Here is a 144,179-nt window from a genome sequence, read left to right as displayed (position 1 = left end):
AAAAAAAGGGGAAGCGGGGGCAAGCGTGGCAGTGGTCAGGTCCGGGAAGGTTGGTAAATAGGCTGATAGCGGCCTATTATAAAACAAAAAAATGTTATTATACTTACCGATCGCGCTGCTGCTGCTCCCACTCCCACTACCTCCGTGATCCTCTTCTCTCGGCAGACATCAGACGTCTACGTATCAGCGTAGGCGGTGTCATCACGCCGCCTATGCTGATATGTACACATCTGAACCAGCGCAAGGAGAGCGGTAGCTCTCCTGTGCTGGTTCAAAGAAAAAAAAGAAAAAAAAAATTGCCCGGGCTGCGCCTCACCTTGCCTCATTAAAGGTGCGGCGCTGAGTCTGAGGCCCCACATTGCAGAAACGCAGCGTTTGTAGTTGCAGATTTTTCTGTGTTTCGTTGAGCCAAACCTAGTAGAGGCTACAGATGGAATGGGAAATATATAGGAAGCTCTATGACTTCTACCTTCTGCTCAATCCATTCTGGGCTTTGGCTCAAAATTCTGCGACAAAAAATCAATGGCCCCATGTTATAGAAACACTGTGTTTTTGACTGGTGCAATAACACGGTGGGAAAAAAAATGTTAATCTCAAACTGTGAAATCCCAAGATTTTTTTCTATAGATCTAATAGGGGAAGGAAAAAAGCAAAAACTCAATGAAAAATGTAGAAAAAAAAACGTATAGTCTTTGTTACTTTTTTTTTAGCTACATGGCGCCTTAAATAGGACAAGCATTTTGTATAATTTGTCCTTATTTTCCAGAAGACGCTTCTGCCCGGCTCGCCTGTCACCTGAAGTCCTACAATATGTTTACGTGAGCACATGCGGCAGCGCAGTCAGTGACAGCCCAGTAAATGATATGCCTTATCAGCTTTTCTTTATTACACATTGCTGAAATACAACACGGGAGAATTACAAGAGGAAAAGTTTGTTTTTATGTAATCACATCTTAAAAAGACTCATTTCAGACATGTGCCATGGGAGAAGTCAAGTGCAATTTCACATCTGGTAAAAACATGTTATCAGCTGTTTCACTGGAAAAACATAATGACGGTTACTTTAAGAGCTGAAACGCAAGGAGCGCGGCAGGAAAATCCATGACAAGATGAACATTACTGTCACCGCCAAGAACATTCCCCTTTAAGGATGGTTTGGAGCAGCCATGACATTGACACTCAGCATTTTAGGAAGTCTTCTCAGACTGCTTGTCTTTGTGTCTGAGTTCCTTGGCTTTAATTGAGAGTGGACATAGTTAATCTGGATTTATGACCTGGAACTCCCACAGTGTTTAGGTTTTCAAAGAAGCAGAAAGGGATAAATCAATGTTCTTGTCGCTTCGGGGAAATCCTCTAATAACTTCTTTTCAGTTGTTGTAGGACTACTGTGGTAGTGTTAGGGATGAGAAAACTGCTTCATTACAAATTTTCCAAAAATTTAGGGTTCAGCCGAACTGGAAATTTTGAGGGTTTGCCACCTACAAACCACAACTAGGTTGAGGCCTCACGTTGAGAAATTGCAGTTTTTTTGTTGCAAAATTTGCTGTGTTTTTTTGAGCCCAAGACAAGAATGGCTACAAAATATATAGGAAGCTTACATAGTTTGGGTTTTTTTTACATAGAAGATGAGGTTGGATAAAGACATCAGTCCATCAAGTCCAACCTATAACCCTACAATCCCCTACAGTGTTGATCCAGGGGAAGGCAAAAAACCCCATGAGGCTCATGCCAATTGCCCCATTTCAGAGGAAAAATTCCTTCCCGACTCCAATCGGGCAGTCAGTATAAAACCCTGGATCAACGTGTCCTTTAGATCTAGAGTCCATAACCTGTTATATTTTTCTCTTTGAGAAAGGCATCCAGGCCCTCTTTGAACTTGTTCAGTGAATCCGCCATCACCACTTCCCGGGGCAGAGAGTTCCATAGCCTCGCTGTTCTTACTGTGAAGAATCCCCTTCTATGTTTTTGGTGAAACTTTCTCTCCTCCAGACGTAGAGGGTGTCCTCTTGTCACTGTCACTGGCCTGGAAGTAAGAAGATCCTTAGAAAGTTCTTGTATTGTCCCTTCATGTATTTGTACATTGTTATTAGATCTCCCCGTAGATGTCTTTTCTCTAAACTGAATAACCCCAAATTTGTTAATCTATCGTTATACTTCTACCTTCTGCTCAATCCACTTCTGGCTTTGGCCCAAAATATGCAGCAAAATCTGCAACAATAAAAACTGCGTTTCGCAACATGAGAACATGAGGCCTCAGTCTTATATACTTATATTTATATAAGTACGGTAATACATAATAAGTAGTGATATTCATCTTTCCTGCGCTCTGTCACAGCATCCCGTGTGGGTCCCCGTCCTCTTTGTGCTTCTTCCAGCCTTCTAAATGACATGTGGCCCCAGGGACTACTGAGGTGTAATATAGAGTGGACAGACGTCATTATTCACCTCTCCTAGTCCTCTGCTTGTTAGAAGAGAGCCCAGAGTGTAATAATAGAAGTTCTAGTCCAAACAAACTTGTCAGACAGACATCGCCAATATTTGCGAGATGAGTTTGAAGAGGTTTGCCTAATACTAGTTAGTGCTACAGTCACAACCCCTAGGACTGTACAGGTAAAATAGCTGCTGTCCTCCAGAAGGAAGCTCTGGAGTAGGGTACTGGTTCTCATTAAAGAGATCTATCTGGTGTATGGAGACTTATAGGCAATGCCTCATGGGAGAAATATGCTCTCCTCCAATAGGATGAATACGATCACATAGTATCTGTCTGTTACTTGACAAATCTGAGATAATTTGCATCCTTATGGAGGAGTTCTAATTTGCATATTCTGTTGGAAAAAAAATAGGGATAGATGGCGCCAGAGAGGAGCTTTCTCCTTGCCAAAGCCGCTTTAGTACATTAGGGGGCCCTAAGCAAACTTTTTATAAGTGGGTTCCCCCACACACATAATTTAATTACCCCATAACTAGCACCCTCATAAGGCCCCCTTCGCCTCAACTAGCACACAAAAATAAATAAAAATTAAAAAATACTCCCTAACCACGTTCCCACAGACCTGAAGGCTATGGCTCTAATGATATTTGCGGTTCGGTATTCATTGCACTTCCCTGCCATAGAAATCGTCAGTCGAAGGCTGAATAATGGAGCACAGAGCTGACAACTCCATGCTCCACTATGGTATTCAATCCATCGAAATGAAATCACTGCCTGTCCCCTGGAACAGCACCAGGAATGTGGGACTGTCCCGCTCAATCTGGTGAGTCCACCATAGGACCTGGTGTTGCTGCTTTAACCATGGGGCCAACGGTGGACAACCCCCTTAATGTCCATTGCACTCATCCTATAGACTTTAGTATGTACAGACTCTTAGGCAGCAGCTGTTCTATATACCAATGGTTTCCAACCTGTAGCTGACCAGCCCAAAATCCCAACCCTGCTGGAAGCTGTACTTGTCCAATAGCCATTATACACGATGATCTACAAATTATTTCATTACATAAGGAGAATTGTAATTGTCTAGAAAACCCTCTCAAGTAAACAAAGCCAATAATTAAGGAAATGCATGTTCTAGAGCTGGAGGACAAATGGTAAGATGACACTTTAATGTTTGGATGTTTTCTTATTATATTGTTACAGAGAATCGTAAATAGCTAATTGTTTCTTTAGATGAAAAGTGAAATGGGAATGAATTATTGGCACAATAAAATATTCTATTTAGGTACAATCTAGTCATTAAAAATACAATTTGGCACTAATATATTGTTTGAAGCCTTGCCAGGGTGTGTTGCAGAAATTATGTATGATTACTTCTGCTAAATTTGTTCTCTGTAATAATTAAAAGACTATTTTGCATACTGAAAGAATTGAGTTAATTGATCTCAAACAGTTATTAAGTGATTTACATGCTTATCTCGGACCACCCACTATCACCATACTCGATTCAATCATACAGTATGGAGGATGTTTACAAGGATGTTTGAGAGAGGAAAATGCCATTGTATGGTACAGGAGCAAATTAGCATGTCTTTATGAAGAGGCTTCAATTTAATAACACATACAAGTCATGATTATAAATAATTACGTGTATTTGTCCGCACCGTTTTCTCAAAAAAATGACTATTTTGTACAATATTTTGGTTGTGTTTATCCCGATACATCAAAGCCTTATTGGGTATCTTGAATTAAATTCCCAAGATGATAAAAAATAAGGAAAAACCCCAAATGTGTGTGCTGATGCCACCTTAGATCAGAAGTAGTTATTTCATTTTCATTAACTTGCCCAGCTCTGTGTTGCACCTTTGTTTTGGTGCTACTAAGGCTTGCAGTGGGCAGGAGAATCAGGCAAAGGACAACGGTTTATAAGATTTCTTTAATTTATGATAGACATGGCCTCTGTTTACTCCTCTATGACAAGGTGTAAGGTAGAGCTGTCTTCAAACACAACACATTTATGCTGCTGCTGAGAAACCCATTGTAAAAAATAAGAGACCCCAAGAGATAGAGAGGGAACAGCAAGAGCCGCGAGCATTGGAGATTCAACATGTAACATCCAATACAACAGGGGGGATAACTATATGTTCAATGTATGGGATACAAGCAATAGCATGGTCATGTAACTGCGTGTGTGACCAACTTAGGCTAAGGTCCCACAGTACGGCTCGCAGCAATAAAACACTGCGGGAAAAACCGCGGCGGGGAGTTTTCCTCCACGGACTTTCTGTTACAATTATATCTATGGGGAAACCACCGGCGTTTCTGTATATATGATTGACATGCAGCGATTTCCAAAACTGCGCTGGTTTTGGAAATCGCGGCATGTCCGCGCCACTGTTTTTACCGCAAAGTGGGCATGGGATTCACAAGGATAAGGGGGAATTCACACGTAGTAAAGTGGAGCGCAATCTGGCACATATACGCGTGTCAGCAGTTTGCACGCACAAACGAGCGTATACGCCGCATAAGTTTGCGCCCGTAATTTTGCTACCGCAAAATTACGCGGCATATACGCTCGTAACTCCCATTGAAATCAATAGGATTTTTTTGAGCACGCAAACTGCTAACCCGCGTATACGTGCCAGATTGCGCTCCACTTTACTACATGTGAATTCCCCCTAACTCCACGATTTTTCCCGTGGTAGAATATTGAAAAAAATGAATTAACAAATTTTCATATATGGATATATATTGATAAAATATGCAGTTTTTGTTGTATTGTAGTATATTACTATTATTATTATTATGATTATTATTATTATTATTATTATTATTATATCATTATTCTGTTATTTTTTAAGGGGAATATTGGATATTATTAGAGATGAGCGAACAGTGTTCTATCGAACACATGTTCGATCGGATATCAGGGTGTTCGCCATGTTCGAATCGAATCGAACACCACGTGGTAAAGTGCGCCAAAATTCGATTCCCCTCCCACCTTCCCTGGCGCCTTTTTTGCACCAATAACAGCGCAGGGGAGGTGGGACAGGAACTACGACACTGGGGGCATTGAAAAAAATTGGAAAAAGTCATTGGCTGCCGAAATCAGGTGACCTCCATTTTAGACGAATAGTGGATTTCAAATCCGGGTCATATGAGAATGTGAACTTTGTGACTATGAGACAGGGATAGCTGTACAGGCAGGGATAGCTAGGGATAACCTTTATTTAGGGGGGAATGTTATTAAAAATAACTTTTTGGGGCTCTATCGGGTGTGTAATTGTGATTTTTGTGAGATAAACTTTTTCCCATAGGGATGCATTGGCCAGCGCTGATTGGCCGAATTCTGTACTCTGGCCAATCAGCGCTGGCCAATGCATTCTATTAGCTTGATGAAGCAGAGTGTGCACAAGGGTTCAAGCGCACCCTCGGCTCTGATGTAGCAGAGCCGAGGCTGCACAAGGGTTCAAGCGCACCCTCGGCTCTGATGTAGGAGAGCCGAGGGTGCACTTGAACCCTTGTGCACCCTCAGCTCTGCTACATCAGAGCCGAGGGTGCGCTTGAACCCTTGTGCACACTCTGCTTCATCAAGCTAATAGAATGCATTGGCCAGCGCTGATTGGCCAATGTATTCTATTAGCCTGATGAAGTAGAGCTGAATGTGTGTGCTAAGCACACACATTCAGCTCTACTTCATCGGGCTAATAGAATGCATTGGCCAGCGCTGATTGGCCAGAGTACGGAACTCGACCAATCAGCGCTGGCTCTGCTGGAGGAGGCGGAGTCTAAGATCGCTCCACACCAGTCTCCATTCAGGTCCGACCTTAGACTCCGCCTCCTCCGGCAGAGCCAGCGCTGATTGGCCGAAGGCTGGCCAATGCATTCCTATGCGAATGCAGAGACTTAGCAGTGCTGAGTCAGTTTTGCTCAACTACACATCTGATGCACACTCGGCACTGCTACATCAGATGTAGCAATCTGATGTAGCAGAGCCGAGGGTGCACTAGAACCCCTGTGCAAACTCAGTTCACGCTAATAGAATGCATTGGCCAGCGCTGATTGGCCAATGCATTCTATTAGCCCGATGAAGTAGAGCTGAATGTGTGTGCTAAGCACACACATTCAGCACTGCTTCATCACGCCAATACAATGCATTAGCCAGTGCTGATTGGCCAGAGTACGGAATTCGGCCAATCAGCGCTGGCTCTGCTGGAGGAGGCGGAGTCTAAGATCGCTCCACACCAGTCTCCATTCAGGTCCGACCTTAGACTCCGCCTCCTCCAGCAGAGCCAGCGCTGATTGGCCGAATTCCGTACTCTGGCCAATCAGCACTGGCTAATGCATTGTATTGGCTTGATGAAGCAGTGCTGAATGTGTGTGCTTAGCACACACATTCAGCTCTACTTCATCGGGCTAATAGAATGCATTGGCCAATCAGCGCTGGCCAATGCATTTTATTAGCGTGAACTGAGTTTGCACAGGGGTTCTAGTGCACCCTCGGCTCTGCTACATCAGATTGCTACATCTGATGTAGCAGTGCCGAGTGTGCATCAGATGTGTAGTTGAGCAAAACTGACTCAGCACTGCTAAGTCTGCATTCGCATAGGAATGCATTGGCCAGCCTTCGGCCAATCAGCGCTGGCTCTGCCGGAGGAGGCGGAGTCTAAGGTCGGACCTGAATGGAGACTGGTGTGGAGCGATCTTAGACTCCGCCTCCTCCAGCAGAGCCAGCGCTGATTGGCCGAATTCCGTACTCTGGCCAATCAGCACTGGCTAATGCATTGTATTGGCTTGATGAAGCAGTGCTGAATGTGTGTGCTTAGCACACACATTCAGCTCTACTTCATCGGGCTAATAGAATGCATTGGCCAATCAGCGCTGGCCAATGCATTCTATTAGCGTGAACTGAGTTTGCACAGGGGTTCTAGTGCACCCTCGGCTCTGCTACATCAGATTGCTACATCTGATGTAGCAGTGCCGAGTGTGCATCAGATGTGTAGTTGAGCAAAACTGACTCAGCACTGCTAAGTCTGCATTCGCATAGGAATGCATTGGCCAGCCTTCGGCCAATCAGCGCTGGCTCTGCCGGAGGAGGCGGAGTCTAAGGTCGGACCTGAATGGAGACTGGTGTGGAGCTATCTTAGACTCCGCCTCCTCCAGCAGAGCCAGCGCTGATTGGTCGAGTTCCGTACTCTGGCCAATCAGCACTGGCCAATGCATTTCTATGGGGAAAAGTTAGCTTGCGAAAATCGCAAACTGACAGGGATTTCCATGAAATAAAGTGACTTTTATGCCCCCAGACATGCTTCCCCTGCTGTCCCAGTGTCATTCCAGGGTGTTGGTATCATTTCCTGGGGTGTCATAGTGGACTTGGTGACCCTCCAGACACGAATTTGGGTTTCCCCCTTAACGAGTTTATGTTCCCCATAGACTATAATGGGGTTCGAAACCCATTCGAACACTCGAACAGTGAGCGGCTGTTCGAATCGAATTTCGAACCTCGAACATTTTAGTGTTCGCTCATCTCTAGATATTATCTATCTACCCTGGTATGACGATTCTACCTTCACTGCCCCTTTCCTCAATCCTTTGGCAACTCGTTGATGCAGAAGCAATGCAACCGCATGAGAGAACAAAGCATTCACATCCATTATAAATTATTTTATGCAAAGATTGGAGGCTGATCTAATGAATGAGACTTGAGGAGCCAAGACAGAATCCTACAGATCTTAGAAAAGAACTTACAACAATCCATTTTTTGTATAAATCCATTGCAGTCTTAGAGAACCTGTCTCCTCACACATTTGTTTAGCAAAGAACTGTATGTCTCATGACATATAAATTCTGGAGCATCTTTTCTTTTGTCTTTGCTGTTACCTTAAAATCCCTTATGTATCCTGGTTAAGTAGAACAAAAATCTTTTATCTACCTACTGTACATCCTACACATTCTTCTGTAAGTCCTCAATACAATGCAAACAATTCCGATAGATCTACCTTAGACACAATAGACATTTATGGCATATATACAGTATTTGCTGTCAAAGTCTGATAGATGCCTAATCCGCATAAAAAAGCGGTTACCTTAGGAAACCCATGGACCCCATAGACTATTGTTAGAAGCAGGACTGGAGCCTTCTCAGAGCTGTGCAGAGGTTGCCGGCCCTATCTTTCCCTGCTTCCGAGTCTCGGGAGGCAGGCTAGAACTTCCGCAGCATTGTGTAGGGGTTGCCAGTGTCCCCCTAAGGGCTCGTTCACATCTGCGTCGCCCTCTCCGTACTGCAGGTTTCCGTTTCCTGCATAAAACAGAGGCAGGAGACAGAAACCTGCAGGAGTCTCTCTCACCCATTCATTTGAATGGGTGAGAGAGATATCCGGCCGTGAGCGGCGGTGAGCGTTTTAGGCTCTCCGCCGCGAAACCGGGTTTTATAATCCGGACACAGAGTCGGACATACAGTACTCTGTGTCCGGATAAAAAAATCTGGTTTCGCGGCGGAGAGCCTAAAACGCTCACCGCCGCTCACGGCCGGACCCGGTCTATGGTTTCCGTCTTCTGGCATGCAGAAGACGGAAACCATAGAACGGAAAGAAGAACGCAGGTGTGAACCTAGCGTAAGCCGGACAGGGGACTTCTGGTCTAGTGGCAGGCTGGAGCCTATTGACGTTGTACTCTTTGTCCTGGTAGTAAGCGTTTCTCCTGTCCTGATTACCATGTTTCTGACTCTCTTGCTTAGACCCCTGACCTTGCCCATGCCTCCTGATTTTGTACTCGTTTATCACCCCAGCTTGCCTTTAGACCTCTGCTTTCTGAATACCAATTTTTTACTACACCACCGCTTCTGATACCAACTCACTGCCTGACGTTTCCTTTGGATTTCCCACTGTACTGCGTTGCCTTCTAGTCGACAACTCAGACCATACCACTACGATTTGACTCTCTGCTGTCACCTTCTGACCACCCGCCTCCGCCTTCTGGATCCTTGGACCTGCACCTCTACCCAAAACATCTGCTGGTAGAGCTCTCAGTGTCTGGTTTACTATGATTTGTGGTGCGCTGTTCCCGATCCGTACCACTCTGCCCAGCAGTGCCGCCAAGTCCATGCCCACCATCTGGGGCTCTGGTGAACAGCATTGAGCGTTTGGAGTTGGTGCGGCCATATTAAGCATTTTGATCAATGTATCTAGTACTGGTTCTCACTATTTGCTCAGATCTGCATCTGCTATCCTAACAATTATAATGGTGTCCATGTGGTTTCCATTCGGTTTCTGCCCAAAAAGGGTGAAAAATATGGAAAGGGTGAAAAATACGCTGCTTCATGCGGAGAGGGGAACAGAATCCCCATATGGAAACCAGGTGCAGATGTGAACTTAGCCTAATGCTCACAATGCTGGTTTCATTGTTCTTTTTAAAACTCAATTCAAACACTGCACAAAGGATAACAAGACCTAACCACTACAATGAACAAACTTTCTCCTAAAACAATGGCAAAAACATAACTTCATAATTCATAGCTAGACACAACTCATAGCCCAGTAGGATACATTGTAGTTCCTCACATATAATTGAAGGTATTTCTTATTAATATTGCAGTATATTGTACTGGTGATCAAGTCCTCTAAGGGGGTTCAATTTAAAACCTAAAAAAAAAAAAATTAAGGATCCAAAAATATAGAAAAATAAAAATGCCTGTAGCAGGAAATGGTTAATAGTCCAAGCCATTAGTCCTCAAGCTGTAGTAGTCGCACAACTACCGCCATCAAGTCATTGTTTGCGTTAAGTCTACGTTTTGTCTCTGTCTTTAAAGAACTGAGTTCTGGGTTAAGACGTCTTTTGTAAATTTGCAGTATACAAGTCAGAGGTGAAATAAGTTATATTCTATACATGAAGATTGTTACAAGGACAGAATTAGGTTCAGTCGCTACGTGGAAAACAGCAAATTGCTAAACTTAGTCAAACCTGACAGCTCCTCAAAATACTTTAATGCCTGGCAAGAGAAACTTATAATAAATGACTCCTAGCGTCGCCTCCTTATTCCCGACTCAGCTTCATCTTCAAATAATGCTCAGAAGTCGAAGGTTGAGCTGAATGCGTTTTGATTTTGATAAGCTGAAGGGCGACGTTCCAGGTGTGAGATGCATGAATGCTCCTGAATAACATAATAAGAAAAACGCTGTACAAAATGATAACCCGGAAGTCGAAAGAAAAGATTTAAGGCTCCGAACACCTGCGAGCGCGACACCTGTTGATGTGCCAACACAGGTAATTAACTCATTTTAGACTACTTTTAGCTAAACCCAATGTGTGGATGCTGGAACCCTAGAAGATGTACCGCACCACTGTATGGGCGAGGAAAAACTCCCAGTAATGAAGCCTAATTAAAACAGCTATGTTGGCAGTCGGAGGAAAACTTCTGCCAGTTCTGCAGCTCCATTTCTTGTTTGTGTAGAAGTCGTTCCTGCACTTAGTTCGTTCAAACATAATGAGGTTAGTTTGACAGAAAGACAACTCTGATTACTCTTCTTACAGGGAAAGTTTCCAATCTTAGGTGATAGAGGGTGGAGGAGTTTCTAGCAGATTCTAGGCTTAGTTCAGATCATGCTTCAGCATTCCATTTCAGATGTATGTCAGGCTAGGTTCATATCTGTCATTTGGACCCCATAGATTATAATGGGGACCACCATTTTTATACCGGAACCAGCGGAGGACTTTTCTTTTCTTGTTGGACTTTGCTCTCCGACAAATTCTGGTGGTTTGGAAGCAGCCTAACTCTAGGTTCAGACTTGCACCATGCTCTCCATCGTTTATACCCATTGTGGGACCTGAACAATGGAGGGTTCGCCTGCTGAAACACCGGTTACCTGTCGAGACCCGCAGGCCCCATAGACTATAATATGGTCTGCCGAATGTACGAAAGGTTTCCCTCTGGTTTTATACTGAAACTGGTGAGCCGTGCTGGACTTTTCTCTCCACCAATTTTTGGAATCTGCAGAATCTCTTACTCTGACGTAGATGTGAACGAAGCCTAAGTTAGACACTACCTATCCTCCCTTTGGATTTTAGGAGAAATTAATAATTCTGTCCCTTGAAGGGCTGCTTGATATTCCAGAAATGAAACAATATGCAGTAGTGCAGTCTGGTGTGCGGTCTACTTAGCAGAGGTTAATACAGGAAACATTCAATGGAGCAAATACATACGAAAGAGTCTTAAGGAATAACTGTCTTTGTTGTCCATAACAACCAACCACAATGCAGCTTCCATTTCTCATAATGTTAATAATAAAGACTAGAGAAATGCGCAGTCGGATTGCCCTAGGCCTAGAAGTTAGACGACACCACAGGAAGAAGATGCAGTGAAAACCTAGTTCCAGAAGAAGATGGAGGTGCCACTGGAGAGTTCTCTGGCAGCATTGGGGATACCCCCAGTGCTGTTTGAGTGCTGGGGCCCGCCCCCAGTGCTGCAAGAGAGCTCATTTGCATACCAAGAAAAAACGGGATTGCAGGAGAACAAGGAAAGGTAGGAGAAGAATAGCCTTTCTTAAGGCTACTCCGACATGTTAGGGAGGAAAAAATGTGTTTAAAAGATAGATCCCTTTAAATGTGATGTACATTATGTTATATAATACTATATACTGGATGTGTGACAGATGTGTAATAGCCTATCACCTACAAAAGCTATATTTTTCTATAAGCAGCCCACTGATGCACGACTGCTTATTTGCTATTCCTCAATGTGCAGGTTGCAAATTCCGACTCCGAGTCAAAGGGTAGAACCTGCATATCTATAACAACAATATGTGTTCATCAAGGGCTGTTAAGACACTGACAGCTTTGTCTATCTTGCCACTGGCCCAGGGAAGAGAGATGGCAGCTTTTCAAGTTGTTTATGGTGTGATGGATGGGTGCTGTCAAGGATCTTCTTGTTAGACTTGAGAACTGACAAAAATAACCTCTTCTCTTGGGAAAGAGTCAAGCATAGCAGAGTCCCTGTCTTCTGAATTCTCTGAGAATCCATGATGGTGTTGAATTTAAATTGAGAAGGGTCAGACACAATCTATAAAGGTGGCCGCGACGCTCGCTGATGTTAGAGGGTGTATTATAGATGAAATAAACAGAACAGGAAAATATTAGGGCAGCACTGGAACTCTAAGGTTCTTGGTGGACTTGCTTGGGCTGAGTGTTCCAGGTTAAGAACTATAACGTAGTGTCTACGTACTGAAGCTATTTTCTATGTGAATGTGTTGAAAAGTGATATTTAGTATATTTTCCAGTCTTCCTGTTGGCACTTTCATGACACTTCTGAATTTAGAGTTAATGTCATAAGAAGGGGTGGCTTGTAAATTGAGTAGTCTTCAGTGTCATACATGCTTGCAACATGGGTCGGCTTAGTCAAAGAAAACCTTCAATGTCCTTTTATGGCATCGGTGGTATTACACTAAACTTCCATTTTTCTTAAAAGTTACGTGTTCTTAAAATGTGCATCACTTAAAATTTTTACATTTGTAGCAGTTTACTGCAAAGATATGCAGATTGTATTCGGCATCATCCAATTTGATCGCATTTTCAGACTGCCTGTGTAATCTTGGCCAAGGTGTTCTAAGCTTCACCTTTACTTAGCAGGCGACCTCAAACCATATCAATTCACGAAACGTTATATTTAAGGGTGGCCTAATCCAAAATGGTTTCATGCAATCTAGTGGTCTTGCAAGTTCTTAGATATGTTTGCAACATTCCTGACACAATGACTGATTATCATCGTAAACCGAATGATCCATCCATCAGCAATCCTATGAGAAGATTCAGAAGACTTAGAGAGCTTTGGGAAACCCTGTTATAGTGAAGACAAACTCATTTGCTATTTTTGGCCGGTATGTGCGTTCCCATGTGCAGCAATGGTACCAGAATCCTTGTTAACGTGATTAATTATTAAGCCTGAGACTAATTAACTCTTTCAATTTGATCAACTAGGAATAATTAACCCCTTCTTTGGAACAAGGAGGATAATTAACCTCGTGCCAGTTTAGGCAGCGTCTCATCCTGTAAATATCAAATACCCATTATAGATCTCTAACCCCATGATGTTACTGGGAATAATCTAAGCAAGATCTATCTAGCTTCTAGATATATAATTGTCTCTCTTCTTCTGACTTCAGATCAATATGGGTGAATTTAAAAATGATATACATTACAGAATGGGGCATTTTGTACGCAGGTAGGGTCTGTAGGTGGTCCTGTGATTTAGGCTAGGACATGCAGATTTTATTCACCTTGCTTGTATGTAGCCTTTGGGTAAGTTCCCCTGTAGTAGATCTGCTGCAAAAATTTCTGAAGTTGTTCCAATCATCTGAATGAGATGCCTAAAAATTCTTGCACATGCTAAAGGAACCTATTCAGATGTACATGTCATATTTTTTGCAGTCGACCCGTGTGTGAACTTTAAATTACTGTATATAGACGTAGCATTTGATAACATGACTTTTGAGGCATTGCTGGTGTGATATTTCACACCAAGAGTGTGCTAGAAGCCATAGTAGGAGATAGCCATTAATTCAAATGAATAGCCTGGCAGTGTCTCTGCCTGTCCTCCTGCCCATTCTGCTGCTAGTAGTACAATGGAGGGATGACACATTATAGTGGCCTCTATTACCTATTGTTACAGTAAAGGGATATATAAAGCACTGCTGGTACAATGTGTAAACAAAACCAAACATAAACCATATCAAGTTGGCCGCTACCTTTTCAATTTTTTTTTTTTAATATAGATTGTGAGCCCCACATAGAGCTCAAAATGTACATTTTTCCCTATCAGTATCTCTTTTTGGAATATGGGATGGAAATCCATGCAAACACGGGGAGAACATACAAACTCCTTGCAGATGGTTTTTTGCTCTTGGCGGGATTTGAACACCAGGACCCCAGCGCTGCAAGGCTGCAGTGCTAACCACTGAGCCACCGTGTGGCCCCTACTACCTTTTCAATTTGACCCATTAAGTCCTGTCTTTTTCCGCTAAGTTCAAATGGGCAAATTATAGCTGGGACCGTCTTAGTCTTTTTCTTTCTTTTTCTAACTAAATAACAGTGGGATCACCATTACTATTAGTGGCAGCAGTTTCACTGCTTTATACTATATTATCCCTCCACTTTGCACCAAAAATTTTTTTTAGGGTATACCACAGAGGAGGGGGAGAGAAGGGAGGAGGTTTTAGGCACTGCCCTGCTATTCATATGAATTTTCTGGTTGGACCCTCTACTGGAAATCCATGAAAAGACCACCCAGTAATTCAAATGACTTGCCTGCTGTGTGACTGTTATGGTCTGGGGATCTCTGACCATGGACTGGCCCCTAACTGGTAACTTCTCAGTCAAGTAAAGAGAAAACATAAAAGAAAAAACAAAAATCAGGAGTATGAGCAGTTTGGAATTACTAGTGTGGATTCTCCTAATCCCTGCCTTGCACAACTAAAAGTAGCCGTGGGCCCGACTAACTTGCCTGAGTGGGCGCAGACACAGCCGGAGAATTAACTAACCTAACAGTTATTGAAATCAATGGGAGCGTGTACGGCACGCAAAGGGTCCCGCGGCGTACACATGCCACATCACGCGGCACGTTACACTGTGTGAACTCCCCCTAAGGGGGCGTTCAGACTTGCGCCCGTGTTTGCCCATTGGATTTCTGTCCTAAGCACCAGAAAAAAAAACGTTTTGTTTTTTTCATGGACACAAAGTCCTGCATGTCCAACTTTGTGTCCATGCCAAAAATCAGTTTCAGGGAGCCTTCACACAGAGTAAACGCGAATGTATTTTTGCAAAAAACACTTTTAAAAATACACATGTAAAAATAAGACTCCCATTGACTTCAATGATATTTTTTACATGTGTAAAAATACGCCTGTAAAATGTCATTGAAGTCAATGGGAGTCTTATTTTTACACGTGTACTTTGCAAAAATACACGCGCATTTACTCCATGTGAAGGCTCCCTCACCGCGGAGAGGCTTCATAGGGACACTGGTGGTTTGCTTTAATATCCCATTCAAATTAATGGGTTTTAAAACTGACTGCCGGCAAGCCATCCCCTATCCAGTTTCTCCGGGGCTTAGGATGGAAACTCCAAGGGCGCACATGGGCGCAAGCGTGAACGCCACATCATTTTGACTGCAAAGTGAACACCCGTAAGAAACTCGCACAAATGCACTTTTTCTCCAATGCCACCGCATTCTGAATTTTTTCCAGCTTCCCAGTAAATGGTACCATTAAGAAGAAAGAAATGTCCCACAAACATTAAGCCCTTATATGGTTCTGTGAATGGAAAAAATAAAAATATGATGGGGTTTGGAAGGCGGGGAGTCAAAAACGAAATTCGAAAAACAAAAAGGGGTTAATCTTAGACGTGTTGAAACATATGCAACACATGGAAGATAGCGTAGCACTTGTCTGTTCTTGAGCAGATATTAGAGGAATTAGGATGCCATCACCATGTAGACCCTATTTGATATACTGTATTGGTAGATGTTTGTTCCTGAATAATTCATTAGAATCAGGGGGCACATTGTACCAGACATTTATGCAACAATTTACAATATTTTGTTTAGCAGTGTTTATTGGTTGAAATCATTTAAAATTCACTGTTATAACTGCCAAATCTGTAAACCACACATTACCTCAATTAGGATAGCAACAGATTGTCCCTTATTTTTTATGATAAAAAAGTAAAATGTAATACTTCACAGTTTTGCATATTTATTCATCTAAACAAGCTACAAAATAATGTGGTGACATCTGTTGCAGTAATACGTACCACCAAACGCCGCCTTTCTCTCCGAACATAGCGAAACTTGGTCAACAAAATATATAATACATTCTGCATAAAATTAAGGCAGTCTCCGCGACTAAAAGCACAATCACTATAAAATGGAAAAATAACATATGGATATGACTGGTACGATTATATTATTAAGGCTGACGATAGTCTCTTAAAGATGATTTCCAGATAGTTGGGTAAAATTTACTTTCGAAGGACGCCTAAGAAATAATACCAATAGCCTTCATACTTGTAGCGTCTACATGCTCTGTAGTGATCCATAAGGGGTTAACATAATTGTGTCCAGTGGTCACCCCACTACTTCTTGGACAGAAACGGTCTGGAAAATAGGGTTCCTATATTAGTCGGAGACTGTGACTCACTGTATCATAACCATCGTGATGACAATGCAAGTAGTCCTACAGTGAGGCAGTAACTCACAGCATCATAGATAACCGATACTGGGAGTCCGGGTCTCCGGACAGAGCGTAGTCCAGGAAATGTGTCAGATCTACAAACCACATGTTCATCTGCAGTTTTTCTGATTATTGACGACCAATCCTAACGATAAGACTTTAATAAAATATCAGTCAATATCAGAGATAGGCATCACCCGCAAATTAAATGGCGCCAGCGTTTCCTGAGCTTTCGACCACACTTGAATTGGGCTGGATTTCCCGGTAGCCCTAGCACTTGGCTTGCTCAGTCACAGAACTCTCAGGTAGTCGGTGCCATGAGTGGCCTCATGAAACTGAGCGACTGCAGGGCTTCTGACAGGCTTCACTAATTCTAGCCAACTGGATGGCCATGAGCGTCCGGAAGATCCATACCCACCAAGCGTTTGTTCCTAGTCAACAAGGTATGTGCCAATCTAGGTCTCTCGCATTTTCCATACGAAACAGGAGGAAAGTGATCGTACTGCTTTGAAAAAGGTAACCGGTAAAGCTATAGGTACCATGTTCATGACATAAAGAAGCCTGGGCATGACATATGTTTTCAACGCACTCTCCGGCTTTCACGACCTGTGCCCCCGGTGAAGAGCTATCGGTTCCGGTACCGCAGCTCTTCACCGTCAGAAGGGTGTTTCTGACAGTCAGTCAGGATCGCCCTTCCTCACAGCAGCGCCTATTGCACTGTACTGTGAGAGCGGTGAGGAACGCCCCCTCCCCTTCTGATAGTACTCGTCCATAGATGAGTACTGGGGAGGCGTAATACATCTTCAGGCCTAGATGTCATCTGTCTATATAATGATAAACTGGGTAGTTTGTTAAAGGGTTAATCCAGTTCCAATATTGATGGCCTATTCTTTAGTTTTGACACCTGAGACCCCAAAGATCTGCTATTTGGGAACAGCATGGTTCCCCGTAACTTTTACTTGCTGGGAGTGACACTCTCACTCGGACAGAACCTGGAGAGAAATTATTATACTATGTTTCCCTGAAAATAAGACAGTATCTTGTATTAAATTCTCGTTCTAAATTTTTGACGTCTTATTTTCGGTGGATGTCTTATGGAGCGGCTGACAACCGGCAGTCATGCCTGCGCCTCCTTAGCAGAGCGCCGGCATGACTGCCGGTTGTAGGTAGTGCAGGAGGTTAGGGGAGGAAGGTATGCTACTTACCTTCCCCATCTTCGTAGCAGCGCTGGTGCTGTTGTTGATCGCAGCGGTGGAAGTGGTGACGGGGCTTAGCGAGGCTGCTTCCTCTGCTGTGATACCGTACATTGTATCCACTGTTCCAGCTGCTGTGGGATGAGCTGGGAGAGTTGACTCCCTGCAGCATATGATGCTTACTGCAGTGTATGCACAGCGGGCATCTCCCAGCTCATCCTACAGCAGCAGGAACAGTGGATACAATGTACGGTATCACAGCAGAGGAAGCAGCTGGCTTTCCTGTGCATAGGGAACATTGCGCACAGTGTCCAGCCGGCTGCAATGTTTTTTGGGGGATGTTTTACTTTCGGGGGAGTGCCTTATATTAGCAATTCAACAAAACCTCCTCCATGCCTTACTTTCGGGGGATGACTTATTTTGGGGGAAACAGGGTACTCTAGAGTCTCTTCAGACCCCTCAGTGTAATAGGTGGAGATGACAAAAATAAAAAACATTTACAGTATACTTACCTTATGTTACTTTTTGTTGACCTCCTCCCCTGTGTCTTCCTCCTGGTGGTGTCTAGCGCTCTTCTCTAACATCATGCCCCCAGGGTTACCACTGAGGCCAACCATAGGACCTCAGTGGCGACCACGGGACCATGACATCACAGAAGAGTGAAGTGAAGACAACACAGATTATGATAATTTACCAGCGACAACCACATTAGTTCATCCGAGACAAAATGAAAATTGTTGTTAAAAAACAAACAATTTGGATTACTCTGGTTGAACCTATCCCAAAGTCAATTTTCCCATCTCTAGTGGTAACCTTGGCCACTGTGTAGAGGAGAATAGCACTGCTCTTCTACGTTTCAGCCTCACGTTACTTTAGAAGGTCCTACAAGGAGTTTCTTTGTTACTTATTTTTCTCTCATGTTAGAATATTCTATCGCGGTTCCTACTTGTATCATTTTTTTTTTCAGCTCAGTTACCAACAGTTTCTCATCGCATTGGAAATCCATTATGCACTACTCTAAGTAGTTCTGATCTCATAATTTCCACATTGCAGTAAAGTGCATTATAATTATCGCCTCAATCAAAAGAACATATTTAGCAAGTAAATTTAGGCTCAAGTAGATTTTCCTATTTTTATACACTCACTGTAGAACGCTTACTCCAGCCAGCTCCCGTGTGCCAAGGAATAATTTGTCATTGCTAAAATTTCCATTTGATAGAGAAATATTTTTATCGAACATTCGTCCTACTGATGTACTGAAAAACAAGTCCTACTCCGTAAGGAGAGCCATTTCATCATTAAGCTAAAAAACAAAAATGAAGATCTACCCGTAGAACAGTTGTCATCTTAATGATGCAGCCAGCGGCGTCTTTCAGGGCAGCGGTATATTTTATTCAGCCTCACAGGTATAAATAAATGCCGCTTAACTAAAATGATTGTATTTCACAATTTTATACTTAGAAATATGTATACCGGTAATTATGCTGTCAATTCTAGTGTTTAGATCTTAGACGGCTCCTACATACTGCCACAGACTGTCAATTCTCCTGACCTTACAGACCAGTGTACGGTTCTTTTTATGGTATGGTTTTCGGAAGTTTCTATCCAATAAATGATTTATATTGGAATATTTAGTTGATGGCCAGGGATTTCTGTTTTCTGCATTGCTTATGTTTGTGCTTAGGTGTGGCCCTATTCATGCTAACGTCATGGTTTCCTCTCCAGTCCGAGCCAGAACGCATCGGTTTTCAACGAATATAGCCAAAGGTTGATGGATCCTAATTTATAATGGGGTCTGTTGGGTAAACATTAGGGTATCAGTTCAAGAATAGAAAAAAATGGAGAACAAGGCAGAGGATTTTTTGAAGCCAAAACTGCCATGACACAAGACCAATCGAGATGACTGTAAAGCTGGTGCTGGAGCATTAGGATACGGAACTACGGACCCACTATGGAAAATGAAGAGTATTTGGAGGTGCCTTGGATTCTTCATTTTACGCTACCTCCACCTCAGTATCATTCTGTCATAGCTTTCCACCACCAATTAGGCCTAAATGAATGGACCTATATACAGAGGAGTCGGGGGCGTGGCTAGCCGGCAAGGAGAGAGGATGCGTCTGCTGGAGCTCCCGGCATCTGCGGCCTTCTCCTTTCGGCATCTCCTTTCTACTTACCTGCTCCTGGTCGGTGACGCCCGGCAGTGAGTCCCTGGATCCCGGCGGTGCCTTCTGGACCTTCATTTTCAGCCCCCATCCCGGCTCTGCTGGCCTCGGAGGTTTTGCGGCCTACCCGCCAGCCTGTCCTGCTGCGCCATCTCCACACCCGGTTCCCTCCTGTGGATCGCGGCGGCCGGCTCCCGTCTTCCATCCCTGCGCTGTGGCAGCGGCTACTGTACGGAGGTGAGCGGTACTTCTTCTGACCCCCTGTGTGCCACCTCCGGAGTCCGGTGTCTGCCCCTGGCCTGTGTGGAACCTGCTGTGCGGCCTTCATATTGCTTTATTGGGACTGGCAGTGGCGGCGGCCATCTTGTGAAGCGCCTGTACTCTGCGGTTTCAGGGGGGTTGGGAGAGTGTTGAGCCCCTACACTACCATCAGGGGGGCTCCTCTCCTTCCCCCTGGACTTTTCTGGTCATTGCCTCCTGCTCCCCTGCCTGAGTGATATTACTTTCAGTGAGTGTTGAGCCCCTACACCACCATCAGGGGGGCTCCTCACCTGCCACCTGGACTGGACTTTACATGTTATTTGGCCTGCTCCCTGCCTCATCTGGTTGAGCCCTTTGTGAGTGCAGAGCCCCTACTCCATCACCAGGGGGGGCTCCTCACACTGGGCTCCCGTGGATTTATAATTGCCTGTGTTTCCCCACCGCTGGCTCCTTATCTCACCATGTTGGATTAAATCGCTAACAGTGTCACCTCCGGCGGCTCTCAGCTGATTGTTAGGCTTCTTGTTATATGGCCCCTACCGCCCTGTTGGATTTTGCTGCTGTCTGACCTCCTGCACTGCTCCGCGAACTTTGTCCCTGTCGCATAAGTTTGCCCTCTGGCCTCACTGACTTCGGTTGCATCCCTGACCTTTCCTGCTGTCTTTATTATGCCTCGGAAGAAACCATCCTCCTCCAAAACCCCTAGGAAGCTATCTGACTTCTTCTCGAGCACCATGTCGCGTTCGATGCCTTCTTCACCTTCAGGTTCCCGCTCTCCAGCGAAGTCGCCTCCACGGTCTGAATTAGCGGACTCTCTGCCTGAAGTGGGCTCTCTCTCAGCCGATCGTCTCCCCCTGCTAGCTGATGGTGGTAAGAGAAGTTTTGTTGTGTCTCCTCAGGGTTCTCCATCTGGCAAGGAACTGGTGTGTAAACGGGTCGCTGATGTCCTACCTGCTTCTGTTGCTACCTCTGATTTTGTTCATTCGGACATTTCTGATTTTCCGGCCTCCTCAGACCCTGTAACGTGTGATACATTGAAAGGGATGCTTGTTCTTCTACAGGCGGGGATTAACAAGACTGTCTCCTCTGCGGTGGGCAAATTGCGACAGGATATTGATGCTTTGGGAGAGCGGACTGACCATCTTGAAAACAAAATGGAGGAATTTTCGACTGCTCATAATGACTTGGTTGATGCTCACAACACCCTGGAAGCGGAGGTCAGATGGCTGAAAATTAAAGCTGCTGACGCTGAGGATCGGTCTAGACGCAACAATATTAAGATCCGTGGTGTCCCCGAGGATGTGGCATCGGAGGACTTGGCGGCCTATGTTCAACGCCTCTTCAAGAAAATTCTCCCGCGACTTACTGAGCTGGAGCTCACCCTGGATCGAACCCATCGTATTCCAAAAGCGAACTCTGCTCCTGTGGATGTCCCAAGAGATGTGTTAACGAGGGTTCATTTCTACCAAGTCAAGGACTCGATTCTTGCAGAAGCCAGGAAATGTGGCACCTTCCCAGCTCCGTTTGCATCCATTTCCCTGTTTCCCGATTTATCCGCAGCTACTATGCAGGCCAGACGTGAGCTGGCTCCCATCACCAGGATCCTCAGAGACAGGGGCGTACGGTATCGTTGGGGCTTCCCTACCAAGCTGCTGATTCCCCGCAATGGGATTTTCCATTCTGTCCCTGATGTGGAGGCGGGCATGTCCCTCCTCCGTAAATGGAAGCTTGCCCCTGCTGACTCTCATTCATCTGTGCCTGAATCCTCAGTGCGGCCTTCTCATCTTGCTAAGGAATGGACTGTGGTGGGCGGTCGTAAGTGAATCCGTTAGCCGCCTCGGCGGACTGACTTGCCTTGCCTAATGTTGTAATTTTTTTTTTTTTTTTGATTTAGGTGACCTGTGTGCCTTTCTAATACTCACTCTCGCTGAGTGTTACTGACCTGTTTTTCTCCCCCCCCCCCCAGCTGATTACTTTTGGTTATTCGGTGTTTTTTGACACTATGTTATTCTGTTCGCATTCTTTCTTCATACCTGGAATGTCGTATGCTTATTATGCCTGTTCATACATATTTTATGCATCCTTGTTTTTCTGTGTAGCCACCTGGGTCTTCCGCCATTGTTCTTTAGATTATCGCTATGGTACTCCGTATCTCTTCACTTAATGTTAGGGGTTTGAATAGCCCCTGTAAACGGAGTTCTGTCTGGAGGGAGGCCCGTCGCCTTCGCTGCGATGTACTCTTCCTCCAGGAGACTCATTTTTGTGTTGGCAAATGCCCTAAGTTCTCTAATCCCTCTTTCCCTCATATATATCAGGCCTCTTGTGATGCTAAGCGTAAGGGTGTTCTTATTGCTGTGCGGGATTCAGTAGCCTTTTCCCTTGAATCCACTTTAGTTGATCCCGGGGGTCGGTTTTTGGGGCTTAATTGCCTTATTAACAATGTTAAGTATACTTTAGTCACTGTTTACCTCCTGAATCGTTCCCAGGCGCAGTATTGGAAATCTGTGCTTTCCAAGATCCGAACTTTTGCTACTGGTATGTTGATCATTGGGGGGGATTTTAATTGCTTAGTAGATAATTCTCTAGACTCCTCCAACCCCAAGAGACGCTCCCCTATATTGTCTTCCTCTTTGATTGACCAGGGCCTTTATGACGTCTGGCGTTGTCAACATGGCGGGGAACGAGATTATAGTTATTTCTCCTCTTCGTCCTCCTCTTACTCCCGTATTGACTTTTTTCTCACTGATAAAATTGGGCTGATGCAGACGGAATCTACGGATATTGGGCTGATCACCTGGACTGATCTGGACATGCTCCAGTGTCCCTCTCTCTACATGAGAAGTTCTCCACTGCTATGCCTACCCAATGGCGCCTGAATGAGTATATCCTAGATCACCCCTCTTATGCTGAGCACCTCCGTGAGGCCCTGAGGGAATATTTTTCCCTCAACTCCCCTTCCGTATCAGACCCTCATGTGCTCTGGAATGCTCATAAGGCGTATATGCGAGGGATGCTCATTCAGGCGTGCGCGAGGGCAAAAAAGGAACGCTCTAAAGACATAGATGCTACACTTCGCTCCCTATCCTCCCTCTCTGCAATTAATAAGCTTAACCCCACTCCCTCTGTCTCTGCTGAGATTCGGCAATGTCAACTCCGGTTGCAGGGCCTTCTGGCTTGTCAACAGGACCTAGCTTTTAAGCGTTTTCAATGTCAGGCCTATGTGCATAATAGTAGGGCTAGCGCCTTTTTAGCTAGAAAAATCAAACAGTCGCGTCCCAAAACCCGTATTGCTCACCTTGTGGATGACTCGGGTACTAAAGTAATTGACCCCCGCCTTATTGCAGAGCAGTTTCGCTTATATTACACGTCGTTATACAATCTAGGGAAGAAATCGATCGATTCTTAGATTCTGTGGCCCTGCCCCGCCTTTCCCCTGCGCAGTCTGCCTCCCTAGCCTCGCCTATCACTTTGTTTGAAGTTACGGAAGCTATAGCCTCACTGAAACCACTAAAATCCCCTGGCCCTGACGGCTTCTCAGGGATCTACTATAAGAAGTATGCAGATATTTTGTCCCCTTATCTTCTAGCTGTGTTCCGGAAGGCAGCGGAGGAGCAATGCTTCCCGGAGGAAATGTTGTCGGCCACTATAGTGACCATCCCTAAACCCGGTAAATCTCCCACTGTCCCGGCTAATTTTAGACCTATTTCCCTCCTGAACACGGATATCAAACTGTACGCTAAAATCCTTGCTGAGCGGTTGCTCCTCTTTCTCCCCCAGTTGGTCAGTCCTGACCAGGTGGGTTTTGTATTCGGTAGACAGGCACCAGACGGCACACGGAGGTTTATAGATCTTATTCAGAAAGCCGAAAAAAATGGTACGCCTTCTCTGCTTCTGGCTTTAGATGCTGAGAAGGCTTTCGATAGGGTCCACTGGGGTTACTTAGACAGCCTTTTGGATAAGTTTGGTATGGGGTCAGTCTTTAAATCTGCTATTCTGGCTCTGTACTCCCACCCGTCGGCTCGTGTGCTCTCATCGGGCTTCCTGTCTGAGCCCTTTCGGATCTCGAATGGTACTCGCCAGGGCTGCCCTCTTTCCCCTATTATTTTTGCGCTTGTGATGGAGCCTCTGGCGGAGTCCATTCGGTCGGCGGGAAATATCGAGGGTATTACTGTGGGTCGCCAGCAACATAAAATCGGCCTATATGCTGATGATGTCATACTGGCCCTGACTTCCCCTGGTTCCTCCTTGAGTGCTGCTACGGAGGTCTTGGAGGGATTTGGTAAAGTTTCTTATTATAAGGTAAATTCCTCCAAATCACAGATATTGCCTGTTCTCATTTCTCCCTCGCTGAGACGGGATCTCTGTTCTCAATTCCCCTACCAATGGAATGACTCCCGTATAGCTTACCTTGGCATCTCCCTGACGGTCCCTAGTTCTGATCTGTTCTCTGTCAATTACATCCCCCTTCTGACCAAAGTTACTTCTCTTCTTGCCTCTTTCTCACAACCGATGTTGTCTTGGGCTAGCAGAATTGCTATTGTCAAGATGATGGTGTTACCCTTAATCTTGTATATGTTCCGTACAGTTGCTATCCCCCTCCCTGACTCATATTTTACCAAACTTCAGTCCATTCTTTCCAACTACATTTGGGAGGGTAAGAGATCCAGGGTTCGACTTAAGGTGATGACACGTCCTTGGTCCCATGGGGGTGCGGGTGTCCCAGATGTTAAAAAATATTATATGGCGTCTGTCCTAGATCAACTTAAGGTCGGGTGGGATGAGACTTCTAAATGGCGCTGGGCCGAAATTGAGGAATGCCTTCTGGATGCCCCGCTTATGAGTATTTTACGCCCTAAGGATTCAAGTCTGCCCGCCACTTCCCCTCCCTTACTGAGTATTAGGGCCACGGTGTCCGCTTGGCGTTATTTTTTGTCATATACTTCCAGAGAAGACCTGGTCCCTTTATCAAAGCTACCCATACTATATTTAACCTCCTTTCTTCCCCAGCTGCGACTCCGTGGTTGGGTCTCTAGGGGTCTCTATAGAGCGACACAGCTGTTTACGGACGACGGGTTTAAATCGTTCTCAATGTTACAGGAAGAGTTCCAGCTCCCTAAAGCGGATTTTTTTAAATTTTTGCAGTTGCGTCATTTTTTTCAATCCTACGAACCTTCTAGATTGACCTTTCCCAGGCTAGCTTTAAAGCTGTGGAATAGGTCCACGCCTGTTAGAGGTGGGTTATCTGTGTTTTATAGCTTTTTCTCTGTCCCTCCGGAGCGGGTCAAGCCTCTTCACCTGCTCCGTTGGGAGGCGGATCTTGCCAGAACCATCCCTCTGTCTGACTGGTATACGGCAGCTGGGTTTGTTAAATGTGTATCTAAGGGGGCTGCACATTGGGAAACGGCTTTGAAAATTATGCTGAGGTGGTATAGGACTCCGACCCAGTTGGCGCATATTGATCCTTCTTGTTCTAGACTCTGCTGGAGGGGATGCGGCCAAGTAGGTTCATTCTTGCATCTGTGGTGGGACTGCCCTCCGGTACGAACCTTCTGGATAGCGGTATTTCATTTCATGTCCGCCATAGCTGGTTTTGTTATCAGTCCCTCTCCTGGTCTCGCCCTTTGTTTCTTGGATATTGGTAGTTTCCCCTCGGAGATGCAGGTCGTCCTGGGTCAGATCGTGCTCGCAGCTCGGGCCATGATCGCTCGCCAGTGGAAGTCCGCTCTTTGTTTGACCTTAGCTGAACTAGTTCACCATGTGAACTTGGCATGTACCTTGGAACATTTGTTGTCTAACAAAAACCATACTTATGCCAAGTTTCGATCCCAGTGGTCTCTCTGGATTTCGTATGTGGAGTCTAATAAGGATGTTCTATCTCCTCGGCCTCAGGCCGCCCCCAGGGGGTCCCCTTGATTACTATTTACCTACTATGTTATTACCCCAGGTGGCTTTATTTTGTTTTATTTTATTTTATCGTGTTCAATTTTTCGGATGTATATTGTGTTTTTCTGGTATTGTATTCAGGTATGTGGTTATGTTGTTTATGTCATTGTTTGGTTTTCTTGTTCTTTTCTGTTCCTATTCCGTCTCCCTTATTTCTCTTTTTCTTGTTTCTTTCCTGTTCCCTTCTGGTTGTGTTCCCCTTTTCATTCCTTTCTTGTCTTCTTGTAGAATTGGTATCTTTGTAGCGTCTGTATATCTGGTCCTTTGGTCTTTGTATGTTCGGTTATGTTTGTGTCATTCATGTATTTGAGCTACAGCCTGGAGTTCCAGCTTGCGATTCCTATTCTACTGCTTGGACGTATGCCGATTCCTCTTATGTTTGTTCTTGCTTTTTTTATTGTATTGTAAAAGCTTTCTTCTTTTCAATAAAAATCATATTTAAAATAAATATATACAGAGGAGTCTCGAGCAGTGGAATCCGTGTCAAGACAGATTTCATGCTTATTTTTCAGCCTCCAATTGCATTTTCTTACTTTGAGGGGCCACACCACAGTGCAATGGCTTCACTTTGATCACAGGCATTAACTCCGGGTCTCCGACGTGCATTACAGCAGAGACCTGGTAGGTATGGCAATCATTCTGCAGCAGAGTGGCTGCCATCTTTAAAGTCTGACTCTTCATATCAACTTTTGTGTATACCGACCACATGCCTATGTACTCAATTTTATGTCTTCAGTACTGTAGTGAGGTTGAAACATCTGAAGTTCATTATTAAGATGTTCATGTACTTCTGGCCACCTGCATATGGATCTGCAAAGCAGCTGTGAACCTCCACGTAACCTTAGGGGCTGTTACTTTAATCATGGCTGTGACTACAGGGAACAATTCTAATTTTAATGGGAACAATTTTTATATCATACTAAAATAATAACAACAATAATAATAATTATTATTATTATTCTGTTTGCCTTCATCAGGAAGACAATATCCAGAGTCTCAGCTCTCGCCTCCTGTTTGCATGTTTTATTTCATTCAGCCTTTGGGCTCTCCCTGAATGCTCAAAAGATGGCACCGTTTTTATTGTTACTTTTTGTATTTTTTTTATGTTTTATATGTATTTTTTTTATGTTTATTTTTAACAACATGATAATACTAATCTCCTAACCTGAACTATATTAAATACCACCAAAAGAGGTATTTACAAGCTTACCAGGCCACTACATACTGTCGTATCCTTGAGTTATGGGGGAGAGATTTAATAATGTAAAAATCTAAATGTGACGTGTGCTATAGGTCATATCTATAGAGGTATGGCTTAGAAGAGAGGGGGTGTGGTTTAAGATGTTCCAAAATTGTGGTGCACCATGCAAGATAAACTAAACCAACTAATAAGTGGTCTAAAGTTAGACAATAGTGTCTTACCCCTAGTTCACATCTGCATTGGTATTCCGTCCGGGTAAGTCCGCATGAGGACCCCCCTGAATGGAATACCGAACGCAACTGCATTAACTGTGCCAGTGAAAGCACATGGACCCCATAGACTATAATTGGGTCCGTGTGCTTGCCGCCAGATCTCAGGGATCATGCGGACAGGAAAGTAGTTCACAATCTACTTTCCTGTCCGCATGATTTGTGCGGGCAGCTCACGGACCCCATTATAGTCTATGGGGTCCGTGTGCTTTTACTGCACACCGCTTGCAGTTGTGTTCGGTACTCCGTTTAGGGGGTCCCCATGCGTACTTCCCCAGACGGAATACCAATGCAGATGTGAACGAGGGCTAAAATACACCAGACTGCTGAAACGTCACTATTAATATGGCACATTTTAAGACACTCAAACTTTCGTTTGTCTAAAACCTAGACATGATGTGTTCAGCAGTATTTCGTACTCCTATATTTCCTCTAGTAGTGGTTGCAGGCAACCAGTATGGATTGTTCTGAAACTACAGAGGGACTGAATCCAAGAATTTGCACCAGTTTCTGAAACGGAAAAGTTGCAAATTTTGGCAAAATCCTTTTTCACAAAGTGCTAATTTTTGTACCAGACGGTTCATGTAATAACATACTTTGTAGATTCAACAATGATTTTAAGGCATGTGTAAAGCCAAGGCATTGTTAAAATGAAACATAAAACTAAACTAACAAACCTACTACACAAAAGCTGAAGTTTATCATATTAACCTTTATGTATCTCATATAAGGACAGTGATAAATAGTAAAAGACTACAACCTTGGGAATGAATTGTCAATATGAATCCTTGTGTATGACATTAATCATTTTCCTCTGCCATTTTTTACAACTCTTCTTTACAACCAACTTAATTTTCCTTTTGCACAGACTATATATATTTTGTTGGCTTTATCACGCGAATATGTTTATGTAAGTAAAATAATTGGCTTTGCGCCGAGGTTACAGGGGTGCATGGGGCTGGCAGTTCCCTCTACCCCTTCAGAACCCTGTGCGGACTCACCGCATCAGGTCGTGCGTAGGCCTCCAGCGATGCCGGCATGTGCGACTCTGGGCTGCCGGCATGTGCTGCTCACGGCTGCTGGCATGTGCAGCACTCGGCTGCCGGTATGTGTGGCTCCTGGCTCCGACATGTGCGGCTACCAGCATGAATGCCGCCATTTTTTTCCTTGTGAATGTGCAGCCAGGTTGTGGGTCTACAGCTCCGTCCCCGCAGTTGCATGGTCCAATCGGAGTCCCATGCATGACGTGGTGACATCAGTTCAGGTCCTTCAGCCAACACAGACCGTGAATTCAGTGCTCGCAGTCTGCAAACCAGGCAATATACGGTGATGGTGAGGGCCTATCTTCTTTTCCGGGTGCCATTCTAGGTATGTGCGAAATTTCAGTCACATCTGTTCGCCCGTTGCGGCGTAAAAGTGGAACAAACATCCAAACACACAAACTTTCACATTTATAGTAGGATGGACACTCGACAGACCTCATTATGGTCGATGGGTTCCTGGGGTCTTGTTTGTCTTGATGTTTAGGTTACAAGTATATGCTGGTGTATTAAAGTGCACCCTGTTCTGGTCTTCTGATGGTAGAGAACTCTTCATTCCTAGCAGTAAATGCACAATGTCCATCAGATACCATGGTGGTAATGCATGATTTTAGGATAAAATCTGAAATCCACTGTATGTTATTCTTGTGTATATGTGGGTTTCCTTCTCCACCAATAACATGTATGAAGTTTATCATGGATTTCGGTGAGTTGCACTAAAGACTTTCAGCTATGGTCGGGCTTTATGGAAACAGTTTAGATTTGAGCCACAGTTTCCATAATTTGAGCTGATTGGGAGTTATGGAGACAGTGTAGAACAATGTGCAACTCCCATTCACTGCTACATTTTCTCAGCTAGGTCATGCTCAGGTAAGTAGCAGAACACACAAGGAAGACTAATTTTAGAAATAGGTGCAGTTCCTAGAGGTCGGACCACGATTGATCAGACATTTATGGCATATACTATGGATATACATAGTATACTTTATTAAAGTGCATGAATGTTTACTTATTTTCTTCAGTTTGCCTTTGCTTATGTTTACCGATCCTGTCTTACATGCAGAAGTCTGTGCACAGATAGATTGGTTTACAATGTGGTCTAAGGAGAGGAGAGAAGGAAAAAAAGAGAGAGACCAAGTACATGTTAGGGTTCTGATGTCTGCTGTGGCTCTTTTAAGACTGCCGGGTCCACAGACACGAATTCTGCTTTATGAAATTATTAATTTATTTGCGAGTCCAGGTCTTTATAATCCCCTCCATTTCTCTCTTCCATGCCGGCTATTGGATCCACCCTGGTTTTGGCTCCCGTCCCTTTTGTTTCCTCTTTCTGTTATGTTTCTCTGGCTCTGACCATTGGACTGTGTACTTGAATTTCCCTTTGGATTGCAACTCTGTTGAACTTATTCTCACTGATGTTTGACTCCGGCTATGTTCCTTGACCTCTCCTTCTGTCACTTGCTCCTGTACTGCCATTTCCGCTGCTGACCCTACTCTGACGTTTACTCTTCGTCTGGTGAGTTTCTTGCAATTCTGTTCTCTGGATTCTACTTGCAGTTAATCAATTTGTGGCCCATTCATCTGTGTTGTCAACTCTGGTCTGGGATCCTACCAAGTCCATCCACCACTAGGAGCTCTGGTTCCATTAGGTTCCATTCTGCTGATTTTCTCTATTCTGACTACTCTGGACCCTGTACCTGCATCCGAGATCCTAACAGGACAGAGAGAGACATGAGACGTCTTCAGCCCTCTCCTCTCCCTAGACATCTACTGTCTCCCACTTAAAGGTGAGTAAAGTTCTGTATCAGAACATCTGGGACAGAAAGAGGAAACAAGTCAAGAAATTGCAACGTTTACTATTATTATTAGCACAACAGATAAGAATTGCTTCACCTTCTTCTAGATCGGTGCATTCCAAACCATGAATTGGTCTTCAGTGGCGAGGTGGTCACCAGGTGTTGGTGAGGTGCAACTGGGGAAGGTTCATGTTCTGCCCAGTGATACCACTTGGATAGAAAGTTGAGAAGTTCTCACAATTTAATGCCAGAATCTTGTGCTCAACATATTTCTAAAGTTTCTTTCTCACATACAGATCATCATTTATTTGTGAAAGGTGAATCCATTGTACTCTGACCTTTCTGGAAGACATTTTCCTATAAATCTACAGCATGAACTTTATTATTTGTCATCTTTGATTTTTTTTTGTGAAAGTAATTTGAGCTCCCCCCCAAGTAAAACTAAATGAAAAAAAAAAGATTGAAGATCCAACGCATCCCATCCTCATATTAAGAAGATATAATCCACTTACTGAGACATCATTGTACATTCTTGAAGTGTGTATGAAATCACATCAGCCAGCAAGTCATATCCCTTGGCACAGATGTTACAGAAAAGTTGCACCACATAGCACACAAGCGCGGCATACCAATGAAGATTCCAATATGTTTAATGCGTCGAATACAAAAATTGCATCATTTAAAAAGAAAGATTCGCTTCTATCAAAATACCCATTGTTAAAATGTTTGCCTTCATCGGAATCATGGTATTGCTAATTATAATGAAATTTACAAATCAACGTATTAGGCACACATCCAGTAAAAATCCAAAATTGGAAGAAAAAAAATAAAAAAAAGTCTTTCCCCAAAGAGATGTCTGAATGTACTATATAATCAACAATTCATATGCCGGATAACAATTCAGATCGGGAATGTCTCATTATGACTGCATTAAGACTTTCTATTCTGTGCCTCATTATCATTACGCTAGAAATGGAATGTAACATTTATAACTCATATGGCATATAATGTATGTTTACATCCTCTGAGTCCTCCGATGCTAAATCACAGCGCTGAGATGGCTGGAACGGGCTAGTCTGCCGAGTCTTCGCTGGGCTCCGTACTTGGACTTAGGTTCAGATAAAACAGGGCATAGAAAGCCAGAAGAAGCACCAGAATGGCCACAGCAACAAGCAGCACCTCCTAAATGCAAAGAGACAAAAAAAGAGACATTTTATGATATTTAACTGAATTTTCTGTCTATTTTACGTCTATTTTTACATGCACTTTAATGATATTGCAGAAAGAAACAGCAAATGAAGTGCTACCGTATATACTCAAGTATAAGCCGAATTTTTCAGCACAGTTTTTGTGCTGAAAAAGCCCCCCTCGGCTTATATTCGAGTCAGCAAAAAACATTTTTTTTTTTAGGGGGGGGGTGGGGTGTCTATGACCAGCCGCAATATCAATGTATAGAATCATCCATAAAATAGTGGGGGGGGGGGGGGGGGGGGGAAGAAGCTTTAAAAAAAAAAAAATGTAAAGTTCTAAATCCCTCCTTTCCCTAGAATAGACACAAAGGTAGAAGATGACTGTGAAACACAAACACTTTAGGTATCCCTGTATCATCTACTGAATATAGGGGATCTGCAGTGCTCCTGTTCCGTCAGGAAGGGGTTAATAGGAGCCCTGCAGATCCCCTATATTCAGCCAGACTGAATTCCAAGTGGGGGGAAAAAAAAGGCAGTCTTCAAGCTCAGGGAAGGGGCAGACAGACAACCAAAACACCCCCTCCCCTTCCCCAGCATCTACTGCACCAAAAAACTCCGACCATTTAAATTTTTGAAATTTTCCAGTAGCTGCTGCATTTCCTCCCCTCGGCTTATACTCGAGTCAATAAGCTTTCCCAGTTTTTTGTGATAAAATTAGGGGCCTCGGCTTATATTCGAGTATATATGGTAAATAGAGAACACGTGACTGTAGAATCAGACTACACAAGGTTTCTTTGTAGTCTGTAACCATGGATACAGTTACTTTGCTGCTAATTTTAGATGCATTTGGAGCAATAAAAAATGACTGCTGAACTGCTTTGAGGCTAAGACCCCACGGGGCGATAAAGCGCTGCAGGAAAAACCACTATAACAACACATCGCGGTTCTTCCCGCAGCACTTTAGACAAAAAGTTTGTAGAGTTTTGCTCCGCGGACTTTCTGTTACAATTATACGTATGGGGAAACCGACGGCATTTCCGTAGGTATAATTGACACGCTGCGATTTCCAAAACCTCGCCGGTTTTGGAAGTCGCAGCGTGTCCGCACCACGGTTTTTACTGCATAGTGGGCATGGCATTCGCTAGAATCCCATCCACTTTGCCCTGACTCTAAATCACCACAATTACCCCTGGTTTGCTCCGTCCTCACCCTCCCGCATGATGTCAGACAGCCCTTATACACTATATGATCAAAAGTATCCAGACACTCCCAAAAACATACGTTTTTCATATTAGGTGTATCGTGCTGCCACCTACTGTCAGTTACTCCATATCAGTGGCCTCAGTAGACTTTAGACAACGTGAGAGAGCAGAATGGGTCGTGGAACTCACAGACTTCGAATGTGGTCAGGTGATTGGGTGCCACACATCACGCAGGTCAATGCCAAACGACGCCTCACTTGGTGTAAGGAGCGTAAACATTGGACGATTGAACAGTGGAAAAACGTTGTGTGGAGTGACGAATCACGGTACACAATGTGGCGATCCAATGGCAGGGTGTGGGTATGGCAAATGCCTGGTGAACATCATCTGCCAGCGTGTGTAGTGCCAACAGTAAAATTCGGAGGTGGAGGTGTTATGGTGTGGTGGTGTTTTTCATGGAGGGGGCTTGCACCCCTTGTTGTTTTGCGTGGCACTATCACAGCACAGGCCTACATTGATGTTTTAAACACCTTCTTGCTTCCCACTGTTGAAGAGCAATTCGGGGATGGCGATTGCATCTTACAACACGATGGAGCACCTGTTCATACTGCACGGCCTGTGGCGGAGTGGTTACACGACAATAACATCTCGGTAATGGACTGGCCTGCACAGAGTCCTGACTTGAATCCTATAGAACACCTTTGGGATGTTTTGGAACGCCGACTTGGTGCCAGGCCTCACCGACCTACATCGATACCTCTCCTCAGTGCAGCACTCCGTGAAGAATGGGCTGCCATTCCCCAAGAAACCTTCCAGCACCTGACTGAACGTCTGCCTGCGAGAGTGGAAGCCGTCATCAAGGCTAAGGGTGGGCCAACACCATATTGAATTCTAGTATTACCGATAGAGGGCGCCACCAACTTGTAAGTCATTTTCAGCCAGGTGTCCGGATACTTTTGATCACATAGTGTAGGTAATTGTCAGATCGGGGATGGAGGGAAGGGGCAGAGTGACCCAGGTGTCATGGGTTAATTCCTATCACAAGACCCATGTGACAGAACCAGACCAGAACCCCCAGGTCCATCATTAAAAATTTACCAAATCAATTTATTTCAATTCCCTGGACGACCCCTTTAATGAATTTTGATTCGATGTGATTAAAAAAAACAAAAGACAAAAAAAAAAAAAGAACAACCTTCAAAACACAATTTGCAGTTTAACCAGGAACGAAAAAAAATAATAATGAATAATTCATAGGATTTGTTTATGTTCTTCTGGGATTTTCTACCTGGCTGTTCATGTTTTACAGTTAATGGCATAAATTTGTTCCAAACATTCCGAGTGTAACATACGTTTCTCCGAGGCGTCGTCTTGATTTTGCATTGTGACAAGTTTTTCGATAATTTTACTATTTACATTGCCCTTGTGTGAAATAAATGCACGGTTGCATTATAGAAGCAAATTAGCAATATTTACTTAAATTAACAAAAAAATAAAAACAAACGATTAAAAACATCTTAACGGAGAGAGAGCGAATTGAGTATTTTCTATGCAACTAGGCCACATTTTTTTTTATATAACGCAGGTTTCATTTATTTTCTTTTTTTTTCATACACAGCTGTTCTTCCCGGCCCATCTGGACACACAGCTACTAATCTTAAGAGGATGTAATAAGCAAGTGACACACAACTGTAGGAGCCATCTGCTTGTGAGAATGGACAGCAGACCCGTACAGTGTACTCGCTATTCTCAACCCACATAATGAATGTCAGAATAGCTGCATGATACACGGCCTACAGATGTGTTTTCTTAATATTCCGCCATACACACTAACAATAAACCCGTTTTTTTTTTTTCTCCCTGGCTTTCAAATCAAGGAGAATAGAAACAGATATTCCATAGAAAATAATAGTAATTATGTAAGATTGAAAACGACCCTAGGCCAGGTTCACATTGTCCAAACCACTAACAAATATTATAGAACACAATTTTTACACCAAAAAGAAGCAGAATAAGCGATTAGAAATCTCCTACCATTTATTGTATATAGTTTTGCAGCCTCGAGTCACTCCTTTCCATCTGGCCTTTCTTTGGCTAAATTATAGGGGTCTTCTCTTGAACACAACCGTATTTAGACAATTCAAAGATAAACATTCTTGTACCGTATTTTGCGGACTATAAGGCGCACCGGACTATAAGGCGCATTACCCATGAGCACCTTATAGTCCTGCCTAGGTCCATATATAAGGCGCACCGGTGCGTCTTATATGTGATTGAAAGCAGCGGCCGGCAGACTTTGCCGGCGGCCGCTTAACCCCCCGCGTGCCAGCCGCTTCTATTCATTTCAATGGCACGCTTCCATTGAAATGAATGGAAGCGCTCGGCACGTGAGGAGTTAAAGGGATTCTACCATTAAAAGAACTTCTTCCTTCTTGATCACGTCGGAATAGTCTCCTTACCTTTTTACCATAGCCAGCGCCGCCTTCTTCCGCAGCTCCCGTCTCTGTCTTCTTTGGGCCTCATGGATGACGCATGCGCAGTCGGCTCTAACAGGCTCTCGCAGCCAGAGCCGCCTGCGCATGCGTCATCAATGAGGCCCAAAGAAGACAACACAGACGGGGACACGGAAGGCGTGAACACAGCTCAGGGAGAAGGTGGCGCTGGCTATGGAAGAGGTAAGAGACGAATAGCCTTTTTAAGGCTATTCCGACGTGGTCAGGGGGAAGAAGTTCTTTTAATGGTAGAATCTAGAGTTGAGCGAGTACTGTTCGGATCGGCTGATCCGAACAGTACTCGCTCATCTCTAGTAGAATCCCTTTAAGCAGCGGCCGCCGGCAAAGTCTGCATGCCGCTTCCATACATTACAATGAGAGCGCGCTATTCAAATAGTTAGAGATGAACGAATACTATTTGAATAGCGCGCTCCCATTGCAACGTATGGAAGCGGCATGGAGACTTTGCCGGCGGCCGCCGCTTAACCTCTTGCGTGCCGCCACTTCAAGCCTTATATAAGGCGCACCGGACTATAAGGCGCACTTTCGATTTCTGAGGAAATCGAAGTATTTTATGTGCGCCTTATAGTCCGGAAAATACGGTAGATATAATGAATTAAAATTTTTTAAAGATTTTCTCTAATAATCTCAGTGTTGTTTTGATTGGTTGCCGATGGATACGTCCAGGAATGCAGGAACATTCTATACTCTGAAACCCATTCACGATTTCCTTATTGTGTCCGGGTATCTTGTCATACCTGTAGTGTCCCTGACGGATAACCTGTCCACAATAAGGACATCATGGCTGGGTTTCTGACAAGTCCCAAAAACCCAAAATTGGCACTTTTTTTTATTCTTGATAGTGCTACAGAGGCTGCAGTGGGATCTCAGATACTTGACAGGGATACACCTTGAGGGTCCATTCACACGGAGCAAAATGATGAGGAATTTGATGTGGAATTTCAGCGCTAAAAAAAGGCCTCCCATTGACTTCAATGGGTTCCTTTTTCTGCTAGCAGAAAAAGGAACCTATTGAAGTCAATGGGAGGTTGTTTTTTTTTGCGCTGAAATTCCACATCAAATTCCTCACCATTTTGCTCCGTGTGAATGAACCCTTAGTACCCCTAACTGTGGTGAGTGAGCAGTGCAGCATCCGGCATGTAATCAATACTGGGAGCTGTGTCTGATCTGCATGGTCCTAATAGTCTAAGAGCTGTAAGAGATCAGTGGGGGTCTAACACCTGAGGCTCCTGCTGATTAACAGTTTGAAGATACGGTGGTGCTTTTGCGAGCGCCGTGACTCCTTCACGGTGTGTGATGTAAATAGTGAAGGGGCCCCACATGGTACAATATGCTCCACAATGGTCGCCAAATGGTATACTATTTTCCACAGTGGCCCCACACAGTATTATATGCTCCACAGTGGCCCCACACAGTATTATATGCTCCACAGTGGCCCCATAAAGTATTATATGCTCCACAGTGACAGAGCAACAATTTTTTTTTTTTCAGAGTTGGTCATCTAGTGCCGTTTTTCTCAGGATATCTTAAAACAGACAAAAAGGTAAGGAAGGACTAACCCTGATCTCAGCAATTTAAAGAACTATTTAAAGGGGATTCTTAAATGGGGGTCACTGCACTAATCCTGGCACAGTTAGAATGATTTCTCTAGTCCATTTCTTTCAGCATTCAATATGCTAATTAGGCTCTGTACTGTCAAATCGGTGGTCTCTCTACTGTCTGCTCCAGTCTAAGACTGCCCAACTAACTTAAAGGGGCTCTATGATTGGGAAAAGTGATTTTTAACTAATCACATCCTTGCATAGCCTGTAGAAAGGCTATTCCACACGTACCTTTAGTATGTAAACTGCCTCAGGGCTCGTTCACATCTGCCCCAGGTCTCCGTTATGCAGGTTTCCATTTCCTGCCCGAAACTGGGCAGGAGACGGAAACCTGTAGGCATGTTTCAAACCCATTCATTTGAATGGGATTGAAAATTGTCCAGCCGTGAGCGCAGGTAAGCGTTTTATGCTCTCTGCGGCAAAACCGTTTTTTTTAACTGGACACAAAGTCGGACATGCAGGACTTTGAGTCTGGTTTAAAAAAAAAAACGGTTTCGCCGCAGAAAGCATAAAACACTCACCGGTGATCAAGGCCGGACACAGTCTGACAGGTTTCCATCTTCTCCCATCAGAAGATGGAAACCTGAAAACAGAGACCCAAATGCTGGTGTGATCCCAGTGTCAGCGGTTTTTGATTATGTCTGTTTTAATTCATATGCTAATTAGACTGCATTAGGTGCATTGTGCACCCTCTTTGCTGTTGTTTCCTATGGGTGTTATACAGCACAGGCTGCTGCTGCTGATGACTCAACTTCCTGTTTGCACACAAACATAGGAGATAATAGCAGAGAAGAGTGCTGCTGGGAACTTCCTGTGCTGGCTGGAAGCTCATTAGCATATGAATAAAAACTGACGTATTCACAAACCACTGAAGTAATTTACATACTAAAGGTATGTGTGGAATAGCATTTCTAAAGGCTATGCAAGGATGTGTTTAGTTAAAAATAACTTTTCCCAATGATAGAGCCCCTTTAAGAAAGTCTGTTTAGCATATTGGATGCTGAAATATACAGAAATGATTGCTCAGGAATGGTAGGTGCTAGAGAAAAAATTCCATCTGAATCCACTAAAAGGATTGTCTTCCATTTACAGATACAGTAGCATTGCAGAATACGTCCAGTGGCTATCATTAAAAGAATCAGTGCTGATGCTGCTGTGATCACAGGTCTATATTGACCAGTAAGTTTCCCTAATTATTTTAAGGTACCCTTATCTATGTATGTATCCCAAATCTGTGGGGAGCTACAATAAATCAGGTGTCCTTGTCGGACCTAAATAAAAATGCAAGTAGTGTGAAATCTGTAACTTTATCAAACTACGGTAATAATTAAATCATTGTTAAATTCTGGATGAGATATTTACATTTTCATACAGACGTCTAGATTCTCAGACTCCACGCACACCACCACAGAGTTTGTACATGTCCATGTAATATTGGTGTGCCATTCATAGTTTTTATATGCCCATACAATAAAATGGATGTTCCCAGACCATAAAAAAGGAGTAGCACCTGCTCCATCATTTGGGCCAAGTCCACCTCTCCCACATGGACCCATGAAAAACACAGTTGTATACATGGGTCCATAGAAGGGCTATGCAGTGAGAAATCCAGCTTGCCAGTGCATTCCCTACACTGGATAAGCTTTAATACTAACAAATCCTAATTTTGTCACTTAACACCAGAATTCTTGAATGCACGGCTTGATCAATTTCTCTCTATTGAGTCTATTAGCAAAATTTTCGAGTTGATGCAAATTCTTAGCTATTTATTGTGTATGTTGCCCCGTAAACGCGTGTCCTCCTAAATGTCCAGAGCAAAGGTCGTCCCCGCGCAGTCCAATTGTTAGCCATTTGTAAGATATGATTTCCCTATTATTTCCCAGTTTACTACTTAATGTACTGTATAGCATTTGATGTTGTTAGCAGAGGGTTAATCCAGCCAGAGGCGCCGTGAATGCGAGAGATAAGCAGTGCTTCTTCCATCTCTACATGGCAGGCTTGCAGATGCTCCAGCCGTGAAGCTGCCACTTGTGATGCCAAGCAACCTGCTGCTTTGATATCCATGTCGCCTATGCCAATGCATCCACAGGGGAAATGGTATAATGGCACACACTGGTTGATGATGGCAATCAATCTCAATTCTCCTTTTCTCTCCAAAACACACAAACTTGGATCGGACGTGATCTTGGAAGAGCGCCATAGAATCTCCCAGAGCAACAGTGATTAAGGAAGAAAGAAAGATAAGAACTGCATGTGACTGCTTACTAGATGCAAATACTGGATGAGGTGTCAGCGACCCATTCATGTCCAAACCCCGTACACAGGGAGCAGACACCAACATCTTACTAAAGCTCTGACATATCCAACAATTGTATCATTTCTTCCTTGGACATTGTCACATTGCTCATGGAATTACCTATATGTTACAATGTCCTATAGTTCATCCTCCGCCTGCCGGAATTCATTCTAAACAAATATTTCAGGAGTCAGTGGTATTCTGCACATGTACTGCCAAACTGAGATTGTATTGTAATAAAATGGTGCTAAATGAATTTCACATTCAATAAAATAGAATTTCATGTTCAGCTCAGATTTCCTTCAAGGCTTAAAACAGAAGGTAACAGAATATTTCATTATTTTTTCCCAATATTACTAAAATGGCGTAATAAATCTCAATTAAATGTATGGGGGCAGCCGGGTGGCATAGTGGTTAGCACCGTATATAGCTTGCATGTTTATGCCATGTTCATACTTGTGTATGTGTCTGAGATAGTGGAATCAGATTGTTAGCTTTTCTTGAGGAACGACTTGGCGACAATGCAACACGATAAATAAAAACAATCATTGTAATTATTGTTATTATGGGGTTAAACCAAATAAAAGTAGTAGCCTAAATTTTTGCTCTCGCACATTTGTCATCCCCGGGGGACCAGAAGGGCGGATTTTGGCACTGATAGTGACGCGGGGGAGCCGCGTCACCTTCGGGCCAAAATCCGCCTGCCACGACTGTCCCGGCTTTTCCCTCCGAAGTAGGCTCAAATGAATGGGCCGACTCCAGAGGTTGCTGCCACGAGGCGGATGTCGTGGTTCAACGAGCTGCGGAATCCACCTGAAGAAAGGGCAGCTCGCTTCTTTTTTCCGCTAGCGGCAACATACTGCTAGCGGAAAAAAGATCACGAGCAGTCTCCATAGACCACCATTGCGAGGGCGCGGATTATGACGTGGATTCCGCGCCATAATCCGCCCCCTCTGTGCCTGTGTGAACGGGCCCTAAAGGGAAGCAATATCTAAAACTTGTGTCTATTATACAGTAGACACAAGTTACAATATTAATAGGTTCCGGGATTAGACCAGGACTGTGGATTCAGAGTCGTGGAATTGCACCAATTTTGGGTGGAGTCGGAGTCAAAGTTGTAGGGCCAGGGCTCCGGTAAAAACAGTGGCGTTTTACAGTCCCTGCAACGTGGATGGGATTCTAGCAAATATCATCCACACAGTGCAGAAAAATATGTGCAGTAGAAATGTTGCGATTTCCAAAACTGTTGCATTTTTGGAAATCGCGCCATGTCAATTATACCGGTGGTTTCCCAATAGGTATAATTAAAGTAGAAAGTCCGCATAGGAAAACTCTAAAGACCTTTTTTCCGCAGCAGTTTTTTGTTGCGGACCTCTACATGGGGTCTTAGCCTAAAACAATTACTGACTCTAACCTCAGAATAATTGTCTAATTAATTTGATGCATGCAACTTTAATCAGTAGGTTTTTAATTACTTAGGGGATCTTGACTATGGCAGCCATTTATGAAGGAGTCAGAATGTGGGAAAATTGAAGAGTCAGAATCAGTAGTTTGGCTTATCGAGTCCACCGAATCTTAAAGGGGCTCTATCACTAGGAAAAGTCATTTTTTAACTAATCACACCTTTGCATAGCCTTTAGAAAGTCTATTTCACACCTATCTATAGTATGTAGATTGCCTCAGGGCTCGTTCACATCTGCGTCGCCCTCTCCGTACTGCAGGTTTCCGTTTCCTGCCTAAAACAGAGGCAGGAGACGGAAACCTGCAGGAGTCTCTCTCACCCATTCATTTGAATGGGTGAGAGAGATGTCTGGCCGTGAGCGGCGGTGAGCGTTTTGCGCTCTCCGCCGCGAAACCGGGTTTTATAATCCGGACACAGAGTCGGACATGCTCTCCGGTTTCGTGGCGGAGAGCATAAAACGCTCACCGCCGCTCACGGCCGGACCCGGTCTGTGCTTTCTGTCTTCTGGCATGAAGAAGACGGAAAGCACAGAACGGAAAGAAGAACGCAGGTGTGAACCTAGCGTCAGTGGTTTCTGAATAAGTCCGTTTTTATTCATATGCTAATTAGACAGGTGCACGATAGATTGTGCACACCTCTCCTATTGTTTTCTATGGGAGACTGCTGCTGCTGATGTTGATGACTCAGCTTCCTGTTTGCCTCACACACATAGAAGATAATAGGAGAGAGGAGGCTGCTGGGAACTTCCTGTGCTGGCTGGAGGCTCATTAGCATATTAATAAAAACGGACTTATTCAGAGACCACTGAGGCAGTGTAAATACTATAGGTAAGTGTGGAATAGACTTTCTAAAGCCTATGCAAGGATGTGTTTAGATAAAAATGACTTTTCCCAGTGATAGAGCCCCTTTAAGACTATAACGCTAGAAATTGTTTCCAAAGACATCAAAAATATGTTTGGATGTTTGTGAGTTTGGATGTTTGTTCCTCAATCACGCTAAAACGCCTTGACGGATTTGCGTGCAATTTTCCACAAACATAGTTTTCCCTTAGGATTGAGTCACAGGCTACTTTTGGTGCCACTAAACAACATGGTTTCCTAGCAGGAGACTCACAAAAGCAGGACTCCTAGCCCCAGCTATAGACTCACACACACTGCCTGGCATTTCCTGCCTCAACCTGCCTGCACACTCCTTACTGTCACCTCAGGAGTAGCCCTCACTCTACTCACTCACATTTACATATAGCTTTCCACTATATAACACATCACATTGTTTGTATCACTACATACACAATACAACACATCACATTGTCTGGATCACTACATACACAATACAACACATCACATTGTCTGTATCACTACATACACAATACAACACATCACATTGTCTGTATCACTACATACACAATACAACACATCACATTGTCTGTATCACTACATACACAATACAACACATCACATTGTATCACTACATACACAATACAACACATCACATTGTATCACTACATACACAATACAACACATCACATTGTCTGTATCACTACATACACAATACAACACATCACATTGTCTGTATCACTACATACACAATACAACACATCACATTGTCTGTATCACTACATACACAATACAACACATCACATTGTATCACTACATACACAATACAACACATCACATTGTATCACTACATACACAATACAACACATCACATTGTCTGTATCACTACATACACAATACAACACATCACATTGTATCACTACATACACAATACAACACATCACCTCACATTTGCTAGCCCACCAAACTTTTTAAAGCACTTTTACAGTTTCACACGTCTGTGTTCGCCCAATTCTCAAATCACCGCAGACGAAGTCGCGGGTAAAAGCTAGTATAAAATAAGGATTAAAGAAAAATCATCAGATAACTGATACAGATATAGCATACCCTCACATATAAAAGACATAGGCCTCGTTCACATGGGGCACAGGACCATGTATTTTGGTCCTGATTCTGATGGGGGAAGCCGCATCAGCATTGGACCAAAAGGCGCCTGCCACGACTGTCGCGGCTTCCCTTTAAGCAGTGGAGAAAAATAATAAAAATAATTAACAGTCATACTGCCTTCACCTGTCAGGGCTCCCTCATGGGCATCTTTGGTCCTCTTCAAGCCATCAGTGATTGGACCTCAGCAGTTGTATGGGGTATATCGTCATCATTACTTTGAGACAAGCACAATGACATTGGCGCACTATTATGTGCCTTAACAGTCCCTCGGAGCCACTGACATCACCCAGAAGGCTGGAAGAGGACCAAAAACACTATTGAAGGAACATTAGGGCTCGTTCACACGGGAAGCGGTGGGGCGGATTTTGACCATATTTTGACTCGGGGAGCCAAGTCAAAATATGGTCAAAACCCACCTGCCACGATGTCGCGGTCGCGGCTTCCCCCACCCCGGAGTCGACTCAAATGAATGGGCCAACGCCAGAGGTTGCGGCTGCCAGTCGGAAGCCCACTGTACCCCACTGTATAACAATAGCATGAACAGTTCAGACATAAACTAAACCGGCAGCCAAATTTCACAAAAGGATCTTCATGAAGGTTCGTCCATCTTGGTCACCCACAGTCGTATTCCTATAGCGAAACACTCAGATTGCGTTGCTGTAATCCCACATGGATCCTGCGAGGTCTAGTGTCACACGTCATTAAACCATAGTCATAAACTTATTAAAAATCTAAAGCTCCAGACGTCTAACATGGTGCGAAAATTTCTTCACTCTTTCCCGTCTTTAGGACTAGGCGGTATTTTACACTCAGACAGGTCTAGAATGGTATTTTGGCATTGTGGAGAGCAGAATGCGACCAGCTTGCCCATTATATATTATGATTTACAACTGGTAACATAAGGTTAATTGCTACAAAACAAGCAAACGTAACCCAATTAGTAGCAGCGAATCCTAATTAAGAAATCACAACTTGTAATTGGTTATTGTAAAGTCGTTCTCATGCATTCATCTGTATTTGTTATACAAATAAATATATCGTTTCCTATTTAGCAATTCTGAGCCGTTTCCCTGACATTATTATCGGGAGCAGAACGATTCTTTGGGGAAATTAAAAAGTTTTAAAATATCAACAGCAAAAAAGAAATTCTGTCGCATTAAATGCTGCATTAAATTGACATGGTAATAACATTCTAATGAAGCAAACTAATTAGAATGAGCATAAACTTCATGACCACGGTGGTTGCAAAATGACTTTTTAATTTTTTTTTATTAATATCATAATTTTATTTTTTTTGTAGGCTCAAACCTCTATAAGAATCTATAGTAAATGAGACATTTGGTCAGGATACAGGTAAAGGGAGTCTGTCAGGCACAAAATGCCTCCCAAAGCAATAATTGTGCCAAGTAGGGGTGCTTAATAGGATCACAAACCGATGAAGCAACGCAGAAATAATGATCTTGTAAGGCAGTGCCGGAAAATATGCACTGTGGACTATAATGGGGTCCGTGTGCTTGCCGCCAGATCTCCGCAGGGATCATGCGGACAGGAAAGTAGTTTACAATCTGCTTTCCTGTGCGCATGATTCGTGCGGGCAGTGCACGGTAAGCACACAGATCCCATTATAGTCTATGGGGTCCATGTGCTTTTACTGCACACCGCTTGCAGTTGCGTTCTTTAGTGCGTTCGGGGTGGCCCCATGTGGACTCCCCTGGACGGAATACCGGACGCAGATGTGAACGAAGGGTAAGGCCTCATGTTGCAGAAACACAGATTTTTTTGTTGCAGATTTTGTTGCAGTTTTTCGAGCCAAGAATGGCTACAAAAGGAATGGAATATACCGTATATACTCGAGTATAAGCCGACCCAAATATAAGCCGAGGCCCCTAATTTTACCATAAAAAAACTGGGAAAACTTATTGACTCGAGTAAAAGCCGAGGGGGGGGGGGGGGGAAATGCAGCAGCTACTGGAAAATTTCCAAAATTAAAATGGTCGGAGTTTTGGCTGCAGGAGTTGCTGGGTGCTGGGGAAGGGGAGGGGGTGTTTTGGTTGTCTGTTTGCCCCTTCCCTAAGTTTGAGGACTGTTTTTTTTTCCCCCACTTGGAATTCAGCCTGGCTGAATATAGGGTGTGCTGCTATTAACCCCTTCCTGACGGAACAGGAGCACTGCAGATCCCCTATATTCAGTAGACTGGGCACTTTCAGACACACGGATAAAAAAAAAAGAAAAAAAATATTTTTCTTTTGCCTGACTCGAGTATAAGCCGACGGGGGCTTTTTCAGCACAAAAACTTTTAGCTTCTGCTCAATCCACTCCTGATTTTGACTCAAAAAAACGCAGCAAAATCTGCAACAAAAAAGCTGCGTTTCTACAACGTGGGACCTCAGCTGTAGACTAAGGTCCCACATTGCAGAGAGGCAGCCTTTTTGCTTGCTTTGGCAACATAAAGGATTAAAGTGCTACATTTTGGGGTACTAGCATATTAAATGAGATTCTGCCTAATCCCATCCACACACTGCAGGAAAAAAAAATACACTGCAAAAAAGTTGCGTTTCAAAAAAGCATACTTTATGCAACATGTCAATTTTACCTTAACTTAGATTTAATAATGGAGTAAAAAACCTAAAAACCACACCCTGCATATTTATAAAAACCGCCATGTTTTTGCTGTTTCGCCTCTGATACAAATTTGATTAAAAAGCCATCAACACAATAGACATTCTCGCCCTCTGTACACGTAAAAATAAAAACGTTATGGTGTTTGGAAGGCAAGAAGTCAAAAATGAAAATTGAAAAATGCCTGTGGCAGGAAGGGGTTAAAGAGATTTTGGTACCAAAGAAGTTTTTACCTATCCGCAGCATAGGTCATAACGTGCTGATAGTTGGGAGTCTGAATGCTGAGATTCTCGACCAAATCAGAAAACAGGGTCCTGTTTTGTCCATGTGAATGGAGTGACAAGTAGCACAAGTGCAGCACCAACAGAAAAACTTCCATGCAAATTAAAATGGAGGCATATATAGGTACAGTAATGGCCGCCAGACTCACACAGTGCCGTATACACACTACATGCATGGCTGTGCTGCAGCATGCTATATACAGAATTCTATACATCCTGTATTCCACATCCGTACTACACAGGCTTGATGCAGACTTGGGAAGTTGTTCCAAGCTAAATTTTGTAAACTGCTTTTTATAGACTTTGCTTAGTACAGTTCAGTAAATAAACTTTAAGAGAAGAGAATAGGAAAGAAATAGCGGGTAGTAACATGATCCTGCAATACGATCCTAGTGAATCCACTAAATCAGATGAGCTAAACACTGCATAATAGTGTCTAAATCCTCGTTCACATCTGTGTTTGGATTCTGTCTGGGAGAGTCCACATGAGGACCCCCCCCCCCCGAAACGGAATACTGAATACTATAATGGGGTCCAAGATCTCCACAGGGATCATGTGGACAGGAAAGTAGTTTGCAATCTACTTTCCTGTCCACATGATTTGTGCGGGCAGCGTGCGGCAAGCACACGGACCCCATTATAGTCTATGGGGACCGTGTTCTTTTACTGCACATCGCTTGCAGTTGTGTTCAGTATTCCGTTCGGGATTCCGAACGGAATACTGCGCCCGGTCTCCGCTTTGTGGGTTTCCATCTTCTGCCCGAGAAACTGGACAGGAGATGAAAACCAAAGTGTCCGCTTGTGAGCGTCTTCTGATTTCCGCGGCGAAACCATTTTTTTTTTTTTAACCGGACACAAAGACCTGCATATCCGACTTTGTGTCCAGTTAGAAAAAACGGTTTCGCCGCGGAGACCAGAAGACGCTCACGGCCACTCACGAGTGGACACTATGCAAACCCATTCACATAAATGGGCTTGAAGACTCACTACCGGTTTCCGTCTCCTGTCCAGTTTCTCGGCCAGAAGACCGAAACCTGCAAAGCGTAGACCGGGCGCAGGTGTGAACCCAACCTTACAGGGTAGCGGGAAATGCTGAACATAACCAAGCACTATCTTTTGACTAACTCTGGCACTCCCTACAAATGAATGGATGTCCTGGGGAGTCAACCGAAACTTGTAGTCCAAACTGTGGCGCGTTTCATCCGCCAAAACATTTTCAAGATCCAAAAACAGTTTACCGAGATCATCACAACTAATCTGCAAATTTATTGCTAGAGGTTTCAGCCATGTTTGCAATATTGACAACTAGTAGCCTAGTATAGTCATCCACTAGATCATCACTTTTAAAGTCAAAATTTTTTATAAAATCCATAGTTACAGTTCAGTAGAAGGTTGTCCAATGGATAGATCCTGATGTTTGAATTCCTTTTTTGTGTTGCTATGAGGTGCCCAGATATCCCGGGGACGTATTTTACTCTATTTTAATTGCACAATTGAAAAAGGGGTACGCACCCCGAAGCGCGTGGTAAGAGAATTTCAATAAAGGATCGTTGGATTATTCTACTATCTCCGGGTGAGATAGTGGCAGAGGTGGCAGTTCCTGCCATTTTTTTACTCAATTCTTGGGTCATCCACTGGTCTGTGGTTTGTCAAGAAATGAATGGAGAACTCCATGTCCACTGCACAAAAATGACTGATTCTCCTAATCAGTGGGGGCTTTAGTGGTGAGACCCCTACTGATCTGATCCTGTGGAAAGGGGATAACTTGCCGACATGGTACATGCCCTTTAATTCTCAAATCCCCACTAATTTCTGTGATCCACAAAATTTTCTCCCACAATCTGTGTGGCTCAGTTTATTAGGCAAGTTTTTTTTATGAGCTATTATGGAGAAGGGGTCTCTGTGGTTAAGTTTATTAGCTAAGCCTGCCCCATTTCTTTGTATCAGCCGTGATGGAGAAGGGGGCTCCATGGTTCAGTTCATGACCTAAGCCTCCCCAATTCTTTGTATCATTTGGGATGGAAAAGGGGGCTCTATGGCTCAGTTTATTAACCAAGTTTTTTTTTTTTTTTTTATGAACCATGATGGAGAAGGGGGCTCTATGGCTCAGTGCACTAGCTAAGCCTCCCCAATTTCTTTGTATCAGCCGTGATGGACAAGAGGACTCGATGGCTCAGTTCATGACCTAAGCTTCCCCAATTCTTTGTATCATTCGTGATGGAGAAGGGGGCCTCTATGGCTCAGTTCATGACCTAAGCCTCCCCAATTCTTTGAAACATTCGTGATGGAAAAGGGGACTCTATGGCTCAGTTTATTAGCTAAGCCTCCCAATTCTTCGTATCAGCCATGATGGACAAGAGGACTCGATGGCTCAGTTCATGGCCGAAGCTTCCTCAATTCTTTATCATTCGTGATGGAGAAGGGGGCTCTATGGCTCACTTCATTAGCTAAGTCTCCCCAATTCTTTTCTATCATTCGTGATGGAGAAGGGGGCTCTATGGCTCACTTCATTAGCTAAGCCTCCCCAATTCTTTGTATCATTTGTGATGGAGAAGGGGGCTCTATGGCTCGGTTCATTAGCTAAGTCTCCAGAATTCTTTTCTATCATTCGTGATGGAGAAGGGGGCTCTATGGCTCAGTTCATTAGCTAAGTCTCCCCAATTCTTTTCTATCATTCGTGATGGAGAAGGGGGCTCTATGGCTCACTTCATTAGCTAAGCCTCCCCAATTCTTTGTATCATTCGTAATGGAGAAGGGGGCTCTATGGCTCAGTTTATCAGCTAAGTCTCCCCAATTCTTTGTATCATTCATGATGGAGAAGGGGGCTCTATGGCTCAGTTCGTTAGCTAAGTCTCCCCAATTCTTTATATAATTCGTGATGGAGAAGGGGGCTCTATGGTTCGGTTCATTAGCTAAGTCTCCCCAATTCTTTGTATTAGCCGAGATGGACAAGAGGGCTCTATGGCTCAGTTCATGACCTAAGCCTCCCTAATTCTTTACATCAGCAGTGAAGAATCATTTCTCCTGTTCCTGAGTTATAAAACCTGTACATCCTTCTGAAAATTACACATTTATTAATAATAATTCCAGATAAATGACGAGAATGCTAATAGCCATAAGCCAATGCCAGAAAATGACAAAGGCAGAACAAGGGGATAATAAGCTTTGTCTAGGACACACAAGGCTGCTGTGAGACGATAGGATATTTGAGGTCAATGTTATTTATGCCCTGGGTTTCTCGGACAACTATCCATTAGTAATAGATAGAGAAGAGGTCAGCTGGACTGCGGGTTTTAATTGTTACTAAAATGCTTTATTTAAAACACTGCGGCCATTATTTATCAATCTGTGCAACGATAATGGAAGGAATGTTCTAAGTATGGAAAGAACACAACAGACTCAAGTTTTGCAAAGTAGTAATCTATGGACATATGTGTTTTTAACTTGTTTGGAGTTTACGGGAACGGTATCTGCTCGGTTCAGTCAGCGCTCACTGTTTTCACCAGCGCAGAGAATAATAGGTCATCAAAGCAATAACCATTGAAATCAATTTTTAATACATAGCATTGTCGTAGGGCATCAAATGTTCTGAAACAACAAATTACCAGAACAACGCTTTAATTTCTGGAAACAATATGGGCATAAAGTTTCGACTAAGAACATGAGCATTGCCAACCATTAACTGTGCCAGGAACAAGCTGGATGGCTTGTATTGTAACGAAATTATACTCATTTTACATAATACACCACATCATGTCTGTTATGGCTTATGTAAGGACTCCGGCAACTCTGCGTATTCTGCTAATAGTCACAAAAGGAATGGAATGAAAATATTTAAACAATTCATTTTGTCATTATATACGTAAGGAATAACGGTGTCTATACTCAAAAATTCATTTTATGAGGATACACATAGGAGGAGATTTATGAAAAGACCGGCCTTCATATCTTATGTGCTATTGGAGGGTCTGTCCAACTTATGAGGAGGGCAGATAGGTATTTGACCATATTTTGTTTATGGTTAGCCGTATAATCAAGCTGTAAGGAGGCTATGGGAATTTAAAGAATTTAAAGCTATATATATATATATATATATATATATATATATATATATACACATATATATATATATATATATATATATATACATACACACTCACCGGCCACTTTATTAGGTACACCATGCTAGTAACGGGTTGGACCCCCTTTTGCCTTCAGAACTGCCTCAATTCTTCGTGGCATAGATACAACAAGCTGCTGGAAGCATTCCTCAGAGATTTTGGTCCATATTGACATGATGGCATCACACAGTTGCCGCAGATTTGTCGGCTGCACATCCATGATGCGAATCTCCCGTTCCACCACATCCCAAAGATGCTCTATTGGATTGAGATCTGGTGACTGTGGAGGCCATTGGAGTACAGTGAACTCATTGTCATGTTCAAGAAACCAGTCTGAGATGATTCCAGCTTTATGACATGGCGCATTATCCTGCTGAAAGTAGCCATCAGATGTTGGGTACATTGTGGTCATAAAGGGATGGACATGGTCAGCAACAATACTCAGGTAGGCTTTGGCGTTGCAACGATGCTCAATTGGTACCAAGGGGCCCAAAGAGTGCCAAGAAAATATTCCCCACACCATGACACCACCACCACCAGCCTGAACCGTTGATACAAGGCAGGATGGATTCATGCTTTCATGTTGTTGATGCCAAATTCTGACCCCACCATCCGAATGTCGCAGCAGAAATCGAGACTCATCAGACCAGGCAACGTTTTTCCAATCTTCAATTGTCCAATTTCGATGAGCTTGTGCAAATTGTAGCCTCAGTTTCCTGTTCTTAGCTGAAAGGAGTGGCACCCGGTGTGGTCTTCTGCTGCTGTAGCCCATCTGCCTCAAAGTTCGACGTACTGTGCGTTCAGAGATGCTCTTCTGGCTACCTTGGTTGTAACGGGTGGCTATTTGAGTCACTGTTGCCTTTCTATCAGCTCGAACCAGTCTGGCCATTCTCCTCTGACCTCTGGCATCAACAACGCATTTCCGCCCACAGAACTGCCGCTCACTGGATGTTTTTTCTTTTTCGGACCATTCTCTGTAAACCCTAGAGATGGTTGTGCGTGAAAATCCCAGTAGATCAGCAGTGTCTGAAATACTCAGACCAGCCCTTCTGGCACCAACAACCATGCCACGTTCAAAGGCACTCAAATCACCTTTCTTCCCCATACTGATGCTCGGTTTGAACTGCAGGAGATTGTCTTGACCATGTCTACATGCCTAAATGCACTGAGTTGCCGCCATGTGATTGGCTGATTAGAAATTAAGTGTTAACGAGCAGTTGGACAGGTGTACCTAATAAAGTGGCCGGTGAGTGTATATATGTCTGTGACACTACTATATATAGCAATTTTCACTGTGGCTACTAAGCCTAATAATAGACTGACACTTGCCAATTCTGTTGGGAGTTTTCATAGCAGAATTCACCCCATTTATATTGTAAACAGGAAAGATAAGACTACAATAGAAAATAACACCGCCATAGATTACCCCCATCATTTACTCCCCTCCCTGCACAGAGAATATCTAGAAAACTCTCCCATAGACCTCAGTGAGTCAGTTCCAGTCTATCGATACCTATGACCATGACGTTGCTGTAAAAGCTTATCAGTAAATGCCCTTAACAGAGCAGAGGAGGAGCTTGGGCAAGATGGCAGTCTTAGAAAATAGATTTAGAAAATTATACAGCCAAAAAATAAAAACAGATTAAAAAATTAATATATCTGGTTTTAATAAATACATTTTAAAAAGGTGACATTTCCTTTTAACTAAAGTGGAATATAAAATAAGTATATTTTTTAAAGGAATTTATTGCCAATTTCTAAAAATGTATTCATTAAAAGCAGATTGTAACATATCATTGTTTTTTTCCTGTTTTTATTTTTAGATTATAGATTTTTTAAAAATTCTATTTCATGTACATAGTTACGGAGACTGCCATCTTGTCTGAGCTCCTTCTCTGCTCTGTTAACAGTATTTATTGATGTTTTACACTATATATATTATTATTTATTATTAATTATTATTATTAATAAAATTATTCTTTATTTCTAGATCCCCATTAATTCCTTGGTGCTGTACATCAGAGAGTTTATATAGACTACACAACACTTAGTATAACACTAAGAGTGACCAACTATGAAGGACGGGGATAAAGCTGTTCAGAAGGGTGTGTGGTGGCAGTAGTGCTATTGCAGGTTGTAGGCCTTCCTCAAGAGGCGAGTTGAGGGTCCTGATGAAGTTTGCGATTGTGGGGGAGTCTTATGTGCCGTAGTTTCGAGTTCCAGAGTATGGGAATTCACTGGAAAACTCTTTAAAGAGGACCTTTCATGTCCTCGGGCAGATGCGGTTTTATATACTGTAGCGCTATACTGTCAGAGGGGGCGTTCCTTCCAGCCTAATCATGACGCTGAGCGGTGAGGAACGCCTCCCTAGTGCTAGTCTATAGGCGAGTACTGTCAGGGGGAGGGGAATAGCCTATCTCACAACTTTGGTTGATGGCTAGGCGGTGAGGAATGCCCCCTTTAACAGTATAGCGTTACGGACAGTACTTTCAGGAGGGGCGTTCCCAATTAGTCTGTCAGGAACGCCCTTCTGACAGTCAAGTGCTCACGGTAATTGCCCCGATATCTTTTCCCCCCAGGGCACATAACAGAAAAGCCGACAATACACTGAATTCATTGCACTGTCGGCTTTCTAGCGGTATATCAAACCGCATGTGCCCGAGGACAGGAAAGGTCCTCTATAAGGCAGTTGTGTGAATTATAGTCATAGGCAATAACTCAATGAAGTCTAGGGGGCGAGTTTTCTAAACATACTCTGTGCAGGGCGGGGGAGATAAGTAGATAAGCAGTGACATCATCTACTGTCATTTGTGGATGTAATGATGGGTCACTATGAATGTTATCTATGGAGGTGTGAACCTCTATTGTGATACTTCCAACAAAAACCTCTGCAGAATTAGGCTGTTACTAGACTCTAGTATACAGTGTGAAAATTATAGTATACGGTATTTTTTTTCTAAAGTAGAAAGTAACATAGACAATTAAAAATAAAATATTCTCGAAAAAAAAATTTTTCTAAAAAAAACTTCATTTAAATAAAGAAAAAAAAAGCAATTTTTGTTGATACCTTCCTTTTAAGTAAAGAACAATAAAACTCTTAGCATTTGTTTCATAGGACCTAAACTTATTTTTGGAGCTGGCGCCCTCTGACTAATATCCAGACAGCGCGTTGTAGTAATACATGATGACAGCCAAGTCTGTGAACACAGCAGTGCTACTTCAGGTGTTATCCTTCTCTCTCACATACACTCTCTCTCTTTAGTTTTTTTTATTTTATTATTTCACGTTGCGATAATGCCGAAAGCAACACCGGCAACCTAAGAACTGTAAAGGGAGCTGCAATGACACAAGCATCCTCAGGTGGAAAGCTTTTCCTTATCCTGTACTTTCTTATATTATAAAGCAGCCAGCAGAATAAAAAGCCGTGCCAAACCGCACTTGGAATATAAAGCGGGAAATAATAAAGCGAACATCAAATCTAATTTAGAAAAAAATAAATAAAAAAGGATAGAAACATAAGGTTAATGATACATCCTTTAACAAAAATGGCAATTTCCTTTTCCTCATTAAAAACTGACACACGGCACTAACTGCAGAGATTATGTTGTGAAAACATGCTACATCGTATGGCAAGGCTTGATCAAGATCTGCAGTCGGGGAGAAAAAAAAAGAGAAAAAGCACTGTTTCATGATTAGAATAGCAAATACTGGAAGGAACCCAAATCCGTCATCTGGCAGCTGAGCAGCTGGTACAGCTTGGTAGTAATACCTTGGCATTTCCTATTAGCTAGAACTTGTAAAAATTGATTTTTCATCTGCCACATACAAGGGAGATGCTCTTCTGTTCTAACATATTTTAATATCTTTTTCTAAATAAAACATGTACAATTGCAGACAATGTGTCTGTCTGGTCGACGAGCTGCCAGCTTCATTAGTATGGATAGACGCTGGGCAAGGAGTAATTGTAATCCCAGTGCATAGAGGGAAGTTCATTTGCAAATTTCTCTTTCTCTGATTATCTGGTGGAGCTTGTGGCACGCACATGAAATAAAGGGTTGCTCCGTAAAACCTGATCGATCAAGTGCCATAATACGGTGGCCCTTTAATTGACTGTACCAACGCGACTTTGACAGCTGGGATGAGGCTCCGACTTCTCCCGACTTCTGCTTTTTTTTTTTGTTTTCAAAGCTTTTAATTCACCTTGTTCAGATTAGCCGTCGATTAACACACGTCCTATATGAGCAAAGTCAAATATTCCACCTTGTAAGATTCTGTGTCATTAAGATTCTGGCAGTAGAGGAGGGAGTCGGATGCTCCCAGCAAAGAGAAGAATTTCCAACTCAACTTTACGGGCTGACAGGTGAAAAACACAGTCAAAGCAATTTAATGCCGTAGAAACTTGTTCCGATTGCTGCTCATGGTGTTCATAGCAGTCAAAATGGTCATAAGGACAGAAAAAAACTGAAAAATATAGCATGTGATCCAATGAGCTTAACCTGTACAAGGTTCTAACTTCAAGTATATCAAATCCATCAGTATAAAGAGGACCTTTCACCATCTCCAACTAAAGTCCAGCTCTTTACATTAATTAATAGTCGCTGTTCCACTGATTCCAGCACAGTTGAATTTTTTTCTCTAGCCCCCACCATTCCTGAGCAATCAATGCTGTTAGTTTTGGTGCCTCTTATGCTATTTAGACTCTGTATTGTCAAGAGGGCAGTGCCAGGCAGGAGTAGACAAGGGGTGTGATTCCGAGCTCTGCCACTGGCGGCTTCTGATTGGAGTTCTGAGTCACACCCCCTGCCTGACCCCGCCCTTCTGACATTACCGAGATTAAATAGCACATCAGGGACCAAAACTGTCGGCACTTATTGCTCAGGAATGGTGTGGGCTAGAGAGAAAATTCCAACTGCATGAGAATCAGTGGAACAGCAACTACTAACAGATACTAAGAACTGGAATTGGTGGAGGTAGACAAAGGTCGTATTTAACATAGGTTGAGTAACTTTATTAATACAGATGTGTACAGCCTTAAAGGGGTTTGCAGATCAAATGATATTGATGGTCTCTTTGTGTCACTCATTTGAGGATTTCAAGCCAAGAGCGAAAGTAAAAGTAAGAAAAGACATCTGTATACTGCATTTACAGTTGTAGCCAAATTTAACAAGACTTTTAAGGCATGAAATAAATAGTTGCAAATCACTTTCACTTGGCCTTTTTTCCATTGCTTTCGATGGCTTTTTTGTGAGTTATCTCAGGGAAGCGAGCTATCAGCTTCAAGTTGAAGATGACTACGTCTCTACCGGGTACAGATGAGGAAGTGTTCACATGTCAGAATTATCAGTGGGATATTCCACAAAAACATAAGCACCCTACTTGATTTTGGTGTAAACACCACGGAGTCAGTGGTTCAAGGCTCCTCGCTAACTGGGCCCATTCATTTGGTGATGGGAGACGGTGACCGGAAAATAAAGAGAAATCGAGGGCGAAGTTCCGCCTGAAATTCCTCTTCATTTTTCACTATGTGAACGGCCCCCAATACATTGTCAGATCTACTGATCTGAACAGTGATAGCATTCCCAGAGGCACAGCTCTAATGTATCCACTATATGGCCATAAAATGGCATACATTATCCACTGGCCACACTATTAAAATAAAAAAAAAAAAAAAAAAAAAAATATTTATTTTTATTTTTAATTTTTTTTTGGGGGGGGTTCCACTGTATAGGAAAGTGTTAGGTCTAGGAACTAGCAAGAAAATTTTCAAGATTTTCTGTAAGATCTGCAAGTAAACTATAGATGCAAAGAGACTCCAGAACAAGCATTTTATCTTTCTTCTGTACTGTAGATGACATGAGCTCAAAAATACAGAGCTACCGTATATACTCGAGTATAAGCCGTCCCGAATATAAGCCAAGGCCCCTAATTTTACCACAAAAAACTGGGAAAACTTATTGACTCGAGTATAAGCCGAAGGGGGGGGGGGGAATTCAGCAGCTACTGGAAAATTTCAAAAATTAAAATGCTCAGAGTTTTTGGGTGCAGTAGGTGCTGGGGAAGGGGAGGGGGTGTTTTGGTTGTCTGTCTGCCCCTTCCCTGAGCTTGAGGACTTTTTTTTTTCTTCCTCCACTTGGAATTCAGCCTGGCTGTATATAGGGGATCTGCAGTGCTCCTATTAACCCCTTCCCAACGGAAACGGAACACTGCAGATCCCCTATATTCAGTAGACCGGGCACTGTCAGACACAGGATACCTAATGTGTTTGTGCCTCACAGTCATTTTCTATTTTTATATGTATTCTAGGGAAAGGAGGGATTCAGAATGTTTAATTTTTTTTAAAGCTCTTTTTTCCCCCACTATTTTATGGGAGATTCTATACATTAATATTGTGGCTGGTCATAGACACCCCCCCTAAAAAAAATATATATATATATTTTTTTTTTTTTTTTTGCTGACTCGAGTATAAGCCGAGGGGGGCTTTTTCAGCACAAAAACTGTGCTGAAAAATTCGGCTTATACTCGAGTATAACTCAAAGTTACATACAGATCAATCCTTCCTTACATTTCTTCTTAGAATCATATCCAAAGATGTGTAGCATGACATAAAAAAAAAGCACAACAAAAAAACCCCATAATTTTGAGATACTCTGTCACGAGGTGTGCAGCCATTCAGTGTCATTTGCACTGTAATGGGGATTTTCCTAGCATGTTGTGATATTATATAGCATTGGTATTTTAAGAAACTGGAGTCTTTAACCCATTTTGAGCTAAGGTGAGGGAGGCCATTACGCTTTGCTTCATGACGGTAGAGCCTTGCGACTAGAATACCTAGTAATCATGAATATTCTAACCTTCTCTGACAATGACATGGCCATGAGCGAGTCACAATAGTGTCTGTAGCATTTAACACAAGGGCAATTGACAAGCCTTTAAATCTATTGTTTGCAGCCATCAGAGGGTTAATCGATGCCTTAAGTAAAGCAGCACATGATAAATATTTTAGGCGCAGACATTGTACTCAGGGTTTGAAGTGTCATAAGCAATCTCTCTCAGAAATCAATATTCACACAGCACATCCTGGGGGAGAAGGGAAGTAGACATGCAGGGAAAGTTAATGTGAGTTATCAAATACATGTCTACCTTAATCCCTATTGCTGTTTTCTTGGCTTCTGCTTTTAGCCGCGTTGCTTTTAATACAGGCTTGTTTTTCTTGTAGTCCTGTCTTCCTAAAGTAGAAATAGAATGAATAATTGATGACAAAATGTATACTCGTAATTATTTTAGCATTATCGATTCTCGTTTTTATTAAAATACACACCAACGCAAACGCGCAATAATGGCCTGCCGTAATAAACAAAGACGTACGGTACAAGTATAGCGAGATGGAAGGATTATTTACAGCGCTGCAAGGAAATCTGCATAAAAGGCATAAAAAGTCACCAAACTGGAATCAAATCTGTGACATGTTCTATAGATCTGTAAGCATTATAGGAGAGCGAACAGCCAAAATGAAGAGTATAAGATACAACTAACTAAAGGGGTTGTATGAGAATAAAAAAACATGGCCGCTTCCATGTACACAAATAGTAGCTTCCCGAAAAAATCTAAGGCTTGTTCTGTGTATTTCGAGGTAATAATGAGGATAATGAATGGCCAAAATTAAGAATATGAATGAACAAGATGCAATTACTCCCATCTTGGCAAATCACTACCGAGATTGGAATAACTACTCCCAAATCCTGGCCCTTAGGATGGGACTTACGGGAACAAACAGTGCTGCTCTACTCTGCTCCTTAAAGGGGCTGTCCAGGACAAGTTTAAAATCCTACACTAATCTAAACACCCTCCTACTTTCTAAATTACATAATTAATCAAAAATGTATAGTTACCCATATCCCTAGGGTGGTCATGTGACCGCCCCACGGATATTTTCTGATTATCCGATGACTATCCATTTCCTCATTTCCAGAAACAGATTGATACTACTACTCCCCTCCATCATACTTACCCATCTTCTTCCTGTCTAGGCTTCCTTCTCCAGGGAATGGCTCCTCCTCCTTCTTAGACATTGGCATGCGCATGCGCAATAGAGCCAGAGTTCTGGTTTAGTGCTGAAGTCGACATTACATCTCTATTGCGTAAGCTGGGAGCCTGCCCAATAGAGATGTATTGAAGGCTACGGCATGGTGCTCACATATCCCGTAGAAGGAAGAAGAAGACAGGTAAAGTATATTAGGATACAAGGATGGACTGAGTGAGTTGGGAAGGGTTAGCAGTGGGAGAAATAGCTAGGGAGACAGGGAGGGGGGTGTTAGAGAGGGTGGAAGGGAAGTGAGAGGTAGAGAGTGTGATAGCCTACAACTACCAGAATTCATTGCAGCAGGAAGCTACACCAAGTAAACAAATGCAGAAGATACTAGACACTCCCATAGAAACCCATAAATCACTCGAAACACTGCTAAAGTTATATGGGTGTACTTATTAACCCATTAACAGCACTAACAGACCTTTCATAAAAAAAATACTTTTTGCCCAGAAAAACCCTTGAAGTCCTAGAGGAGAACTAAAGTTACAGAAACAGAACATGAAATCCGTGGCTCCCATTCTCATCTATGGGAGTTAGAAAAACAGCATACAGCAGCACTGCTTGGTTGTTCCCATAGGTTCTCATGTAGGGGTGAGGACGGGGAACAGTTCTTCCTATCATGACGGCCATTTGTAGAGATGGGAATAACCTTTAAATAGGGTTGTAGGAAAAGAAAAAAAACATAGCAGCCTCCTTACAGAAATAATACCACTTCTGATTACGTCTCAAGCCCTATTGACGTAGCTGCAATACTAGGTAAAGGCCAATAAAACATGGCAGCAGTACTGGAGAAGAGAAGTATAGGGATTTTTTTGTATTTTTGTTTCAAATTTCTACTGGTTATGGGTTTTTTTCAAAGTGACCCTTGAAGTAATAAGGAAATAGTCTCATAATAGGTTTAGTGTTATTCCATTTGCATTGCATAATAATATACTATTTTATTTTGCTTACTTATATAGCGCCATCATATTCCGCAGCGCTTTACAAATATTGTCAGCCCTGTCCCATATAGGACTCAAAATCTTAGACCCCGTTCCCACGGAGTAACGCGCCGCTCATTCAGACACGTAAACACGTGTCAGAGCGAGGCGTTTCAAAACAGATCCCATTGACTTCAATGGGTCCCAGCTTACGCGGGCTACACATTGAAATCAATAGGTTAAAAAGCCTCCCACTGATTTCAATGTGTAGTGCGCGTAAGCCGGCACCCATTGAAGTCAATGGGATCTGTTTTGAAGCGCCTCACTCTGACACGTGTTTACGTGTCTGAATGAGCGGCGCGCTACTCCGTGGGAACGGGACCTAAATTCCCTATAACTATCTCATATGAGTGTGGGAGGAAACCCATGTAGACAAAGGATGAACATACAAACTCTTATAAGGTCCTTGTAAATACCTTAGTAATAGGTCGCTACTGTCCTTTGTATTTAAAGGGATTCTACCATTAAAACCCTTTTTTTTTGTGGATAAGACGTCGGAATAGCCTTTAGAAAGGCTATTCGTCTCTTACCTTTAGATGTGATCTACGCCGTGCCGTTCCTTAGAAATACTGTTTTTTACCGGTATGCAAATTAGTTCTCTTGCAGCGATGGGGGCGGCCCCCAGCGCTGGAAATGCGATGGGGGCGTCCCCACTGTTGCTCGAGAACACAATCCAGAGATGCCTGTATCATCGGCTGGATCCTCCCCTTCTTTCGTCGTCTTTCTTCAGCGTCACCTCCGACGCCTGCGCAGTTGGCTCTGCCAGTGAGACACTAGCCAATTGCACAGGCGTCGGAGGTGACGCCGAAGAAAGACGACGAAAGAAGGAGAGGATCCAGCCGAAGATAGAGGTGTCGCTGGAGTCTGTTCTTGAGCAGCAATGGGGACACCCCCATCGCATTTCCAGCACTGGGGCCAACCCCCATCGCTGCGAGAGAACTAATTTGCATACCGGTAAAAAACGGTATTTCTAAGGAACGGCACGGCGGAGATCACATCTAAAGGTAAGAGACGAATAGCCTTTCTAAAGGCTAGTCCGACGTCTTATCCACAAAAAAAAAAGGTTTTAATGGTAGAATCTCTTTAAGACTTGAGTCTTCGACAGCAATTATTTTATTGGAACCATTCACAGAATTTTAAGCAAATAAAAGCGTATAAAAAGTATATCAAAGTCAAACCAATTTTTCTATAGAGTTCATTGCTAGGTCTGAGCAGGCTACCAAATGTTTCCAATAAATGTTGATCAACTAGAATTAGATCTCACATATGGGGAAGCGAAATATTTCTCCTACATTTCTGCAGACAAGTTTTGAAAATCCAATGGGGATAGAAAGTTAAGCAACGAACTGGAGGATGAAAAGGGTAATAATTAGTCACTTAGGGAGCAGGTTACCACCGAGCCCCATCTGCTTGCAGCTCGATGCTCCTATACCGTGCTCCACATAGAGATAACAAATACAGGTCCTCTTTCCATCTCTGATGTCTTCTCATATTTAAAAAGTGGAACTAAATATACCCCGAACATTTATAGCAATTTACTATAATGTAATATAATACGGCGCACATTTTATAGCATGTGCTGTACATGTGACACACATTATAGGTTATTTATTTCTTGAGACTGGGACCCCATTGAGTGTAAAAATGCGTCGTTTTACATTACATCCACAGTGGACGGGATTCTGGCTAATTCAATCCACACATTGCAGAAAAATATCGGCAGTGGACATGCTGCAATTTCAAAAACCATCGCGGTTCTGGAAGTCGCAACCTGCCAACTCTACCTACGGAAACACCGGTTTTCCCTATAGGTATAAATGAAGCAAAAAGTCCGCAGAGAAAAACTACAGGAAAAAAACAATACATGTTCCAGCAGCACTTTTTGGCTGCAGCACGCTATATGGAGACTTAGTCTAAGGTTGAGGCCCCACGTTGTGGAAACACAGCTTTTTTTTGTTGCAAGTTTTGTCGCGGTTTTTTGAGGCAAAGCCAAGAATGGCTACGGATGGAATCGGAAATATATAGAAAGCTCTTATACTTGTAACTTCTGCTTAATCTAGTCCTGGCTTTGGCTAAAAAAATGCACCAATATCTGCAACGAAAATAAGCTGCATTTCCGCAACGTGGAGCCTCAGCCTAAGGCCGGAAATGCCACGGCAAAAATGGCGGAGTTTTACAGTACTTGCAAAGTAGATGAGATTCATGCGAATCCCATGCCCACTTTGTGGAACAAATCGCAGCGCAGACAACCGTTGCGGTTTTGAAAATCGCAGCATGTCAATTATATCTACGGAAACGCCGGCAGCTTCCCCATAGATATAATTGTAACAGAAAGTCTGCGGAGGAAAACTCCATGAACTTTCTGTTCAAAGTGCTGCGGGAAGAACCACGATGCATTCACGCTGCGGTTGTTCCTGCAGCGCTTTAGTGCTGCGTTTCCGGCCCGTGGGGCCTTAGCCTAAAGGTAACTTGTCATATAGCACAGTCACTACAGTATATTTTTATCTACGGTAAATTTTTACATAAAAACTTTTGTGAAACTCCATTTTATTTACTTTATTTACATCAATCAGTATCTAATAATAACTACCGCATGCCTCCATAAAGTGCCCCTCAATCAACTTGATAAGAAAATAAAAAACATTTTTAAAAAATTATGGCCGTAAGAAGAGCACAAACCCAAAAATTTAAAAAAAAAGTGTTTCAAATTTTAAAAACTCTTTAAAACTAGTAAAACACAAAACAAAATATATAAATTTGCTATGTCTGTAACTGTATTGACCTGAGGAACAGCGAACATCATGAAAACCAAACCCAAAAAACTAGGGTGGAATTGTTTTTTTCCCCATTCAATCCTAAAAATATTTTTTTAAGTTTCCCAATACATTATTAGAAACATTAAATGGTGCCTATAAAATATGTAACTCTTCCTGAAAAAAAAAAAAAAAAACCACTACAAAAAACCCCAAGCCCTTACACAGCTATGTCAGCAGAAAAAGATAATACTGTGTAAGCGGACATTTTCTTGTGGCCAGCGGGTATGCGCAGTCGGCTTTGCCCTAGGCCTAGAAGTTTGAAGCCAACCCCCGGAAGAAGATGCGTGAAGACCCCGTTCCTGAAGAAGATGGAGGCGTCTCTGGAGAGTTCTCTCGCAGCATTGGGACGCCCCCAGTGCTGCGAGAGAACTCATTTGCATAACGGCGGAAACCGGGATTTTAACCGAACGGCGGGGCGGAGAAGACATCTAAAGGTAGGAGAAGAATAGCCTTTCTTAAGGCTATTCCTGCGTGTTATCGGGAAAAAAAAAAGTTTTTTAATAGTAGAATCCCTTTAAGGCGTATTTAGGAGGTATTCCAGAAAGACAGTCTTGTGATTCTTCCTAAGGACTGGCTATCAACGTGTATGGCAATTCTACTAATAACAGCATAGGTAAACAAGGTTTTATGAGGTTCAGAGGTTTGTCCTTTTGTTGGCTGTGTTTTTTTATGAGCAAATTTAGAATTTAAGTAAGAAAAAACTAAAAATAGAAAAAAATATTATTAAAAAATATAGGGAAAAATACAACTTGATCATTAGACGTGGAAGTAATGACTAGATTTATATAACAAGAACCAAAATAGAAAAAAATGTAAATACACCAGAAAATATGTTGGACAATGAGTAAGAAATATCCTTCGACGTATCATCGTTATCGATTCCTTAAGGTTTTGTTCTATTTTCACACTCTTCTGATTCATTTTTAAGGCAGTTGTATATACGGTAGGTACAATGTATATGTGTGTATCAGAATATAAGACACCTGTACATTACGCTGATTATTTTAGGATCCTAGCCATTAAATACCATAGCAATTTTTTTCTTTGTGATTCTCACTTGATGAGTCTCGAATAGATCTTTTTTTTTTTTTCCATCTCAAATACAAATTGTAATGATTTTCCTCCAGTTTACGGGAACGTTCCCTTCTTAAGTCTGTATAATAGGTGCAAACACTAATCAGGGAGCGCTTTTCTTATGGGGTATTAATAATAACTCCTGGAACGGTTAACCCACAAGAGACCATTCAACATCAAGAACTTGCAATCTCGCTTAAAACGCTAAAGACTGGATCTTCAAAAGCACCTTGGTTTAATTAACATTTTTTCCAGACATAAAAAGTCTGAACATGGTAAATTAATTGGAAAGATAGCATATTGCTCTAATGTAGCAAACTTCAGGTACCGTCAGCATGTACAGGAACAGGGCAGCGAAATCTCTTAAGTTCATAAATATTCACAAACTGTTCTGCTAACTAAGCCTTGTGTTATGGAAAATTCACGATGGCAGTGTATCTGATAATGGTATCGCTTCTTACGGAACCGACGGAACGTGACCTGGTGTGGACAAGTAAAGTCAGAAGTTATACACTGACAACTCTTAGGGCTAGTTCACACGTGGGCAAAGGGGAGGTTTTTGACAGCGGAATTCGCTTCAAAAACCTCTCCTTTAACATGGTGGTCTATGTAGACCACTAGCTTTTTTTTTTCCTCCTAGCGTTTTCCGCCTGAAGAAGCGACATGACCTTTCTTCAGGCGGAAAACGCCTGAAGAATTGCATAGAAGTGAATGGGAGGCGCGCGGTTTTCGCCTGCAGTTTCTATAGCACATATAGGAAAAAAAACCCTAGCGAAAACCGCTAGCGAAAACCGCGTCAAAAACCTCGTCAAAAACCGCGTGGAATGCAAAAAACAGCGTCAAAAAAACTCCTCGAGGTTTTTTACCTCGCACAAATAAGCTAGGCGGTTTTCACGTGTGAACTGACCCTTAGGCTGTAGTCACACTGAGTAACGCTGGGGTTTTTTGTGCTTATTTTTGCACATAGCGCCGTGTTAACGCCGCGTAGCGTTAAGTGCAAAAATAAGCACAAAAAACGCCAGCGTTACTCAGTGTGAATACAGCCTTAGGGTGCATTCACACGGAGTAACGTGCTGCGTGATGTGGCACGTATACGCCGTGTGAGATTTTGTGCGCCGTATACGCTCCCATTGATTTCAATGGGAGCCTGGATCGTATACGCCACAAAATAACGTGGCGTATACGATCCAGGCTCCCATTGAAATCAATGGGAGCGTATAAGGCGCTCAAAGTCTCACATGCCATATACGTGCCACATCACGCAGCACGTTACTCCGTGTGAATGCACCCTTAGAGACGATCACCCAAAATTGCATTAAAAAGTGATCTTCTAGAGAGGTGGTTTTCTCGGAGAAGATGGTGGACATGAAAAACTGAAAAACTATCACAGAAAATGTGGTCTGGTAAAGGCGGTGGTCTTCTCAAAGAGGTGGCCTTTTGGAAAGGTTACACTGTGTATTTTTTAATTTGTATACAATGATCAAAAACAGGCTCACCATATAAATGACTCAGGCTAGGTTCACATCTGTGTTCGGGGTCCCCGAACAGAATCCTAATCTGCATAAAAAAGCAGTTACCTTAGGAAGGACCCCACAGGCTATAATGGAGTCCATGTGGTTTCCGCGCAAAAAATGCGGAGAGAAAAGTGTCGCTCGCAGCACTTTTCTCTCCTCTTTTATCATGCAGAGAGGGGAACGGAATCCCCAAACACAGATGTGAACCGGGCCTCAGAACAGTTTTACAGACTCCATGAGAATGTAACTCACTAAGAGACTGGCTCAATTTATTATGACGGGTCCATTCACACAGAGTTTTTTGGCAAGGATTTTGGCGCTGAGAATCCACGTGGAAAAAACCCAATGTGTTCCTTTTTCCATTAGCTAGCTAGTAAAAACCGTTGTGCGGACACACCACGATTTCCAAAACCAGCAACGTTTTGAAGATCACAGCATGTCAATTATAGCTACGGAAACGCCGGCGGTTTCCCTATAGGTATAATTGTAACAGAAAGTCCATGGAGGAAAACTCGGCAAACTTTCTGTTTATAACGCTGCGGGAAGAACCACGATTTTTCATGCAGCACTTTATTGCTGTGGGACATCCCATGGGGCCTTAGCCTTAATTTAAAATTTAATTTATGAGCCTCAGAGACTAACTCGAGTGGTACAGAGCCTCAGAGTGGGGGTCAGTTTTGGTGAAGTCAGAAAAATGAGCTGGGAAAAAGTTAGTGACTCAATTTACATTTTACACAATGATAAATAATGTATAATGAATTAGATGTATAGTTTGTGACATATTTACTGTCGTAGTACTAGATTTTTTTGGAATTTATAGGAGCTTTAGGGCTCATTCACACGGGGTAAGGGGGGCGGATTTGCCACTGAATCCACATCAGAATCCGCCCCCTCACAGTAGAGGTCTATGTACACCGCTAGCTCCCTTTTTTCCGTGAGCGGTATGTTCCTGCTCACGGAAAAAAGAAGCGAGCTGCCCTTTCTTCAGGCAGATTCAGCCCTGGCGTCCGCCTCGCAGCAGCACCCTCCAGACTAGGCCCATTCATTTGGGCCTACTCCGGAGTAGGAAGCCGCGACTGTTGCGGCAGGCGTATTTTGGTCCTATTCTGACGCGGCTTCCCGTGTCAAAATCAGGACCAAAATACTGCCCCCTTGCTCCGTGTGAACTAGGCCTTACTGCTTCTCTCTGACTGTGATGGGCAATGTTTCATGAAGGATTCAGAGTTGGAGTCGGTGTAGGGCTGTGGAAAAATAGAGAAGTCAGAGTCTGAGGCTTCGGAATAATTATTCTAAGTGTTACTAGCCTTAGTTTTTTGCCCAGTGTCCCAGATCTTCTGAGTGTTCACGAAAGTTATGTTTAGCTGCATCAGTGTTATCCACGCTCACAAGTATCCCATGGTGCTCCAGGTATCTTCAAAGACTACCAACACCCCTGGCGTTACCTCTACAGCCCTCTGAAATATTTGACAGCCTCCTAATTTTCAATCAATAATGCAACCAGAACTGTTACTTGACTTCAAAGGCGCGCGGTGACAAGACAGAAACGTCTCTGGAACCGTTTCACTCTAGCACATTCCCCACAGTTTTTTACAATCCACTGTTCTACTCCTACAAAGCATCATTGTCATCATGGGGGGATTAAGCCTTTCCAGTAACATACGGTAAAATCCTGTGCAACATCATCAAAGGAGATAAATGTATTTTTGTTGTCACACAGTCGTCTGTAACCTCTGCCCATTTAGACAAAATGACGGGAGTCTAATGGCTTCTAGCTACGAGCCTTGGAATTTATCAGTCTCCACCAGAGGCTCGCCGCCTGCTCGCCATTTCTTCACATTGCTGTCCAGATCTCATTATCATGTGAATATCTAGTTATTGTTTTATGAATGTTCATATTTCAAAGCTTTCCTCTCTGCTTTTCCTCAGCAGACTTTACAATATCCAACCTCATTATCATCATGTGGCAGGGCCGCTTTCCGCCTGCATTTTCTGCTTTAAAAATTAATGCATTGCTATTTTCTGAATACTGCTTAAGCTGCTTATGAGCACATTATGCTATCAAACAGACACATGCAGAAAGGCTTCCTAAACTGTTGTTCTTTCAATGAAAATACAGCTGGTTCCGCATGAAAGACGTGTCTTTTCACCTGCAAATGGGCTAGCTGCTATATTTATTTTTCCCCTTTCTGCCGGTCTTTTATGTGCCAGTAAATCTTTAATTTCCTTAAACTTTAAATGAAATGTCTGCAATTATAATTCTATGTGAAGAGAGTATGGAAGGGTTCATACAGATGTTCTTGTAAGGAAAAGACTTCTGCATCCATAGTAACTCAATGTAGCACTGTATAAAGATGGGTGACAACTCGTATGTGTATGCGATAGCTAGCATGGCGGGTTGTCGCCCGGTAACATGGTATAGCAAAGAGATGTATGAGAGATACAATGTATCAATAAATGGTGGATAGGAGATCAGTCGTTGTCATCACACAAAGGTTGATAAGCAAAGTGAATGCTCGGATACTTTTCCTATTACATTTAATAAATCTCCTTTATATTATCGGGCTTCAAGAGTGTAACTAGTGGGGTAGCAGCGGTAGCGTCTGCCACAGGGCCAGGGATATTAGGGGGCCTGGCGGAAGCCGCTGTGGATTATTATTATATATATTTTTTTTTAATAGGTCGTTGCCTGCTGTAGGTAATGGACCCTATTTACTTACCCATCATGGCTCCTGCTCACGGCCAATGGCGCTTCCCCTTCTGCAGAGGCTGTGAGCAGGAGCCAGGATCAGTAAGTGAGGTCGCGGGCCTGCAAACCCCACGAACACTATCATTAAACTTGGGGGGTCTTTTCAGATCCCTGAGTATAATGATCGGAGTCCCAGGGGAGGTGAGGTTAACATAAAAAACACTGTTACTTACCTGTCCTGGCTCCAGGAAGGCTTCAGGCCTACTCTCATGACGTCCTAGATGTCACATGCCGGGGCTTGCATTCTTATGTGTCGTAACGCAAGCCCCAGCTCAAGTGACGTCTCTTCCATCATTGAAGATGATCGACATCTGTGGGGAGTGCATCGTAGCCCGGGAGAGGTAAGTAATAGAGATGAGCGAACAGTAAAATGTTCGATATTCTTTTCGAGTAGCCCCTCAATATTCGACTACTCGAATTGAATATCGAACCCTATTATAGTCTATGGGGGGGAAATGCTCGTTTCAGGGGTAGGCAACTTTCGATCAAATTATACTTACCAAGTCCACGAGTGAGGGTCTGGCTGGATCCTCCGAGCAGTCTTCTCCTTGCAACGTCCCTGCGGCGTCTTCTGGCTCTTCATTCACTCTGCCAAGCATCGGGCCTGGGCAGAGCCGGCTGTGCATGCCCGCACTACAAGCAGATATGCGCAGTCGGCTCTGCCCAGGCCCGATGCCTGGCAGAGTGAATGAAGAGCCAGAAGACGCCGTGGGGACGATGCACGGAGAAGACTTCTAAAGGTAGGAGAAGAACCAGCGTTGATTGGCCGACTGTATAGCATTCAGCCAATCAATGCTGGTTCTGCATCGAACTTTTACATTCGAATAGCGAGTTGTACTCGATCGAGTGCGAGTATTTCGAATACCGTAGTATTCGATCGAATACCTACTCGATTGAGTACTACTCGCTCATCTCTAGTAAGTAACATTGTTATTTATATTTGTATCCTCCCCTGGATCTCCAAGTATTATACTCTGGGGTCTAAAAGTTCGCCATGGGGTCCTGCCATTCCTAGTAACGCCACTGCTGGGCTTTTAATTTTACAAAAAGGTTATAAAAATCTGCCAGCAAAAAATAGTAATAGTGGATAAGCTTGGATAAACACACAAGTCTACCAAGTACAACCTATAAATCTACCATGTTGATCCAGAAGAAGGTAATAAAAAAAAAAAATCTAAGATGGTGATCACAAACTGCCCCGCAATAGAGAATAGTATCCCACCCCTAACCCCAAATAAATGACCAAGATCTCACCACAGCATACGGGATATCTTTTACTTTCAAGAAAGGTGAGCAGTCCCCATTTCACCTTGAACAAGTTATCTACCACCACAACACCTATGTCCTTGTTGTGTTGTGAGCAGCTATTCCCTTCTCGATTTACTCCCCTACATGAGTTTGTTTGCCTTGCTAGCAGTTCCCTGGCACTGGTTTGTAAAATTAAAGGGGTTGTTCAGGATATTTATTTATTTTTATTTTTTTTATTTTAGGCTGGGGAATGTAAAAAAAAAAAAAAAAAAACCAAACATACTCAATTGTCCATAGTGGTCCAGTCAAGCGGAAGTCCCCATTACATGTCACCACTGAGGCCGCTGATATAAATTGTGCATTTTTTTTATTATTTATATCTGTAAAAGTTTACATTTTTTAATTTACGGTAAATATGGTTATGCTCATGGGAAGACCCCTTTAATCAGACGGTTCCAATCCAATAGAGTGGAGTATAGTATGGATCATGTGCTAATAGCATATAAGGTGACCCCATTAATCAGATAAGCAGATTTAGTTATAGAGAATTACAATGAATATTGTAATAATATAATGAAGAATGATCATTTGGATTCCATCCAAGTTGTGGGCATGTAGGTGACAGTCATGGCAGAAACTGCAGGTGCAAATCGTGTGCTTTGTTCGACATATCAGGTGCCTTGTTTCATCCATAAAAAGCTGTGTCTTCGCATCTCTGCCAAGGTAACACAACATTAAATTTGGAATATTTTTTATTTTTTTAAACAGCAAACTATCCCCTGTGTGAAAACTACTGTATACTGAAGGCAAACAAGTAAAGTATATGTGAAAAGATGGCGGGATTATTCGAATTGTTGGACATGCAATATATACTGGTATTATCACCAGCGAATGGCTGAAGTAGTTATGTACTACACAGTCCAGTCACATTAATGTGACCACCTGTCACTATCCAGAATAACCCCCTTTGGCAGAGCGGACCGCTGCGAGACCTGCAGGAAGAGAGGGGATGTTGTGATGATGGTCACTGGGATGTTGAGCCATGCCGACTCCAGCGCCTTGGCCAGCTGCGCTAGGTTACACGGTTGACCATCCATGGCGCGAACAACCTGATCGAGGTGGTCCCACAGATTCTCTATTGGGTTCAAGTCCAGGAAATTTACTGGCCAAGGGAGTACGGTAAACTCATCCTGGTGCTCCTCAAACCACGCACGTACACTGCGAGCTTTATGACACGTCGCATTGTCCTGCTGCCATCATCCTGAGGAAAAACATTTCGCATGTAGGGGTGAACATGGTCCACAAGGATAGATGCATACTTGTGCTGATCCATCGTGCCTTCCACAATGATGAGTGCACCCAGATGGCTGATTACATGTGTCGTCTGTGATTGGTTATTTAACATTGACATCATAAGTAGGCGCTGGTCACATTAATATGACTGGACTGTGTAATATGAGGCAGATAGGAGCCAAACCCATACTACACCATAACCTAGATGAGAATAAAGGTTCAGCCACAATGAGGCCAAATGAAGATGGAATAAAGATGTACTGTAGGCATATGATGTGTCATGCCATTGCCCATCCCTTGGTTGTACTTGATGGACAGAAGTGGATTTTCCAATACCATTATGGTATCTAGAACTCCATATTATTATGATCACCAAAAAAACCATTCCTATCCTAGCAAGGATGGTCCCAATCTGGTTATTTTGTGGGGACATTAAATGTAAAAAATTCCCTGTCTACCATAAGTGAAGCTTATAAAATAATGATTATTGGGGCAGAGCTTTTCTGGATTTCGAGTCACCCATCTCATTGAAGAACACAATGGCTCTCAATACTGAGACGTTACATAGAGTGAGTATATATGTATATAAACATATATATATGTTTTCCAGTGTGCTCATATTATAAAAAGTACAAGAGGTTGTGTACGAGTACTTGAGTGGCCACAAATGGACTGAAATTATGATTTATTTTTACTCCGGGAATGCAGATTTTTGTAAATACTGGATTATGGTCAATTACAATCATCATGCAACCCTGGTAAGTGTTTTGTTTGGTTTATTTTTCTATTTCTCCTCAAAACCCACAGCAAAGTTCTCCATAAAGTATAATATTGTAGATTTCATTGGGCAGACTCACTTGAAAATGATCTATAAAATAAAATATTACGGAAGCACTTGTGCCAATTGAAGAGGTTGTTACTTGTTTACATCAAAATTGCTAGGCTTACTTACTGTGTAAGCAGCCATTTTTCTTGTGGCCGCGGGCATGTGCAGTCGGCTCTGTCCGAGGCCTAGAAGTTTGACCCCCAGCGCCGGAAGAAGACGCGTGAAGAGGCTGATCCTGAAGAAGATGGAGGTGGCACTGGAGAGTTCTCTCGCAGCATTGGGGACGCCCCCAGTGCTGTTTGAGTGCTGAGGACCGCCCCCAGTGCTGCAAGATAACTCATTTGCATAATGACGAAAACCGGGATTTCTATGGAATGGCGGCGCAGAGAAGACATCTAAAGGTAGGAGAAAAATAGCTTTTTTAAGGCTGTTCCTACGTGTGACTGACAAAAAATTTAATTTTAATGGTAGAATACCTTTAATGATCTCAAGGCAGCTGGGACCACAATCACCAAGAAAACCATTGATAACACATTACGCCGTAATGGATTAAAATCCTGCAACATCCGCAAGGTCCCCCTGCTCAAGAAGGTCCATGTGCAGCCCCGTCTGAAGTTTGCCAATGAATCCCTGGATGATTCTGAGAGTGATTGGGAGAAGGTACTGTGGTCAGATGAGACAAAAAAAGAGGTTTTCAGCATTAACTCAACTTGTTGTGTTTGGAGGAAGAGAAATGCTGACTATAACCCAAAGAACACCGTCCCCGCTGTCAAACATGGAGGGGGGAACCTTATGTTTTGAGGATGTTTCTCTGCTAAGGGCACAGGACTACTTCACCACATCAATGGGAGAATGGATGGAGCCATGTGCTGTAAAATCCTGAGTGACAACCTCCATCCCTCAGGAGGACAATAAAAATGGGCCATGGCTGGGTCTTCCAGAAATACAATGAACCAAAACATACAGCCAAGGCAACAACGCAGTGGCTCAAAAAGAAGCACATTAAGGTCATGGAGTGGCCCAACCAGTCTCCAGACATTAATCCCATAGAAAACTTATGGCAGGAACTGAAGCCCTAAGTTGCCAAGCGACAGCCTCAAAATCTTAATGATTTAGAGATGATCTGCAAAGAGGTGCGGACCAAAACTCCTCCTGATAAGTGCGCAAAACTTATCAACTACAAAAAACGTCTGACTGCTGTGCGGAGAAGAGCGTGCAGGTATATGGGGAGTTAGGATTTTCGGCTTACAACTATTGCATGTCCTGATTTAACCCAAAATCCAAGTCTCTCCAGGATCAGCTCTTGTTACTTGCTCTAATACTAAGTCTTCTCAAACATCCAATTTATTGGACTGTTAACTTATTTATTTCTTCATTATTTCTGATTGATATGCTACATATTAATATACCTAAACCTGTGACAATGATGGTTCGGCAGTTCTCTCGTACTTATTGTATCTTCTTTTATGAAATACTTGTTATTATAAAATTGTAACAATGTTATCATTGAATGTTAGGGCTGTTGAAATAATAATATATTGTCAGAATAATAATGATAAATTGTAATAACATCCCGAATAATAAAAAAAACCTTGATGAATGTGGGAGCTACATTGTGTACAGTGATTAAACTACTAAAATGAGAGAGTAATCCATTATATAGTTATAGACAATAAAGCAATATCAAATATACAATTATGGTAAAAATCAGCCCATGCTTTCTACGACTAATAGTATGTTATAAGCATTAAAATGAGAGGATGTGAGGAGTGGGACTGTATATTACATCTGCATTAATAATATATGACACAGGAAGAGCTGGATTACAAAAATATGGAAATCTGGTCCTTGCAGACAACGGATTCCCACAGATGTGTAACCAGTAATGTCTGATGTGCTGCTTATTGGCGCCTTGTCTCAAAGCACTGCATACTCCATACACAATAAGGCCTTATTCACACGTCCTGTTTTGCATGGAATGTGCCGTTAGTGCTGTCCACTACGCCTATTGGTGGTCAGCACCATATAGGGCTCCTATCAGTGTGTCTTTGGAATATGGGAGGAAACCCATCCAAACATGGATAGAACATATAAAGTCCTTGAAGGTGTTGTTTTTGGTAGGATTTAAACCCAGGACTCCAGTACTGCAAGGCTGCCATGCTAACCACTGAGCCACCGTGTTGCCCCCTTTTTATTTTTTTATACGCTAAAATCCTATAGTTTGTATTGTGTTGGATCCATAATGGCATATACCGTATACCGAGTATAAGTCGACCCAAGTATAAGCCGACCCCCCCTAATTTTACAAAAAAAAAACTGAGAAAACTTATTGACTCGAGTATAAGCCGAGGGGGGAAATGCAGCAGCTGCTGGAAAATTTCAAAAAGTAAAATGGTTTTTGGGTGCAGTAGTTGCTGGGAAAGGGGAGGGGGTGTTTTGGTTGTCTGTCTGCCCCTTCCCTGAGCTTGAGGACTGCTTTTTTTTCCCCCACTTGGAATTCAGCCTGACTGATTATAGGGGATCTGCAGGCTCCTATTAACCCCTTCCTGACAGAACAGGAGCACTGCAGATCCCCTATATTCAGTAGACCGGGCACTGTCAGACACAGGGATACCTAATGTGTTTGTGTTTCACAGTCATTTTCTACTTTTATATGTATTATAGGGAAAGGAGGGATTTACAACTTTTATTTATTTTATTATATTTTTAAAGCTTCTTTCTTTTTTCCTTCACTATTTTATGGGAGATTATATACATTACTATTGCGGCTGGTCATAGACCCCCCACCCCCAAAAAAAACTTTTTTTTTTTTTTTTTTTTTGCTGACTCGAGTATAAGCCGAGGGGTTTTTCACAACAATAACTGTGCTTAAAAATTCTGCTTATATTCGAGTATATATGTGCTGTACACGATTTTCACGGACACATAGGCTTGTGCTGTTGAAAGTTTACTAAATCATGAACCAAAATGGATCAGGTCTATATATAATTGGAATCATTCAATTCATTAGATACATGCTGCCTATGGAGAACATGGACATCCACGTCTGTGAAAAAACAGATGTGTGAATAAGGCCTAAGCATGCATATGCATACGCTGGCACTGACATGCTGATACTGTCATACAAACAGCCACATGGCAGACAGAACCTGACAGCATGGGGACATCATCACTGACATGTGGACATCCAGCAGCTCTTATTGGGCATAATTCACAGGTCCGTGCTCGTGTAGGTCTGCGCTATTCACGGACATCCTGCTCACTTGTAGGAGAGGTGCTGTCCGAGGTTGATTCAAAGCTCACGTTTTCACTTTTTTTTGTTTCATATCCCATACTTTGTAGGAATTTGGGTCCGTGAAAAAAGGATGTGATTACAATTTTTTTTTAATGAATAGTTATGTATAGTAGCAGCGCAAATGTGGACGCCACACGTATAGGATAGACGGACGTGTGAATAAGACCTCAGACTATATACTATTTTAGTTATAGTTTGTCACTCCAGTAGAATGGAGTGATGTATATACAGTATGTGTACTATATAGTACTATGTAGCCCAAATATGTAGTAAACAGGTATTATAATGGAACAACAATGACTGCTGCTCATATGGATAGGATCAGGCTAAGTGCTGGACTTAACATGGATGTTAATGAAGACTTTAACAGGTCCACTGTAACACGCACATACAAAATTCATGAAATTATGCATTTTCATTAATTGCAGAAAAAAATAAAAAATAAATAGAAAAACACGTGAAATTAATATACAGCAGCTCCAATTTGACACTCTCATAGTAATTAATGTGATACAGTAATATTGTGGTCTACAGAAACTCACTGTACACGGGTAACCACAATGTAATGAGCTTGTTCATACTTAGCAGATTAGTATCTAGATAGATTGTGTGTAACAACTGAGCAGCAAAAGAGTCTCAGCATACCTACCACAAGAAGACATGAACCGGACTAGTGGCGATCCTAAGGCTGGGTTCACACGGGGAATTTTTGAAACGGATTTTGATGTGGAATCTGCCTCAGAATCCGGTCCAAAAAAACACCTCTCATTGACATCAATGGGAGCTGTTCACTTGGGATCTGCCCTTTCTTGCCACAGATTCCGCAGCGGAATCCAACGCAGAGTCTGTGGTGTGACACTCCCCTCCTGACTAGGCCTATTCATTTAGGCCTAATCCGGAGCGGAATGCCACGACTGGATGCTGGTGCACTGGCATCCAGTCGCGGCTAGCCGTTTTTTTGGACTGGATTCTGAGGCAGCCTCCGCCTCAAAATCCGGTCCAAAAAACCCTGTGTGACAACCTAATACTGGAAGTGCAAGTTACCGTATATACTCAAGTATAAGCCGACCCGAATATAAGCCGAGGCCCCTAATTTTACCACAAAAAACTGGGAAAACTTATTGACTCAAGTATAAGCCGAGGGGGACTTTTTCAGCACAAAAACTGTGCTGAAAAATTCAGCTTATACTCGAATATATACAGTACATAATTGGCATTCCCATCTCTGTATTTATAGCTATATCCATAGCATAAGCCAGAAATACCTGACATATGCTGCTAACACGTTTCTACATAGCTGCTAGATAATTAGCGGCAAAATCACTTCATTTTCACAACAAAGGAATTCAGCCTGACCCCGGCCTTCTAAGGGCTAGTTCACACTGAGTTTTTTGGCAGCGGATTTTGAGGCGGCATCCACCTCAAAATCCGCTGCCAAAAACGGCTCCCATTGACTTCAATGGGAGCAGCTCGCTTCTTTTTTCCGCTAGCTAGTAGCGGAAAAAAGAAGCGAGATGCCATATCTTGCTGCAGTGATTAGGCCCAAATGAACGAGCACTTAATTTTTGGGGACGAATTGTACTTCGAAATGGTACCATTTAGTATGTGTTTGGCGTTTGGGGAAGTTGGAACAAAAAAATTCAGAATGGGATGGAATTGTGCAACTTTCTTATGGGCTTCATTTTTGCACTGTGCGGCCATAGTGGCATCAGTATTCTATTCTATTCTATTCTATTCTAGGGAGTTATAAGCCGTGTAAAAAATCCAAACCTCTGCAAAAAAATAAAAAATTCTTGGGAGTCGCCATGTTCTGATACCTGTAACTTTTTTTTATCTATATGTACAAAGCTAAATAAGATATCTTTTTTTGCGCGGTCAGATGTACTTTTCATTTATACAATTTTGGGCCATTTCTGATGACTTGAGCTTATTATTCAAATTTTTACAAGGCTAAACAGCAAAAAAAAACCATCGGTTTGACCCTTTAGATTTTTTTTTTTTTCTTATGGCATTCAAGGTTGTAGACAAGGCGTTCTTAAATGCACAGATACCTAACGTGTATGTGTTTTACACTTTTTATTTATTTCATGTATTTTGTATATGTAAACTTTTTAACTTTTTTTTTACTTTTTTCTACCATTATTTTTAGAACCTCTGGGGTACTTGCATTGTTAAATCCTTCTACTTCTATTACAGGCTGCACTAGGTGTTTACATCTCTGGCATTTAATTAGCCAAAAAAATCGACTACAAAACGCTGATCTGATTTAAAAAAAAAAAAAAAAAAAACTCACTATGCAGAGCCCTAGCCTCAAAATTCTTCTCGAACCATCTTACCCCCCATTCACATCTGCATTTGAATTCCGTCTGGGGGAGTCTGCATGAGGACCCCCTGCCCGAATTGAATACCAAACACAAGTGCAATCGCTGGTGCAGTAAAAGCACACGGACCCCATAGACTATAATGGGGTCCATGTGCTTACCGCCAGATCTCCGCAGGGATCATGTGGACAGGAAAGTAGTTCACCATCTACTTTCCTGTCCGCATGATTTGTGCATGCAGCATGCGGCAAGCACACGGACCCCATTATAGTCTATGGGGTCCGTGTGTTTTTACAGCACAGTGCTTGCAATTGCATTTGTAATCCATTCGGGGGGTCCCCATGCGGATCCCCCGGACAGAATCCAAACGCTGATGTGAACGAGGGCTTAGTTTTATCTGTTGTCTTACAAATGGACATGACATGAACGCAGGAACTTTCTATGGTTGGGGACTTGTCAGAAAACCAACCATAATTTCCAGTCAAAAGGTATAAAACCATATATAATGTAGAGCATGCAGATATTCTACTCTAGTATCTATATACTACATAATATTGGGATATTGGGGGACATTTACTAAGACTGGCATTCTGTATACCAGTCAAGCCATACCTAGTGACTTTTATTTTTTTTTTGCACAAAAAATAAGGGGCCATGAGCCACAACTATTCTCATCTTAAGCTAAGTTCACACGGAGTTTTTTGGTCAGGGTTTGGGCAGAAATCAACCGTTCAGAACCGTTCAAAGTATACAAAACGCTTCTGAGTCTTTTCCGCTAGAATTTTTTCTGCTAGCAGCAAAAAAGAAGAGAGATGTTCATTCTTTTTTGAAGCCTGAGCGTTTTCTGGCTCACGGCTTCAATGCAAGGCAATGTGAGCCAGTTTTTCCTGCTCACGTTTTTTGGTCAGAAACCTGAAGCGGAACCTGAAGTGTTTTTTGGCAAAAACCTGATCAGGAAATGCCAGGTGATTTTTCAAAATATAATTCATGACCACATCCCAAGAGAAAACGGATCAAGAAACGCCTCGAAAAACGCTTCAGGAAACGCTTCAAATGGCAAAAAATGCCTCAGGAAACTGCTGACGCGTTTTCCGGTCCGGATTTGACAGTGCCAACCTCACCAAAAAAACAGTGTGAACTTACCCTTAGCCAGTTTTTTTGGTGTACAGGAAATAGCAAATAAGTAGCGCCCCCATTCTTAGAAATAAATCTCACTATGTTATGTATGAACCTTGTGAATCACAAAGTGTTTACTAATATTGCAGACTTTCCGCGAGTATGCACCATGATGTCCAAGATGTGACGTGAACAGACCTGACCTTTGCTCCACTTGTTTTATTTAATCAGGAAAGATTTGCTAAATATTTCTTATAAACCTTTTATTTAATGTTGCACCAATGTGTCCAGATTTATCAGCATTGTATATCTCAGTTGGCAAATGTATACAGTTACACAAGACTGAAATAGCAGAGTCAGCAACTCACCACCACTATCTAAGGTCATTGTGTCATTTGTCTGCAGCTTGGCAGTGAGCAATCTGAACACGATCCAATCTGTTATTTACATGGTTCTTTGACTTTGATTTCCCAGAAGTGCTGGAAACCATCGCTACATTATCTAACCCAGCAACTCTCCTGTGACCTTTCCCTCTTGTGGAGGTCCTCATGTCTCACTTGATTGTAACTCTTCTCTCATTACTTCCCATAATGGAGCATTCTGTTGATCCAGGGTTTTATACTGATTGTCAGACTGGAGTCGGAAAGGAATTTTTCCCCTGACATGGGGCAATTGGCATCAGCCTCATGGGTTCTAATTTTTTTTTCTTGCCTTACTCTGGATCCACACTGTAGGGTTAGAAGTTGGACTTCGTGGTTGAGTCAGCCCCGGCATCCACCTCGCGTCAGCACCCTCCGGGCTAGGCCCATTCATTTGGGCCTACTCCGGAGCGGGAAGCAGCGACTGTCGGAAGCCGTGGCACACTTCCCGCATCAGAATCAGGACCAAAATACGCAGTCCCGTACCCCATGTGAACAAGGGCCTTACTGCTACTCTGAAAAATAATGCAATGTACAATACACAAGTATGGCATCAGTAGAAGAAAGCCCACTATTCTTTGAAGTAGTGGACGCTGAGCAAAAATGTTTGATAACATGGGGGTGACATCTTCGTTTTATTTTTCTATGAATACTTTTCTGTTGGGCAGTCAGTCAACCCACCCCTAATAAAATATTCCAATTTACATTAAGTATGCAATTTTCTGGTTGTAATGACATCCCAGGACTTCAAAATGTATAAGTCTCTGCACATCATTGAACTGAGGATCAGTTAGCTATGCATGTCCGGTAGAATACAGTACAGCTTCTGCTGTATCCTCAGTGAAAGAAGCAGAGATACCATTAAGGCAGGACACTGGCTTTACTTCTGCTTCTCAGAGAGGAAGCTCAGTACGGTCAGTAGCGCTACCTATATCACAAGCCTTTTATCTCCACTGCTTTCTAGCTCTGACCTCTCTGTTTCTGTGTACGGGAGAATCTTGTTTTACATGCTGGGCAGCAGCTGGTATTGAGCAAAAACACAGCAGAGAGTATCATTATTGTACTACTTTATGCCTTCTACTAGAAGGATAGACAGGTAGCTGTAAATAGAGGCAATGCCTGTAAGATGAACCATTCGAACATAGTTATTTATATTGATAATCCCATCCACAGCAAACCCTGGTAGCATCAAAACAAAGGTGCAGCACAAGACTCTATAGCGGCATCACCCAGTAAGCATTCAGCACACATATAGCTACTACATAATTTTTTAAAAGCTATGAAAACCCCCTTAAATATAAGAAGAAGAAAATAAAAACATTTTATCAGATTTACAAAGACATTTCTTTGCCAATTTGCCATTTCCAGTATTCTCAAGCATTTTTTTTTTATCTCTTAAAGGCCATAAAAGTTTCTGTAAGCTCCTATTTAGTTAGAAATTCTGTGGAGTGAGCAGAATAAAATCTCTTGTTTTCTTCTTGTCTTGAGAGAATTCTTTGAAGGGTTAGGCAAGACTGCAGGTCATATAACGTAAAAACGACTGCATAATCTATGTGTTTTCCAGGATGTGAACTTTTCACGGGATTCTTTCATGTATGTACAATAAACAGCTCTAAAAAAAATCTGAGTTAAGAAAAAAGCAATCCTTAACTAACAATATGGTAAAATGTTGCCCTACTTCTACAGGAACCCTAAATGCATCCATATAGGTATATGTTTTGGGGGCAAAAGCTTTTTTGAAAAGTGCCCGTCACTTCTTGTTCTTCTATAACGGAAACAAAGCTGAATGTCAAGGCTTTCTGAAGAAAATATAACATTATTCTTCACCCCCTCCGTATAAATTGCTCTATATTGGTTAGTAAAGCACTCAATATTAAACATGACTTCAATAAAAGACCTAATGTAAAAAAAAAAAAAAAACACCTTACCTATTTGCTTCCGATATTGATCCACTGGCGCTTTTGTTGCCGAAGCGTCTTTTCGGCCCATTTTTCCCACTATAACAAAAGAGCAAAGTGAGTGAGTATAAAGCAGCATAACTAGACAATGGCATCCATATCCAATACAGAGCGCCAAGAGGGACGGAGATTTATAAAGTGCTACATAAACTGTTACGATTTTAAAGGGGTTTTCCGCAATTTATAAAAATGTTGCCATGTGCAGGGAATTGATTAGAACATTCTATACCCAACAATTCACTCCTCGACTGCAACAATGATGACATGCTGTACACACCGTATATACTCGAGTATAAGCCGAATTTTTCAGCCCAATTTTTGTGCTGAAAAAGCCCCCTTCGGCTTATACTCGAGTCAGCAAAAAATTAAAAAAAAAATAAATATTATTATTATTAATTATTATTATTTTTATTTTTTGCAAGGGGGGGGTCTATGACCAACCATAATATCAATGTATAGAATCTCCCATAAAATAGTGAAATTAAAAAGAATAAAAAAAAAAATAAATAAAAGTTGTAGATCCCTCCTTTCCCTAGAATACATACAAAAGTAGAAAATTACTGCGAAACACATACACATTAGGTATCCCTGTGTCTGACAGTGCCCGGTCTACTGAATATAGGGGATCTGCAGATACTCCTGTTCCTTCGGGAAGGGGTTAATAGGAGCACTGCAGATACCCTATATACAGCCAGGCTGAATTCCAAGTGGGGGGAGAAAAAAGTCCTCAAGCTCAGGGAAGGGGCAGACAGACAACCAAAACACCCCCTCCCCTTCCCCAGCGTCTACTGCACCCAAAAACTCAGACCATTTTAATTTTAAAATTTTTCCAGTAGCTGCTGCATTTCCCCCCCTCGGCTTATACTCGAGTCAATAAGTTTTTCCAGTTTTTTGTGGTAAAATTAGGGGCCTCGGCTTATATTCGGGTAGGCTTATACTCGAGTATATACGGTAAGTAATATGACCACTGCAGCCAAATCGCTGGACTAAGTGGTAATGCCGGCATGTGGGGTAGGTTAATGATGGGGCACCAAGGTGGTGGTGGTGGAATAGCAGGTGATTGAAGAGAGTTGTATATGGGGCCGTAAACCGGGAGCAAAACTCAGGACATGTCTGTTTTTCTGCCCATGATCATTGACCTGACAATGGATGTGGCCATGGAGACAGAGATGAAATTCACGTGCCGTCCAATCACGGCCCAGTAACACGCGCATTGTCTTGTGCATGTTATCTAAGGCAGAACAGATACCACACAGCCGAATATCATGTGATCACACAGAGGTTAAAGGGAGTCTGTCACCAGAAATCTGCATATCAGCTCAATTCCGCAGGGTGTTCTAGCACCAGAGATCACTATGATGCTTTGGTCCAAGGAAATATAACCAATATATGGTCTGTATTTCACGGAACAAACATGTCTGTGCCAAGCTGACCTCATAGGGTAGCTCCCTAAAGTGGCACCAGACAGACAGGTTTCTTCCTTAAGGAGGAAAGCTAGTTTGTACACTTTTCCAAGGAAGCCAGTCTGCATTACTCCATACCCATCTGACTCTCCTTAATGAGAACCAGTACCCCTAGAACCTTTTAAAAGACCACCACTCAAGAACACCACTTTTCATGCAATTTTGGGTCGTCGATTAAAGAGACATGTAAAATTTCATAGAAGTAAAATTCAATTACAGTATGTTGCCCTACCACATCACAAATTATATATTTAGCTGCAATACCAGACACCATCCATAGCAGAATTTTTCGTTGATGCATACTACATTAATGCATGGAAAAATGATGGACAAGTAATGATCATGTCCAATTGCAACACAATAGCGCTGCATATGGTTCAATCCACACTGACAACTACAAGGGCGATGCTTACGTAAGTAACATAGCTGCCCCCTCTACTACTGTCCTTAAAGAGGACCTTTCACCATCTGGGGCACATGCGGTTTAATACACCGCTAGAATGCTGACAGTGCGCTGAATACAGCACACTATCGGCTTTCCCGTTCTGTGCCCTCGGGGAAGAGCTATCGGTGCGTCTATAGCGCTGTACTGTGAGATGGTTGGTAGGCAACGACCCCTCTCATAGTACAGCGCTATAGATGCACCGATAGCTCTTCCCCTGGGGGCACAGAACGGGAAAGCCGACGGGAAAGCCGATTGTCTGAACAGATTGTCCTGTTGGCAAGAGCAGTGAGTGAGTGATGTCATTTGTCTTATAGGTCTGTGGTTATGGTAACGCTGTGTAAACTATGGGGGGAATAAATTCACATACCAGGCAAACAAAGCAGAATTTCTAAAGCAATATATTTAGGAAAAGGCTTCAATTTACATAAGCTATCACTATAGATAGGATCATTGAGATGGGACAACCCCTTTAAACCGCATGTGCCCCAGATGGTGAAAGGTCCTCTTTAAAACATAGTGTAGGGATTCTGAATATGGAAACCTTATAATTTTGGGTGCCCAGTCTGAAAGAATAATAGAAGCCTTGAGGGATCCGTTTCTAATAATAAGAGACACCACAAACTATCAATGTGATGACCACTTTAAAGAGGACCATTCATGGGTTTGAGCACAGGCAATTCTAGGCAGCGCTGAATTCAGTGCACTGTCGGCTTTCCCGATCTGTGCCCTGGGTGAAGAGCTAGCTGTCCCGGTACTGTAGCGCTTTATAGTCACAAGGGCATTTCTGACACTCTGTCAGGACCGTCCTTCTGTACAAGCAGCGCCAATAGCGCTGTACAGTGTGAGCGGGGAGGAACGCCCCCACCCTCTGCTCACAGTACTCGTCCATAGACGTGTATTATCAGGAGGGGAGGGACCGTTCCTCCCCAGTCTCAGAGCACAGTGCTATTGGCGCTGCTTGTACAGAAGGACGGTCCTGACAGACTGTCAGAAACGCCCTTGTGACTGTAAAGAGCAACGGTACCGGGCCCGCTAGCTCTTTACCTGGGGCACAGATCAGGAAAGCCAACAGTGCGCTGAAGTCAGCTTTCCAGCAGTATATAGAACTGCCTGTGCCCCAAACCATGAAAGGTCCTCTTTAAGTAATGGGTATAATTTATAAATTACCATTCATTTCTATAAGTTTTTCTATCTTTAAGCTGCGGAATACATTGGCACAATCTAAAGATTCTACGGAAATACTTAGAATTTAAAATGCAAATTATGGTAACTTATATTAAAAAAAAATACAGTCTAAACACTGCTTTATGCCTTTTTATACCAATTTTATATTTACTATTTTTATTTTTTATCAATTACTATTTTCAGTCAAACAACACTATTTCGCATCTAAAGTCAATATAACGCATAAACGTAAGGTACAGTATAACATAAGATTTTTATATCTACTAATCTCTATCAACTGTAAAAAAAATTTTAGAAAATGAAAGAAAAAGACCTATATCCCAAATTCCCTCTTTTAAAAGTTAACCCCTCGTGCCTTAATTAAACATGGAATTTTATTACAGAATGGCGGCACAGCATTCCGGGGTCCTATCGGATGGCAATGCAGTGTACATTTTTCTGCAATTTTTTTTTGATAAATTTTTCTTTTTCCATACAGTTACAGTCATGTTAACTAAAAATAATAACCGTATTCACAATGGCAGCATATAACATTTTTTTTTTTATGATGAAATATTTTAAAGAAACGTTATCTAATGGTATTATACAATTGCGGCGAAGTGAACATAATTATAACACAGTGTAGCATGAGGTTAAATAAGAAGGATTTGAGTAGCTCTTCTGAGACTCAGGCGATTGCTCATGTTGCCTGCTGAATAATCCCATTAGCTGCCACTGGCATTGCCTGATAACCATTTATTACAAAATGTCGCTACTGAAAGAATCTTAGACTATAATTTTAGTCCTGCCAATAAAACACTTCCAAGTGGGTGATGACAGTATTCCTTTTATTATTATTTTTTTTTTTTAGAAATGTATATCTGTTACACTCGCTACTTAACCCAAAATCAGCAGCCTTGTACATCGCTAACCATCATGCTGTCAGGATCTGAGACATCTGACACCGATAAAATGCTGTGACTTTTCTTTGTTCTTCAAAGCTATGTAGTAATCATCATTCATTTTTACAGCTTTGACGGTTGGATAAAAAAAAAAAAAAAGAAAAAAATCCCACAAGATTCCAACCGAGACATTAGCACATACAGTCACAATGCCTAATAAGCCGGCTATTTGCATAAAAGATCAGCCGCACTTTCGAGTGTGCCATAATAGATGGAGAAATGGAGATTAGATTAGCATGTACAAAATCAAGATTGTTTTCGCAATGCCCATCCTTAGGGAACGTGGCTCATCACCTAACCTCAGAAAGAACTTGTGCTTCCCCGAGGACGACGCTTGTCACTGAAACTTAAACGAGAATATGGATTAGGCTGAGATGCTGTTTATTACTTATTAATCCTTTTGCTGGAGCGGATGTGAGTTACGATACTGGATTAAACATCGGAGGCAAAAGAAGCATGAAATTGTTTATTTCCTTTGCGATATTTAGTTTTATAATAAGTATCAATAGATTAGACATGTTTGTATTATATTTTATTTAATATCTTTTATTATTCATAATATATACACATATATATATATTTATTTATTATTATTTTATCTATCTATCTATCTATCTATCTGTCTACCGTATCTATCTATCTTCTATCTCTCATCTATCTATCTATCTATCTATCTATCTATCTATCTATCTGTCTCCTATCTATCTATCTATCTATCTATCTATCTATCTATCTATCTATCTATCTATCTATCTCCTATCTATCTATCTTCTATCTATATATCTAGCTCCTATCTATCTATCTATCTATCTATCTGTCAATATAATATATGTATAGATACAGAAGATATATATATGGTATATATATATATATATATATATATATATACACCTTATTATTATTATTATTCTCTGTCTATTTATCTGTCTATCTATCTATCTATCTGTCAATATAATACACACACACACACACACATATATATATATATATATATATATATATATATATATCATATTATTATTATATATTCCATTTTATGTTCTATTCTCAGCCTTCATAATCTAATATAAATCATGTTCTATTCTCTATCCAAATGTCTAAAGTCAATGATATATTCTGCAAGAAAAATAATAATACCTTAACTAAAGATCGCTTTCTTTACTTTGTATGGCGATTCCACTTTTTTTTTGTACCCGATCATTCCATAACATTCAACATATAATATGTATAACACAAACATACAATAAATAGGTAATGCATATAGAAGACGCATAATGTAAAATATTGCCCAAGGATATTCAGTAGTTATCTACTTGTACAGGTTTTCACCTTGATCTTCTACCTGTATTATTACTGATAATAAATGTCAAGAAAATGTAAAAAGAAAAAACAAGCGAATAAAGATATAGTTAAGGCCGGGTATTAAGTGCCATTAACAGCTGTAGAGAGAATAAGTAAGTCGAATAATATTGAGGAAATGATGGGGGCAGTAGAAATTATTTTTTCTTTTTAATTTTCTATCTGATTTTACAGAACTCAATTACAATATAGTTACGTGTAATTTTTTTTACTTAATTAAATGCAAAAGTTCAAAGCAGAACACAATGGCCCAGAGCTCAAGTATGTAGTATGGGCTGAAAGTTTTAGACCTGCTAGACATGTGGGTGTGGATTCTTAGAAAAAAAAAAAGGGGACGCGGCCAATATGCACCAAAATAATGTCAAAAAAAAAAAATCTGGCTCAAAGTAAGCCAACTAAAAGGTGGCATAAATATCGATTAGACAGTAAAGACACTAAAGACGCACCTCAATTATAAAAGACTTCTCCCGAGTTGCACCACTTCTCTGGAATGCTCTACCCCGGACAATCAGATTAACTCCCAATTTCTACAGTTTCAAACGCAAACTAAAGACGCATCTTTTCAGACAAGCCTATCACAATGTCTAACGTAAACTCTTAACCCTCCTCTGTCCTCGCTCCCACATTTCCCCACATGATATGATGTCATCTCAGGATAACTTTATAGGTCCAAGCTCCATCCACATGTTACAGGACACGACTGGTGATGGCTCATAAAGTCTTATGTTTGTGTAATGACAGTCACCTCTATTACAAAAGTGTCTGACCTCTGTATAAGTAATACCGCCCCTGCTACCTCTTGTGTCACCCCCTCTACCTCATAGATTGTAAGCTCTTGTGAGCAGGGCCCTCAGTCCCATTGTGTGAAATGATTTTCTTTGTAATGTATCTGTCTGTATTTGAACCCTACAAATTGTACAGCGCTGCGGAATATGTTGGCGCTATAGAAATAAAATGTATTATTATTATTATTATTATAAAATGTTTACCAGGTCCGTGTGAATGCCCGGAGGTCTTTATTTCCTGACCCTGTCTTGACAAACAGGAAATGGGTTCTAACCTAAAGCAGGTACAAGCTGAACTAGAATGGGTACACTAAGGCCTCGTTCACACGGGGCAAAAAAACGCATATTTTAGTCCTGAATCAGTCCTGAATCAGACCAAAATGCGCCTGCCACGACTGTCGCGGCTTCCGACAGTCGTGGCTCTTCCCCCTCCGGAGTAGGCTTAAATGAATGGACCTAGTCCGGAGAGTGCTGTCGCGAGGCGGAAGTCCGGGGCTGACTCAGCCGCGGAATCTGCCTGAAGAAAGGACAGCTCGTTTCTTTTTACCATGAGCCGGAACATGCCGTTCACCGAAACAAGAAAGCTAGCGGTCTACATAGACCTCTATTGTGAGGGGGAGAATTCTGAGGTGGATTCAGCGTCAGAATCCGCCCCCCTCTTGCCCCGTGTGAACGAGCCCATAGGGGGCGACCAAGGTAATTAAGGGAATGGGTGGATAGAAGTATAAAGACAATTTATCAAACTTGTGGTTGTTCAGTTTTGGGTGGGGGGGGAGATGGTTTAGGGACATATACTGTATACGTATGGACAGTACAGAGATCTTTCCACTGACCTCTTCATACCGAGGCCCATCATTGTGACAAGGGGATAACCTCTACTAGAAAGAAGAAAATTATACCATTGTCATACATTGCCTTTACAGTACAATTGGAGAGACTCTGGAACTCGCTTTCACAGGATGTGGGGATGTCTGATAACTTGTACAAGTATAAGAGGGGTTTGGATTCCTTTCTTGAAAGTACGAATATCATAAGTTAGGGGAGCTAGAAATTATTGGGGTAGGGTGTTAATCCAAATACTTAGTCCAATTGCCACATATAGAGTTGGAATACAGTTTTTTTCTTTGATGGGGCAATTGGCTTCAGTCTCATGGGGGCTTTTGCCTTCCTCTAAATCAACTTGTGTCTGTAGCCAAGTTATTTCCTATGGTACAATGCTAAGCCTGATTGTCTGGGCGATCATATCCTGTGTGTCAAGAGGGGCCAATAAGTATACACCATCTTGGATCTGGGAAGGTTTGGCCACGGCGAGGGATCAGTGAGGCAAGTCATTCTTCTTTTATTCTAAAAATTGATTTAATCTTTTCTAAAAAAAAAAAATATTATCATGCCGGACAACACCTTTAAAATAAAAAAAAATAAGTATGCCTATCTATATGCTGTAAACAATATACGTGTATAACAACTAGAGATGAACGAGTAGTGAAGTATTCGAAAATTCGAAATTCAATTTGAGTAGACTTCAATATTTGACTATTTGTTCAAATATCGACTCCCATTATAGTCTATGGGAAAAACATGCTCGTTTCAGGGAAACCAAAATTCAACTAACTGGAGTCACCAAGTTCACAATGACCCCCAGGAAATGATGCCAACACCTCTGGAATGCAACTGGGACAGCAGGGGAAGCATGTCTGGGGGCATCTAACACGCCCAAGTCCCAGTATTATTATTATTGCTGATGCTGCTACTGATTTAGCCATCCAATGACTGTATACTAGAGATGAACGAACACTATTTGAAACGGCCGTTTCGCATGGCACGCTCCCATAGAAATAGAAATACGTCCATTCATTTCTATGGGAGCATGCTATTCGAAGCGGCTGTTTCGAATAGTGTTCGCTCATCTCTACTGTATACATTTTTTTCCAAAGCCTACGTTGTCCTACTTCCTGTCCCACCTCCCCTGCATATTTATTGGTGAAAAAAAAGCGCCAGGGACGGTGGGAGGGGAATCAAATTTTTACTGCATTTACCGCATGGTATTCGACCGAGTACGAGTATTTCGAATGAATACCTACTCGATCGAATACTACTCGCTCGTCTCTAATAACAACTACGTATAAGGTTACTGTCACATAAAGTATCCCTATAACATTTTAATTTGTGTGCTTCACATCCCCCCCCCCATAACTGCAGGAATCTGACATTCTTCTGTTTTAATATCATATTGAAATATCAAAAGCTAAGTCAGTCCCGACCGCAACTAGTGGGAGGAAATTAGAGACAGAAATCATGAATTAAAGATAAATGTCGTATTAATATGGCCGGTTACAATAACCCGTCTGGGTCCTCCGTGAGCACCAGATCTGCTGTCGTCAATCACGCTGAACTTTCTCCGTACGATATGCCACAATAACCTTTCTAAAATGTTTAAATGAGTTATTTAGTAAAGTATATTGCCTGATAATACGACATGCCAAATGTGTCTATTTTAATACTCTTCAATGGAAATGAGCCACCGTTGGCTGTGTGTTACTTGAATGAAGACTTCATTTTTTTTTGTTTTACAGTCCTACCAGTCCTGCTGTGAACATATGCGACGGGTGGAATTAAAAACACATCTTTTATTATTTGTACTGCCTTTGATTCCTTGTCAAATGAACAATTTGACTAGAAAATAAATGTCAACTGAATAATAATAAGTCATTCGACGGCGGGTACACAGAAATGGTGGAAAATGAGCAGCCTGAACTGTAAGACCCAGACAAAAGTGTGAGGAAGGAATATAAAACAGCTCGAAAGAGACAGCGATAAACAACGTTCCTGGCAAATGGGATGTATACAATGTCGTGGCTGACATATCAGATTGATAAATGATGCACTATAGATGATGAAACCATACATTAGTAATCGTATGAAAGACAAAGACATATAGAATAGTGATGGTAATAGTGTCGATCCCTTGTCGATTTTATCTTTATTAGGAATCTGCATCTGATAGTCTGGTATCTGTCATACTTCATTCACACTAGAGTCTGGGTTTCCAAAGTGGACCCAAAAAACGGAAACCCAACCCGCTTACAAAGCAAGTACCTGTGAAAACCATGGGTGCCATAGATTATAATGAGGTCCACCGGGTTCATGCCCGAAATCGAAGGAGAGAAAAGGGGGAATGGGGGATAGATTCCCAAAGACTAGTGCGAACCTACTGTCGCTTGATTTTTATTTGTTGACCCCCGATGAGTCATGGTAATTTCAGGACGAAATACGTTGGGGTGAAAAGGGATAACTACGATCATCATAAAGCAAATATTTTGAGACCGCCTTTGTAAAGGAGCAGTCACACGGAGTAAAGTGTCGCCGATTCTGCTACGATAACTCGCGGCAGAATCAGTGCTGATAAAAAGACTCCCATTGACTTCAATAGGTTCCGCTCGTTAAACGGAACCCATTGAAGTCAATGGGAGTCTTTTTTTTTTAATGTACCATATATACTCGAGTATAAGCCGACCCGAATATTATTTATCGACTCGAGTATAAGCCTACGGGGGAAATGCAGCAGCTACTGGAAAATTTTAAAAATTAAAATGGTCGGAGTTTTTGGGTGCAGTAGTTGCTGGGTGCTGGGGAAGGGGAGGGGGTGTTTTGGTTGTTTGTCTGCCCCTTCCCTGAGCTTGAGGACTGTTTTTTTCCCCCCCACTTGGAATTCAGTCTGGCTGAATATAGGGTATCTGCAGTGCTCCTATTAACCCCTTCCCGACGGAACAGGTGCACTGCAGATACCCTATATTCAGTAGACCGGGCACTGTCAGACACAGGAATACCTAATGTGTATGTGTTTCACAGTCATTTTCTAGTTTTATAAGTATTTGAGGGAAAGGAGGGATTTAGAACTTTTTTTTTTTTTTTTTTTTAAATGTTCTTCTTTTTCTTTTTTTTTTTTTGCACTATTTTATGGGAGATTCTATACATTGATATTGCTGCTGGTCATAGACCTCCCCCCACCCTAAAAAATAAATAAATACATTTTATTGCTGACTTGATTATAAGCCGAGGGGGGCTTTTTAAGCACAAGAACTGTGTATATATACAATCACTGGCCACTTTATTAGGTACACCTGTCCAACTGCTCGTTAACACTTAATTTCTAATCAGCCAATCACATGGCGGCAACTCGGTGCATTTAGGCATGTAGACATGGTCAAGACAATCTCCTGCAGTTCAAACCGAGCATCAGTATGGGGAAGAAAGGTGATTTGAGTGCCTTTGAACGTGGCATGGCTGTTGGTGCCAGAAGGGCTGGTCTGAGTATTTCAGAAACTGCTGATCTACTGGGATTTTCACGCACAACCATCTCTAGGGTTTACAGAGAATGGTCCGAAAAAGAAAAAACATCCAGTGAGCGGCAGTTCTGTGGGCGGAAATGTGTTGTTGATGCCAGAGGTCAGAGGAGAATGGCCAGACTGGTTCGAGCTGATAGAAAGGCAACAGTGACTCAAATAGCCACCCGTTACAACCAAGGTAGCCAGAAGAGCATCTCTGAACGCCGACAAATCTGCGGCAACTGTGTGATGCCATCATGTCAATATGGACCAAAATCTCTGAGGAATGCTTCCAGCACCTTGTTGTATCTATGCCACGAAGAATTGAGGCAGTTCTGAAGGCAAAAGGGGGTCCAACCCGTTACTAGCATGGTGTACCTAATAAAGTGGCCGGTGAGTGTATATATATATATATATATATATATATATATATATATATATATATACACACACTCAAGTATATATGGTAATACTTTCCATGACCAAATGCCTTTTTCTGTTCCCTGGTTAATCCTACCGAAATATCATTGTATAGATCCAAATCACCTTATACCCCAATATTCGTAGACTTCTTTGAAAAGAAGCAGATACAGTAGAAATTTTTTGAAGTCGTTGTCAATGACAATTGACATAGCACACAAAGGGTATGTCTGACAAAGCAAGAATGAATGTAAGCAACTACAACCTAAATACTTGAAATCGATATCAAAGCTGAAAATACTTCCTAAAAACACCAAGAAGATACAAAACCCTACAAAATACCGTAGCAGCAGCAGTTTTACAAAAAAAGGTAATAAATCAAGACGGGAGTTTTCCCAAAGGAGTAAAAATGACAGAAATCAATGTTTTCATGTACCATGGAGACTGGATGCATCAGCACCTCGGGGCCCAGGTTGAAGATCAGCATTTTCATTTTGCTTCCCATTTTCCACATAGTTTTACAAGTCTGCTCTTCATTGTCTTTTAGGATCCTGCAATCGATTGGAATTTAAGGCCATGAGGTTGAAAGGTCACAAACCTCAAACGGCAAGAACAGCTGAGTCCTCAGGAGCAAGACGATAGAAATCCGGTAGGACACTACATGCAAGCTAAAGGAACCATAACTACTATGGGAAAAGCAATAATAGCTTACTAAAGTGTAAAGCAGAAAGTCTACGTGTATGAATTACAGCAAAGGACTGCAATAGACGATATTGAGGTTGAGGGGATCAGACAAAAGAAGGGGCTTGTCTGTTTTTGAGTATAAACATCACATAGTTCCGCTTCTATGGGATAACTCAACTTGCAAAAATGTTGAATAACTGTTAATTTAGTGGTATGAGAGCTTGTTTTTTGCAGGACAGGTCATGAGAGCTTGTGTTTTGCAGGACAGGTTATACGTTTGCACTTACGCTTATATATTGGCACAGTCTTGAGGTTCAATTTATTGATTGACTTTTGTTTAGGTTTTTGGGGAACTGCAATAGAATACAGTGCCTCGATTTGTCAAACTTGCTACATTACCATTGCGACCTCTGAGGGGTTAAACCAATGAGAAGATTAATTTCTCCAATCCCACCTGTAACAGCGATATCCCAATTGTCAGTCAGCGATTGGCTCTCACTATAGAATGCACAGGCACAGGTTTTGCCCAAGAGCAAAATACACATCCCCTTATATAAGGTACTCCACTCCCATATAGGCATGTCATGAAATAAATGAAATTCTTGGAAACAGTCACAAATTTTCATAGGCAAAAGGCGTTACATTTATATGAGCCTGGTTTACTGTCTCGCTCTGGTGACAGACTCCCCATTACTATAAAATCAGGGGCATAACTAAAATTAATAAGGCCCCATAACAATGTGAGATGGGCCCCCTATACATGGTAGCATGCTTTATTCCATGCGTGTGATATCAACTTGCGATGAGCATCAACCATTGAATGACACACAAGTAGCAATAAGATATGGATAATAACGTCACATAGTAGGGCCCGATAGAAGACATCCACTAATTTGTTTGCTCCCTAATAAAAGGTACAACATCATTGCCCGCGACTGGTCCCCTAGGCCAGTGCTACTGCGGCTACTACGGCTATAGGGTGTGACTATAACAGTCAAACTATTAACTTAAAGGTGGATTCATAATTTTTTTAATACCGCAATATTCCAATATTGTTCATAAGTGATTATGGGAAACAGAGCGAGCTCCCACATAAGGTACTACACTTTACACCTTTACAGTAAATGTGAGCTTGTCAGCCTCCATGCTCGGCTGATTGCTTTTTCTCAGCAGTTCAGTAGTTATTCATAGACAATATGGCTTATTTAACGGTAAGTGAAGTGATTATTCATGATACTTGCAATTTCGGGAAAAATCACAGGCCTTTCTAAATGGATGAAAGACATTCTGTGTCTTAAAAAGTTAGGAAGAATTTTTTTTTACAGCTATTGAACCTCTAAAATAAGACGAGGTAATAGGAAGATCAGTTTGGCGCTAATGTATGCAGAAGTATATTGATACTCTATATTATGTAGTAAGTAACTCATCGGCCTTTACTACCAGCAGATAAACTGACCACTTCAATCCATGATATAGGTAATGTATAAAACTATTGCAATTGTAAAGTACGGAAGCAGTACGTAAAGGGGTTGTCCGGGGTTCAGCTTTTTAAAGTCTATTTATAGGTCATAAATATCTGATCGTCAGGGGGCCAACAGCCAGCTCTTGCACCGATCAGCTGCACAGAGCCACTTCCGATTGTCCTATATACTGGTAGCAGAAAGCTCTATCCCCTGTGTAGTGGCCAGTTACCATCACTGTAGCTCAGCGCTCATTGGGAGTCAGTGGGAGATGAGCTGCAGTGATGGCACTCGACCTCTATATAGGGATGGAGCTTTCTTTTTCCATTTTGGTATATGGTGGGTGTGGAAGCGGTTCTGTATACCTGAGCAGTCTGGAGGCCCACTGTCGGAATCAGGTATTTATGGACTATCCTCAAGCTTATTCCCGGACCAAACCTTAGTAGGTTGTTCTTCCCTTGGTCGACATTTGTAGTGGTATTCGGCAGCTATTCACGCTGTGTGTGCAGTTTGGCACAGGTGTGGCCTCAGAACAGTATGACACACCTCGGCTCAATCTAAGTTCTTGCATATTGTATTGTGTTTACATTTCACTTGGTTTTGGTCACTTTGACTGGTGCAGGTCATCACACAGTCATTGCGGATCTAGCAATGACTCTTCATAGGTGGAACAGGGTTGCACCTAAGAAGTGCACCACTGGAGAAGCGTGTTGCTCTAGGGTCGTCGCAGCTACCGCTATTTAAGTGCCTGTTCTCATGCTAGAGAGGAAGAGTTTGTGCAGCTCACTGAAGAAGACTGTCAGCTTGCTGCTTGGAGGTCTGCACATCGGGCCTGGTCAGGTTGACTCAGGGGTTACATCAGTGACCATGAGCTGTTGGCTGTTTCCTGGAAGCAGAGCACCAACCGTGCTCTACTTAGCAATGACAAGGGCTCGCTGGAGGGAGGCAATCTAATTCTTGTGTACAAAAACAATGACCTGCATGGAGAAGTTGGGTATAACAGTCAATCATATACTAAGGACAGAGCATTAATGTATATGGGATAGGTATGGGTCTGATACCCAACCGATCAGGCCTGAAGAGGCCACAGTGTTAAGGTGTGGACCCCAGCCTCTTCACTGAATACCAAGCACAGCGCCATACATATTGTAGAGGTTGTGCTAGGTACTGCAGCTCAGCTACGTTCACTTGAATGACACTGAGCTGCCGCTGTACTGTATGATCCATAAATGTGATGTCATCAGTACAGGGAAAAGGTCGCAGAACTCATGAGCACCACGGACTCTTCAAACAGCTGATCAGTGGTGGTGAGGGGTGTCAGACCACCACCAATCATAGTAGTTCATCAGTAGTACAGTCCCAGAAAATCACTTTAATGTCCCATTCTCACAGGACGGTAACTGACATGTAATAACAATATAAAATGTCTATCGCTGCTCAGATACTTTACATTTGTATATAGCGACCATCATCATGTGTTTGGACAAATGGTCATTCCTAGCATTGATCGCTCTCCACACTTTCTATTACTATCAGCATTCCATTTCATTATGAATATAGGTAAGAATTACAAGGCGAACACATTTTTTGATCAGTCATTGCCCAAAAGTGTAACAGCTGTGAGACCAAGCGATATATAACGTTGGAATACCAAGTCAGAGTCTTGGGGAGGGGGTTTCTGATGAGGAGAAGCCTTGGGGTCTTCTTCATAACCCTAAAGCAAAAACTGCATCCCAAGGTTTTCAAATCTTACATACATACTGTATATCCCAACTAGGCCCAAATACTACCTACTATTTTCATTATATTGGATGTTTTTGGACAGCTTGTATTTTGCCTTTTATGTAATATTTTACTATTGGACTGTTTGACAGCTTATAAAAAGGGAGTTGTCTCAGAGCGGATTAAAAAATGGCCTGCGTTCACATTATATATTTCATTTTACCGCATTTATAGGTCCAAAGGGGAAAAAATGGTGGCACAAGTGCTGGAATAAAAGAGCATATACTCACTTTACCGATCCCTCGCTTCACCAGTTCCAATGCATTCTGGGTCACCACTCGTCCCTAATTCTTGGTCCCATTTGGAATACAGGAAATGGCCACTTAGCCAATTAGCATTGTTGGAGCCAGTGATTGGCTGAGAGGTCATTTCCTGTTTGACACCTGGGACCAGTAAGGAGAGACCAGCAGGGAATCTGTAAACGTCAGAACAGGACTTGCAGGGGACAGAGGAGGCGAGTACGGGTACTTGTATTTTTCTAATCTCATCTCAGTCTTTTAGGATGAATTGATAACTATTTTTGTCAATTTAAAGTGCAATACTAGGTAATGAGATTGCTTAAAATGCATTCCAAAATTGAACAATTTGTGTGAAGTGTTCTCCCCATAGGCTTTCATTTTTTTTTAGACAGAATAAAAAGCAGCAAGTTGATTTTTATTCTCCATGAAAAAAAAACCCTGAAAGTCGACAAGAGGAACCTTCCATCTTTTTTAATAATGCAGTCAGTTTTGAAAGTTTTCAGCTTGTGTCAGTCATTGGGGCAGATTTATTATTGGCTGTATTTTTTGTGTCCACTAAATAAACTGGTGCAAATGTCTTGATAAATCTTCCCCAATCTGTTAGTTTTAATCCCTCCTTTCTTAAACCTTATTCCCTGCAAGGAAGAACAGTCTTATCCAGTCGGATTTCAGGAACAGTCACTAAGACTGGTGGTAAATGGCTTAAAGCTACGTCAGGAACGTAGACAAAAGACATCAATGGTGAGCAGACAAGAAGCAGCAAGTCAGAAGGCGAGGAACATAGTCAGGGGTCAATGCAAGGTGCCGGACAACAGGAAGAAGATGGTAAATTGAAAGAGTAAGGCAGATGTATAATACCAGAGTAAGGCCGGGTTCACACGATGTCTTTTGGCACGTAATGTGGTACGTAAACGCCGCGGGAGCTTTTGCGGGCCGTATACGCTCCCATTGTTTTCAATGGGAACCGGTACCGTATACGCGGCGCTATCTTGCCGCATATACGGTACCGGCTCCCATTGAAAACAATGGGAGTGTATACGGCGCGCAAAACCTCCCGCGGCGTCTACATGCCACATTACGTGCCAAAATACATCGTGTGAACCCGGCCTAAGGCTGAGGTCAGGGTCAGAATCAGAATTCGGAATATCTACAGGCAATAAATCCCTAGAAGTACTTAAAGGGTTTGCCCAGGCAAAAATTTATATTTTAAATAGGCCGGAGGAGGTGAAAAAAAAATCATATTCACCTTTCCAGGTGCTCCTCGGTCCTCCCTTTTCATTTTTGTCTTCCACCAGAAGTCCCCACCGCACGTAACTGCTGAGGCCAATCAGCAGCCTCAGTGAAGGACACGTGACATTCCTGATGCCTCTGATTGGCCAATCAGCGGCTTCAGTGGAAGGGATACTGAACATCACAGCTGACAAGGGAAAACACCAGAGCACCAGGGACAGGTGAGTGTAATTTTTTTTTTCACTCTCCTCCCCTGGCCTACCTAATTTTTTGCCCGGACAATCTCTATAAATAGGTCACCAGGAATGTTGTGGCCAGAGTAAGGAAGCAGAAGACCAAGGCATTACTGGAGGAGGAGAAGGAAGCATCCAGCTGTCTAATAAACTGATATGGCCAGAGTAGACATAAGGTGGGGGGATCCTAGCAGAGGTTGACGATGACGTCAATTTGCCAATACGGCAAATGGACAAAGGTTGTCCTAGTAGAAAACCCCTTTACCTGATCGACATTGGAGTCTATGAATAAACAGGAGCGTGCCTCAAGCCGCGGAATCCGTTGCAAGATAGGTCATGTTGCTTTTTTTTCCGTCACTAGCTAGCGGGAAAAAAAGCAATCGCCTCCCATTTAAGTCAAAGGGAGCCATTTTTGCAGGTGGATGCTGCGTCAAAATCCGCCTGCAAAAAGCTCTGTGTGAACTAGCCCTAAGGGTGCTCACACCAAATATTGATGGGATTGAGAATTTTCTTTTGCTAAATCATCTATTAACCCTTCTAGTTCTGAAAGCATTCTTACTTTGCAGCATTTTTCCCCACCTGCCTATACTTTATGGAGTAATGATTAAATATTTTACTAAACGAACTAGTCGATTCAATGATTTGCATATCGTTCTGGCCTCACGGTAAGGTTTTTATGACATTAATTCTCAGCGTTAATGTTTATTATGTGTTTTGTGCATGGTCCTGAGCTGCAGTTCTACAAGCAAGGCGCCCATAGCCCATGAGCATGCGATAGACTATGTACGGCCGTGCATGACTTCTGCTGCACAGGGAAGAGTTTGATTAATAATCACTCCTCTCCTAATCCTGAAATGCTGATCAGTTCATCAATATGTTATGACTCTCCAGGGTTCCAGGTCCCTGACAACTGAGAGGACATTGATTTCTATTACCCCAGGCATAATCTCCATGTAGAAACACTATCTGAACATGCCAGCTGAGCCCTCGACAGTCATAGAGGTAACTTGTGCAGTCTCTAGGGTGAGATTAATTAGCACTTCTCCAACATCACATCCTCATCACAACTGTTGGTTCCGTGGGCAGCTGCAGAATTGGAAATGAAAATGATTAACCCAGAGGCACAAAAGGTAGATGTGAAAATCCCAGAGCTCCGGGCAGACCAGTCTAGCTTGGCATAGGCATAGGATCAGGGCAATTAGTCTAGAAATGATATTTATTAGTGGTCAATAGGGTTTTATTCATATAGAAACGAAAAAAAATAAAAAATAGTGGAAAAAAAGAACGCTATAATATACAGTGCTGTGCAAAAGTTTCAGGCGGGTGTGGAAAAAATGTTGCAATGTAAGACTGCGTTCATAAATAGTCAAAAGAGAAATCTAAATCCCACCAATATTTGGTGTGAGCGTCCTTTGGCGGAGGAGTAGGGTTGAGCAGATCTTGAGATTTCAAGATCGATTTTAAAATCCGATTTCCGATCATTTTCCAGCCGATCTCGATCGCGATCGTGAAATTTGCTCGATCGCCGATCGAAATGCGATCCTTTCCGAACCCGATCCTCAACCCTAGTCAATGCTTCTCTATGGGAAAAGTCACTTTTAGGGTTGAGCCGATCTTGAGATATCCTCCGATCTCGATCCCGCTGGAAAAGATCGGGTCGGAATTCCGATCGCGATCGTGAAATTTACTCGAAATCCGATCTTTTCCGATCCCGATCGCTCAACCCTACGGAGGAGTCCTGGAAGTGATGATATGGCCCCCTGCTTCATCCAGTCTGTCTGGGACCGGTTTAGAAAAAGTACATCGGAGGCCCCGGTCCGTCCTAACAATATTTGGTGTGACCACCCTTTGGAGGAGGAGTTCTGGAAGTGATGATACAGCCAGAGCCCTGATCTCAATATCAACCAATCTGTCTGGGATTATAGGAAGAGACAGACGGATTGGAGCAAGCTTACATCCACAGAAGATCTGGGCTTAGGTCTTCAAAATGGCGGGAACAACCTCCCTGCCGAGTTTCTTCAAAAACTGTCTACAAGTACCGAGAACTGATGGAAGGGAAAGGGCAAAGGTCACACCAAATATTGATACAATTTACATTTCTCTTTTCTTCACTCACTTTGTTAAATGACAGAAATAAAATGGCTAACACTTCTATTTCTGAATGCATTCTTACTTTGTAGCATGTTTTTCACACCTTATGTCAGTATAGAAGTATAGCACCTCTGCTAAGACGTGTCAATGCTAAGCCTACAGATCTGTAAATGTAGACAGAAATATGTACCCAACAAGCTTATTACCAAAATGTGATGTATGTCTGTGCACTCTGTGAGAGAGTCATGTAACCATCAAGTCCGATGACTTCAAGAAAGACTATAACCACCATGCTTGTTGAGTCAATATCCGGTAAAGATTTACTCTGGTTTCGCTTTTTTGCAGTTCGTTGTACTAATCCTCCAACGGACACTCGTGGCAGATGTCAACTACGTATAACGCCCGATGCTGATGACGTGGAACAGCTTCTAACCTTGCACCACCCCTGTGACTAACTCCTGCTGTAAATGTACAGCTCATTGCAAGAAAGGGTTAAAAAAAAGAAAAAAAGAACGCTACATTCTTCATATTACATACGTTTTGGCCCTCTTCCTTGATAAGACCACCCCTGTTGAAAACCATTCTCCGCTGCAATTTTGAGTGGTCGTCTCATCGTGTTTCACGGTCTCTAGTTTCACCTCGATGCAAAACTTACATAAAAGAAAATACATGTGTGTACCGCAGTTAAAACACGTGGAAATCCTTAAGTTTTTTCCTAATCTTTGGAGACATCCTACACCGTTATCATAGAGAACAGTTTGTATATTCATGCAACAGAGACTTTGACCTCGTGGAAGCTCAGTACTTGGCACATTCTCTCCATCTATGGGAATAAAGCAGAGCTGGCGTGTAGATAGCTCATACACACAGTGTATATACTCTGTGGCAAAACACAAGTGCTTTGGATTCTTGCACCCCTGGCATAGTTCTTCATATATGGCTATGTTTAAGAGTAACACCTGGCTCCCCATCATCATTTCCGTGCATACATGTAAACATCGATAAAATAACAATACGGAAAGGCTTTAAAAACAATCTCGATTCATTGTGGGTTAAAAGCGAGGCGCAAGAAGCGATGGCTCCAAATACTCAGAAGACTCCTTTCGATGGCTGGATTATGTAATAAGACATAGACACATATTGTGTACTTAAAAGACAGTGTACGGATAGATCATCCACATCTGGGCAGCCTCAATGTCACACTTCATGTTTTTATGCATAGACCGGCTGTGATGAATGTTACCAAGGCGCACGGTTCATATAGCTTATGTACAATCTGACCCTCTCTATAAGATGTTGTAAAGACTCAAATTACTATAAATCACAGAAATTATGTATATTGAGCTCCGCAAAGGTACCAACATCCTGGGAGGACTCGGACATAGCCGGATGTATACGATCAGCACATGACATTATGGGAAGATATTATAGAGAATTTACAGAAATCACTGAAGAATGATAAAAAATAAATATATTACGTGCTGCAAAATTGCTGTAAAGTGTAGCTGTAAAGTTCCTAATAGCAATGCTCTAACTTAGGCTGGGTTCACACTAGCACTCTGTTTCCGTCCTTCAGGTCCGCATGAGGATCTGAAGGATGGAAACGCTGTCTGTATAATAAAGCAGTAACCCGCAGACCCCATAGACCAGGGGTGCCCAATACGTTGATCGCGATTTACTGGTAGATCGCAAAGGACGTATGGGTCGATCGCGGGATGCAGGGATCCCCAGTGTCTGCTTGTTCACAGTGCAGGCTGAGAGTCATCTCCGGACACTGGTAGGCGGGGCTGCTGCAGCCCCAGCCTGCCAGTGTCCAGAGATAACTCTCAGCCTGCGCTGCGAAGAAGCAGACAGCGAGGATCCCTGGGCAGCCACAGAACGCCGGCGGTCTCCTGCTCTCACAATCCGCCTGACCCCGCCCGCATGCCTGGCCCCACCCACAGACACGCCCACTCCGCCACAAGCCCGGCCCCACCCATCGGCGCGTCGGCTCTGCCCACAGGCCCGTCCCGGCCCCGCCCTAGTAGATCTTTTGCCTTGGTCAGCTAATAAAGTAGCTCACACGCTGAAAAAGTGTGAGCACCCCTGCCATAGACTATAATGGGATTTGCCAGGTTTCCACAGGCGTAGAGAAAAGTCCTGCAAGTATAACTTGTAATGTATCCACTGAAATTCCTGCTGTCTTAGGGCTTAGAGTCCAGTAGGCGGTCCTATTCAATGACTGACAGCCTTCCTTGTATTAGTGTGCATACAGAGATAGGTGTCACTCAATGGCAGGGCCCGCACATTGGACTTCTAAAGCCCAGAATGAACAGAAATTAATATAAAAAGTACTGGAAATTTTCCCAAAAAACTATTGGCCACTCTGCTCAGCATCTGCTGTTCTATAACATGCAGCTTGCAAATCAATATGTAAAAGGTTTCCTTTAAAGGGAGTCTATCACCTCCTCCAAGCAGTGATGTAACTAAAGATTGCACCGGGGCCCACAAGACTTTTGTCCGGGGCCCCTACCTCATCTTAACAGTGAATTCTTGATAGTGATGGTTATAGGTGCTAAGGAGTTTAATCCACCTTAGTGTAGTTAGGGGAATCTGGGGGTCTCCTTGGTTTATTGACCAGATGGAAGCTGCAATCTCAATACTGATGTCAGTGCTTATGGGCCCCTAAGGCTCCTGCACCCTCTGCACCCCCACAAGTTATGCCCCTGACTCCAAGCATACTCAATTGTCAACACCATATCACAGAGCACATTACAGTGATAAATAATAAATCCCTGTTATGTATGTCACATCTTTAGATTTGGAGAAAGACAACTTTTAATTCTTATTCAAATGAGGCAGTTGGTGCACTGGGGGCGGGCCCACAGCTCTCTAGAGCACTGCTATTATCACTCAGATATCCTAGTACCTGCTGCCTTTGCCACTCCTTACAGCTGGAAGTGATCCTCCCACTGCTATGACGTCATCCATCCTATCTACATGGCAAGTGCAGGATGCCCAGGGCTTAAGGCCCGCCCCCAGTGCACCAGTTGATTTATTTTCATGAAACTTCACAGTTGATTTTCTCCACATCTACAGACGTGACATACATAACAAGGATTTATTATTTATCACGGTCGTGTGCTCTATTATATGGTGTTGACATCTGAGTAGCTTGGAAAAGGAGATAGACCTTCTTTAAATGTTTTTTTTTATGGTCTATCCTTAGAATAGGCCATAAATACCAGATTGGTGAGGGGCCAACAGCCGGCCTCTGCACGGATCAGCTGCTCGGGGCTGCGTCTGATACTATACAGTACACAGAGCTAGAAGCAGAAGCTCCATATACTGTATAGTGTCAAGCCATTATACAGTATATATGGAGCCATCTACTTCCGACTCCGTACACTGTACAATTTGGGAATCCGAAACAACCCAAAACAGTTCATCTGGACAGCCCCTTTAAGTATCTAAATTCTACTGAGGAAGTCTTTCCTTTCCTATATGGTCAATAGGAACTGTCAGAAATCTTGCAGGAAATGTATTCATGTATACACTGACTCCATAAATTCTAAAGTTGGTCTCTTTCTTTGAAAAGTTTGAAGCCGATGTTTATCAGAGCTCACAGTTGCCTTAGACAGTTTACAGCACATTTGAGACACATTAAAGAGAATTAAAGCACTTACCTAAATTGTGTTGCTTTCCTCAGCGCAGGTTATATAAAGGAACGATCCATAAAGCACTATTAAAAAAAGAATGTTGATGTGAGACTTAAAAAGTAGAAGTCAGATGTCACAAAGCCGACATTCGCTGAATACTTTCTGTTTGTATATGGTTTTTTACATAGGCATTGTATCTGAAACAAGACTCATAAAATATTATGGAAACACATTGCAATTAAACAGTATAGTACAATAGGAAATAGAGAGATGTACAGTATGTAAAATGTCACATCAAGGTATAAACTGCATTATGTAAACAGGTGGGGAGCCTTCCAATGAACGCTATGTATGTATAGGACGAATACATGGGAAGAATGTGCAAATCTGACTTCCATGATGTCATTAGGATGCCAGTGCCTCAAGTATGCACACCAATAGAGGGCGCTCACTGAGAATGTGCAAGTCTATCTTCCATGATGTAATTAGGAAGACAGAGTCTCAGTCAAGCAATCCTATAGAGGGCGCTCCCTTTAACATCATGCCGACCTTCTCAGAGGCCTTTGTTTGCAATGATGTTGGGATTTTACCAGATACAGTCTCTCAGCCAAGTCTTCCTAATTACATCATGGAAGACAGACTTGCACATTCTCAGTCAGCGCCCTCTATTGGTGTGCGTTCTTGAGGCACTGGCATCCTAATTACATCATGGAAGTCAGATTTGCATATTCTTCCCATGTTCCTTTGCACAGTGGAGCGCACATGGCTTAATAAGACTCCACAAACCTAAATGGTGGTCTCTCCCTATGGAGTGAGGATATCCCCTCAACCTAGTACGAATACAGAAAGAGAAGAACGGAAAGTTCAGGCCTTAAAGGGAACCGGTCACCTAGGTAGGCCCCTTTACTTAGTATCAATAGTGCCATAAATGGAGCCAAGCATAATTCCGCCTAGCCAAACCGGTTTAAAGCATGGTTTCAGTTTTAGGAAGTCTAGGCAGCTCTCATCATCATCATCATCAACTTAGTTCTGCCTTTTACTGCCAAGAGAATCCTAGGTACTTAGGCTCATAAAGAAGTCTATGGAGAGAGGAGGGGGAAAAGGCTGTTAAGACAGAAGTGTCAAGAGTCCTTTAAAACCTTATTCAGACAACAGTGAAAAAAGGCTGTGTCACAGATGTTTTCCTAATACCCGTTCCACAGCCATTTTAAAAGCAATGATAATATATATATATATATATATATATATTGATCTATTTATTTAATATCTTCATACTAATAACCTCGCAGTTTAGTATAGCGTAGCAGCTGCAGTTATATGTGTGTGATTCCCCCGTCCCCTCCATAGACAAAAATTAAATTGGCACAGTAAATGTAGAACAAACAAATTTTTTAACTATTCATCAGGGGAGCTCTAGGTTATTTGTTCTAAAACGCTACATACACACGTGGACAAAATTGTTGGTCCCCCTCGTTTAATGAAAGAAAAACCCACAATGGTCACAGAAAAAACTCGAATCTGACAAAAGTAATAATAAATAAAAATTCTATGAAAATGAACAAATGAAAATCAGACATTGCTTTTCATTTCAACAGAATTAAAAAAAAAAAAAAATCTCATGAAGCAGGCCTGGAAAAAAATGATGGTTCCCGTAACTTTTTTGTTGCACAACCTTTTGCAGCAATCGCTGCAATCACACGATTCCTGTAACTGTCAGGCTGGGTTCATATCTGCGTCCCGGCCTCCGAAACTGGGCAGGAGACGGAAACCTGCAGTCATTTTTCAAACCCATTCATTTGAATGGGTTTGAAAAGTGTCCGGTCATGAACGCCGGTGAGTGTTTTGTGCTCTCTACGGCGAAACCATTTTTTTTTAACCGGACAAAAAGTCGGACATGCAGGACTTTGTGTCCAGTTTTAAAAAAAAACGGTTTCGCCTCGGAGATAACAAAACGTTCATCGGCGCTCAACGCTGGACACTGTCTGTCAGATTTCTGTCTTCTGTCTGCAGAAGACAGAAACCCGACAGACGGAGACCGGGTGCTGGTGTGAACAAGCCGTCAATGAGACTTCTGCCCCTCTCAGCAGGTATTTTGGGCCACCCCTCATGAACAAACTGTTCCAGTTGTCTCGGGTTTGAAGGGGGCCTTATCCAGACGACATGTTTCAGCCCCTTCCAAAGATACTCAATAGAATTTAGGTGAGGGCTCATAGAAGGGCACTTCAGAATAGTCCAATGTTTTCCTCTTAGCCATTCTTAGGTGTTTTTAGATGTGTAGTTTGATTCATTATCCTGTTACAAGACCCATGACCTGCGACTGAGACCAAGCTTCATGACACTAGACAGCACATTTCTCTCTAGAATCCCTTGATAGTCTTGAGATTTCATTGTACCCTGCACAGATTCAAGACACCTTGTGCCAGATGCAGCAAAGCAGCCCCAGAACATAACAGAGCCTCCTCCATGTGTCACTGTAGGGACAGTGTTCTTTTCAAGATAGGCTTCATTTTTCCGTCTGTGAACATAGAGCTGATGTGCCTTGCCAAAAAGTTTGATTTTTGTCTCATCTGTCCATAGGACATTCTCCCAGAAGCTTTGTGGCTTGTCAACAATTTTTATTAATTATTACATTTGTCAGATTTAAGTTATTTCTGTGACCATTGTGGGTTTTTCTTTCATTAAACGAGGGCGACCAACAATTTTGTCCATGTGTGTAGGTATCAAACCAGGATTATGTAACAACAAGGCAGGAGATGGTCACTGGCCAGTGACACCACTTTACTGCCCTAAAGACAGTGCTGGTATGAACTCTGTAGCTTTTTATAATAAATAGCCTAGATCCCCCTGATGAATAGTAGCCCACCTACAAGAGACGCGTAGGAAATCTATATCAAAGTATACTGTATATATCATAGTAATCCTTTCCCACCGCTGACTACATGGACAGGACTAATGTGAGAGGAGATATGTAAGTTAGCCTATGAGGTCCTGCATATTAACAGTACCTGTATGCAGACACTATGTTATCAACTCCCTATTTTCTTTGGTCACGTTGAATAAGAATACAAATTTGAGAAATACTAAGACCCGCTATGTATGATCTGGAAAAACAGCCATCCATCACACATTTATCATAATAATCAGAGCGGAGAGATTTTATTGTCCCAACTGTTCCGATTATGTTATATATTAGCAGTAGTAAACATACCCGTGCTAGCGGCACATTTCCATATACCTCACTAGGTGTTTTTTATGGGTTTGAGTGCTTTTGTTTAATCAATAAAAGTTACGTTTTAGATATTCGCTATTATTTATTATTTGCCGTCTGTGCTTTAGGAGCAGACTATTAGTGAACAACTCCCTAGAATACAATTAGAAATAACACAACACCTAGAATACAATCCTACTAATGTTATAAACGTGAAAGTTTGTGTGTTTAGATGTTTGTTCCTCAATCACGCAAAAAAAAACGCTGAATGGATTTGAATGAAATTTGGCACATAGATAGTTTGTAACCTCGATTAAAACATAGGCTACTTTTTATCCTAGTAAATGACATGGCTTCACAACTGTTATGAATTTATGTTCACATACTATAGTATACTGCTCTTATCTCAGCTTCTGATAAAGCCCAGTCTGTTATCTCTGTATGTAATCACTCAGCTAACCCTCAGTCCATTATGTACATGCATTTGCATATTATCTGATCTGCTCCAGGCAGTGCCGACACACTGGATGGGAAAACACCTTTAATCCAAATTGGCAGTTTGCTACTTTTAAACATTCCAGGTAAAAGAAAATCTAATTTGTTGCAAAATTCTAAAACAACGAAAGCTATGAACGTAGCCAGAAGTCACAGAGTTCTCCTCAAGCGGAGCTGACGGGGATCATCGGTGCTAACAACACGCTCATTATATGGTGTCCCAGTAAGCTGCTGAGATGCCAGAACAATCACGGGCACAGCGCGAGGAATGAGTTTAGCGGTAGGCCGGCTTAACAGCTGCCGAAACACCGGAGCAGGCGGATCATCGATGCCAACAACACGCTCATAATATGGCGTCCCAGTGAGCTGCTGAAATGCTGGAACAATCACGGGCACAGTGCAAGGAACGAGTTTAGCGGCAGGCCAGCTTGACAGCTGCCGAAACGCCGGAGCAGTTGGATTATCAATGCCAACAACACACTCATTATATGGCATCCCTCAGCTGCTGAGAAGCCAGATCAATCACAGGCACGGCATAAGGAACAAGTTCAGCAGCAGCATAGCTTAAGAGCAGATGAACCATCGACGGCATCAGTTTGCTGAATATAGGCGGATGAACGACGCCAACAACACGCAGACGCGGGCAGAGGCTAGTAACTAATAAGTGACACTGTCAGACATCTCACAGTCCAAACATTACTGTAAGTACAAGCTATGGGCATCACAGGAATGGGGGCACAAGTGGAATTCCCCAATGTTGGATTTATCATAATGGAACATACAGTGGAGTACTGCACAGTCCACAAAATGAGGCCCCTGCCCCCAAAACTTTATATATATATATATATATATATATATATATATATATATATATATATATATATATATATATGTTATCAGGCTTATTAATATAAAGGAATATTCAGAATACAACAGAATTACAGTCTGGCCTAAGGGTATAAATTTCTCATAAATTCTGTTGCCGATCCCTTCTGATCTCTACTGTTCTGTTGTCCACCGAGAGTGTGGCAAAGACGCTGAGTGAGCTACTAACAACACACGTCACAAGTGATATACAAAGAAATAGCAATGAGATTTTCTTTTCCAAGTGATGTGCCACATAATGTCACTTCATCATCTACTGAAATTGAAAGGAATTCTCAGTGTTGTCAAAAGCTGATTGATGCCGACCCAGAGGATTGCAACACTAATTTCTCCGCCTAGCCTCAGCAGCTTCGCTCATACGTGCACCAAGTACAACGCAACTAAAAATGTAAAAAACGAGATTCAGTCGTGCTGAACTTTAGAAAATAACTTGTACACCATGTTTAATGTGATTTTCTAGATGTAAATATTGATTATCATATATTTTTAGAATTAAAGGGGCTTTTTTGTAATGATTTATATTTGCAGCAAATGGGGGGCAATAAAATAAAAAAAAAAAATTGTATTCACCTCTCCCAGTTCCTCTGTTTTCAGTAACACCAGTTGTTTGCAGGTCCTCCGACTGGCGCAGATGACATTCCATTTAAGTCAGGTGACCATGGCAGAAAAAGCACTGCAAAAAGGCACTGCCACTGGAAATGGTGGACTGGGGAGAGGCGAGTACATTTGTTTTTATTTTACGCCCCCAATGGCTACACAAAAAAAATCTTTAAAAAGAGACGCAGGCATCCCCTTTAAAGTTTAAAATATACAAAAACCAATATCTAAATTTGTAAAGACTCAATCATCCCGTTTAACCAGTTCTAGAACGCCCATTGACTTTATACATCCCCATATATCAGCCCTACTTAGAGTGGGGGAAAAAAGGGGGGGGGGGGGAACACAAGGAAAGTACCATTAAAATGCTTCCCCACAGTCTGTTACAACCTTTTTTGTTAAAACAAAAACAAAAACAAAAAAAACATAATGTTGGAAAATAAAGAAGAATTTGAGGTGGGCATCTGTCTCAGATTTCTCTTTATTTTCTTGATTAAAGTATATAAAGAAATCCACACGAATGAACTATGTAGTGAGGCAGAGCGACTGCGCATGCGCAGGATTTCAAACGTGTATAGCGCAGCGTTGGATGCCTATGGAAGGCTGAAGACGAGGAGAAGATGCAGGGGTAAGTGAACAAGAGGCACTAAGGGGCGGCGAGTTGATGAAGCTGATTTGCCCAAAACGCCCCCCACCCCCCCAGCATAATTTGCATATCAGAAGAAACGCTTTTTATAGATGTCTCATTACTTCAAAACGTCATTTTCTAATTATAGAATCCCTTTAAAGGCAATGACTATAGGGTCATTCCATATCAAGTGATCCAAATAGGAATATTTTTTTTACCTGACGTCTTTGGATTTTTTTTATTTTTATTTTTTATGAAGTACAACTTAAGTTAATTACAAATAAAAAGTTTCGAATTTTTTTCTTCATCAGTTAATTTTTTATAGACTTCTAAAGTTTTGAAAAAGTGTGAATTTTGGCCTGGTATTGCTTTACATTTTTTAACATATCTTGGGCTAGAATTAAGATAAATAGGTGGGAGTGGCATCATTTTTCTCAGAGCGATACAGGCTTTCATTTGATATGTCACAAGATGATGTTTCTTTATATTTTGTTTTGGAGAAATCAAATTCAAAATTTTGATGCGCAATTGTGAAAAAAATGTATGTTTTAAAATTGTGAAAAAATGCATTTGTGTTACTTGTGTTCTTGGTTATATTTGTACAGGTTTTCAACTTGGGACCAAATTAGGATCAATTTTTTTTTTAAGCCTTGAATCATCTGATTTTATGTTTTTGTGAGCTTCTTCCTTTTTTCTTTTCAAATTACAACTTGCTGAATTCAACATTTATATGCAACAATAAAAAATCATAAAAAACAAATACTGTAAGTGCCAGAACAAATACATCAGAACACAGCTTGTTCAGCATTTTCAACCTGAATGCATTGAACAAACCGAAAGAAAAAAAGTTGCTCATATCCTCAAGTGGGATTTTCTAAATAGTCTCATCCTAATTATATGTTAACAAGAGTACAAGAACCAATATTTATAACACCTATTTCTACATGTAACAATTGTTTTTTATTATATCACTAAACATGTAATTAATTAAGAAAAATAGTCCAGGAGATAAATCCTCATTCTATAAAATATGAACTAATCAAACAATTAATAGGACATTTTTAAACTACTGGCCTTTTATCATCAACATAATAATATAATACAGTGATATCTAAAAATCATGGATTATTTGGTAATTATATGCTGCACACCTAATGAGTTGACACTGGTGTGGTTGGGGGGGGGGGGTATATTCTTTATTAACGTTCATCTGTAATAATAAGGCACATGCATCAAACATGGAGATTAGGACCTCCCTTCTCCTTGTTATCTGAGGTGCACTACAATAAGTGTCCTTCCATACTACCTAGTAATTGTACATTAGCATCAAGTCCTCAGTCATTCCTTACATCAGTGACTGCATCAACATATACTGAGCAATGCAATATGAGAACATAACAACATGTCTTCTGTATTAACCGTTTAAGGACCAGGCCCAAAAGTATGTTAAAGACCAGGCCTCTTTTTTCAAAACTGACATGTGTCACTTTAAATGGCAATAACTTTGAGACGCTTTAACTTACACAAATGAATTTGAGATTGTTTTTTTCGTAACACATTATACTTCATGTTAGTGGTAAACACTAATATCAATATTTTTTTATAAAAAAAAACTAGGAAATTTGATGGAAATTTGAAAAAAATTGCAATTTTCAAAATGTGAAATTCTCTACTTTTCAGGCAGATAGTCATACCATCCAAATACATGAATAAATATTATCTCCCATATCTCTGCTTTATATCGGCATCATCTTTTGATTGTCTTTTAATTTATTTTGGACGTCACAAGGCTTACAAGTGTAACAGCGATTTTCCAGATTTACAAGAAAATTCTCCAAACCAATTTTTTAGGGACCACTTCAGTTCTGAAAGTAATTATAAAGGCCTGTATAAGAGAAACCCCCATAAATTACCCCATTTTCAAAACTGCACCCCTCAAATTATTCAAAACAGTATTTGGGATGTTTGTTAACCCTTTAAGCATTTCATAAGAATAAAAATAATATGGCAGTGAAATTTAGACATTTCATTTTTTTTCACTAAGACATTCATTTAGACCTAAAATTAACACATTCACAAAGGGTTAAAGGAGAAAATGCATCTGATAGTTTATTGTGCAATTTCTCCCGTGCACAGAAATACCCCACATGTGGGTATAAACTGATTTTTGGGCACACGACAGTGCATGGAAGGGAAGGAGCGACACTGGGTGTTTGAACAGCAGATTTTGCTGGAATAATTTTCAGGCGCCATGCCTTATTTGCAGAGACCCTAGAGTACCAAAACAATGGAAACCCCCCAAAAGTGACCCCATTTTAGAATCCACACCCCTCACAGAATTCATCAAGGGGTATAGTCAGCATTTAGACCCTACAGTTGTTTCACAGATTTTACTAACATTGGGATGTGTAAATGAAAAATTACTAAAATGTCACTTTATCTCCAAAGTTTTCATTTTCACAAGTGGTTAAAGGAGTAAAAGCCCCCCCCCACAGTTTGTTAAACAATTTCTCCTGAACACGGCAATACCCCATATGTGGCCATAGTATGCTGTATGGGAACATGACGGGGCTTGGAATGGAAGGAGCGCTATTTGGCTTTTGGATGGCAGATTTTGCTGGAATAATTTTAGGTGCCATGTCTCATTTGCAGAGCCCCTAGAGTACCAATACAGTGGAAACCCCCTAAAAGTGACCCCATTTGGGAAACTACACCCCCCACAGAACATATCAAAGGGTAGAGTGAGCATTTTGACCCTACAGCTGTTTCACAGATTTTATTAACATTGGGCCTTGAAAATGAAAAATTACTTTTTTTCCAACAAACTGTCAATTTAGCCCCAAATTTTTAATTTTCACAAGAGGATAAAGGAGAAAAAGCTCCATAAAGTTCGTTAAACAATTTCTCCTGAACACGGCAATACCCCATATGTGGCCATAACCTGCTGTATGGGAACATGGCGGGGCTCAGAATGGAAAGAGGGCTATTTGGCTTTTGAAGGGCAGATTTTGCTGGAATATTTTTCAGATCCCATGTCGCATTTGCAGAGCCCCTAAAGTATCAATACAGTGGAAACCCCCTAAAAGTGACCCCATTTTGGAAACTACACCCCTCATAGAATTTATCTAGGGGTAGAGTGAGTATTTTGGCCTCACAGGTGTTTCACAGATTTTATTAACATTGGGATGTGAAAATGAAATATTACTTTTTTTCCCAATGAATCGTCCATTTAGCGCCATAGTTTTAATTTTGCAAATAGTTTAAGAATTAAAAGCCCCCCCCCCACAGTTTGTTACACAATTTCTTCTGAACACGGCAATACCCCATATGTGGCCATAATCTGCTGTATGGGTACATGTTGGGGCTCAGAATGGAAAGAGCGCTATTTGGATTTTGGAGGGCAGATGTTGCTGGAATAGTTTTCAGGTGCCATGTCGCATTTGCTGAGCCCCTAAAGTACCAATACAATGGAAACCCCTCAGAAGTGACCCCATTTTAGAAACTACACCTGTCAAGGAATGTATCAAGGGGTATTATCATTCTGAGCCTAAAATGCTTCCCAAAAATTAATGTACAAAATGAAAATTGAAATTTTTAAAAATATGCCATTTCGGTGCCCAATACGTTGCACCCACTTTGTGTTGTCAGAGACCTGCACTCCTAAAACTATTAAGTGGGCCATCCCGGGGGTCAAAAAATTATATATGTGGGTGTAAACTGCTGCTTGGGCACACAGCAGGGCTCAGAAGGGAAGGACCACTGTGCGTTTTAGCTTTTGGGGTAGAGATTTAGAGGGACCCTCTGGGCACCATGTTGTTTTTGCAGAGCCCTGGAGGTGTCAGTAAACTGGAATTCACCAAGAAGTGACCCCATTTTGTAGGGGCAATTTTAGGGCCTCTGCAAATGTGACATGGTGTCCAAAAACGAAGAATCTAAATCTGCACTCCAAAAGCACATATTGCTCCTTCACATCTGCACCCTGCTGGGTACCCAAATAGCAGTGTATGCCCACATGTATGACACTGGTGTACCCCGGATAACGGACTTAATGCCATATGTGGGTAGAAATGGCTGTTTGGGCACAGCCGGGCACAGAAGGAAAGGAGCGCTATATTGGTTTTTGGAGCACACCATGACACTTTTGCAAAGCCCCTGAATTGCCAATAAAGTGGAATCCGCAGACATGTCACCCCATTTTGGACACTACCCCACTGATGGGATTTATCAAGTGGTGTAGCGAGATTTTTTTAACCCTTGAGTGTTGCATTTATTTAGTTTCCAGAAATGAAATCGCAACTGATAGAGAAGTTAAAAATGAAAATTTTACTGATTTGCCATTTCAGTGTGCAACATGTTGTGCCCGATTTATGTCAGCAGAGACACTCCAAAAACTGTTAAGCGGGTATCCTGGGCACAACAGCTTTTAGAGCGTTCATCTCTGATACAAGCCGGGCATAACATATTAGGCACTGGAATGACGTATTCCTTGAAAAATGGTCATTTTCACCTTTCACAATCAGCTTCGTATTCATTTATGGATAATAAGTTATAGCAACACTTGGGGGTTAAAAATGCTCTCTGTACCCCTGGAGAAATCCTTCAGGGGTGTAGTTTCCAAAATAAGGTCTCATATCAGGGGATTCCACTTTACTGGCGTTTCAGCTCTGCAAAAGTGTCATGGCATCCAAAAACCAAACCGTCTGCGCTCCAAAAACCCAATAACCCTTCTTCCCTTCTGTGTCCGGCTGTGCCTAATATCAGTTTATACCCACATATGACATTACGTCCGTTATCCCGGGTACACCAGTGTCATACATGTGGCATAAACTGCAGTTTGGACGCACAGCAGGGCGCAGAAGGGAAGGAGCGCTATGCGGCTTTTGGAGTACAGATTCAGATGTTTGGTATCTGGACGCCATGTCATGTTTGTAGAGCCTATAACGTACCAGAAAACTGGATTCCCCAAAGGAGTGACCCCATTTTGAAAACTGCACCCCTCAAAGAATGTATCAGGGGGTGTAGTGAGTATTAGTATGCCAGATGTGACTGCACTGCGGATGGTGAAGGGGAATATATAAGCAGTGCGGAGAACATTGCAGACACCAAATTCCCTACTATGTCCCAGTAGCTCCTATGATTGGGGGAGTCACTCTGGGGGTCACTTTGGGGGTCACTTCTGGTGTCTGTTCCCTCATAAGCTGTAAATCTGGGGTGTCCCCTGATATACGCTCACACCGCTTATACACTCACCGGCCACTTTATTAGGTACACCTGTCCAACTGCTTGTTAACACTTAATTTCTAATCAGCCAATCACATGGCGGCAACTCAGTGCATTTAGGCATGTAGACATGGTCAAGACAATCTCCTGCAGTTCAAACCGAGCATCAGTATGGGGAAGAAAGGTGATCTGAGTGCCTTTGAACGTGGCATGGTTGTTGGTGCCAGAAGGGCTGGTCTGAGTATTTCAGAAACTGCTGATCTACTGGGATTTTCACGCACAACCATCTCTAGGGTTTACAGAGAATGGTCCGAAAAAGAAAAAACATCCAGTGAGCGGCAGTTCTGTGGGCGGAAATGCGTTGTTGATGCCAGAGGTCAGAGGAGAATGGCCAGACTGGTTCGAGCTAATAGAAAGGCAACAGTGACTCAAATAGCCACCCGTTACAACCAAGGTAGCCAGAAGAGCATCTCTGAATGCACAGTATGTCGAACTTTGAGGCAGATGGGCTACAGCAGCAGAAGACCACACCGGGTGCCACTCCTTTCAGCTAAGAACAGGAAACAGGCTACAATTTGCACAAGCTCATCGAAATTGGACAATTGAAGATTGGAAAAACGTTGCCTGGTCTGATGAGTCTCGATTTCTGATGCGACATTCGGATGGTAGGGTCAGAATTTGGCGTCAACAACATGAAAGCATGGATCCATCCTGCCTTGTATCAACGGTTCAGGCTGGTGGTGGTGGTGTCATGGTGTGGGGAATATTTTCTTGGCACTCTTTGGGCCCCTTGGTACCAATTGAGCATCGTTGCAATGCCAAAGCCTACCTGAGTATTGTTGCTGACCATGTCCATCCCTTTATGACCACAATGTACCCAACATCTGATGGCTACTTTCAGCAGGATAATGCGCCATGTCATAAAGCTGGAATCATCTCAGACTGGTTTCTTGAACATGACAATGAGTTCACTGTACTCCAATGGCCTCCACAGTCACCAGATCTCAATCCAATAGAGCATCTTTGGGATGTGGTGGAAAGGGAGATTCGCATCATGGATGTGCAGCCGACAAATCTGCGGCAACTGTGTGATGCCATCATGTCAATATGGACCAAAATCTCTGAGGAATGCTTCCAGCACCTTGTTGAATCTATGCCACGAAGAATTGAGGCAGTTCTGAAGGCAAAAGGGGGTCCAACCCGTTACTAGCATGGTGTACCTAATAAAGTGGCCAGTGAGTGTATATTCCCTACCTGCCGCAGCCAGTTGTGTTCTAATAATTTGGCGATTTTTGCGGACTTTTGTCTTCACATTATTAGATGCGATATTTTCTTTATTTTTCTGGTGACGCGGCCATATAAGGGCTTATTCTTTGCGGGATGAGATGTATTTTGTATTGACACCATCTTTGGGTGCCTACAACTTACTGATTACATTTTATTAACCCTTTTTTGCTGGATTAAAAAAAAAAAAAAAAAAAATCAATCCTGGCATTGAGTTTTACTTTTTTAATTTTGCGCCATGCAGCGTACAGTATAAGTAACATGTGGCCTTTATTCTGCGGGTCGGTACGGTTACGGCGATACCTCATTTATATTATTTTTTTATGTGTTACTAGTTCTGCAGAGGAAAAACACTTGGGGACATAAATCAATGTTTTTTGCATAGCATCTTCTGAGAGGCGTAACATTTTTATTTTTCAGTTGACAGTGTTGGTTGAGGGCTTATTTTTTGCGGGACAACCTGCGCTTTTTATTGGTACTGTTATCGGATGCATATGACTTTTTGATCACTTTTTATAGTATATTTTGTATGGTGAGATGGCGAAAAATCATTACTTCCGGCGAGTTTTTTCCGGGGTTTTTTTCCGGCGTTCGCCGTGTACATTAAATATTATTTCAGTTTTATTGTATAGATTGTTACGGACGCGACAATACCAAATATGCATTGTTTTTATTACTTTTTAGTTCTTTTTTTTATATAATTCATTTTCTATAGAGAAAAAGGGATTTTTGGGCTTTATTACTTTATTAATTTTTTTCATACACTTCATTTTATTTTTTTTTACTTTTTCATGTGTCCATTTAGGACACTTCAATCAGCAATACTGTGCTGATATAGAATGCCATGTGAGACACAGCATGCAGGTGTCCCACATGGCATTCCGTAGCAGGATGTCAGGCTGTGTAGAAGCACAGCCTGACATCCGAAGGTCCTGGCAGGATCACCAGGTATGTGGGGGCTTCGGGCAGTCTGGGGTCACTGGCCAGACCCCAGACTACCTTTTACTGCTATCGGCACCCCCCGATCTCGCCACGGGGGGGTGCCGATCTGATTCAATTGTCGGCGGATGCCTTTCGATCGCGCCGTGATGTTTCACGGCGCGATCGAAAGGGTTAAAACGTCCAGTCGGACTCAGTTCCGACTGGACGTTATTGAGGAAGGGGTTAGGTGTTAGTAACACCAAACCCCCGTCCTCCCCGCACCCCTCCCCCCGCCAAGAAGGTACCTAAAGACAGGACGTATTTTGACAATAGTCCGGTCTTTAGGTACCTGGACCGCAGGCCGTAAATTTACGTACGGCGGTCCTTAACTGGTTAATTACTCTGCTCTACCTTTAATAATAAGGGACATGCATCAAACATGAAGATTGGAACCTCCCTTCTTGTGGTTATCTGAGGTGCACTACAATAAGTGTCCTACCAGAAACACACCTCTGAGAGAGCTGGTCCCACTCTAGTGTCATATTACAGGACCTGTCTACTGCTAGTCTGACACTAGTTAACATTAACATTTTGTGAGGTGGATCATTCTCTGTACATATCTCACATATAGACTCCACACTTTTAGACCACAGGCTGAACAGATCTGAATTCAAGATTTTCAGAATGACACTGTAATAGTTATATTTTAAAATATTATCCCATCGCGATCCCAACTTGAATTTTGGTACAGATGTGGCTAAGAGCATAGCAGGCCCATGTGCATTTTTTAAAATTTTTTTAAATAAAACGTTTTTTTCGGAAATGCGTTTTAAAATTTTGCATTTGCGTTCACATGGGTAAAATATTAACAAAGATACTCTTGTGACATATGTGGTGAAAGCCTGTATAGTTCTGAGTAGAATGGCGTTTATTTTGTTTCTTTATCTTTTTTCTAGCCTAAGTTATGAGGAGAAATGTAAAGGCAGGCAACACAGAAATTCACACTTTTTCTGAGCTTTGAAAATCAATTAAAAATCAAAAGAAATTTCTAGAATTTTTTTTTTTCTTCACATTTTGCATTCTCTGACACACTATTACCAAATAACAAAATCTCAAAAAAATTAAAAATATAGAGGGAAAAATCATTGGTTCACTTGACACGGAATGACCCTATAAGATTCTTTAACTGGTTACATGAATACAAGTAGGGTGGTGCTGATCAGTTAGGAAACAGTGACGAGGAAGAAGAGGGCCACAAGGACGAGCTCCTGGAACACACACAGAAGATTTCTTTATAGTTCTCAATTTAATTGCAACAAGAGATTTTATGTTTTATGGATTATGTGAACAGAGAATATAATACAGTATACTAGTAAATTAATGTACTGTATTATATTCTCTGATTACATAATTCCAACAATTTACTCCGGAAGTCAGTACTCCATAGACAATGTTCTACTATACTGACAGAGATCGTAACTTTACACCGTCCACTGACTGAATAAACTACATGGGGTTAACAAGGTACTCCTAGGAGGTGTGCTCCTGATTTTGATGCATGCAATGTCCACACGGATATATGTTCCATGATGACTACAACTGCTTTCTGCGCATGCGCCAGGTGAATGAAATGCTAGAAGAAACATGAGTGCATCTCCATAAGGTGCATGCACCGGGATTTTAGAAAAGCTGAATAGTGATGTCCCTGATAGAAGTGTAAGGCTGGTCTTACACGACCATAGTTGGTCCGCAATTGAGGGTTTTCAATTGCGGACACATTATATTCAATGCGGCCTCTTACACCACTGGATATTTTATGCGTGGTGTGCCGGGCCGCAACCGAGGTCTGCACTTTATAGAACATGTCCGTAATGGCTGTAATTCACGGCACTGCACGGACTCGCCCATAGAACTCTATGGGCGAGTGCGGCAGTTTACGGGCATCTGCGGAGTATATGTTGCTGATCAGCAACTTGCGGACCGTAAAAGCATCAGCCTAAGAGTCTGATTTTATCGGTGCACTCTCCACCTCCTCGACTTTATAAAACTGATTTGCTTGTGACATGAAACTTATTTTTCCACATATTAAAGAAATACTGGACCATAAGAAGGGGGTCGTTTTGATATTCTCATTCTTTATAAAACACTGGGACAGGTTTGAGATAGAAATTCCTGCTGACAGATTGCCTTTAAGTCAATGTATTTACGGTTGTTTTTATAGAAGCAACATACTCTGCAAAGCAGTACAAAGATATGTGAGCTAAAGGCCAATGTAAGCAATGATAAGCCAATTAACCCAGACACAGGTAAGGGGAGAACCTACAAACTCCATGCAAATCTTCACCTTGGTCATATGTGAACCCAGTCCTAACTACTGAGCCATCATGTTGTTGATGCGCAATTTCATAGACGTGAAAGAACCCCCATCCTTCCTCCAGCGAGCTCATAAAACCAAAGTTCACTTCGTTCACATAATCAGAAATATTTTCTTTTGTTTGTTCGCTTCCAACCTAGACACACTGCAAGACGTATTTTATGTTCTGCTCTATCACTAGAGAATTACACCTCCTGCTGTGTATCAAATGAAGAGGCCTTATTTCTGTGTTTCGGCGCTAAGGATTTCACCAAAAAAAAAAAAAAAAAAGATAATAAAAGATAATACAGGACAAACAAATTACTATGAGGAAAAAAAAGGCAAATCAATATATTAAAAGACGACCGCGGTTATACAAAAGAACAAAGGGAGACCGATGGTGGGCTGATGAGCTGACATCCCTAAAGAGGACCTTTCACCACCTCCAATTGTTTCAATAGGTGCCACTCCACTGACTCCGGCACAGCTGGGGAGGGGGTTTCTACAGCCCCCGCCGTACCTGAGCAATTAGGTGCGCAGTTGGAGGTTGGGACTACCACCTGACAAAGAGCATGATTAGCATATTGGGTGCTGAAACTAATAGAAATGATTGCTCAAGAATGGTGGGGGCTGGAGAAAAATATCTACAGTGCCAGAGACAATGGAGCATCACCTATTAAATGAGACAAAGATTTAGAATTGGTGGAGGTGGTGAAAGGTTCCTATTTAAAAGGGGTTATCCAAGAACTAACTCCTCAACAATGAAATTATAATACCAAAAAGAAAGTCTAAGAATTATGGAAGTTACTGGGCCATTAGATATGTTAATGATATGTAAATGATAAAAAATGGAAACAAAATATTCAAAACAACTTGATTTATTCATAATACACGTAGTTATACACCTTGGCAGGCCATCAATGAGGGGAGGAATGGTTGTCTGAGGAATGTTACGCCACCCTAAATGCTCTTGGGGACGCAAGATTGGCTGTTTGGAGCCCCCTTTGCAATTGCCGACCAAAGACGTCCCTGATGTGTCGATGTGAGAGAGATCTGAGAAGCTGTAGAGCATGGAAGCAGGTTTAGGCCATGTAGGCTGCTTACATTGCACAGCTCACATGCGGCCCGGCATTGTCCTCTTGAAAAACGTCTCTTTAAGAGCTGATGGTCGTACTGATGGTTCCACAACCAAGTCAATATACCACTAGGCTGTATTGTACGTGAAATGAAGAGTAGAGGGGTCCAGTGACTGTACAATATGCCACCTCACACCATCATCCCAGAAGGACAAAAAAGCCATTCCTTTGTAAAGGCCTTTGTATTTGTGATGTCCACATGGTCTCAATCTCCAGCTATCACTGTATGCAAGATAAAAGCAGGACTCATCTCTGAAGAGAACAGACCTCCATTCCAGTCTCCATTGCACCATGATAGCTTGTAAGAGTAGTGGCCTGAGGTCAATGGAAGACATGTCTTCAGACATCTACAGTAGATCACAGCTCAATGTTGTGCAAAGGCCTCCTGATGGTTTGAGCTTATAGAATTTGTCTCCCTAGACTTGGGCGGTACAAAATGGATAACTATGCGCCATTCTTCCAATAAGACAATCCATCCGGGCACTGGTTCACCTCCGCTAACCACTGGGACACATAACTTTGAATGGTGCTGACGCCTCAGTTCAAAGATTTGGTTCTTCTCAGATTCAGATAATTGGCAATAACTGGCGCATTGATGAACAGGAGGCATCATATTATCCAAGTTTTGGGGTTCCACTTCTATGCCCCTTCCACACGAATTGGAGCTAGATGCTTGAAAATCATTTGCAGATCTTGGCGACACCTGCAACTACTTCCATTTGCCTGACTCTACGATTTGTTCCTCTTGGTTTTGCAATTTCAATGTTGAGGAGTGAATTACTGACCTATTCTATCCTTAGGATACGTCATTAATAGAGATGAGCGAGTACTGTTCGGATCAGCCGATCTGAACAGCACGCTCACATAGAAATGAACGGACGTAGCCGGCACGCGGGGGGTTAAGCGGCCGGCCAACGTCAAAGCGGAAGTACCAGGTGCATCCATTCATTTCTATGGAGCGTGCTGTTCGGATCGGCTGATCCGAACAGTACTCGCTCATCTCTAGTCATTAATAGGACACCCAGGACTCCAACACATAGTATACGGAGATGGACGCAGGCGCTTCTGTACACCGGGCAGTGGCAGCAATACTGAAGCTCATCTCCTATGTAAAATATGAAAAACTCCCAATGTATATGTCAGACATAGAGTTCCATTCACCCACCAGAGGCGTATAGAGTGTCTTCTGACCTCCTACCTCTCTGATCCTTTGGCATCTCCTTTTCTCTCCATTATAAGAAACTTCTTTTATATACTGTGGCCATTGTAAATAAAATAAATAAAGCATATGGCATTAGTTTTATTTTTCGTTTGATCTGCATACAAAGAGCATAGTACACCCCCGTAGGCCTATACAGTGTCCGAGCACATTGTGGGTTTACATTGGGAGATCTATCTGACCTATGATGGAAAGCTCATACGCAGTGTCTACAAAGTCTAACACATGTTGGTTTGATTATTCCTAATTAGGAGTAATTGTTAATTGCTTATATATTTTTTTTTTTATTCTAGATGAATTAAGTAACCAGAAAATAGCTTGCACGTGTCCCTCAAGGCCTGTGCTTTTTCGGAAACGGCAGCGTTAACTTTCATTGGGTAAAAATGCAACTGGTAAAACCTGTATATAAAACAACCGTGCCAAGTTAATGCTTTAGAATTCAATCTGCAGCATAACCTATCCCTACTGCAGTTTCTAAGGTTGTATATAGAGGATTTTCAGGTTTTTTATATTGATGACCTATTGTGTTCTTAGGATAAAAAATGACTATCACATTGTTTTATGGGAACTGAGTTGCAGGAATCCATCTCGGGAATTGCACTTAAAGAGGACCTTTCACGGTTTGGGCACAGGCAGTTCTATATACTGCCGGAAAGCTGACAGTGCGCTGAGTTCAGCGCACTGTCGGCTTTCCCGATCTGTGCCCCTGGTGAAGCGCTATCGGTCCCGGTACTGTAGCTCTTTACAGTCAGAAGAGCGTTTCTGACAGTCAGTCAGGTACAGCCTTCTCCACAGTAGCGTCTATCGCGCTGTACAGTGTGAGCGAGGAGGAACGCCCCCTCCCCTCCTGATAATACTCGTCTATGGACGAGCACTGTGAGCCGAGGGAGGGACACGCGATAGGCGCTGCTGTGCAGAAGGATGTTCCTGACAGACTGTCAGAAACGCCCTTCTGACTGTGAAGAGCTACAGTACCGGGAATGATAGCCCTTCACCAGTGGCACAGATCAGGAAAGCCGACTGTGTGCTGAATTCAGCGCACTGTCAGCTTTCCAGCAGTATATAGAACTGCCTGTGCCCCAAACCATGAAAGGTCCTCTTTAAAAATCTGTGTACTTATGGCAATGTACACGGGGTGGGTGGGGGGACATTTACAAACCCCCTAAACCAGAAACCACAGCTTTGCGCATTATTAAGTATCCTGAATGGGTGTGCACCATGATATAGGAAGGACCACTGACCCAAACAGATTCATCATCCATGCTATTATACTGACGTAAATGGTGATTGAAATCCATGCCATGCTACGAGCTGGGGCAGATTTCATTTTAGACACATGAATTGCTGGAGGATATGCTTAAAGAGGACCTTTCACCATCTTGAACACGTCCAGCTCTATACATCAATTAATAACTGCTGCTCCACTGATTCTGGCACAGTTGGAATTTTTTCTCTAGCCCCCACCGTTCTGCAGCAATCAATACTTCTAGGGATACAGTAGATATTCCAATAGTGAAGTTAGGGTCCCAACCCGTCTTGATAAGTGTAGAGAAGAGCTTCACGTATTTGCAGTGTCAAAAATTAAATTTTATTGGTAAAGCCAGTAAACGTTTTCGGTCTCTTGGACCTTCGTCAGACTCTACATAAAAATAAACATAAAGTGACATTGGTATATAGGCAATGGTACAATACCAAAATTTGTTGAGAGATAGACACATATATACATATATACAAAAAGCACCATGATATAGGAATTGCAGGGTAAACAGCAGGGACCACATGAAAACAGTAGAGACCATGAAATTGAGGAGCCGGTAATGCTGTGTATATTAGTTAAAGACAATAAGTGTGGATACCAAACAGTAAATATTACAAACTAACAACAAAGTTTCACCTGATTTTTGAAGGACAAAGGTATTCCTTTAAGGACCAGTAAATCAAATAGAGTGGCTTCAATCCAGCCTAGAATAACAAGTATAACCAAGTAATCAGACGTTGGTAGTAGGTATTGCTATGTCATGCCCATAACGTAAAGAAGGGGGGGAGAGAAGACTTACCTCCTGGAGACCGGACCAAGCCCGCAGTATGGGAATAATACCAAATAATTGAAGCCGTGTATTTGCGCAAATGAACCGCCTATGGCAATGGGATGGCGCGAAAAACACGGTCTTCTGACCGGATATAAATGGAGGGTGGATCACACTCATTGGTCCACCACTCGCATGCGTGGTTGTGTCTGTACGGAGCCGTACAGAGCCTAATGCGCATGCGCATAGGCTTGATAATAGGTTGGGTGGAGTCTGTAGGCCAAACCACCAACTCCAACTCTTGATCGTCTCTCCTCTGCTCTGCTACATAAACAGCACCGCCTGCTACATACTTGTCACTCGTTCTATGCGGCGCGTGTGCACATGCGCACACGGCTCCGTGCTCTCCGCTGCACTCTGGGCTTCACCCGACCTATTATCAAGCCTATGCGCATGCGCATTAGGCTCTGTACGGCTCCGTACAGACACAACCACGCATGCGAGTGGTGGACCAATGAGTGTGATCCACCCTCCATTTATATCCGGTCGGAAGACCGTGTATTTCGCGCCATCCCATTGCCATAGGCGGTTCATTTGCGCAAATACACGGCTTCAATTATTTGGTATTATTCCCATACTGCGGGCTTGGTCCGGTCTCCAGGAGGTAAGTCTTCTCTCCCCCCCTTCTTTACGTTATGGGCATGACATAGCAATACCTACTACCAACGTCTGATTACTTGGTTATACTTGTTATTCTAGGCTGGATTGAAGCCACTCTATTTGATTTACTGGTCCTTAAAGGAATACCTTTGTCCTTCAAAAATCAGGTGAAACTTTGTTGTTAGTTTGTAATATTTACTGTTTGGTATCCACACTTATTGTCTTTAACTAATATACACAGCATTACCGGCTCCTCAATTTCATGGTCTCTACTGTTTTCATGTGGTCCCTGCTGTTTACCCTGCAATTCCTATATCATGGTGCTTTTTGTATATATGTATATATGTGTCTATCTCTCAACAAATTTTGGTATTGTACCACTGCCTATATACCAATGTCACTTTATGTTTATTTTTATGTAGAGTCTGACGAAGGTCCAAGAGACCGAAAACGTTTACTGGCTTTACCAATAAAATAAAATTTTTGACACTGCAAATACGTGCAGTTATCAATACTGTTATTTTTGGTGCCTGATATACTATTTAGTCTCTGTACTGTCAGGTGGGCGGGGTCAGGCAGCAGCAGACAAGGGCTGTGATTCTGAGCTCTGACACTGGCTGCCTCTGATTGGAGCTCTGAATCACACCCCTGTCTAACACCACTCCCCTGACATTACAGAGCTTAAATAGCACATCAAGCACCAGAACTAACTGCGGTTGTTGCTCAGGAATGGTGGGGGCTAGAGAGAAAATTTAATCAGTAGATTTTTAATGATTTAGAGGATCTTTACTGCTTTTGTCTGACCATGATAGTCAACCATTTATGAAAAAGTCGGAATCATTGCAGGTGTCGGAATTGGACTAGCAGTGAAAAAATAGAAGAGTTGGAGTTGGTGGTTTGGCCTACAGACTCCACAACCCTAGTTGTCACCCTGAGCATTTAGGTGTTCTGTTTATCCAAATCCAACCTCTTAATAATCCAAGCACACAATGGGTTTCTGATGTCAAAACCTGGGAAGTTGTTATCAGAGGAAGTTGTAACTGCGCCTGCTCAAGACAAGGAGCGTAGCTGACATGGGACCCTTAACAATTACCCTTTGTGGGCATGATGTAGTGCCGAAATAACAGCCCAGGCTCTGTGACTAGTTCAGGTATATTTGTATATTGCAACATGATTTTTAAAAGATAACTTTGGGTTTTCGCATCAGAAATTCTTGGGGGTCCAAGAATGACCTCACAGGTTACCCTTAAGGTATAAATCAAACCAGCTTTCCAGTATGAGTAACATGAAATCTTTTAGGCTGCAGCTTTCCTGCCCCTGTCAACCTTCTGGACGAAAGTCGTTTGTTCATACTGCTAACCTATCCACAGGATTGGTCCTCAGTATGTGATCTGTTGGGGTCTGACACTGAGACCCTGCACGGATTAGAGCAGCTCAGCCAGCAGCCTCCAGGAAAAGTGCAAAGGCTCCGTCCACGGCATAGAGGTGGTTTTGGGGAATTGTACTGTCCTTCCTATAACACAAGTTCCCTGTCCACTAGCTCCATCCAACGCCTGGAGACTCCTGGAAAAGCTGATCTGTGCGGAGTCGGGGTGTCGGACTGTTGATCTAACCTGTATGATAAAACAATCCGGGGCCATAAAACCTCCTTGAAGGCCTGCACTTTGTATGTGGCCTAATATTTAGTGTGCTGGTGGATGTGCTAGTATTATTAGAGGGCTTTGGCCTCTTTATAATTTTGGCTCACCATGGGAGGTTAAATAAACCAGAAATGTAGGGGCAACACGGTGGCTCAGTATTTAGCGCTTCCTGGGTTCAAATCCCGCCAGGAACATCATCTGTAAGGAGTTTGTATGTTCTCCCTGTGTTTGCATGAATTTCCTCCCATATTACAAAGACATACTGATAGGGGAAAAAAATTTACATTGTGATCCCTATATTGGGCTCACAATCTACATAAAAAAAAAAAAAAACATAAACCAAAAATGTTATCTATGCCAGCCAAGGACTGGTGTGAATACCAGGTATAACCAGATTTCTGGCATGAGTTATAGTACAAATGATTTGTGAATCGCTGCCTCCAAGATATCACAGGTTTTTTTGTCAATATACAAATGAGCTCTTTGGAAGGTCAAGAGAGTTGTTGCTCCAAAGAGATAAGTGGTAAAGCCCTCGTTGCTCCAAAAAGCTCAAATGCATATTGAGAATAATGGTATATCTCAGCAAAGGAGGCGGCGATTCACAAGGGGAACACCATTTGATTCAGGTGACCCCAACCTAGCTATCTGTGAGGCTTGGATTGATATGCTGGGTTCTGCTGACAGACTCCCTTTAGGCTAAGACCCCACACAGCCAATCACTGCCAAAAAATACTGCAGAAAAGACAGCAGCATCGTGTTTTTTCCCGCAACGTTTTTTCACTGAAAGGGTGCGTTCACATGGAGTAACGTGCCGCGTGATGTGGCAAGTATACGGCGTGTGAGAGTTTGCGCGCCGTATACGCTCCCATTGATTTCAATGGGAGTTCGGATCATATACACCGCGTTATTTTGCAAAATCACGGCCGCAAAATAACGTGGCGTATACGATCCGAACTCCCATTGAAATCAATGGGAGCGTATACGGCGCGCAAACTCTCACACGCCGTATACGTGCCACATCACGCGGCACGTTACTCCGTGTGAACGCACCCAAAGACTGCAGACTTTTCCTCTCCGGACTTTCTGCCCCTATTATACCTATACAGAAAACGTCAGCATTTACGTAGGTATAATTGACAATTGGCGATTTTCTAAAACATGGGCGATTTTGAAATCACATCTTTTCCACTGCGAAGATTTTTCTGCAATGTGTGGATGGGATTAGCCAGAATCCCATATACTTTGCAGGTACTATAATACACAGCAATTTTTACTGCGGCGACAATGACTTACGCTGCAGTTCGCTATATACCTAATTCGAGGGCATCCTCTGTATATGCAATTAAAAAAATAGCAATAAAATATAGATAGTGGTTGGCTATACAGTATATGTCCCGGGACACGAGTGCTTGGCTATACAGTATATGTCCCAGGTCACGAGTGGTTGGCTATACAGTATATGTCCCGGGACACAAGAGCTTGGCTATACAGTATATGTCCCGGGACACGAGTGCTTGGCTATACAGTATATGTCCCGGGACACGAGTGCTTGGCTATACAGTATATGTCCCGGGACACGAGTGGTTGGCTATACAGTATATGTCCCGGGACACGAGAGCTTGGCTATACAGTATATGTCCCGGGACACGAGTGGTTGGCTATACAGTATATGTCCCGGGACACGAGAGCTTGGCTATACAGTATATGTCCCGGGACACGAGTGGTTGGCTATACAGTATATGTCCCGGGACACGAGAGCTTGGCTATACAGTATATGTCCCGGGACACGAGAGCTTGGCTATACAGTATATGTCCCGGGACACGAGTGGTTGACTATACAGTATATGTCCCGGGACACGAGAGCTTGGCTATACAGTATATGTCCCGGGACACGAGTGCTTGGCTATACAGTATATGTCCCGGGACACGAGTGCTTGGCTATACAGTATATGTCCCGGGACACGAGTGCTTGGCTATACAGTATATGTCCCGGGACACGAGTGCTTGGCTATACAGTATATGTCCCGGGACACGAGTGCTTGGCTATACAGTATATGTCCCGGGACACGAGAGCTTGGCTATACAGTATATGTCCCGGGACACGAGAGCTTGGCTATACAGTATATGTCCCGGGACACGAGTGGTTGGCTATACAGTATATGTCCCGGGACACGAGTGGTTGACTATACAGTATATGTCCCGGGACACGAGAGCTTGGCTATACAGTATATGTCCCGGGACACGAGTGCTTGGCTATACAGTATATGTCCCGGGACACGAGTGCTTGGCTATACAGTATATGTCCCGGGACACGAGTGCTTGGCTATACAGTATATGTCCCGGGACACGAGTGCTTGGCTATACAGTATATGTCCCAGGTCACGAGTGGTTGGCTATACAGTATATGTCCCGGGACACAAGAGCTTGGCTATACAGTATATGTCCCGGGACACGAGTGCTTGGCTATACAGTATATGTCCCGGGACACGAGTGCTTGGCTATACAGTATATGTCCCGGGACACGAGTGGTTGGCTATACAGTATATGTCCCGGGACACGAGAGCTTGGCTATACAGTATATGTCCCGGGACACGAGTGGTTGGCTATACAGTATATGTCCCGGGACACGAGAGCTTGGCTATACAGTATATGTCCCGGGACACGAGTGGTTGGCTATACAGTATATGTCCCGGGACACGAGAGCTTGGCTATACAGTATATGTCCCGGGACACGAGAGCTTGGCTATACAGTATATGTCCCGGGACACGAGTGGTTGACTATACAGTATATGTCCCGGGACACGAGAGCTTGGCTATACAGTATATGTCCCGGGACACGAGTGCTTGGCTATACAGTATATGTCCCGGGACACGAGTGCTTGGCTATACAGTATATGTCCCGGGACACGAGTGCTTGGCTATACAGTATATGTCCCGGGACACGAGTGCTTGGCTATACAGTATATGTCCCGGGACACGAGTGCTTGGCTATACAGTATATGTCCCGGGACACGAGAGCTTGGCTATACAGTATATGTCCCGGGACACGAGAGCTTGGCTATACAGTATATGTCCCGGGACACGAGTGGTTGGCTATACAGTATATGTCCCGGGACACGAGTGGTTGACTATACAGTATATGTCCCGGGACACGAGAGCTTGGCTATACAGTATATGTCCCGGGACACGAGTGCTTGGCTATACAGTATATGTCCCGGGACACGAGTGCTTGGCTATACAGTATATGTCCCGGGACACGAGTGCTTGGCTATACAGTATATGTCCCGGGACACGAGTGCTTGGCTATACAGTATATGTCCCGGGACACGAGTGCTTGGCTATACAGTATATGCAATCTCCCATTTGTCCCGGGACACGAGTGTGCAGAACTTATGGAAATAGAAACAAAAGCGGGCGATACCTTGATCTGTCCTGGGTATACGGCATTGCTATTTATGCAATAATACATACAATCTGTGACACTAATATATGGAATAGTAAGATCCAGGCACTGACTGCACTCCAGGACTGTATACAGGATAGTGCAGGGTAATCCAGGGTAACTGCACACACAGGAATCAGGAAGAGCCTGTGCAGGAATGGATGTCCCCGCCATGTGTCCCCCTCCCCTCCGACCACTGCAGCCAGCTGTGTGCAGAGCATTGCCAGGACATTGTGCAGCTGTGGCCGCCATAGTGCTGAGGCCTCTGCCTACCTAGTGCGCTCCGTGCGCCTCCTCCTCCTCCCGCTGCTGCTGCCGCCCGTCTGCTCCGCTCCTGCTGCACAAGGCGGGAGGCCGCTCCGTCTATGTGGCAGCTTATGGTGACGCGATGTTTAGTCTTCCCCTGTCCGGTCTCTCAGGGAGGCTGAGCCACAATGACACGTCGCACAATGTGCCCAGTGCTGACAAACAAGCGGACAGGATCGGGTAACAGCGGCAGACGGGCTGGTGGTGAGCGCCGCCATGACAGGAGGGAAGTTGTCGCTAACAACAGGTTATATGGGGAAAGCGAGGGGCCATATATATAAATATATACTCCTATTTATATTAGCTGTTGCCAAAGGTAACGTGCACCCTTTATATTGGTCTGTGCTGACTGGTCAGAAATGGTGGTGAATGGGAGATCAATAGGGGGCGCTCACTACCCCATTCATTTCAGTGGGACAGGCTGAGATAAAATACAGCACATGGCTACCATCGAAATAAATGAAGAGCCATAACCGCAGACCGACATGCGAAACACTCACTTCTAGTGGTCTATGAGGGTCCTGGCACTCAGACCCCCACCAACCAGCGAATTATCCTACATCTAAGGCTATGGGGGAAATTTGTAGTTAATGGAATTGTAGTTACCCCCATAACCGAACTTGTGATGGGGTCCCACTCCACCAAGACCACTGTACAGGATAATACACACAGTGATGTCACTGTACAGGGATAATACACACAGTGATGTCACAGTACAGGGATAATACACACAGTGATGTCACAGTACAGGGATAATACACACAGTGATGTCACAGTACAAAGATAATACACACAGTGATGTCACAGTACAGGGATAATACACACAGTGATGTCACAGTACAGAGATAATACACACAGTGATGTCACAGTACAGGATAATACACACAGTGATGTCACAGTACAGAGATAATACACACAGTGATGTCACAGTACAAGGATAATACACACAGTGATGTCACAGTACAGGGATAATACACACAGTGATGTCACAGTACAAGGATAATACACACAGTGATGTCACAGTACAGAGATAATACACACAGTGATGTCACAGTACAAGGATAATACACACAGTGATGTCACAGTACAGGGATAATACACACAGTGATGTCACAGTACAAGGATAATACACACAGTGATGTCACAGTACAGGGATAATACACACAGTGATGTCACAGTACAAGGATAATACACACAGTGATGTCACAGTACAGGGATAATACACACAGTGATGTCACAGTACAGGGATAATACACACAGTGATGTCACAGTACAGGATAATACACACAGTGATGTCACAGTACAGGGATAATACACACAGTGATGTCACAGAACGGGGATAATACACACAGTGATGTCACAGTACAGGGATAATACACACAGTGATGTCACAGTACAGGGATAATACACACAGTGATGTCACAGAACAGGGATAATACACACAGTGATGTCACAGTACAGGGATAATATACACAGTGATGTCACAGTACAGGGATAATACACACAGTGATGTCACAGTACAGAGATAATACACACAGTGATGTCACAGTACAGAGATAATACACACAGTGATGTCACAGTACAGAGATAATATACACAGTGATGTCACAGTACAGAGATAATACACACAGTGATGTCACAGTACAGGGATAATACACATAGTGATGTCACAGTACAGGGAAAATACACACAGTGATGTCATAGTACAGCTATAATACACACAGTGATGTCAGTACAGGGATAATACACACAGTGATGTCACAGTACAGGGATAATACACACAGTGATGTCACAGTACAGGGATAATACACACAGTGATGTCACAGTACAGGGATAATACACACAGTGATGTCACAGTACAGGATAATACACACAGTGATGTCACAGTACAGGGATAATACACACAGTGATGTCACAGAACAGGGATAATACACACAGTGATGTCACAGTACAGGGATAATACACACAGTGATGTCACAGTACAGGGATAATACACACAGTGATGTCACAGAACAGGGATAATACACACAGTGATGTCACAGTACAGGGATAATATACACAGTGATGTCACAGTACAGGGATAATACACACAGTGATGTCACAGTACAGAGATAATACACACAGTGATGTCACAGTACAGAGATAATACACAGTGATGTCACAGTACAGGGATAATACACATAGTGATGTCACAGTACAGGGAAAATACACACAGTGATGTCATAGTACAGCTATAATACACACAGTGATGTCAGTACAGGGATAATACACACAGTGATGTCACAGTACAGAGATAATACACACAGTGATGTCACAGTACAGAGATAATACACACAGTGATGTCACAGTACAGAGATAATACACACAGTGATGTCACAGTACAGGGATAATACACACAGTGATGTCACAGTACAGGGATAATACACACAGTGATGTCACAGTACAGAGATAATACACACAGTGATGTCACAGTACAGGGATAATACACACGGTGATGTCACAGTACAGGATAATGCACACGGTGATGTCACAGTATAGGGATAATACACACAGTGATGTCACAGTACAGGGATAATACACACAGCGATGTCACAGTACAGGGATAATACACACAGTGATGTCACAGTACAGGGATAATACACAGTGATGTCACAGTACAGGGATAATACACACAGTGATGTCACAGTACAGGATAATGCACACAGTGATGTCACAGTACAGAGATAATACACAGTGATGTCACAGTACAGGTATAATACACACAGTGATGTCACAGTACAGGGATAATACACACAGTGATGTCACAGTACAGGGATAATACACACAGTGATGTCACAGTACAGGGATAATACACAGTGATGTCACAGTACAGGGATAATACACACAGTGATGTCACAGTACAGGGATAATACACATAGTGATGTCACAGTACAGGGAAAATACACACAGTGACGTCATAGTACAGCTATAATACACACAGTGATGTCAGTACAGGGATAATACACACAGTGATGTCACAGTACAGAGATAATACACACAGTGATGTCACAGTACAGAGATAATACACACAGTGATGTCACAGTACAGAGATAATACACACAGTGATGTCACAGTACAGGGATAATACACACAGTGATGTCACAGTACAGAGATAATACACACAGTGATGTCACAGTACAGGGATAATACACACAGTGATGTCACAGTACAGGGATAATACACAGTGATGTCACAGTACAGGGATAATACACACAGTGATGTCACAGTACAGAGATAATACACACAGTGATGTCACAGTACAGGGATAATACACACAGTGATGTCACAGTACAGGGATAATACACACAGTGATGTCACAGTACAGGGATAATACACACAGCGATGTCACAGTACAGGGATAATACACACAGTGATGTCACAGTACAGGGATAATACACAGTGATGTCACAGTACAGGGATAATACACACAGTGATGTCACAGTACAGGGATAATACACACAGTGATGTCACAGTACAGGATAATGCACACAGTGATGTCACAGTACAGGGATAATACACACAGTGATGTCACAGTACAGGGATAATACACACAGCGATGTCACAGTACAGGGATAATACACACAGTGATGTCACAGTACAGGGATAATACACAGTGATGTCACAGTACAGATAAGAAGCACATAGTATTGGAATAATGCGCACAGAAATGCCACAAGACAGAAACAATAAACACAGTGACATCACAGTACAGATAATGCCAATTATGACATCATAGCACAGCAATAATGCACACACAAAAATCTCTGTACACTGTGACATCACGGCATGAGGAAAGTATTTTTCGGACTATAAGACGCACTTTTTTTCCTCCCAATATGGGAGGAAAATGTGTGTGCGTCTTATAGTCCGAATGCAGCGTGTGCAGCGTCTGTGTCCCGTCTGTGTGAATCAAAAGGAGAGCAGCACGGTGCCTGTCTGGTCTACCCCTCCTTCCCTCCTGTGTTGCGTCATACCAGGAGTGAGATCTGAGAGGCAGGGAAGTAAGGGCGGGCCAGACAGGTGAAGGAAGCATGGTTTCAAGCTTGCCGAGAAAACCACGCCTCATTCTCCCGTCTGGCCCGCCCCTACTTCCCTGCCTGTGTGGCTTCATTGCAGGAGTAAGATCTGAGAGGCAGTGAAGGAGGGACGAGCCGGACGGGTGAAAGAGGTGTGTTTTCAAGTTTGCTTAGAAAACCACACCTCCCTCACCCGTTTGGCCCGCCCCTTTTTCTCTTCTTGCATAGCTTCACTGCAGGGTGTCTCTTTCAATCCATGATGCCAAACCTGTGTATGATAGATATAGATATATATATATATATATATATATACATACACATATACACACACATATACATATATATATATATATATATATATATATATATATATATATATATATATATATATATACACACATATATATGTTCAAATCACCCCCATATCCCTAGAATACATATAAAACAAAAACATTACTGTTGAAACACATACACATTTGGTATCCCTGTGTCCGAAAACCCCCGATTCTATTTACATTGGTGAAATATTATATTATTAGGTTATTAAATATTTTACCAATTTTTTTTGCTTGAAATTTTTTTTTCCCTATTTTCCTCCTCTAAAACCTTAGTGCGTCTTATGGTCCGGTGCGTCTTATAGTCCAAAAAATACGGTAATTATAATGATGTCACATTTGAGTATTGTGATGATTTAGTTTCAAGGATAACAATGTTGTTGTGATTCGTTTATTTCCAACCTTCACATTTCTATTTTATTTACCTTTATTTTTTCAGCCCTTCTTTATAAAAATCAGAACTTATTTACTTTTTTTTTTTTTTGCCAACATAGCTTGTGGGGTTTTTTTGCAGGACAAGTTGAGTTTTCTAATAGAGAAATCTAATATGCCATATAAAGTATTAAAAACAAAAAGAAGAGACACCGAGTGGCCCCTAGTGTAGTACCTTTGAAAATAGCAGATAGGTAGGTCGAGTGTAAGCTCACCTTTAGAGGTTGTGTAGATCACATGACCATGGAGTGTATATCACATGACAACTTAATATTGGCAATGGGAATGTTTAACAGAGGTTCCCTCTCTGTAATGTGCGGAGCTGCAGGGTTGCTGGCACCTCGCGGGTGTAGATACATGCAATAAAGGACAACCACCGGATCAAGTTCAACAATCCAGTTGATAAGGAACCGCGCTCACCAGGTGAATGTAAACAACGATTTTAATGATTTACTCAAATACAGCACAACGCGTTTCAGGCGTAGACTCCGCCCTTCATCAGGTGCAAAACAATTCTTAACCGTTAAGGCGGAGTCTAAACCTGAAACGCGTTGTGCTGTATTTGAGTCAATCATTAAAATCGTTGTTTACATTCACCTGGTGAGCGCGGTTCCTTATCAACTGGATTGTCAAACTTGATCCGGTGGTTGTCCTTTATTGCTTATAAAGTATTAAGAAATTTGTGGGTAGAATGATGAAATATGAATTTTTCCTTTGTTTATGTTCTACTACTTTTACAAAATAAAAAACACTCTTTGTGTTGCTATATTCTCAGACTTGTCTCTTCTTTACCAGCAGGGGTATGCGAGGGTTTGTTTTTGTCGGGGCGACTTTTTATTGATGGTAATAAATCCGGGTACATATGATTTATTCATAGTTACATTTCTTGATAGTGGAGGTGAACATAAAATTGCAATAAATGCATTGATTTTTTGTTTGTTTGTTTGTTCACCATATGGGACAAACCAGGTGATATTTTATTAGTTTGGACATTTCTCAACTTTCAATTTTGATGCCCTTTTTTAGTCTTCTAGGGGAGGTAAACATGCAATGGCTTCTACAACAGTACAGCTGTCCTTCAATGTATTGTTCTGGGTGTGTCTTCCTATTAAAGGGGCTCTCCAAGACTGGATATTGATGGCCTATCTGTAGGCCATCAATATCAGGCAGGTGGGGGTCTGACACACACCACCTCAATGACTGAGATGTTCTGAGTATAATTCTGGAGGCGGCCGGAACAGCTGATCTGTTCAGTATCCAGGTGTCAGACCCCCCCACAGATCAGATACCAATGATTTATCATGTGGATAGGTTATCAGTATCAAACAGGCATTAAGAGCGCAGAAAACCCCTTTAAACTAATAGAGACTCCAGACCAGACTCCCCAAATACAAACCTAAACTAATGGAGACTCCAGACCAGACCCCCTAAATAGACACAGGTCCCAGGCCTAAATTACCACTGAGTGTCCAAAACAAATACAAAGTAGACTCCATAACCTAAAACGTACCTTGGTTCACCTAAATTAATACACACCCCCTTGGCTAAAACATAGCCTAGACATTTTAGTTACGGAGCTCTTCTTCATATGTAGCTTACAATCCTCTTCACTGCCGCGCACCATTACAGACTACTGAACTGTGACTGATTCTCATGTATCATAACAGCATCTTAAAATTCACATGCTGTAAAAAAGTACTTAAAAATAAACAGTGAGGACTGTGCATCACATGACCATGGACTGTAGATCATATGATCATGGACTGTAAATCACATGACCATGGACTGTAGATCACATGACCATGGACTGTACATCACATGACCATGGACTGTATATCGCATGACCATGGACTGTGTATCACAGGACCTTGGACTGTATATTACATGACCATGGACTGTATATCACATGACCATGGACAGTATATCACATGACCATGGACTGTAGATCACATGACCATGGACTGTACATCACATGGCCATAGACTGTATATCACATGACCATGGACTGTATATCACATGACCATGGACTGTAGATCACATGACCATGTTCAGATTTTCATCCACTAGAGGTAATCAGAATGAATGGCAGCAAGCCGAGATCCAGTAAACTATGATGTAGAAAGTATATTGGGAAATTGTACAGCTTTGTATTATAGAGACAATCACATTTGTCTCTCTATATTGATCTGATATTGGCCAAACCCTTTATTTATTATCCTAGAGAATCTGGTTAATAATACCTGACTGTGCAGTGATAGGTAAAGCCATTGGCAATAGGATGAACGGTGCAGTGACCATAAGAGGTAGTAATGTGCCGAGCCCTCACTTCTGGAGCCGGGGTTATCTCATTGCTCTACTCAACATCGACACATCTCAGACTTCCTATGTTTTATTAATGGCAGGTTCATACATCATTTCTTGCAGTATTAGAGGTATTATACTAGAACCATTGCCTCTATGAGAGAGTACTCTCCCACGATATAGCAGCACATGGACGGCAAACAGAATATGATGAGCTTTTAGGCTCCTCCAGAACAACCCTTCACATTACAATCTGTCATTGCTACAGTGATAATACTTGGCCCCCGCTATTCTCCAGATAGCAGTAAAGTGATGTAACTGTTGTGCCACATCAGCAGACTGTTTTCGCTAATGATATGTCTGCTCTGGAAATAAAGCAGCGTATGTATGATAGGAGGTGAAAAACAGCTGTGCAACCTATTGAATACACATCTGGTCTGCAGGAGGTCTAGAAGTCTACTTTCACATAGGATTAACTGTATGGGGTAAGTGACACAGTGAAACCTCTACAAAAGGCCACCACTTTGAGAAGACACCCCCTTACCCAGACCACATTCTGTAACAGACTCAGTCCTCCATATTAACCGTCTTGTTTGATAAGACCTCCCCCTCTCCCCCAGAAGACCACTTATAATGCAATTTTGGGTAGTTGTCTCAAAGAGGTTTCACTGAATTACAAGCGGGTGACTGGAGAGACAGATAAGGACGTATTCACACTGCCTTATGTGGGATCTGAAGAGAACAAAGTCACTTTTGATGGCAAGAATGGTGCAGCATGCAGCGATATTTTAAAGAGATGGAAACACGAAGAGAACCCATATGAATGAATCCCACTAAGTTAGTGGAGATTGTTTATCGCTCATTGGATCTGTTGTACAGAGGTATGAACAAAGTGTAATGGAAGTGTGAACAGAGCCTAAAGCATTCGGCTGTTATTGGAAGGCTTTCAGAACATACAATAAAAACAACAAGCAGTAGTATACATTAACAATGAGAGTAATACAGATGATAGTCAACAAATATACAAATCTTGTATTCTTATACATAGTTATCCAGTTTAGCAGTAGCAAAACTAGCAGGCACGACAAGGTTCACTTTGTTCTAGTCAAGGGGATTGATTTGGATCAGAAATGCAGCTTCAAAAAAGTTTTGTCTTGAAGCTAAACCTGGGGTGTCCAACCACAGGTCCCAAACTGATTAACAGTTCTTCTCCACTTGTATCTTCTTATATACCCCCCTCTCGAGTCTAATGATTTCATTCCATCTATTAACCAATTTCTTTACCATGTGGGCTCGGTTGGAGCCAGTATAAGGCTATGAGTTTACTAGTTTGATATAAAATACGCTTCACTCCCACAGAAGCTCTATCATCCAATTCATTCCCATGCCATGTCGAAATAATAGTGTGACACTTAATAATCTGTAAGGATTACTTCTCAGCAGTCACCTCATTATCATCACAGACAGGATTACAATGAAAGATAACACCTCTATTATAGCATCCACCATTTCTAAAAGGTGATGGTCATATCTTTTCTAGCCCCCCTTCTTCACAATGACCTCTGCGCAGGTCACAACGTATGTCTAGCAAAACGGCACCATAGATGTCAATGGGGTAGAGTTACTAAGCTAAATATGCCAGTATTGTGGCTTAATCTGCTCCAAAAAGGGCATAGAGGGAACTTTTTCTACTTTATTCAAGAAGATTGTATATATTAAAATGCTGGCATAAAGTAAGACAAAGCAATAGATATTATAAAATAAAATTTAACAGTATAAGGATATATACATACATATAAATAAAATTTATTATTATTATTATTAGCAATGTAAAGAGGAATTTGAAGTGACCTTGATCCTTAAAATCATCTCCAAAAACCTGCCCTATAGAACTAATAGTGGTTTTGCTCAGTTAAATAACCGCATCCAATCCGTGGATTGAAAAAAGAAGCTTAGACTTAGTTATTTCCGGACTATTGCTGCTTGCCATCCTTGTGGCTGCCGTAAAGCATATCTCTAGACGCTGTAAAGCATATCTCAGGCAAGATGAATAGAATATAGAATCTTAAAAATTTACAATCCAACAATAAAAACAGATTAGAAAAACGTTAGGGGGGGAATTTTTTCAATCCCTATACGCCATTCTTACTCCAAAAATATGGTGCAAGCCTTATTCTGCACCTCGATTGCACATTGTGTGAAGATGGATAGAGCTGGGCAGGAATGCCTTAGCCCAGTATACGTATTATATAATGGAAGTCAACGCCATTTCCTAACTTTCTTTCCTTTTTTTTTTAAATGTCGATTGTGAGCCCCATATAGGTCTCACAAGTTACATGTATCCCTATCAGTTTCTCCTTTTGTAATATGGGAGGAAATCCAAAAAATGGGGAGAACATACAAACTCCTTGCAGATATTGTCCTCGGCAGGATTCAAACCTAGGACTCCAGTGCTGCAACACTACAGTGTTAACTAGAGATGAGCGAACACTGTTCGGAACAGCCGTTCCGAACAGCACGCTCACAGCACGCTCCCATAGAAATGAATGAAAGCGGCCGGCACGCGGGGGGTTAAGCGGCCAGCCGCCGGCAAAGTCAGCATCACAGGTGCTTCCATTCATTTCTATGGGAGCGTGCTGTTCGGATCGGCTGATCCGAACAGTGTTCGTTCATCTCTAGTGTTAACCACTGAGTCACCATGTTGCCCCTACAAGTTTTCTGTTCGTTCAGGCATACGGGCATGTAAAGAAATGATGAAGAGGTCGGAGGCTGCGCCATTCGGGGCCTTTATTGAGACTGGTGTACGATATGCCAGTCTTAATAAATTTGCCCCATTATATACTAAAATAAAAATACATTCCCTTTTACAAATAGGACATGTTGTTTCCACAATGAACCCACCAAAGCTTTTCCATGAATTGCATTACCGTTACACCACTGACTTTGACAATCCATTCGTGAATTTTTGTAAATGGTTTACAGATACACGCCATTTGTAATATCAGCGTATCAATAACTTGATGTGGTTTAATGACTGTTACATAGCATAACATGGAACATGGAAAAAGGATCCATAAAATAAACCTCAGCCCTAGTGCAAAAGTTTATGTACTGTATGTGCGGATGGCATTAACCCTGTAAAAAAATGCCCTACCCTTTAATTGCTTCTAACTTGCTATTTTTGTCCAGAACATGAAAGTGCTCCATAAAATGTAATTGTTATAGGCTTTAATCACATATATTTCACATCTCAAATAGATTGCGCAGACAATTTACCATCTAAAAGACATTTTAATACTATACAGGAGCCTGTGATGAGGAAATGCTGCATTTATTTTAAGAGAGAGAAATCAGTGTTTCATGGCGTAGTCTGCTAACTTCACTTTAGGTAATTACATTCCTTTTTGCATTACCCGGAACAATAATTGACTTGGTTATTGAAAGCCAAAATGATTTTCCTGGTTCTAAGGGGAATTCAGGTATTTAAGAGGTGTACGCTAGCTCTGTTTATGGTTTTTTCTACTCAGCTATAAAGTAATGCAAATTACAGTGATTTTATTGGTGGAAACATAGGATACCGGGACAAAAAAGTCACCGCTGGATGTCCCAGATATATTTTATAACTTTGAAACGGAATCCAGAAAATTGGAGATTTCAGAAAAAAAATGGAGACATTTTTCCAGAATCAGAATATAGAATATTATCAATAGATAGAATATTGATAGAATGGCAGAACATTATTAGATCATGAATAAAGAAAAAAATCTCAGATCACTGTGGGTATGACCACCAGGTCCCCCAATGATCAAGAGAATGGGGACCAAAAAAACCCATAAAGCTTCCTTGTGAATGGAGTGCCAGTGCACTTGAGTGACTGGTGCTCCATTCAATGCTACGTGGCTGTGGGGCTTCAGGCAGAGATGACAATACCGGAAGCCAGTGGCGGATCCAGACTTTGCGGGGCCCTGGGCAATTGACTTTGGCGGGGCCCTACTTACCGGGGGGTCTGGGAGGTATGGAATACTCCCCAGGGGAATGGGGTTTGTGGGTTGTCGTCACCCCCCCCCCCCCCAGGATTTAAAAAAAAAAATTAGCCCTAAAAATGCATTTTTGAGGCGTTTTTTTAACTAGTGACGTTTGGTTCACACTAGCGCCCTGAGTCCGTTCTGAGTTTCTGTCTTCTGCATGCACAGAGTACTACATGTCCGACTCTGTGTCCGGTTTTAAAAAAAAATGGTTACGCGGCGGAGAGCACAAAACGCTCACCGGCGCTCACAGCCGGACACCTTTCTAACCCATACCTCCCAACTTTTGATGATTAGAAAGAGGGACAAAATGTGCGGCGTGCATAGCTTTTATGTTGACCCATTCTCATTCATTTTTCATTTGCTTCCACACAGTATAATCCTCCTACAGTCACCCATAAATTATATGTCCCCCCTCTATATCTCCCCCAGTTTCATATACACCCTTCATCTGCCCCTAGTTTCATATCCCCCCTCCATCTCTGCCCCTAGTTTCTTGTCCCCCCTCCATCTCTGTCCCCAGTTTCATGTCCCCCTGTTTCTGCCCAGTTTCATGTCATTCTCCCCCCCTTCATCTGCCCCAGTTTCATGCCGTTCTCCCTCCCCCTTCATCTGCCCCAGTGTCATGCCATTCTCCCCCCTTCATCTGCCCCAGTGTCATGCCGTTCTCCCCCCTTCATCTGCCCCAGTGTCATGCCGTTCTCCCCCCCCCATCTGCCCCCAGTTTCATGGGCCCCCTACATTATGTTCCACCTTAATGTTTAACACAAAAAACACACTCACCTTCCGTCGCTCCCCCGCCACTCTCTCACTCATACACATATTGGCACCGTTAAAGCAGGAGCTGAGCTGTGACAGCTCCTGCTTTAAACGCATATGTATTCAGCTGAAATCGGGACAAACCTCCCGCCGACCAGGACCTTTGTGTTAGGTCCGGGCCGCGCCGCGGGCCCCGCTGGGCGTGGGGCCCCAGGCAGTTGCCTGGCTCGCCCGGCCCTGGATCTGCCCCTGCCCAAAGCCCCATATAGTTGTGCTAAAAAGTTTACATACCCCGGCAGATTTTTTGTTTTTTTTGGCCTTTTTTCAGAGAATATGAATGATAACACAAAAACTTTTTCTCCACTCATGGTTAGTGGTTGGTTGAAGCTTAGCATGACCGCTGACTTGGTTGGTTGAAGTCATTTATTGTTAAACTTCTGTGTTTTCTCTTTTTAAATCTTAATGACAACCAAAAACATCAAAATGACCCTGTTCAAAAGTTCACACACCCCAGTTCTTAATACCGTGTATTGCCCCCTCTAACAGTAATGGCAGCTTGAAGTCTTCTGTGGAATTTGCGGATGAGGCTTTTTATTTTCTCAGATGGTAAAGCTGCCCATTCTTCTTGGTAAAAAGTCTCCAGTTCCTGTAAATTCCTCGGCTATCTTGCATGTTCTGCACACTTGAGATTTCTCCAGAGGGGCTCAATCATATTGAGGTCAGGAGACTGAGATGGCCACTCCGGAACCTTCACTTTCTTCTTATGTAGCCAATGACAGGTTGACTTGGCCTTGTGTTGTGGATCGTTGTCATGTTAGAATGTCCAAGTCCGTCCCATGCGCAGATTCCTGGCTGATGAGTGCAAATTTGCCTCCATTATTTGCTGATAACATGCTGCAATCATCTTTCCTTCAACTTTGACCAAGTGCCTTTGAAGCTCACACATCATTAGTGATCCACCTCCGTGCTTTACAGTATGAATTATTCCTTTCATCATAGGCCTTGATGACACCTCTCCAAATGTAACGTTTATGGTTGTGGCCAACAAGTTCAATTTTGTGGCATTTACGCAGTAATGGCTTTCTTCTGGCAACTCGGCCATGCAGCCCATTTTTCTTCAAGTGCCTCCTTATTGTGCATCTTGAAACAGCCACACCAATAGTTTTCAGAGTCCTGTATTTCAGCTGGTGTTATGTCTGGGTTTTTCTTGGCATCCCGAACAACTTTCCGGGCATTTGTGACCAAATTTTAGTTGGTCTACCTGACCGTGGTTTGGTTTTTACAGAGCCCCTGAGTTTCCATTTGTTGAGTTTAAACATGGCTGACTGGCATTAGCAATTCCTTGGATATCTTTTTGCGTCCTTTTCCTGTTTTATACAGTTCAATTATCCTTTCCCATAGATCCGTGGACAACTGTGTCACCTTCTGGGCATGTTATCAGGCCAAAATCACCAGGGTAGATGCCATAAACCCAAGAGACATGGAAATTATGCGGTGCCTCAACACTTTCTGCAGGTATCTGAGGGTAATGTTGATATATTGGTTATTACGGCCCTTAAAAGCGTTAATACTTAATAGGGTTAAGACCTGTGCTGGGTGGAGACTCGTATTTTGCTCAGCAGGGAGCCTTTGAGGAGACCATGGGGCCTTAATTATAGATGGGACCTTATGTATATTTATTAGCTATATGTGCATACCGTGTAGTAGCAGCATTTACATATGTTACATACGATGTTGTGTTTTATATCGTGTTCTGTTTTTCTTACACGGCAGTTATTGTATTTTTATACTTAGCATCATCAATCCGCCCCTTGTTCCAGGGGAGAGAAGTGACTTATATTTTAAGGGTATATTTAAGAGCTATGGATAGCCTTGACTAATCAGTATATCATGATTCAGAATATCATTAATAATATATATTACAAAGTTTCTTATTTTCACATGAACTATTTATTTATGAATAGTTATATATAAGGGGTGCTGTAAGGAGCCTACAAGATGTGCAGCACTGCCTAAAAACGTACAAAATATTGTGCACCGGGGAGGAAAAGTACATGTCACAGTGACATACAATACTAATGGTTAAAAACCAAGTAAAACTAACAAGGACTTTGGGAGTATTAGTCAATAGTAAACCGAACTGTAGCAACCAGTGTCAAGCGGATTCTGCCAAAGCAGGTCATGGGAACATGGTTCTACAAGGTTACATATCAATAGTCAGACCTCATGTGGAATATTATGTAGAGGTCTGGGCACCAATGCAAGAGAAAGACATAGTAGTGCTTGAGCTGGACTGACTACATACAACCAGAGTCATATATGAAACCAGAGCCCAGATTTTCAAAATTAGGATTATTTAGTTTATGGAGTTGCAACTATTGAGTGATACAAAGAGCTGGAGTCGGTGGAGGTGGTGGAGGCACTATTAAAATACCCGACATCCAGTCTTAAAAGTCAACACAAAAATTTGTCTAATAATTTATTTCTTCGTAGATGGGTTTACTTTACTGTAAGAGGAGTAAAGCTATGGACCTCTCCACCAGAAGACAGTATTATAGTTAAAGAGGACCTTTCACATCCTCATCAATGTGCGGTATTACACAGTCCAGTCACTTTACTGTGACCACCTGTCACTATCCAGAATAACCCCCTTTGGCAGAGCAGACCGCTGTGAGACCTGCAGGAAGAGAGGGGATGTTGTGATGATGGTCACTGGGATGTTGAGCCATGCCGACTCCAGTGCCGTGTCCAGCTGCGCTAGGTTACGTGGTTGAGCATCCATAGAGCGACCAACCCAATCAAGGTGTCCCACAGATTCTCAATTGAGTTCTAGTCCGGGAAATTTGCTGGCCAAGGGAGTACGGTAAGCTCATCCTGGTGCTCCTCGAACCACGCACGTACACTGTGAGCTTTATGACACGTCGCATTGTCCTGCTGGTAGATGCCATCATCCTGAGGAAAAACATTTCACATGTAGGGGTGAACATGGTCCACAAGGATAGATGCATACTTGTGTTGATCCATCGTGCCTTCCACAATGATGAGTGCACCCAGATGGCTGATGACACGTGCCTTCTGCCATTGGTTATGTAACATTGATATCAAAAGTAGGCAGCGGTCACATTAATATGACTGAACGGTGTATATAGTGTTATAATATCAACAGTGACTTGTTCCATAGACTTGTACTGTCAGGGGTGTTTCTCACACCCCAGCAATGATGCCAGGCAATAAGGTCTGCTCTTCTGACAGTGGGGAGATATCGGTGCTGAAATTAGATTCAGTACCCTGTTGGCTTTCCAGCAGTATATAGTACCGCACATCAATGAGGATGTGAAAGGTCCACTATAATTCATTGGATAACAGCAAAATAAGTTGACCTGGATGGACTCACGTCATTTGTCACTGTACTATGTTACAGCAGAGTCCTGTTAGTAATTTGGAGGGAGGGTGCTGACCTTTACTTCCGCCATAGACTCTTCTTTCTCATTGCAGTTCCCACTACGGTATGTGGCAGGAAATAGTGGAGCGCACCAGAAAAATAAAATAAAACGGCAAACATTTTACTAGTTTGATTTTTCAGTTCTCGTGTATACTTGCAGCTTTATGGCATTAATAAAACACCTCTTATTATTATTGATTGTGATATGACTGCAGTTCATAAAGACGAGCGCCGTAGACGCGCTAGATAAATGCATTGCTAGGTGCCTAATCTCGTTTCCAGCTCTTTGTGTTTTGGGGCTGCGGGGTATAAGAATTATGTATTCCCTTATTTAAATATCCTTTCTCGAGCTGATTTTTATTGCTAGGAAGTAACTTCATAGAGTTGTCTGAAGGTACAAAGCCCGTGAAGCCGTGATTAATGAGATAACATTTAATGTCAGTGGATTCATGAATCGGAATCTGATTATGTACAAGTGTTTCCCGGACATTAAGGTCACATTAACAGTTTATTGAAACGTGCTGATAAAATGTAAAATGGTCATCTCTTCCCTAGGGCTCTTAATTGTTACATGATAAATCACTGTGCTGAAAAATCTATTACATTGTTCTAAATGAGAAAATGCAATTTACTGAGGTAGCTGGAATACAGCATTTGTTACACTATGTAATTGCATAAGTGAGCAACTGTCTTCATTTGCAAAAACGGGGAAATTTGGCTTCGGGCAGATTCATTTATATTAAAAATATATACCTTTTGTGACCCGTATTCTTTATTTGCAGCACTATTGAGTTAAAGCTGCTGACAACACCGAAATATATAGCACTTTACTGCATCTACAATGCATGTCACACCCGGGGTGAGAATATATTCAGTAAATATCTTGCAAAATAACATTATATCTTAATATTTGTTGTGGCGGTGTTATCATCACTCAGAACGGTGGAGTAGTGATGACACCGCTGTAAAAGAGAATTTATATTTGCAGGGTAGAGATGTTACGTGACTTAATTTAGAAGTATTTCCAAATAAATCGGTAT

The 144,179-nt window shown here is 42.3% G+C and overlaps 1 protein-coding gene across 1 annotated transcript; it reads right to left on the bottom strand.

The window, feature by feature from the left end:
• Positions 1 to 31,141: 31,141 nt before the first annotated feature.
• Positions 31,142 to 101,855, bottom strand: TRIQK (triple QxxK/R motif containing). Its single transcript, XM_075272106.1, has 4 exons — positions 101,797 to 101,855; positions 79,460 to 79,528; positions 56,938 to 57,023; positions 31,142 to 31,691 (listed from the first exon to the last, which is right to left on the bottom strand). Exons 2-4 carry the CDS (start codon positions 79,518 to 79,520, stop codon positions 31,581 to 31,583), a joined length of 258 nt encoding a protein of 85 aa, XP_075128207.1. The 5' UTR covers positions 79,521 to 79,528; positions 101,797 to 101,855; the 3' UTR covers positions 31,142 to 31,580.
• Between the last annotated feature and the right edge of the window lie 42,324 nt (positions 101,856 to 144,179).

This window comes from Leptodactylus fuscus, chromosome 4, assembly GCF_031893055.1.
Source record: "Leptodactylus fuscus isolate aLepFus1 chromosome 4, aLepFus1.hap2, whole genome shotgun sequence".
NCBI lineage: Eukaryota > Metazoa > Chordata > Amphibia > Anura > Leptodactylidae > Leptodactylus > Leptodactylus fuscus.
Note: the sequence above shows the minus strand (reverse complement) of the source record. Positions and strands in the feature narration are given on the sequence as shown.

Excerpts from the sequence above, each read along its gene's own strand:
- TRIQK (XM_075272106.1), bottom strand. The coding sequence starts at position 79,520 with ATGGGCCGAAAAGACGCTTCGGCAACAAAAGCGCCAGTGGATCAATAT. Across the intron at positions 57,024-79,459 it reads TCAATATCGGAAGCAAATAG|GAAGACAGGACTACAAGAAA; the intron begins GTAAGGTGTTTT and ends TTTCTACTTTAG. Across the intron at positions 31,692-56,937 it reads AAACAGCAATAGGGATTAAG|GAGGTGCTGCTTGTTGCTGT; the intron begins GTAGACATGTAT and ends CTTTGCATTTAG.